This window comes from Beta vulgaris, chromosome 8 (assembly GCF_026745355.1).
Source record: "Beta vulgaris subsp. vulgaris cultivar EL10 chromosome 8, EL10.2, whole genome shotgun sequence".
In the NCBI taxonomy this organism is placed as follows: domain Eukaryota; kingdom Viridiplantae; phylum Streptophyta; class Magnoliopsida; order Caryophyllales; family Amaranthaceae; genus Beta; species Beta vulgaris.
In genome coordinates, this window is record NC_079209.1 from 2,088,950 (window position 1) to 2,232,760 (window position 143,811).

General features: G+C 34.8%; 13 protein-coding genes and 1 non-coding gene across 21 annotated transcripts; 7 read left to right on the top strand and 7 right to left on the bottom strand.

The window, feature by feature from the left end:
* The first annotated feature begins 7,604 nt into the window (after positions 1-7,604).
* Positions 7,605-12,564, top strand: LOC125492259 (uncharacterized). Its single transcript, XM_048634416.2, has 3 exons — positions 7,605-7,972; positions 8,164-8,382; positions 11,969-12,564. Exons 1-3 carry the CDS (start codon positions 7,874-7,876, stop codon positions 12,329-12,331), a joined length of 681 nt encoding a protein of 226 aa, XP_048490373.2. The 5' UTR covers positions 7,605-7,873; the 3' UTR covers positions 12,332-12,564.
* Positions 12,565-25,228: 12,664 nt separating this feature from the next.
* On the top strand, positions 25,229-31,996 carry LOC104900582 (GDSL esterase/lipase At5g45920). 2 transcript variants are annotated; one of them, XM_048634415.2, is made up of 5 exons: positions 25,229-25,587; positions 25,785-26,003; positions 30,448-30,515; positions 30,636-30,800; positions 31,153-31,348. In XM_048634415.2, exons 1-5 carry the CDS (start codon positions 25,489-25,491, stop codon positions 31,172-31,174), a joined length of 573 nt encoding a protein of 190 aa, XP_048490372.1. In that variant the 5' UTR covers positions 25,229-25,488; the 3' UTR covers positions 31,175-31,348. The 2 variants fall into 2 exon arrangements, with proteins under 2 accessions (XP_048490372.1, XP_010686339.2); XM_010688037.4 differs by lacking the exon at positions 31,153-31,348 and adding an exon at positions 31,524-31,996 and having other exon boundaries at positions 25,232-25,587.
* A 1,648-nt stretch (positions 31,997-33,644) lies between these two features.
* LOC104900583 (uncharacterized protein At4g18490) lies at positions 33,645-42,952 on the bottom strand. Of its 4 annotated transcripts, XM_057391014.1 has the most exons (15): positions 42,570-42,952; positions 41,444-41,520; positions 40,467-40,590; positions 39,405-39,593; positions 38,326-39,252; positions 37,885-38,049; positions 37,666-37,797; positions 37,436-37,573; positions 36,641-36,823; positions 36,339-36,513; positions 36,195-36,256; positions 36,063-36,099; positions 35,755-35,931; positions 34,215-34,327; positions 33,645-34,112 (listed from the first exon to the last, which is right to left on the bottom strand). In XM_057391014.1, exons 2-15 carry the CDS (start codon positions 41,505-41,507, stop codon positions 34,052-34,054), a joined length of 2,547 nt encoding a protein of 848 aa, XP_057246997.1. In that variant the 5' UTR covers positions 41,508-41,520; positions 42,570-42,952; the 3' UTR covers positions 33,645-34,051. The 4 variants fall into 4 exon arrangements, with proteins under 4 accessions (XP_057246997.1, XP_057246998.1, XP_057246996.1 ...); XM_057391015.1 differs by lacking the exon at positions 41,444-41,520; XM_057391013.1 differs by lacking the exon at positions 42,570-42,952 and having other exon boundaries at positions 41,444-41,626.
* A 1,375-nt stretch (positions 42,953-44,327) lies between these two features.
* LOC104900584 (magnesium-chelatase subunit ChlI, chloroplastic) lies at positions 44,328-46,520 on the top strand. Of its 2 annotated transcripts, none has more exons than XM_010688043.4 (3): positions 44,328-44,612; positions 44,709-44,830; positions 45,240-46,520. In XM_010688043.4, the coding sequence occupies exons 1-3, from the start codon at positions 44,510-44,512 to the stop codon at positions 46,287-46,289; spliced, it is 1,275 nt and encodes a 424-aa protein (XP_010686345.1). In that variant the 5' UTR covers positions 44,328-44,509; the 3' UTR covers positions 46,290-46,520. The 2 variants fall into 2 exon arrangements, with proteins under 2 accessions (XP_010686345.1, XP_010686344.1); XM_010688042.4 differs by having other exon boundaries at positions 44,329-44,612; positions 44,706-44,830.
* Positions 46,521-48,066: 1,546 nt separating this feature from the next.
* LOC125492945 (uncharacterized) lies at positions 48,067-48,780 on the bottom strand. The gene has a single exon (XM_048635700.1). The coding sequence runs from the start codon at positions 48,778-48,780 to the stop codon at positions 48,067-48,069; it is 714 nt and encodes a 237-aa protein (XP_048491657.1).
* A 3,231-nt stretch (positions 48,781-52,011) lies between these two features.
* On the top strand, positions 52,012-57,799 carry LOC104900585 (nudix hydrolase 15, mitochondrial). Its single transcript, XM_048634220.2, has 5 exons — positions 52,012-52,560; positions 53,427-53,569; positions 55,607-55,726; positions 55,819-56,334; positions 57,205-57,799. The coding sequence occupies exons 1-4, from the start codon at positions 52,110-52,112 to the stop codon at positions 56,041-56,043; spliced, it is 939 nt and encodes a 312-aa protein (XP_048490177.1). The 5' UTR covers positions 52,012-52,109; the 3' UTR covers positions 56,044-56,334; positions 57,205-57,799.
* A 144-nt stretch (positions 57,800-57,943) lies between these two features.
* On the top strand, positions 57,944-59,657 carry LOC104900586 (nudix hydrolase 15, mitochondrial). Its single transcript, XM_010688045.4, has 4 exons — positions 57,944-58,307; positions 58,893-59,035; positions 59,176-59,295; positions 59,379-59,657. Exons 1-4 carry the CDS (start codon positions 58,091-58,093, stop codon positions 59,595-59,597), a joined length of 699 nt encoding a protein of 232 aa, XP_010686347.2. The 5' UTR covers positions 57,944-58,090; the 3' UTR covers positions 59,598-59,657.
* A 668-nt stretch (positions 59,658-60,325) lies between these two features.
* On the bottom strand, positions 60,326-64,980 carry LOC104900587 (protein IQ-DOMAIN 9). Of its 2 annotated transcripts, none has more exons than XM_010688046.4 (6): positions 64,676-64,980; positions 63,027-63,139; positions 61,945-62,109; positions 61,620-61,847; positions 60,957-61,070; positions 60,326-60,864 (listed from the first exon to the last, which is right to left on the bottom strand). In XM_010688046.4, the coding sequence occupies exons 2-6, from the start codon at positions 63,099-63,101 to the stop codon at positions 60,511-60,513; spliced, it is 936 nt and encodes a 311-aa protein (XP_010686348.2). In that variant the 5' UTR covers positions 63,102-63,139; positions 64,676-64,980; the 3' UTR covers positions 60,326-60,510. The 2 variants fall into 2 exon arrangements, with proteins under 2 accessions (XP_010686348.2, XP_010686349.2); XM_010688047.4 differs by lacking the exon at positions 64,676-64,980 and adding an exon at positions 64,431-64,620.
* Positions 64,981-68,178: 3,198 nt separating this feature from the next.
* Positions 68,179-68,252, bottom strand: TRNAI-UAU (transfer RNA isoleucine (anticodon UAU)). The gene has a single exon. It is a non-coding gene; the product is annotated as a tRNA-Ile (tRNA).
* A 2,678-nt stretch (positions 68,253-70,930) lies between these two features.
* Positions 70,931-73,738, bottom strand: LOC104900588 (fructokinase-like 1, chloroplastic). The gene is made up of 2 exons (XM_010688048.4): positions 72,856-73,738; positions 70,931-72,075 (listed from the first exon to the last, which is right to left on the bottom strand). The coding sequence occupies exons 1-2, from the start codon at positions 73,606-73,608 to the stop codon at positions 71,383-71,385; spliced, it is 1,446 nt and encodes a 481-aa protein (XP_010686350.2). The 5' UTR covers positions 73,609-73,738; the 3' UTR covers positions 70,931-71,382.
* Positions 73,739-79,003: 5,265 nt separating this feature from the next.
* On the bottom strand, positions 79,004-104,865 carry LOC104900589 (probable pre-mRNA-splicing factor ATP-dependent RNA helicase DEAH9). 2 transcript variants are annotated; one of them, XM_010688049.4, is made up of 22 exons: positions 104,591-104,864; positions 104,412-104,486; positions 103,317-103,406; positions 103,063-103,142; positions 101,943-102,012; positions 101,754-101,839; positions 100,482-100,551; positions 100,289-100,384; positions 97,752-97,857; positions 93,795-93,841; positions 93,624-93,707; positions 93,489-93,542; positions 92,628-92,728; positions 91,406-91,496; positions 89,007-89,171; positions 87,653-87,742; positions 86,899-86,970; positions 82,770-82,868; positions 82,543-82,629; positions 81,477-81,530; positions 81,284-81,363; positions 79,004-79,601 (listed from the first exon to the last, which is right to left on the bottom strand). In XM_010688049.4, exons 1-22 carry the CDS (start codon positions 104,843-104,845, stop codon positions 79,445-79,447), a joined length of 2,109 nt encoding a protein of 702 aa, XP_010686351.2. In that variant the 5' UTR covers positions 104,846-104,864; the 3' UTR covers positions 79,004-79,444. The 2 variants fall into 2 exon arrangements, with proteins under 2 accessions (XP_010686351.2, XP_048490512.1); XM_048634555.2 differs by lacking the exon at positions 93,489-93,542 and having other exon boundaries at positions 104,591-104,865.
* A 7,084-nt stretch (positions 104,866-111,949) lies between these two features.
* LOC130589773 (uncharacterized) lies at positions 111,950-113,234 on the top strand. The gene is made up of 2 exons (XM_057391335.1): positions 111,950-112,653; positions 112,742-113,234. The coding sequence occupies exons 1-2, from the start codon at positions 112,038-112,040 to the stop codon at positions 112,756-112,758; spliced, it is 633 nt and encodes a 210-aa protein (XP_057247318.1). The 5' UTR covers positions 111,950-112,037; the 3' UTR covers positions 112,759-113,234.
* Positions 113,235-117,361: 4,127 nt separating this feature from the next.
* Positions 117,362-126,511, bottom strand: LOC125492944 (isoeugenol synthase 1-like). Its single transcript, XM_048635699.1, has 5 exons — positions 126,320-126,511; positions 124,522-124,656; positions 120,354-120,585; positions 119,482-119,685; positions 117,362-117,561 (listed from the first exon to the last, which is right to left on the bottom strand). Exons 1-5 carry the CDS (start codon positions 126,509-126,511, stop codon positions 117,362-117,364), a joined length of 963 nt encoding a protein of 320 aa, XP_048491656.1.
* Positions 126,512-132,559: 6,048 nt separating this feature from the next.
* LOC125492943 (coniferyl alcohol acyltransferase-like) lies at positions 132,560-141,210 on the top strand. Its single transcript, XM_048635698.1, has 2 exons — positions 132,560-132,982; positions 140,233-141,210. The coding sequence occupies exons 1-2, from the start codon at positions 132,560-132,562 to the stop codon at positions 141,208-141,210; spliced, it is 1,401 nt and encodes a 466-aa protein (XP_048491655.1).
* Positions 141,211-143,811: the final 2,601 nt, after the last annotated feature.

Genomic DNA, 143,811 nt, shown 5'->3' on the forward strand with positions numbered 1-143,811 from the left:
GCTTCCGCATAATAGTAAATTCTCAAATACATCCAATTGATCGAATTGAATCTATTGTTATGGAATCATGACTACATCAACACCTAGTCCTCTAATTCCGTTGGCAAGCAATTTCGCCTCTGTTTTCTAATGGTGTATTCTATACATACCTTCTTTGCCATACCATTTGCATGGCTCACCCATTTCTTCGGTGTTGTAAGGATTAAAAATAAATTTGTTCACCAGAGGAGCATGCTCAGCCAGACATAATGCAAGCTCAACAGAAGATGTGCTCCCAATAAATCCAACAAACTCGACAGTCCTAAGGTGCTGATGTGCACGTATTGCACTTATATATCTTATCATTCTTTACTGTTGACAATGACGACATTTTATGTGCCCAAGGCTGTAGCTATAGACCAAACACGAAAAAGAATTGACTAGTCGCAAGGTGATCATGATCACATTAGCAATATTCGAGATTTTGATACAGTTGAGAATGAAATGAGTTCCACATTTTTACTATGTATATATGACCTCAATTGTTCTATGCAAAAAAATACTGTATGATGATTGAACTTAAGTTATTAAAAAGTGCAACTACCTTCAACTTGAAGGTGTGCAATAAAAGGCATGCCTCAATTACACTCACAAGTGACGGGACACTAGTATACTGCATCTTTACCTTCGATTCCGGAGCAAATACAAAAGAAGTAAGCTTTGGAGCAGAAATTTCGAGTGATACGATGTTAGAACACCAAGTTAACTCTAACACTTTGTTTGGTTCATTATTTTTGAGTTTCAAGAAACGGAATCAATTACCGATTTCCTTTCTTTTTGTTTGGTTCGACCCCACATCAATCTCTTACCATTACTTGATGGTAATGGATTCCCCCTATTTGTTACCTTCCCATCCCCTTCAAGTAACAAATAAAATCCATTACTTGAAGATAATGGTTACCCTTCATTTCCATTACTTGGCTTGAACCAAATACTCAATAAAGGTAATCATTTTTGTTACCATTCCCCTCCTCTATTTGTATCAATTCTCTTTCCGTTTCATATATTGAATCAAACGACCTCTAAGTGTATCAGCTTGAGGGACAAAACTACAAGTTGCTTTTTATCATAAACCTTAAGATGTTTCTCGAACACAAATAATTCACACCTCCTCACCACTAAATGCTCGAGATTAACACAGTTAGATAAATGTTGGGCCCTAGAATTTTCGTGTTGGATTTCAAGTGTAAGGAACCAATTATCACAAGAGAGCATATGGTGGGAGGAGTTGACTCAATCTTTAACAAATTAAGAGAGAAATAAGGAGGCAGTTGAGAAGATAGAGCTGCCCCTTTATTTTGAAGGAAGCACTACAACAACAATCTAGACTTTCTTGGTCAAGTATATATAGGAGATATGTAGTTTATTTTAGGGGGTGATGATCATTAACTAATATTCTCTCTTTAGCTCATATTAACTCTCTCACTCTCTAAGCCATTTTTTCCTCTCTCATTATTATTCATTGTTACGAAGGGAAGAAAACACTACCATTGTAATTCCTCATTGTAATTGACGGCGTTGGCCTACTAGTGGATTGGTGATCAAGAGTGTCACCCGCGGTTTTTCCCGCCATTCGAGTTTTCTGCGTCAACAATTCGTTTGTCTTTTTAATGCTTTGTTTCCTTCACGTATTTCATTTATTCATTGATACTGATTGCCGTTAGCATCATATTCCACTGTCAATGAAGTGAATTCAGGATTACTTACATTGTCAAGCTCTTTTGCACAAGCCCCAGCCTTTTCAACATTTTCATTATTGTCCGTCATCAAACTGAATTGCAGGAGGCCTCCATGTTGTCTCTTAATCGAAATTAAACTTAGGGGTCATATATTCTTCTGTGACATTCTTTAAGCTTTCTTGCAATATGGTGATGTAAGTTCTATTGACTATCAATCTAAGAATAATAGCAAACAATAATAGAATATCAAATAATGAAGCAGGAAAGAACACACCATAACTTTTACGTGGAAACCCAAGAACTGGGAGAAAAACCACGAATCTGCACTAGGAATCGATGAATATACAAGAAAGATTACAAAAGCACTCAAGAACTCTCTCTACAGCTTTTTCTCTCTCAAATATGTGTTTAGAGATGAAGAAATAATCATAATCATAATTAGGGCACCTATTTATACCCTCATTAAACTAAAAAAACCGGAAAATGCACATCCCTCGGATCGACATCCTGCGGGCGCAGGGTCATAGCCCGCGGGCGGACAAAAACCCGTCAGTTTCGTCAGTTCTTCGTAAAACAGTCATAACTTCCTCGTTTCTCACCGGAATTGGACATATGACCTATCATTGGAAAGCTCTAGGAACAAGCTATCACCTCCACTTTGAATCACCTCAAAATCATTTATATACTGAAAGATATGTCCATTCAAAGTTGGCCTTATGTCCAAATGACATTTTCCTTTTACGCAACCTCGTCTCCACACCCATACACCTCCATGAGCTTCATATACTACCATATACCCAACAGGTGCTGAGTTTAAACCTATATGTGGAATAGGATGGACATTGAAAGCATAATAGCATAAGCATAAGGGCATAACTGAACATGGATTTTCTCTATTCAATCACTTCTCGATTTACAAGCAAAAGCTAATTAAATATATTGAATCAACATTTTAACAGGTTACCTATCTCCAAGTTCATTAGCTGATACTTTAGGCACTCTGCACCATTTTACAAAAGGAAAAGATGAAATTAGTTATCAGAAAACAATCTAATATAATAATTACATGATTTGCCAGCTTAGTAGTGTGTTGCACCTAGGGATGGGCATGGGTCCAGGACCCTACCTGGACCCTGTTGGACCCAACCCTAATTTAAGGGTCTGGGTCCAACTTTTTCAGACCCTAAAGGTCCGGGTCCGGGTCTGGGTCCAAGTAAATTTTTTAGGGTCCGGGTCTTAAAATTTTGGACCCAGACCCAACTTAGACCCTAAACGTATTTAATATATACATTTTAACTCTTTTTAAAAAAACAAACTGATTTTCTTAAAAGAATAATAGCTAAACTAAAACACCAAAACACTCATTCTGAACTCTTATGTAAGTTGTGTTTGTTTCGTTATTTTTAGTTTGTATGTTTGTTTTTTTTTTTCAGTTTATATGTTTAAGAATTGTGTTTGTTTCGTTTTTTTTTCAGTTTATAAGTTTGTGTTTGTTTCTTTTTTTCAATTTATATGTTTGTGTTTGTTTCATGCAAATTCTTGTGTTTGTTTCATGCGATTTTTTGTGTTTGTGTCATGCGAATTTCATATGATTATTGATATTAATAATGCTGAAAATTTGGCCAATTAAAGAATTTAAGCCTGGACCCTCTAGACCCTTCAGACCCTAAGGGTTGGGTCAGGGTCCAATTTTTTCAGACCCTTAGGGTCCGGGTTCGGGTCTGGGTCTGCAAAAAAATTTAGGGTCCGGGTCTAGGGTTCGGCTGGACCCTACCCAGACCCTACCCTTGCCCATCCCTAGTTGCACCTGCTTTCACTGGGTGAGACACGTTTCGATGTTTGAACCTTTGCCAGACTGATATCAATAGCCTGTTCATTGGTTTGATGACTTACATGCCAAAGCAAATGCCATTTTCTTGGCCCCTTTGGAAGACATAGACTTCTAACAACAATGTGCCAGAGACAGCACATCTGTTTCTATTTTAATACAAAAATGACTCAAAGATATTATTGCTCATCATATAGCCATAAGTATTAGTATGGAAAGGGCCGTAGTTGCGGTTGTGCAAAGAGCCCCTCCGTACAAGGCCTCTAGTCCAAAATATTTTGGTTTTATTTGAAAGGGCCCAATATGAAAAATATCATGCTTTGTATAAACGGCAAACGCTCCACATCTTCGTCTCTGTACTCCAGAATTCACGCTATCAATGTAAGCCCGGCCCATGAGCATGTGTTTAACTATCAATGATAAAATCAATCCATCAATTAGTATTGATTCTCTCTACTCCCTATGAAAAATATATGGTCCTTTTCCATCACTAAGAGGAAAGAAAAGGCCCAATTTCCATTGTAGAACATGGCCTAGTAAATATCCAAGACGGCCCTGATTGCACCTCCTAAACTTAATCTCCAACCCCAATTGTGTATTTTGACGAAGAAATAATTTAGAATGTTGGCGATTAAGATGCTTATTGTAATGGAAAGTGTAAAACCAATGTTGAGTGATCCTCTGTACTTGTATGGTGCCATTTATGATAAGTATAATGGTACAGACTATAATTAACGTAAGTAAACATAGGTTAGTTTAAGAAAAGTACGTAATTAAATTAAGTGATCATCACTTTGTTATTTCATAAATAAATATACATGGCCTCCAGGGCAGTCTAATCACCTAATATGGCGTGTAGAACGATTAGCAACATAGTGCCCTACTTTTTAGAGGGTCCCAAAATCTTAAATTTAATGTTTTTTTAGCTATATCGTTTTGCAAGCTTTATTTTGTCAAAAAGAGTTTAACAATTATGTACTTTGTAGAATCCATTATTTATTAACTTATAATATATGCAAGCCCGGCCCATGAGCATGTGTTTCATGGGCATCAGCATAGGGCCTTGGGGAAAATGGGAGCTCTCCAAATTAAGTTGATATGTATTAATTGTTATAGGAAGCGTGTGTAAAGTTATATTTCTTTGAGTGATAAGGAATTTGTTTGCATTGTTGGCATGTTTTTTTAGTTACTGTGAAGTTAGGAGTTCGAATCCTCCACGACCCTTTACCACCATTTATTTTCCTTTTTCAATATTGCTTTATCATCCATTATTAGAAGGTTAAAATTAGAACTCAAAATCATTATATGATGTATTATAATTTTAACAACATATATATACTAATATATTAAAAGTTGTTTCTAAGCAAGGATCTATGCCACGTGGGGCTATACCTTAGTGTTTTTATTTTATATAAACACGCATATAATAAAAAAATAGAAAATGCATCCTATAAAATTTGATCCCATAACCTCACACTTATACATTAAAGCTTTAACCACCAAACCAATCAATATTTGGTGTTAGATTTGTGAAGTAAAATGTTAATACATGAAAATTATAATTACTTGGACAGGCCTAAAAACTAGTTGTTATTAAATAGTAGTTCATGTTTACCGATTAAAGCCTCATTTAATGATAGTCGTACAGGCCTCCATAATACTTGGGATGGCCTGAGCATGGAATACAACCCTTAATATTTTTATTAATCAAGAAAATATTTACAACATTATTCAACTATTTGCATTAATTGTTTCATATTCTCCAATCCAAACGTCAACAAATCAACAATATAAAAGTCCTATAAAAAATATAAAAGTCCTATCAAAAAGTATATCAACAATATACCAGTGTATACTATGTGTTATATTTACTCAAAGTAATTGTACAAATTGACTCAGACGTCAATTTTAACATACTCCGCTGGTGGGTCTTCTTCAAGTTTGTCATCAATTTGCTTCAAAGCCTCCGATGTGAGATCTTTCGCGACAAGACGGGTTTGTCTTTTCCATCACATGGTCTTGAGATTTTTAATCCAGCGTGCAGTTGCAACATATTTTACATCTAATTCTCTTGAACCCATAAGATGAGGAGTGAAATAGGCAAACAATTCTCTATGGCAGTCATTCCTATCAGTGTCAATTTCGATTAGTTTGCTCATGATATCACTATTCTCTTCCTTAATACTACTCATCTTGGCAGAAATTTCTTTAATTTCATCAATTTGGGGCACACTTTTGGAGTTGATTTCACGAAATTTATTGAACAGGGCAAGAAGTTTTGGCTCATTCTCTGCACGTTTGAGTTGATAATAAATGAACAAGTTATTCTGATGACTATTTATGTTGTTGTATGATTTCTCCATCAAAAGGAGGAGATTTCTTTCTCCCTCGTTTACAGATGTGTACTCCGCCATGAATATCGACGTGAATTGAGAAAAGATTCAGGGAAAATTTTGAATTAGGGGTTCGCCGAATGCGAGAGTGAAGAGATTGGGAAAAAAATTAGGATTTCGCGTAAATTCGAGAGAGAAGATATTGGAAAAAAAGAACTAGGGATTTAGGGTTGTACAAATTCGTAAGCAACCATGAAAATCAATGTGAATTGAGAAAAGATTCAGGGAAAATTTCACGAGATGCGAGAGAGAAAAGACTGGGAAAAAAGAATTAGAGTTTCTCGGAAATTCGAGAGAGGAGATATTGGGAAGAAATATATAATTAGGGATTAGGGTTGTACAGATTTGTAAGCTAATATCGTAGTGAATTGAGAAAAGATTTAGGGAAAATTTTGAAGTATTTGAGGAGATTCGAGAGAGAAGAGATTGGGAAGAAAGAATTAGGGCTTTAGCGTTGTACATAAATTAGGGGAATGGAGGAGAATATAGCCGTTTGAAAAATTACTTTTTATTTTATTTTATAGAAATTAGCTCTATAAGTTTCACATTTTGAAAATAAGGGAGCAGTGACAATATATTAGTCTTTACATCTAAACTTTTAACGCTTTGGATTTTGACTTTTGAGGGCACATTGTTTCTTCAATTATCTAGCTATTCCTTCTTTGCATGGGTCTTTTGTCATCATATATGGTATGACTGTGAGTCGAATCGGGTCGAATTCAGGTCAACCTGTTTGCATAGACGGATCAACCCCTAAATCCGAACCTGACCCGTTTACCTCCCAAACCTGACTCGTTTACCTCCCAAACCTGACTCGTTTACCTGAACAATTCACAAATTCCAACCCGAACCGACATGTTTATAAACGGTCGGGTTGACCTGAAATCGACCCGTTTAACCTGATTTTTGAAAATTTCTTCCAAGGTCCAAGAATAGGTAGGCAAGTTTACTATGGTGAGAATTGTGCAAGAAAAAATATATAATTAATTAGGGGGCATTAAGCTCGAATAACTTTTATTAATAATTTATTGATTCTTTTGTATAGCCTCCATTTATTTGCTTCTATTTCTTTAGTACTTGAAGCTGCAACAATGACTTCCATTTTCAATTATATGAATTAGGCTAATTTATGAGTTTCTTCTTCTCCCTTTTTCTTTCAAACACACTCTCTCTGTCTCTCTTTGTGGGTCTGGCTTTACAAGACAAGATGACTGGATTATATCTCTAGTTTTTGTCTTTGTCAAACATAGTCAATATATAAACAATCTATATTAATCTATATAAATATATTAAAAGGCGTGCATGAATAAGAAATGAAATTTTTTCTTACTCGGGGCATAGCCCGGGCCTAATAACTAGTTAATATATTAAAAGGCGTTCCTAAGATTTGATCCCGAGATAACAATCATATAATTAGGTGTGGCGTAACCCGAGCCTGAATACTAGTTTGCAACTAAAAGATGCCGGAAGGTATAATAATGACAACTTTACGGGTTTTTTTTGCTCTCTTTCGGGAATTCGTGGTATGATGAATTTTCTCCATGTTGCCCTCGCAAATTGTCATTCAGCTATAGGCCCAACAAGCTCCAAATTTCCTACCAAGATTTGAACCTTGGTCTTCCATATGAAAGATAGGAAACCATATGTCCATACCATTAGACCCAAGAGTCCTTGATAACGTTATGGATTAGTGACTGGGATTATTTGGGAGTTTCTCCTTCACCTCTTTCTTCGTCGTAATAATGACTGCTCGTAATACGAAAAAACTATTGTATTTAATACTCCATTTCCTCTGCTCTGCATTTAAACTACTTCAGCTTTAAACTAATCTTGTTCATCAATCTCCATAAAACAATCTATTTCTCAGCAACCCACGAAAAGAATACAAAGACATCAAAGTCTTTTTGCAGAAGATTGAGTAGAAAAAACTAATCATGAGGCCCAAAATCTACCTCTTTGGAGACTCCATAACTGAAGAATCTTTCAGTAATGGAGGTTGGGGTGCTTCTCTTGCCAACCATTTCTCTCGTACGGTATGCACATCACCTGTTCGACTTTATGTCTCAAACACATATCACTATATCATTTGATATTTTATTCATGATTTTCAATTGGGTTTTATGGGTTTTGATCAAATTTTGATTTTTTTAGTCATGATTTTATATTGGGTTGTATGGGTTTTGATCAAATTTTGATTTTTTTAATTAATTTTGTTTTGTATCAGGCTGATATTGTGGTAAGAGGATACAGTGGGTACAACACCAGATGGGCTGTGAAAGTATTAGACAAGGTGTTTCCAGCGATGGATGAAGCAGCACCAATGGCAGTGACAGTGTTTTTTGGCGCAAATGATGCTTGTCTTGATGACCGTTATGCAGCCTTTCAACATGTGCCTTTAGATGAATACAAACAGAACCTTCGTTTCATTTTTTCTTTTCTCAAGGTGTGATCATATTCACCCGCATTCATCTTTTTCTCTATATTTACAGTCTTTTTGTGTGTTGTGGACACTGCAGAAAAGATTGAGTTCATTCATCATACACTGTGGAGTACCATGGTACAATCAAAATTGATTTATGCTCACTTGAACACTTTTGTTTAGTATATTTTGCTCAATTGGATGATTTTAAATGAGCAATGAGAAAAAAAAAATAGTCTTGGGTGTACCGTACTCATGGTACAGCCGTACAGCCGGTTGTATGATAAATTTTGTACAAAAGATTTGGTTAGGAGAAAATAGTTGGGAAACTTTTTAACTCCGCAGGCAATGTCATTGATGGGCCATCCCCTTCTTCTTAAAGCCATAGTATTGTCAAATGTCAATATTCTATAGCATTCAAATAAGGAATTATTAAGTGAAAATTAGATTATAAATAGATGCTCTTATATCATTATAACATAGAAGTATTACAATTCCTCGATTTTTTAATAAGTGATACACTTTAACTTATGTACTATTCATAGTTTTATACGCCTCATTTTGACTGTAATTTTTTTTAATAATATATAAAAACAAAATTGAGAATATCAAAAACTATTGGATTTGTTTCAATGAAAATCTTCAGACTATCAATGTTTATAATTTTTACAAATACATAATTAGAGATATTAACCGTCAAAGATTTAAAGTTGTGTGAGTCAAAAGTGTGTCACTTAATGAGAAATGGAGAAAAGCCATTCCCACTTTTTGATGTGAAGTTTGACATCATACTTTCCCATAATATTGTGATTAGAAATTAGAGAAGATATTATTTTCAAAACAAGTCTAAAAGTATTATTTTCTAATTTTTAATACTTCATCCGTTATGAATTCAATGCAACAAATGCATTCTTATGCATCTCGAGGCATTATTTTGACCACAAATATCTATAATTACATAAGTAAAAATAAAAATTATCCCGCTTGACTATGTTTTTTGTTATCTATAAATCACAAATCATAGTCAAAGTGAAAAGTGTGATTAGTGAAAAAGTCGCACATGTTGTATTTAATTGGGAACGGATGAAGTATTTACTTTTTATTTTGATTTTATAAAAACTAGTGTGTGGCCCGGGCGATGCCCCGGCTCCATACATTGAGTACTTTATTTTTTATTTGCATTTGAGAAAGTTTAAAACTCGTTTTTCCTGTCTTTTTTCATATTTAAATGAGGGATTTATATATTAATAGGGAGAGGTATCTCACAACTCATTGCTAGTTAAGATGGTAATGAGTGAGATTTTCATCCTAGGAGGTCTAGTGTTCAAATCCTCCTTCATGCATTTTGATTGTTAGTTGAATGGATAATAACATAATGCTAGAAAAAAGGGAGGAGTGACATGTGGCACATAGACTTTCTTAGGAACGTTTTTTAATATATTAGTATAGATTAGCTCTTAAAATTTCACATTTTGAATATAAGGGAGCAGTGACCTACTATTTGGTTAAAGTGCCAAAACAATGCTCAGTAAATGATACAATAGATTAGTCTTTACATCTAAATTTTCAACGTTTTGGAACATCTAACTGATAATTCCATGGGATGTTTTGAGGGAGGGCACATTGTTTCTTCAAGTATCTAGATATTCCTTCTTTGCGTGGGTCCTTTGTCATCATATATGGCATGACTGCAACTAAAAGAGAACCATGAAGTAGAGAAAAAGTTTGCAATTAGTGCAGAAATTGACTACATAAAACATCAATTATTGCCACTTTCTTTATGTTTTTGTGCAAGCTTACGATTGTGATGTTTGCTTCAATAATTTGCACCAACCACTGTATATGTCACATAATTTACATTGCTTGTCATTGTCAAGGTTGGCCTTTGATTCCCACGAAGAGAAAGGGTGGCATAGTGTTTTACACTTCAGTTTTCTATAAATATTAATGCACTTTCCAATCCTTTTTGTGGTTTCATTGGTCATCTTCTTTGCACTTGTATAATGTGAAATGATGCAATCATTGTATCCAGAATGTTCAATGTGACTGTTTTTTCATGCTAAAGCCAATACAAAGTTTTGAAACAGTAATTAGTGCACCAACTTTCATGTTTGTATACAATTTAACATGACTAAGATTCGGAATCATATGCTATGCATGAAAAGTATGCATGGCTTTATTTACTTGAGCTGATATGATAAATACTTCTACATCATATAATGATGAATTTGCAATACCCATTAATAGAAAGAAGGAAACTATTTATATATTATCTTTCTGCGCTTCGCTCGACCCCTTATATGGCATTTTTCCTCCCAGTTATATAAACAATGGAAAAACTCGAAGAGTTTGGGATATTGTGGTCAAAATTATATCACCTTGTGATCTGAGTGTACCAATTTCATCCAAATATTTTCAACTAGGGACATGTATGCTTAGTTGGGTGACATTAGCACCAATTATCTGACCTTGATAACAGACTTTAGTTTTTTGTCTATCCAACTGTAATATGAAAAAAAAAAAAAAAAAACAGAATAGTATAGCTTGACATTTGCATTATCTATTTGTCTTTGAGGTTCCAATGCATCGCTAGTTATCTTGGTGCTCCATGTTTCACTAAGCATGGAGGTCTTTGTATTAAAATCCATGGACATGTAGACAGTAGATATGTAGGTATGAACATGTAGTTTGTTTATGAGACGATTTCACGATAACTTGCTTTTATTTTAAACCCACTTTACTATTCTTATCTTAAATGTGACTTTTGACCTTGTTTTATGGGATAATCTTTAGTGTCGCAGAAGATAAGTTATTACAAAATGTCTTCATGTGAGATTTGGTCTTCTGTTTCTTGCTTCATACTTGTATGTTCTTATCTTTTAGGTGGCCTTAATAGTTAATCTTTTGTTTTAAACGGTAATGCGTTTTGAGTTTTCATAGCATTCTAAATCTCAAGTCACAATTCACTTTGTGAAAGCAGAGTCACCCAATGCGTTTTCCTCTTTTCTGTTTGGAAGTGAAAATCCCTTTCAAGATATACGTAGTCAGAATACTAGAAATTAATGAGTTTTAACCTTTATTCTATTTACTCTTCTTTGATCACGCATCAAATGCTTAATGCTTGCTAGTTTTCTGTTCTGGTTGCGATCATCAAATTTCCTTGAATTGAGCTTGTGCATTTTAATGCATGATGGGGATTGGTTTCTTCATAAGTAACATGATGTAATTCTTTGGAAGGGAATCTGGGAACATAATTGCTACACTGGTTTGAGCAATTGGTTCTAATAGTAATATTGGCACCAGAGTTGAGTGATGAAAAGGGTGGTCACTGGTCAATATGAGCTTGTGTTTGCAGTACTATATAGCACTGTAAAGAGAAACAAGTCTCTTTATTATATTGGCCGTCAGCATATTGTCCTAAACCTATTATATAATGCTAAGAATATTCTGAACGAACCTTAAGAGGATGGTGTTTCTAATTATGTGTTTAAACATTTAGATGATCAGATGTTACAAGTTTTTGTTCGTTCATATTATTTAAATCAACTGAAAGTACAATTGTGCCTCTTTCCTTCGGAAACTTTCCATTGATAATTGCTGGAATTTGAAGAGTTTGTCAGGAGGAGGAATAGAGCATCTCACAAACCTACAAGATCTCCATATTAGCCATTGTGATCTGCTGGATTTGGAAGAGAAAGAGAATATGCCATGGAAATCTCTTCACTCCCTCTCTTCCTTGAGATTACGCTATCTTCCGAAGCTGGTGAATCTCCCAGAGGGCCTTCAACATGTAACCACTCTTCGGTCTCTCTGCATTCATTCCTGCAAAAAATTGAAGACCCTTTGTTCACTGCAATCTCTTACAGAACTTGTAATACATTGGTGCAATAAGGAACTAAGAGATAGATGCCGAGAACCAGACGGTGAGGATTGGCCCAAAATACGCCATATTTCTCATTTGGATATTCGGTGAAGAACAATGATTCAGCTTTGCTTTTAACTGCCGCAGTCTAATGAAGTGAGAAGTTTTGTTGAGTGACTTTTAGTCTATACTAATTCCTACTTTTTAGCATAGTGGTCTATTCTTTCGTACTATGTTACTCTACAAATTTCTTGTTGAGCCATTGAAATCAGTTCAGATAAATGTCCTAGTCTTAAAATTTTCTTTTACTCCTAATACTCCATATATATACCCATTTTGTTATACTTTGTAAATGTTATAAATTGTTTGTGTATATTATGAGTAGTAAAATGTTTATTAAGAATTGTTGCAGGGATTATGCAAGTCCCTTTTATCATACTATTTACTAAGTTATACTACTCTTCGTTTTTTTTTCCTTTTTTTTTTTTATAAAAGGTAAGCTTTTATTAATCAACAAAGGACCATACATTCATAGCCTGTCTATGAGGCCAAGCCAAATAGACATCTATGGTTACCCAAAGTTTACAAACCAAAACTCAAAAAAACAAATACGAATCATGAAAATCAAGCATACAACTCCACAAGACGCATACCAATACTTTGCTGAACTAGAGACATTTCTTGGCATTAGTTTATGAACTTCTTTAATGGTTTTTTTTCTTCTTGCTTTTGTTCAGTTTCTAATTTGATAGTTAGTTGTTCCATTTCTACCATAGCCTATCCCACTTAATTCCACACTATCTAACAACTACACTTTTTCTCTCTTTGAAAAACAAAAAAGACCTACTTCATGATTGCCAACACACGTATTTGGTCATGAATATTTTTCAAATTTCATTTAGTAAAAGTTATTGAATATTTTAAAAACATACATTTAAATAAATCTTGACAACACAAAATTATTTATATATACTCTTTCGTTTTTACAAGTTCTTATTGGCTGCTTCAAAAGCTTTATGTTATGATAACACTTGGATTCAAAGAATCCATACTTGTACTTCGGCTTTCATACTAATCGCAAACCGAATCACCCCATCTATCGGGCTGCAACATCTCATTAATTAGCTCCAATTATACTATTACTATGTCTGAATTCTGATGTCTCCTATTTGTGGAGGATAGTCTGTTGTTTTGTAAAGCTACCTCATTTTTCTGTCTAAAACTTCATAACCTTGCAGCTCTAATCTCACGCCAAATGCTTAATTTTCATGAATATGTAAGTTGACAAGTGAGGCATACTAAAGAATGACTGCCTTTAATGTAAATTCTCAAACACATCCAATTGATCGAATTGAATCTATTGTTATGGAATCATGACTACATCAACACCTAGTCCTCTAATTCCATTGGCTAGCAATTCCGCCTCTGTTTTCGAATGGTGTATTCTATACATACCTTCTTTGCCATACCATTTGCGTGGCTCACCCATTTCTTCGGTGTTGTAAGGATTAAAAATAAATTTGTTCACCAGAGGAGCATGCTCAGCCAGACATAATGCAAGCTCAACAGAATATGCGCTCCCAGTAAATCCAACAAACTCGACAGTCTTAAGGTGCTGATGTGCACGTACTGCACTTATCTTATCATTCTTTACTGCTGACAATGATGATATTTTATGTGCCCAAGGCTGTAGCTGTAGACCAAACACGAAAAAGAATTTACTAGTCGTGGTGATCATGATCACATTTAGCAGTCTTCGAGATTTTGATACAGTTCAGAATGAAACGAGTTCCACATTTTTACTATGTATATATGTCCTCAACTGTTCTATGCAAAAAATTATTGTATGATGATTGAACTTAAGTTATTAAAAAGTGCAACTACCTTCAACTTGAAGGTGTGCAATAAAGGGCATGCCTCAATTAAAGAGATCAAACCCAGAATATTTTCATCAACTTTTGCTGCATCAGAGACTGTAAACTCCAATTGCTTAACATTAGGAAAAGCCGCCGGAAATCCGGTAGGAGCAGGGGAATCCTACATACAATTGAAATAAACCCAAACCTGGTTAGTTTATACTTGTACAAACAGTAATGCAAAGCTAAATCTTCTATCCATATCTTTGTTTTTGTTTTTATTTGAAGCATATAATATATGTATGTCATTCGTTTCTATAGGTTGTTATTAGCAATACATTATACGAACCAATGGAAATAAGTAGTACTAGTACAATGTATTCTAAAGGTATTCAAATTTGTGGCGCGATTCGCAATTATAGCCTGGTTAACCCATTTAATATATTTTTGTAGTTCACTAGTTTCAGGATTTTGGTGCTCCAAGATTAAGGCCCTGTTTGGCACTAGCGTTTGAGGTAGCGGTTAGCGGTTGGACAAGATTGAAACGCTACTTAAGAAAATTATGAGTGTTTGGTAAGGTAGTGGTTGTAGTAGCGGGTAGCAGTTGGAGTAGATTATGAGTAGCGGTTGTGGAATGTTACTACAAGTCACGTTTGAGATTTAGAGGTAGCGGTCTAGCAAATAAACCCTATATTAGCATAAGGTAGAATAATTAACTATTTTTTTTTATCTTTTACAATAATTCCAACAGCTACTTTTGCCAAACACTTCTAATTAAACAACTAATTCAATCACTGACCGCTGACAGTTACTAGTAGACAGCTAGCAGCTACCCCCAACAGCTACCGCTACTACAACCGCTAACAGCTACTAGAACCGCTAGTTTTGCCAAACATGCCTCCACCTTTTTGAAAGAAGGCTTTTGTTCTTGCTGCTGTTTTTATCTCCACAAAAGATAACAAATACATCACTAACACCAGGATATCATTAGGTAACCGGCTAATGAAATCCACATTCTTACTTTGATCTCCTTCATTATCAGTGGCCTTGTTGTGCCTTTGCAAAATAAAATAAATATATGAGTATGCTTTATTAAAAAATTGACATGAAGTATACATAATCAGCCCCAACTCTAGGGTTACCTTCTCAAAATGATTCGAACTACTAAATTTTCTATATATTATAATTTATAAACCTAAAATAGATTAGTGTACGCAAATAAAGTTCCCCTAGAAGTTGGGATTATTCGATCAGGGGGTATCTTCTATCCAAACTGTAACCCCCCTTAAAAGAAAGTAAGGCTTTATTGGACACCTTATTACAGATGCTACCAGGAAACCAAAAGAGAAATAATCAAAATATCTAACCCAAAATGTCATTTGGACGGACCTGAGTCCTGAATACAAGATGTTCTCTTTATCTGAGCTCGCAACAGCATCACCTCAGCAAGCAATCTGATTCGACCTAAAGAACACAAGCCTGCATCAAAATCAATATCTGACAGCTTCGGCTTCAACTTTAAGAGCAAATTGTCATGCACTACTATACGCAAGCCTGTCAAGGCTTCAGAAATTGTTGTATCTGTCTTAAGCTTCAAGGGGCGAATTATGGGGGCACACCAATGTTTCACAGTCGGAAGCAAAGCAAAAGGAGCGTTATCTCGAACCATGTCCCCCTCGTACTAGTAGTCTCATCACTCGATTACACGCCAGAGGGGGTCTAATCTTTTCTTCTAAAACCACTATTTTCAATATAAGGTCCTTATCTTACACTAGTAACCTTTTGAAAGATTTGATGTCAAAAAAAAAAAAAACCTTTTGAAAGATGGAGAGGGGTTTTAAGCAAAACAGCAACCATTCGTCTCCAGATTAAGACATTCCAATTTCAAGTATAGTACAACAGTACAAGTGAATCAACGATATAAACCTTCCCTACATATACCAAAATTTTGCACATTTCATCACCAATTTCATTTGAGATACCATTTTAACCATCGAAGGTTCCTACTACAAGTTCACAACTACTCTTATACACTAACACCAACAATCCAAGGTACTCCTTTTATACCTCTGACCCTAAAGCTATTCTGCTTACAAACTCGCCTTGGAAATTACTTAAGAGCTTCTTGTTAATAACATTTGTTAATAGCCTTCACCCTCTAGAATTACTCGCGGAAAAGAAAACATAGGAAAAGTTTAAATCTTCGGCAATTTAGACATATGCATGTAATGTATCCAACTAGTGCAAAGTTACACAAGTTACAAGTTAGAGCCAAATTCAACGATACAACATCTATTGTTTCTCTTATGAGTTTTACATAGCATGAATTTTAGCTGCACAGTACAACAATAGTGCCAAATTGCCACCAGTAAGTCGTAAACCAGGAACTTGCCAAAACCCATACAAAAATGCAAATCAATATTAGCTAGTCCTCTCAATAAAAATCTTACAAGCAAGTTCATATATCTGTTCTAGCACTACGCACAAATCAACATAATCTAAAGAAAACAACAGCACCATATTGTTATCCCCTCAGAAGGGTATAACATTCAGATAATCCTAAAATATACAGTTCCTAGATAATTGCTCTAATCAATAGAGCAGTGCAACACCTTGTATGTGTATGCATGTGCAAATAATGAAGAGTGAGAGATTGACCTTCTAGTGATCAGTGTGACTAGTAATTTTATGCCTTAACTTCCAGCTCTTTGGATATCAATTTGGATGCAAACCTCTGAACTGCACGGTTGTGTTGATTGTTAAAATTTACAACTGATGTTCTAATCTTGTTACGCACCCTAATAATTTAGGATTCTTCTACTCTGCTATTCTTCATATAGTGGAAATTTGGGTGCTCGTTCGTGGGATTTTCACCTCAAGTTGAGAATTTTTCCCACATAAATTGTGTGTACATTTCATTACTCTTCTTTCAGTATTTTCATCTCTACTTATTTTTTCTCAATCTCTACCTATGTGCTTCCACTCACACTCATAACCTAACACAAATAAATCATTCAAATCATGAAAACAGTTCTCTATAGTAAATCTTCATTCAATTATTGTTTTAGTATTAAGCACAACCGTTGTAAACACAGTAGTCCAACCACTGGAAAAGAACGACTGAGACTGGCTGTGCACAATATATATAGTATTGTTTCATTCAATAGAACTACAATATATTAAAGAGGGAAAAAGAACAGAATATAGTAGCGCATTAACATTGAGTCTTGATGCATTTTTGTCAGGATGACAACAAAAACTTGGAAGTCACACGTTGAAATATACTCGAGTTTGATCTCCAGTTGTGTTCCTGAGTCTCGACTTAAGCAAATTTAGGATACTTCCTCCGTTTTTCTTTAGATGTTACACTTTCTATTTTAGGAAGTTACACTTTTATTTTGGTAATAACCTCTCTCTCTCCTATCACATGTTCACATGGGATCCTTTTGTTTTTCATTCTCTCTATCTCTCTCCTCTCCAAAAATTACCTAGGAATCCGTGATTTGAAAAGTAGAGGAAGTATATTATTTGGTTTTGGCTATGGGATGACATAATAATGTAATAGATTTCATAAGCAATCATCAAGATGCAATTTGACTCTGCCGTGTTTACTTAGATTACAGTTGTCGTTAGCATCATATTTCACTGTCAATGAAGTGAATTCGGATTACTTACATTGTCAAGCTCTTTTGCACAAGCCCCAGCCTTTTCAACATTTTCATTATTGTCCATCATCAAACTGAATTGCAGGGCCTCCATGCTGTCTCTTTATCGAAATTAAACTTAGGGGTCATATATTCTTCTGTGACATTCTTTAAGATTTCTTGCAATATGGTGCTGTGTTTAAACCTATATGTGGAATAGGATGGACATTGAAAGCATAATAGCATAACTGCATAAGGCATAAGTATAAGGGCATAACTCAACATGGATTTTCTCTATTCAGTCACTTCTCGATTTACAAGCAAAAGCTAATTAAATACTTCCTCCGTTTCTTTTTACTCGCTACACTTCTCATTTCACGGACTCCTAGGCAATTTTTGGAGAAGAGAGAGGTAGAGAGTAAAAAGAAAAGGGACCCATGTGGGAGGAGAGAGATAGAGAGAGTTTATTGCCCAAAACAGAAATGTAGCAAGTAATGTGAAACTTCCCATAATGAAAAGTGTAGCGAGTAAAAAGAACGGAGGAAGTATATTGAATAAGCATGTTTAACAGGTTACCCTATCTCCAAGTTCATTAGCTGATACTTTAGGCACTCTGCACCATTTTACAAAAAGAAAAGATGAAATTAGTTATCAGAAAACAATCTAATATAATAATTACATGATTTGACAGCTTAGGGTGCGTTCTATTCAACTTATTGGACCTGAACTTATTGGAACTTATCTGAACTGAACTTATTGAACCTGAACTGAACTTATTGGAACTTATTAAACCTGATTGGACCTGATTGGATCTGATTCAACTTATTGGACCTGATTGAACCTGATTGGAACTTATTAGACCTGATTGAACCTGATTGACCTTCTTAGACTTTATTGAAACTTATTGACCCTGATTGAAACTTATTAGACCTTATTGCACCTGATTGAAACTTATTAGACCTTATTGGACCTGATTGAAATTTATTTGACCTCAAAATTTTTTATGGAATAATTATTATTATAATTCGTCCTTTAAAAAATAATGATTATTAATTATCTCTTATGATAATTAATTTAACAAAAAAATTACTATTTATATATTTGCCTATACATAACTTTCATCACTAATATATCTAATAGTGTTGTTTAAATTTTATAAAACACTAGTAGAAAATCAAAAAATTAATTATTATTATTATTATTATTATTATTATTGTTAACCTTAATTATTTGACCATGATTATAATATTATTCAATAGCAATATGAATAATCAAATAATAGACAATAATACAAGTATAATACTATACATTGTGGTACTTTAATAAAAAATTCTAATAATAACATAATCAGCTAATAGTAATATGAATAATAAAATAATAGACATAATACAAATAAATAATAAAATAATAGACATAATACAAATAAATAATAAAATAATAGACATAATACAAATAAATAATAAAATAATAGACACTAATACAAGTATAATACTATATGATCATTGTGGTACTTTAATTGAAATTCTAATAATAACATAATCCGCTAATAGTGATATGAAATTATGAATAACAAAATAGTGGACAATAATACAAATGTTTATTAAACATTGACTATTTGGACCTTATTGGACCTGATTGGAACTTATTGGACCTTATTAGACCTGATTGGAACTTATTGCACCTGATTGGAACTTATTGCACCTGATTGGAACTTATTGCACCTGATTGGAACTTATTGGACCTTATTAGACCTTATTGGAACTTATTGCACTTATTAGACCTTATTGCAACTTATCTGAACTTATCTGAACTTATCTGAACTTATTGGACCTGAAACTTAATTTTTTAAGTTGAACAAAACGCACCCTTAGTAGTGTGTTGCACCTGCTTTCACTGGGTGAGACACGTTTCGATGTTTGAACCTTTGCTAGAATGATATCAGTAGACAGTAGTCTGTCCATTAATTTGATAAGTTACATGCCAAAGCAAATGCCATTTTCTTGGCGGAGATTGATTGAGTGACCCTAAGGGTATTGAATTTTCATTGGTTAGGAATACATTAAAACATTATTTTTATGTCTCTTCTCTCCTCATTTATTACATACATATCAATATTTTAATCTAATGTGTCTAAGAGGGTTGGCAACCCTAAGGGTTACTCAAACATTTTCCTTTCTTGGCCCCTTTGGAAGACATAGACTTCCAACAACAATGTGCTAGAGACAACACATCTGTTTCTATTTTGATACAAAAATGACTCAAAGATATTATTGCTCATCATATAACCTTAAGTATTAGCATGGTCTGCACCTCCTAAACTTACTCTCCAACCCCAATCATGTATTTTGACGAAGGAATAATTTAGAATGTTGGCGATTAAGGGTGCGTTTTATTCAACTTATTGGCCCTGAACTTATTGGACCTTATCTGAACTGAACTTATTGAACCTGAATTGAACTTATTGGAACTTATTAAACCTGATGGACCTGATTCAACCTATTGAACCTGATTGAACTTATTGGACCTTATTGGAACTTATTGACCTTATTGAAACTTATTAGACCTTATTGGCCTTGATTGAAACTTATTAGACCTTATTGGACCTGATTGAAACTTATTTAGACCTGATTGAAACTTATTTGACCTTATTAGACAAAAAAATTGATCATTAATAACATAAATATTACCACTAACGTAAATACTACCCTCAAAATTTTTTATGGAGTAATAATTATTATAATTCGTCCTTTAAAAAATAATGATTATTAATTATCTCTTATGATAATTAATTTAACAAAAAAATTTACTATTTATATATTTGCCTATACATAACTTTCACCACTAATATATCTAATAGTCTTGTTTTGATTTTATAAAACACTAGTAGAAAAGCAAAAATTTTAATATGAATAATAAATAATAGACATAATACAAATAAATAATAAAATAATAGACATAATACAAATAAATAATAAAATAATGTAATTATAATTATTATTGCAAAATATTGTAATTATAATAATTATTATTATTATTATTGTTAACCTTAATTATTTGACCATGATTATAATATTATTTAATAGCAATATGAATAATCATAAATAGACAATAATACAAGTATAATAATATACATTGTGGTACTTTAATAAAAAATTCTAATAATAACATAATCAGCTAATAGTAATATGAATAATAAAATAATAGACATAATATAAATAAATAATAAAATAATAGACATAATACAAATAAATAATAAAATAATAGACACTAATACAAGTATAATACTATATAATCATTGTGGTACTTTAATTAAAATTCTAATAATAACATAATCAGCTAATAGTGATATGAAATTATGAATAACAAAATAATGGACAATAATACAAATGTTTATTAAACATTGACTATTGACCTTGTTGGACCTTATTAGACCTGATTGGAACTTATTGCACTGATTGGAACTTATTGCACCTGATTGGAACTTATTGCACCTTATTAGACCTTATTGGAACTTATTGCCCTTATTAGACCTTATTGCAACTTATCTGAACTTATTGGACCTGAAACTTAATTTTTTAAGTTGAACAGAACGCACCCTAAGATGCTTATTGTAATGGAAAGTTGAAAACCAATGTTGAGTGATCCTCTGTACTTGGATGGTGCCATTTCTGATAAGTATAATGGTATAAACTATAATTAACCTAAGTAAACATAGGTTAGTTTAAGAAAAGTAATTAAATTAAGTGATTATCACTTTGTTATTTCATAAATAAATAAATATACATGGCCTCCAGGGCAGTCTAATCACCTAATATGGCGTGTAGAACGATTAACAACATAGTGCCCTACTTGTTAGAGACGCGAAGAGACACGAAGAGACAAGACTCTATGTCGCAACCAACTGAATAGACGCGAAGAAATGCGAAGAGACGCGAAGAGACGAAGACTCTATGTCGCAACCAACTGAAGAGACTCCGTCGTTCGTCGCGTCGCGACCAACCTCACGTCTCTCGTCTAATCTCTTCGCCGTCAACATTGTTCAGAATTCTAGGGGTATTTTTTTTCAGTTCACCTTTTTTTTGTAATTTCATTAATTTTCGTCAACGAGAATTTCTGGTTTTCGAATTTCTAGTGAATTATACTCTGTGTAATTTTCGTCATGGCTTTCGAATTAATTTTTGAGTAATGTTACTCGAATGTTGGGTCTGGTTTGTTAATTTTGGTCGCTTTCGAATTTTGGTCTGGTTTGTTAATTGTTGTCCTAGCTTTCGAATTTTGGATTAATTTACTCGAAATTTGGAGTAATTGTTAGCTATGCTACTTTTAGCTATTATTTTGTGTTATTTATGTAATTTTTTTTACTAAGATTTATTTCATTTCGTTTGGTGGATAATGGATGCGATAGTGGTTTGGTTTGAATTTGTTCAAATTTGATAACAAAATGCAAAAAAAAAAAAAATGTTTTTTTGACCTACCTCTTTCCCTATTGCTGTGGTTTTGGCTAAAAAACCGCAGCAATATGTTACAATATACCTGTATGTTTTAGTATTTTAAAAACACATATTGTTGCGGTTTTGGCCTAAAAACCGCAACAATATTTGTCGATATTGTTGCGGTTTAAAACCGCGGCAATATAATTAATACCTATTGTTGCCCCCTTAATTGCTGCGCGTCCAAAACCGCAGCAATATGGCACTTTTTAACTGCAGCAAATAGCATTTATTCTACTAGTGCTATATCGTTTTGCAAGCTTTATTTTGTCAAAAAGAGTTTAACAATGATGTATTAATTGTTATAGGAAGCACGTGTAAAGTTATATTTGTTTGAGTGATTAAGGAATTAGTTGGCATTGTTGGCATCTTTTTTAGTTACATATTGCTTTATCATCCATTATTAGAAGGTTAATATTAGAACTCAAAATCATTATATGATGTATTATAACTTTAACAACATATATATACTAATATATTAAAATTTGTTTCTAAGCAAAGATCTGTGCCACGTGGGGCTATATCTTAGTGTGTTTACTTTATATAAACACGCATATAATAAAAAAAATAGAAAATGCATCCTATAAAATTTGATCCCATATGTTATAATATTTGTGAAGTAAAATGTTAATAAATGAAAATTATAATTAATTGGGCAGGCCTAAAAACTAGTTGTTATTAAATAGTAGTTCATGTTCACCGATTAAAGCCTCGTTTAATGATAGTCGTACAGGGCCTCCGTAATACTTGGGATGGCCTGAGCATGGAATACAATCCTTAGTATTTTAATTAATCAAGAAAATATTTACAACATTATTCAACTATTTGCATTAATTGTTTCATATTCTCCAATCCAAAAATCAACAAATCAACAATATAAAGTCCTATATATTTACTCAAAGTAATTGTACAAAATGACTCAGACGTCAATTTTAACATACTGCAGGGTTTGTCTTTTCCATCACATGGTCTTGAGATTTTTAATCCAGCTTGCAGTTGCAACAGATTTTACGTCTAATTCTCTTGAACCCATAAGATGAGGAGTGAAATAGGCAAACAATTCTCTACGATAGTCATTCCTATCAGTGACAATTTCGATCATTTTGCTCATGATATCACTATTCTCTTCCTTAATACTACTCATCTTGGCAGAATTTTCTTTAATTTCATCAATTTGGGGCACACTTTTGGAGTTGATTTCACGAAATTTATTGAACAGGGCGAGAAGTTTTGGCTCATTCTCTGCACGTTTGAGTTAATAATGAATGTACAAGTTATTCTAACAACTATTTATGTTGTTGTATGATTCCTCCATCAAAAGGAGGAGATTTCTTTTTCCCTCGCTTGCAGATGTGTACTCCGCCATGAATATCGACGTGAACTGAGAAAAGATTCAGGGAAAATTTTGAATTAGGGGTTCGCCGAATGCGAGAGAGAAGAGATTGGGAAAAAAATTAGGGTTTCGCATAGATTCGAGAGAGAAGATATTGGAAAAAAAGAATTAGGGATTTAGAGTTGTACAAATTCGTAAGCAAATAGAAAATCAACGTGAATTGAGAAAAGATTCAAGGAAAATTTCGCAAGATGCGAGAGAGAAAAGATTGGGAAAAAAGAATTAGGGTTTCTTGGAAATTCGAGAGAGAAGAGATTGGGAAAAAAGAATTAGGGTTTTAGCGTTGTACAGAAATTAGGGGAATGGAAAAGAATATAGCCGTTTGAAAAATTACTTTTAATTTTTATTTTATAGAAATTAGCTCTATAAGTTTCACATTTTGAAAATAAGGGAGCACTGACAATATATTAGTCTTTACCTCTAAACTTTTAACGCTTTGGATTTTGACTTTTGAGGGCACATTGTTTCTTTAATTATCTAGCTGTTCCTTCTTTGCATGGGTCTTTTGTCATCATATATGGCATGACTGTGAGCCGGATCGGGTTGACCTGTTTACATAGACGGATCAGCACCCCTAAATCTGAACTTGACCCACTCCCAAACCTGACTCGTTTACCTAAACATGTCACAAATTCCAACTCGAACCGACATGTTTATAAACGGTCGGGTTGACCTGAAACCGACCCGTTTAACCTGATTTTTGAAAATTTGTCCAAGAATAGGTAGGCAAGTTCACTATGTTGAGAATTGTGCAAGAAAAAAAAGATAATTAATTAGGGGGCATTAAGCTCGAATAACTTTTATTAATAATTTATTGATTCTTTTGTATAGCATCCATATATTTGCTTCTATTTCTTTAGTACTTGAGTTTATGTCTTTGTCAAACATAGTCAATATATAAACAATCTATATTAATCTATCTCTATTAGATAGGGCAACTATGGGGGACACCAAAAAATAGAAAAAGGAAAAAAACAAAAAAAAAAATAGAGGATAACTAACTATTTTATTTGAATGAAAAAAAGGAGGGAAAAGTAGGATATTTAAACTGAACATCAGTTTTTTGAGAAAATAAAATGTAAAGACGGTTTTTCTACCCAATTACTTTTATTTTCTACTTCATTTATTATCACACGTTATCACACGCATTGCGTGCATGTAAGACTAGTACAAATACATTACAAGGCGTGCGAAAGCAAGAAACTGCGCCATATCATAAAGTATTATGTTAATAAATGAAATTGTTTCTTACCCGGGGCATAGCCCGGGCCTAATAACTAGTTAATATATTAAAAGGCGTTCCTAAGATTTGATCCCGAGATCACAAGCATATATATTGATGTCTTAACCATTAAACCAAGTGAAAGATATAATTACGCGTGGCGTAACCCGAGCCTAAATACTAGTTTGCAACTAAAAGATGCCGGAAGGTATAATAATGACAACTTTACGGTTTTTTTTTTCTCTCTTTCGGGAATTCGTGGTATGATGAATTTTCTCCAGGTTGCCCTCGCACAGGGCCATTCACCCATAGGCCCAACAAGCTCCAAATTTCCTACCAAGATTTAAACTTTGGTCTTCTATATGAAAGATAGGAGACCATACCATTAGACCCAAGGTCCTTGATAACGTTATGGATTAGTGACTGGGATTATTTGGGAGTTTCTCCTTCACCTCTTTCTTCGTCGTAATAATGACTGCTCGTAATACGAAAAAACTATTGTATTTAATACTCCATTTCCTCTGCTCTGCATTTAAACTACTTCAGCTTTAAACTAATCTTGTTCATCAATCTCCATAAAACAATCTATTTCTCAGCAACTCACAAAAAGAATACAAACACATCAAAGTCTTTTTGCAGAAGATTGAGTAGAAAAAAGTAATCATGAGGCCCAAAATTTACCTCTTTGGAGACTCCATAACTGAAGAATCTTTCAGTAATGGAGGTTGGGGTGCTTCTCTTGCCAACCATTTCTCTCGTACGGTATGCACATCACCTGTTCGACTTTATGTCTCAAACACATATCACTATATCATTTGATATTTTATTCATGATTTTCAATTGGGTTTTTATGGGTTTTGATCAACTTTTGATTTTTTAGTCATGATTTTATATTGGGTTTTATGGGTTTTGATCAAATTTTGATTTTTTTATTAATTTTTTTTTTTTTTTTGTATTAGGCTGATATTGTGGTAAGAGGATACAGTGGGTACAACACCAGATGGGCTGTGAAAGTATTAGACAAGGTGTTTCCAGCGATGGATGAAGCAGCACCAATGGTAGTGACAGTGTTTTTTGGCGCAAATGATGCTTGTCTTGATGACCGTTATGCAGCCTTTCAACATGTGCCTTTAGATGAATACAAGCAGAACCTTCGTTTCATTTTTTCTTTTCTCAAGGTGTGATCATATTCACCCTCATTCATCTTTTTCTCTAATTTTTCAATCTTTTTGTGTGTTGTGGACACTGCAGAAGATTGAGTTCATTCATCATACACTCTGGAGTACCATGGTACACTCAAGATTGATTTATGCTCACTCGAACACTTTTGTTTAGTATATTTTGCTCAATTGGATGATTCTAAATGAGCAATGAGAAAAAAAATAGTCTTGGATGTACCGTACTCATGGTACTGTATGATAAATTTGTACAAAAGATTTGGTTAGGAGCAAATAGTTGGGAAACTTTTTGGTTAGGAAGAAAAAGTTAACAAACAATAGCCCGACAGTTCTCTACTTCTCTTTAACTCTGCAGGCAATGTCATTGATGGGTCATCCCCTTCTTCTTAAAGCCATAGTATTGTCAAATGTCAATATTCTATAGCATTCAAATAAGGAATTATTAAGTGAAAATTAGATCGTCACTTCAGTATTACTACTTTGATTATAAATAGATGCTCTTATATCATTATAACATAGAAGTATTACAATTCCTCGATTTTTTAATAAGTGATACACTTTAACTTATGTACTATTCATAGTTTTATAGGCCTCATTTTGACTGTATTTTTTTTTTAATAATATATAAAAACAAAATTGAGAATATCAAATACTATTGGATTTGTTTCAATGAAAATCTTCAGACTATCAAATTTTTATAATTTTTACAAATACATAATTAGAGATATTAACCGTCAAAAATTCAAAGTTGTGTGAGTCAAAAGTGTGTCACTTAATGAGAAATGGAGAAAAGCCATTCCCACTTTTTGATGTGAAGTTTGACATCATACTTTCCCGTAATATTGTGATTAGAAATCAAAGAAGATATTATTTTCAAAACAAGTCTAAAAGTATTATTTTCTAATTTTTAATACTTCATCCGTTCCGAATTCAATGCAACAAATGCATTCTTACGCATCTCGAGGCATTATTTTGACCACAAATATCTATAATTACATAAGTAAAAATAAAAATTATCCCGCTTGACTATGTTTTTTATTATCTATAAATCACAAATCATAGTCAAAGTGAAAAGTGTGATTAGTGAAAAAGTCACACATGTTGTATTTAATTGGAAACGGATGAAGTATTTACTTTTTATTTTGATTTTATAAAAATTAGCTCTTAAAATTTCAACATTTTGAATATAAGGGAGCAGTGACCTACTATTTGGTTAAAGTGCCAAAACAATGCTCAGTAAATGATACAATAGATTAGTCTTTACATCTAAATTTTCAACGTTTTGGAACATCTAACTGATAATTTCATGGGATGTTTTGAGGGAGGGCACATTGTTTCTTCAAGTATCTAGCTAGTCCTTCTTTGCGTGGGTCCTTTGTCATCATATATGGCATGACTGCAACTAAAAGAGAACCATGAAGTAGAGAAAAAGTTTGCAATTAGTGCAGAAATTGACTACATAAAACATCAATTATTGCCACTTTCTTTATGTTTTTGTGCAAGCTTACGATTGTGATGTTTGCTTCAATAATTTGCACCAACTACTGTATATGTCACATAATTTACATTGCTTGTCATTGTCAAGGTTGGCCTTTGATTCCCACGAAGAGAAAGGGTGGCATAGTGTTTTACACTTCAGTTTTCTATCAATATTAATGCAATTTCCAATCCTTTTTGTGGTTTCATTGGTCATCTTCTTTGCACTTGTATAATGTGAAATGATGCAATCATTGTATCCAGAATGTTCAATGTGACTGTTTTTTCTTGCTAAAGCCAATACAAAGTTTTGAAACAGTAATTAGTGCACCAACTTTCATGTTTGTATACAATTTAACATGACTCAGATTCGGAATCATATGCTATGCATGAAAAGTATGCATGGCTTTATTTACTTGAGCTGATATGATAAATACTTCTACTCCCTCCGTCCCAATTTATTTGCTACATTTTGCCATTTAGGTGTGTCCCAATTTATTTGCTACATTTGCAACTATTTCCATATATAGTACATAGGTCCCACACTTTATTTACAAATTTGTCATCACTCCCTCCTTGATTTTGTAAATATTTCCATATATAATACATAGGTCCCACAATTTACCTATTTGTTTTTTTGTTAATTCTTGTTATGGCAATGGTCCCCACTTCTTCCTTGGTCTTTGTGATAAAGCAAATGTAGCAAATAAGTTGGGACGGAGGGAGTATATCATATAATGATGAATTTGCAATACCCATTAATAGAAAGAAGGAAACTATTTATATATTATCTTTCTGCGCTTCGCTCGACCCCTTATATGGCATTTTTCCTCCCAGTTATATAAACAATGGGAAAACTCAAGAGTTTGGGATATTGTGGTCAAAATTATATCACCTTGTGATCTGAGTGTACCAATTTCATCCAAATATTTTCAACTAGGGACATGTATGCTTAGTTGGGTGACATTAGCACCAATTATCTGACCTTGATAACAGACTTTAGTTTTTTGTCTATCCAACTGTAATATGAAAAAAAAAAAAAAAAAAAAAAACAGAATAGTATAGCTTGACATTTGCATTATCTATTTGTCTTTGAGGTTCCAATGCATCGCTAGTTGTCTTGGTGCTCCATGTTTCACTAAGCATGGAGATCTTTGTATTAAAATCCATGGACATGTAGACAGTAGATATGTAGGTATGAACATGTAGTTTGTTTATGAGACGATTTCACGATAACTTGCTTTTATTTTAAACCCACTTTACTATTCTTATCTTAAATGTGACTTTTGACCTTGTTTTATGGGATAATCTTTAGTGTCGCAGAAGATAAGTTATTACAAAATGTCTTCATGTGAGATTTGGTCTTCTGTTTCTTGCTTCATACTTGTATGTTCTTATCTTTTAGGTGGCCTTAATAGTTAATCTTTTGTTTTAAACGGTAATGCGTTTTGAGTTTTCATAGCATTCTAAATCTCAAGTCACAATTCACTTTGTGAAAGCAGAGTCACCCAATGCGTTTTCCTCTTTTCTGTTTGGAAGTGAAAATCCCTTTCAAGATATACGTAGTCAGAATACTAGAAATTAATGAGTTTTAACCTTTATTCTATTTACTCTTCTTTGATCACGCATCAAATGCTTAATGCTTGCTAGTTTTCTGTTCTGGTTGCGATCATCAAATTTCCTTGAATTGAGCTTGTGCATTTTAATGCATGATGGGGATTGGTTTCTTCATAAGTAACATGATGTAATTCTTTGGAAGGGAATCTGGGAACATAATTGCTACACTGGTTTGAGCAATTGGTTCTAATAGTAATATTGGCACCAGAGTTGAGTGATGAAAAGGGTGGTCACTGGTCAATATGAGCTTGTGTTTGCAGTACTATATAGCACTGTAAAGAGAAACAAGTCTCTTTATTATATTGGCCGTAAGCATATTGTCCTAAACCTATTATATAATGCTAAGAATATTCTGAACGAACCTTAAGAGGATGGTGTTTCTAATTATGTGTTTTAAACATTTAGATGATCAGATGTTACAAGTTTTTGTTCGTTCATATTATTTAAATCAACTGAAAGTACAATTAGATAATGTTTAGAATGTTAACTTGGTTATCCTCCTAGAAGCCCTTAAGCTATCCTACTATAGTCATGGGGAGCTACAAGCCTACAATCAAGATGAAGCCACAATGGATGACCTTTCAGAAGACGTGTTCTATTTTCATATTGAGGGAGAACCTGACTTTATTCTGTGGATTTGTACGAAGTGATGTCAATTGATGCTGTAGGCTGTAGCCATGCACTCTATTTGGTGGCTGTGAAGAAAAATGGCCACTTCCTTGATAGAGTAATGTGGTGAACACATATGAGTGCTTCTCAGCTTAAACATTCCTACCATTTGAATAAATATTTTTTTTATAAGACCTGCCATTTGATATTCAACTGAATGCTAAGTGCAGCAAAATCAGAGCCATAAGATATTCGAATAGATTTTTTGGTGCACTTCAGAGAAATGGTAATTGTCACAGTGTCTTTTGCTACGAATTCACATTGGCAGGTTGTTAGGATTCTATTTGGTGTCATTTTCCAAGATTTAATATTCTGAACATACGGAGGTTCTGAGACACTTTCTGCACATAAATGGATCTAAAAGTTAGAAAGATTGGAACCCAATTTGATGGGAACACCAAGAAGATCTCCCTCTGCAACTTGAAGCGTCAGCTTACTCTCGTAGACAACTGGTGTTTCTGTTTATTGATAGGCTTTTAGAAGGCACAGATTGAATGTAGGAAAGATGCATTTAGTGCTGGAACTTTGTGGTTTTAATTTGTATTAGATCGATTGTAATGTTTCTATTGGCGACAATTTTGTTATACTACTGTAGATATTAAATTACCATCAGTGTGCTGGCACTCATGCTAACAACAGTTCATTCTTTAAACTGAACTAGATTTGCTTTGGTTTGGTGCAGAAAAGATGGGAGACTGCTGTTATTCTCTTCATCACACCGCCTCCAATTGATGAAGCTGAACGTTTGCTGTAAAGTTTTGCCATATTTTGTCCTTTCCTACTATTAGTATTCAGCAAATTATTTTCAATTTAAGGCTTTGCCTAGTGTAAGTTATCCACTGTATTTACTTTAAAGAGTAATTGGTGCAGGCACCCTTATATTGAGAATCCAAGTGGTCTGCCAGAGAGGACAAATAAGGCTACTGGTGCCTATGCCAAAGCATGTGTGGAGGTTGCAAGAGAATGTGCGACGCCGGTTGTTGATCTCTGGACCAAGATGCAAGAGTTTTCTGATTGGAAAAGATCATGTCTCAGGTATTTGTTAGAGCTATTAAATTAGAAATACTAGCCATAAGTCATAACTGCAAGACTAACAGACGCGAATGCACCATCTTTCTTTTGACTTATGAAAAGAATGATGCATTTGACGACCACCTGACCGGATTCATTATCATTCTTCCGTTCTCCCTTTCTCGATCAGTGACAATCATCATTCATGTTTTCGTATCTTTTTTTTATATGCTTTTGGTCTTTCTATATCACACTTGTTGAATGCAGGAAAAGTCCTGTAATTGTTATGCTAGACTGTGTTTTCTTAAGCTTTATCCAACTTGCATAAGATTTCAGCTTACCTTCTACGTTCTGAGAAGGTTTCGGTTTGCATCAGGCATTATTGTACACAAGGGTGAAGCTACAGGGGACTGGCATGGGCCTGGCCCTCACGGCCCAACTTTGTGATCCATATATTTTTGAAATAGCCCCTGTAAAATTTTTGAGATATGTTTGATAAAATTGGCTATTGTATTATATACATACGCTTATTTGAGTGATAAAGTGGGAATGATAAAGATAATTTTTTTATATATTTTGTGAAAATATTATTGGCCTCGTTAACTTTTAATTCTTGGTTTCGCCCCTGATTGAACAAATGTGTTGAGGATTATACTTGTGGTCTTAAACAAGTAGGAATTACATTCCACGACTTTTTGCTGATGATCGACTTATAATTTGGTCATTTTCATTGAAATTCTAAAACAGTGATGGCCTGCACCTAGCCCAAGGTGGCAACAAGATCGTGTTCGAAGAAGTTCTCAAGAAGCTGGAGGAGGTGGGAGTGAGTCTAAAAGAGCTGCCTGTTGATCTTCCACTCTTCTCAGACATTAATCCGAAAGAGCCTCTTAAAACTTTCAACAACTGATGTCATTTTTTAGTGAGTGTTGAGCCATTTTTTGTGATAACAAGACTCTTACTAGGCTTGTATGGAACCTACTAAGAGCTTTGTGAATCAGCATGTAACTAGTTATCCATTTCATGATGTTAATGTAAGCAAATAGCCAAATATAAGTGAATAAACATGTATCTCGTCAGTGCATATGTTTTTGTCGAAATGTATGGATCTTTTGGAGTAGATCATGTCAGTGTCACCAATTTCTGCGCGTTTATCATTGCAATGATATGTAATTTACAATTTGTGATCAAGGAGAAAAATACAATACATTTTTGTGATGACACTTATTGAGTTTTACATTTGGGATAAAATTACAGTAAACTGCATACCTGGATTTTATAAAGGTAGGGAGACTGTGGAATAGCAATATGGTAAATTTTACCACCACATTACTCAATCATAGACTTGTAACACTGTATTAATACTGATCATTGATCTCTATTTTATAAGGCAACACATGGGGGACACCAAAAAATAGAAAAAGAAAAAAAAGAAAAAAAAATAGAGGATAACTAACTGTTTCATTTGAATGAAAAAAAGGGGGGAAATTAGACATTTAAAATATCAGTTTTTTGATAATATGAAATGTAAAAACAATTATTCTACCCAATTAATTTTATTTTCTACTTCATTTGTTATCACACGTTATCGCACGCATTGCGTGCATGTAAGACTAGTAAATAATTAAAGTAGGACATACGTATTATATATTAGGGGAGGAAGTATACAAGAGACCACTGTAGAGATGAACATGCCTAATATGTGTATTAGTTTATAGCGCTGTGACAATTGTCCGTTCATTTTAATCTAATGGTTAATCTGGGTTCGAATTTCCATTCAATGGGAATTTTATCTGCAGTTGCTAGGGCTAACCTAAAGGGGGCTATCTTCTATCTAAGCCATAGAATGGCCACCTTATTACAATTGCTACTAGAGAAAGCAAAAGAGAAATAATCAAAATATAGCCACACCCAGAATGTCATTTGCAAGGACCTGAATACGATATATTTCCTTTGTCTGAGATCGCAACAGCATCAGCCTGAGCAAACAATCTGATTCCACCTCGAGAGAATGCAAGCCTGCATGAAAAGCAATATCTGGCAGCTATGACTTCAGCTTGAAGCGCTGAAATAGCAGGCGAGATTTTCCTACATAAGGACATCTCCCGCATTTTCCTACATATGCAAGTCTGTCAAGGCTTTGGAAATTGTTGTATCTGTCTTAAGGTTAAAGGGGGCAGCAATGCGAGTACGCCAATGTTTTGCAGTCGGAAGCACAGCAAATTGAGCAGAATCTCGAACCATGGCTGCGTCGTACTTTCCTAGTAGTCTCATCGCTCGATTACACTCCAGAGGGGATCTAGTCTTTTCTTCTCAAACACGCTATTTCGAATAAAAGGTCCTTATCTTACAGTCTTACACCGGTAAACTATTGAAAGATGGGGATGGGTTTATAGCAAAATAGCTAACACTGGTCTCCAGACTAAGACATTCCAATTTTAAGTGTAGTACAACTGTACAAGTGAATCAACGATACGAACGTTCCCAACAGGTACCAAATTTTGCACATTCCGTCACCAAAATCATTTGAGATACCATTTTAACCATTGAAGGTTCCTACTACAAGTCGAAACCACTCTTATACACTAACACCAACAATCCGAGGTACTGCTTTTATACCTCTGACCCTAAAAGCTATTCCTCTAACAAAACCCGCTCCTTGGAAATTACATAAGAGTTCCTTGTTAATAACATTTGTTAATTCCCTTCACCCTCTAGAATAACTCCCGGAGATAACATAGGAAGAGTTTTATTCTTCGGCAATCTAGAAGAAAAGTAAACCATCCATAATGCAAGATTACAGTTGGAATGACTCAGTACATATGCATGTAATGCATCCAACTAGTGCTTGATCACACAAGTGAAAAGTCAGAGCCAAATCCGACGATCTATTGTTTCTTTTATGAGTTTTACCGATCATGAATTTTGGCTACATGGTACAGCAATAGTGCCAAATTGCAGTCGTAAGTGGTAAACCAGGAACTCGCCCAAACCCATACTGGAAAGCAAAATCAATTTTAGCTAGTGCTTTCAGTAAAAATCCTACAAGTTCATATATCTGTTCTAGTACTGTGCACAAATCAAGAGAATCAGAAGAAAACAACAGCAGCATATTTTCATCCCCTCAGAAGGGTATAGCATTCACATAATCCTGAAAATCACAGCTCCCAGATAATTGCTCTAATCAAAAGAGCACTGTAACACCTTGTATGTGTATGCATGTGCAAGTAATGAAGAGTGAGAGGTTGACCTTCCAGTGATCAGTGTGACTAGTTATTTTATGCCTCAACTTCCAGCTCTTTGGATATCAATTTGGATGCAAACCTCTGAACTGCACGGATGTGTTGATTATTAAGGAAGCAAAATTCACCAGACTGAAAAATCTATGCACGGGAAGAATATATAAATGAATTGAGAACTAAAAGTATCAACTAGAAGGATATTTTATCTTCATATATGGGGTGGTTTAGCATCAGAAGCTTGTTGTTGTTCACAAGAGCTCGGACCAATAATTCCTTTGCTTCTTCATGCTTCTTCTTCAACATGTTGCAGATCTGGACAACATGACCAAAAATTAAACCTTGATTGTATTTCTTAATAACATAATGTCAGAGAGGGAGCAAATTTGAGAAGGTAAAGGAATTTGGAAGGAAGTCAATATATATCACAGGAGATAGAAAGGGAAATTGTGATCTAAAGATACAAATGGTGTAAACAATAATGTCTGTAAACCAGACATATATATAGTAAATACAATGAAATAGTCCTGCAAATTGTTGAAAATAATTCACCTAGTCTAACTACATTCTACCAGCGAAAGCAGATTGTTGGGTTTGGTGTTTTACCAAAAATGCCCACAAAATATGTCACAACACAAATATGCTGCCTAAACTGGAGATCATTGCATGATTCCTCTAGAAATGTTGGGCAAATTCATAAAACTTCGTCATAACTCTTTAAATGATTTCAGGAAATATGGAAGCATTTGATGATAAAATTCTACGGAATTCATGAATCCAAAGCCAACGACTTATGAAGCCATCCACCCAACTAACTCCACCTATAAATATGAGTGTTAGGCATATTTTGGGTCTCAGACACACAAGAAGTCATACACATTACAAGCCCTCTTAATATACACACAATCTCCCTACTCTATTATGCCACTCAATTACTCTGTTTTGAGTTTATTACTAAATGGTGAGCTAATTTTATTAGGATTCTTGTACTCACCTATTCTTCATATAGTGGAAATTTGGGAGCTTGTCATCCACGGGATTTTCACCTCAATTTAAGGATAATCCCACGTAAATTGTGTGTCCATTTCATTACTCTTCTTTCCATATTTTCATCTCTAATAATTTTTTTCTCAATCTCTATATATGGGCTTCCAGTTATACTCATAACCCTAACAGAAATAAATCACCCAAATCATGAAAACTCTTCTCTATAATAAATCGTCATTCAATAATTGTTCTAGCATTAAGCAACAAGCCAACAACCCTTGCAAACTGTATAAAGTAGTCCAACCACTGAAAAAAACGACCGAGACTGGCTGTGCAGAATGTATATAGTATTGTTTCACAGTATTGCCTCATCTATTGGAACAAACAACCTATTAGAGAGTGAAAAATAACAGAATATAGTAGAGCATAAACTATTCAGTCTTAATGAATTATGTCAGGATTCTCAAAAACAAATACAGATGCTTCAAGTGACAACAAAAACTTGGAAGTCACACATTAAAATATACTCGAGTTTGATCTCCAGTTGTGTTCCTGAATCTTGAGTCTCGACTCAGACATAGATGAGCAAATTCAGGATTATATTACTGGTTTTGGCTATAAGATGAGGTAATACTGTAATAAATTACCTAAGCAATCATCAACGTCCAATTTGACTCTGCCATGTTTATTAAGATTACACAATTGCCCTTAGCATCATATCTCACTGTCAATGAAGTGAGTTAAGGATTACTTACATTGTCAAGCTCTTTTGCACAAGCCTCAGCCTTTTCAACATTTTCATCATTGTCCATCATCAAACTGAATTGCAGGGCCTCCATGTTTGCCTCTTGATCGAAATTAAATTTAGAGGTCATACACTCTTCTGTGACATTCTTTCTGCTTCCTTGCAATAGGGTGCATTGTGTTTGAACCTGTATGTGGAATACAATGGATTTTGAAAGCATAAGGGCATAACTCAACAAGGATTCCCTTTATTCAGTCACTTTTCGCTTTACAACCAAAAGCTAATTAAATATATTAATCAGAATGTGTAACAGGTTACCCCATCTTCAAGTTCTCTAGCTGATACTTTAGGCACTCTGCACCAGTTTACAAAAAGAAAATTGAAATTAGTCATCAGGAAACATTCTAATGTAACAATTACATGATTTTCCAGCTTAGTAGTGTGCTGCACCTGCTTTCACTAGGTGAGACACGTTTTGGTGTTCGAAGCTTTGCTAGACTGGTATCAGTAGCCTGCTCATTGGTTTGATAAGTTACTAAGAAAGCTTTAGTAAGGGCGTCAAAGAACTAGAGATGACATGATTTCGGAAAGAACCTCAGATGGTTTGCGCTTCAAAGATGGAGTTGAAGGTGTTTTCTTCTCTGCAGAAGAAACTGGGGAGACCGTCTTGATCATGGTTTTAAGCTTTGTGGTTTTCTCAAAATTTCCCAGAGATCTGAAATTTGCTTTAATAGTTGGAGAAGCTGGATGCTTGTTTGTAGTAGTACTTCTATGGGAAGAATCAGTTGTTAATACTAATAAACAGAGCCAGGGACATAAGAAATTATACATACAATAGTCAATTAATTACTTTTTTTTTTCTTCCTTATAGCAAAGCCAGTAAACCACTAACATACCTTGTGATTTTCAAGCTTGGAAGAGCAGTCACTTTTTTGTCAATTCTTAGAGAAGAAAATTTATGGCCCTGACCAATATTAAATTTCTGAATAGATGCTATGTTTGGAATCTTGTCTTTCCCTGGACCCTGGTTGCCAGTGTTAGTTCTCTGTTCTGGAGGGGCTGGTGAAGGAATTTTACATCTGCGGGGAAATTCAAACATGTTACCCAAACATGAGCAGAACATAGGACTATTTCACAAGTCCCATAAAGAAAGTTGAGAGGTGTGACAGATGCCAGATTTTTACATAATGCATAAAAATAAGTAGATCCAACTGTCCAAAATGTTGATTCAACACACAACATACTGTGCCAACTCCAAACTACAAGAATCAGCACCAGGCCTAGATGTCCTCAACTCTTCATTATCATATCTTGTAGCTAAATATTGTGTATACAATATACACTCAAAGCAGGAAGCGTCTTAGAACATTTGAAAAATGGAGAATCACTGGATACCAAACGTAAGTTTTGAAAAAAAAAACATAAAAAAGAGAACAGAAGAAAAAGAAGGATATGAAAAAAAAAACATGCACAATGTGCATTAAGTAAAATATGTAGGTTAATACTCCCTCCATCAGAGGTAGGTTCTCAATAGTCCGAGCATGGATTTTGAGATAAGGCCACAGGTGGGGAAGATCATGCAAAAACTATTGAGTTAAATGCAGCAGACTCTGCAAGTAGTTATTAAAGCAATTGTAAAATGGCAAGTGGAGCCTTTATTTTGGGGTAGACGAGATAATGGTATGGCTCACCCAGATGATTTGACATTATCGATCATCTTCTCGCATTCCAATGAAGTAAGTCCATCCTTTGCTGCTTTTCCACTATGTGGCACATTGTCAACTTTGACCTCATTTCTGTATTTCCCATTAACAGTGCCGTCATGGTCCCTGCTCCAATTAAAAGAGTACAGTATTAGGAAAAGCAAATTCATAATAAACATAAGGTATCACTAACAAAGACAAAAGTTAGTATGCAGCACCTTGAAGCAGTTCCATCAACAGAATTCTTCTCACTTTTCTCTAAAACTGAATTTTGTGCAATCAATCCTTTGGTACATGAGCTTGGGTTGTCAGATAGTTTGTTTCCATTATATTTTCTGCTGCCATAACTACTACCATAAACAGAGATGCTGCAAGATCAATTTAGGAAAGAACCAGCTACGAAAGGAGTTTTCTGACATAAAACGATTTTGCTTTACCTCTTGTCTACAGCGCCAACATCAGTTGAACCTTTTACATTATCCTCAAAAGCCGAAACTTCTGTCCTACCTCCACCGCTTGTCACTTGTATGACAGGTAAGCTTGAGTTCATAGCTCCTGGAACTTTGTCCCTCAGTAGCATTGGTTTTGCAGCGGTGGGTCCACTGGACAAATTTATCTACCACTTCAGTCAATGATCAAAGATGTGTTGCACAACCAACAATTGATTCAGCAGCTTGTATACTTTATGATGATGTTCCAACAAACCCGAAAATTGTAAAGTGATTTATGGATCAACCAAATTGTCAAGTCGGTATGAGATTAAAGCATTAAAAGGAGAAAATACTGTAGATATTATTTTGTTACTTTATTTTTCAGAAGGTTGTAATACTATTGCAAGAACAATAAAATTTCAGCAAGAATGAAGCAATGTGGATAACCTGCCAAATGGTGCTGAAAAAACCTTCAAAGGTGGCTTTTGCATTTCACTACTAGATTTGGCACTAGAAGACAACGGATTTGCGTTACTACCACCATCCTCAAGCTCAATCTTCTCATCACAAATGTTCATTTTGTCCATTGACCCTTGCTGTGATGACTTGTCTAGTGCTGGTTTTTCGGTGTGTGAGGTCAAAACAACTGCAGCTGCAATTTCTCCAACAATCCCACCTTCAGATGATCCATCATTTAGGCTCCTGTCCGAAGAACTAATTTGCATCTCTTCTGAAACATTAACTTCAGTTGAAGCTTCTACCAAGGGAATGTCTGTGGAGACATCCATTTCTTTTGAGTAGGTATATGTTTGCTTGGAAGTGGTCTCTTCCTTTAGCTGAAATGCGTCATCTGTGCTCATAGCAGTCATTGTCAGTTCTATCCCTGGAGACATGTACACTTCTGCTGATTCCACTGGCATCTGTGAGCCAACTGATTGTACAGGTTTGTTTACAGGAATTGGATCGGTGTTATTTTCTTTTCCTGGAGAGCAAGATTTCTTTGAAGAAAAGTCCCCTTCCTGATAAGTCTGATGGTCTGTTTCGTGGGTATTCTCAGCGAGTTTCTTATCAGACGAAATCTCAGTCTCTTCTTTTTGTTCTGGATATGTCAACTCTCTCGATTTTGAAGCAAAATTGCCAGATGGGGTATCAGGATTTCCATCACCTGCCACAAAATCTTCAGTTTCTGGAAAGGCTGCGTTTTCACATACTGGAGGTCCCTTGCTTATGGAATCTTCAGTTGTTACTATCTTGTCATTTGTCACTTCTCTGGGCAAGTCTTCACACTCGGAGCCATCTTCATTGCTCTTTTTCATGTTGCTGGGGCTCTTTCCTCCTTTACTTGATGGGGCGTCTAAGCTGAAGTCATCCATTCTAATCCATGCAGCAACTTATAGGAGTTAACAACGATAGCCTAAATGAAGCATTTGCTCTGTAACAGTGTAATATCCTAAGAAATTGATTATGGCTCCTTTCCCAGCACCAAACTGAAGTTTATACTATGAAGAGAGTTCATGGATACTTGCCCATTAAAATCGAAGGAAAACATGAACTTTTCATGCTTGTCTTGATGGTCTCCCTTGACAAAATCCTCTTCTGACTTCTCCTTTGACTTAGTGGATTTTTTCGGAGAGCTAGAAAAATCAAGATCTGGCATATCTATCTTGAAAGATGACATCTTCCCAAACGCGTCATCAAGAGAAAAATCCATATCCCTGGCAAGTCGTATTACATGAGCACGGACAGACTATTAGTCTATAGCTAGTTACAGTAATTAAAAAAGAGTAATGCACAACGATTGCCAGAAGCAAAGCATCATTACAAGCCCAATGAACATACCACCTGTGTTTCTTAATACTTACATTATATTTCTTTTTGGGATGTTTCACAATACTTGCGACATGTCTCATTTGGGTAAGTTTTCATGCAAAGATAGTCTTACTTTAATATTAACCGCATGGGCCGCATTTCACTCTCTCTCCTTCTCATTGGTTCTTGTACAGATACTAAATGTAGCAAGTATTAAGACAGGAGGTAGTATATGATTATCAGAGCAACTGCATAATGAAGGTCCTGAATCCTTCTTTCTTTTTATTAAGAAAAAAATGATGACAGTTAACTAGTACCATCTAAGCCCATTTCTAGAAGATAAATGCCAAAAAGGTTCATTCAGACATGCAATAGCATGCCATGAAGTTATTATTACAATGACTACATATTACTTTAATACCTTCAGGAGGAAAATATTATTTTATTTTATTCCATTTGTATCACAGTTAACCTTAGGCGTCCAATATGACCAGCAGCCTATATTAAGAAGATGTGCTCTAATACTAGCCCCAAGAAAAATTTCTATATAAATGATGTTGGGGATGGCAAGCGGGAAAACTCAAACGAGAAACAAAACAAGTAGAGAGGAGTTACATCATGAAAATATGCCTTCATATGTATTACATTTAGAATGATGTTGGGGATTGCAGGCAGGAAAACTTAAAAAAAGAAACAAAATAAGCAGAGAGGAGTTACGATGAATATATGCCAGCAAGAAAGCATTGAAGGCAAACACATTGCTATTCCAGAAGACTTACATGCCAAAGTCAAATGCCTTTTTCTTGCCTTTGCTGACTGGCTCAAAGTTGAAGTCCATATCATCACCACCTTTAGAAGACATAGACTTCCAAGAGCTAAGAAAGTCTTTGGAGAAGTCATCATCTGTATCAAGTTTGATAAGAACTTTTGTGAGGGCGACGTGATAACTAAGAGTAAAGATATTTGCATGAGGGAAAGCAATAATCGATAAAGCATTTCGAACTTCCTGCAGAAATAGCTTCCTATACATGTTGCGTGTTCATCCTCCTCTTCTTCTCCTAAGAAAAAGATTTGTTTCAGCTCCGTCTATTTTCATTTTGTACTAATTCCATCAACTTTTTCTTAAATTATCGGTTTCATCCAAATTTCAGTAGTAGACTTGGTCAAAGACTTAAACATCATAGTTTCACGGAATCTGTATTGCTAAGTGAATCCATCATGATTTTCATAGAAGTGCCACAGATGCACAGCCATCAAGGTTAGCTGAATGGGAAAGGGGAGCACAAAATTATAGTGTAGCAAACAAGGAGATGCAGAAGAGTTTAATGAGATCCATTGTAGCTGGTACACATTTACCAGAAATTTTACCTCCAGTTGACTGGAAGAGAAAGATATTTCTTCTTTACAATTGTTTATTTTACATTAATACGAAACTTTTTTCATGGTTTTATATTGTTGGTTCCAGGGGAACAACTTTTCTCTATCATTTTGTATGGGATTTCTAATGAGGTTAGATACAGGAGCCCTGCTGGAAATGTTTTCGTATCCAAGACAGAAAATGGTTTACCTAGATGGAAAGAGGAAACCATTTTCTTCCTACACAAGAAAGAAGTACTTCTACAGTCTACTCATATTACTGTTCATTCATGTAAATTAAATGGCTGCTATGTTAGGGATTTTCCAATGCACTAAACCTGTATGAACCATTTAAGTCGCTCTGTAGAAAACGCTAATGGCGTGCAGACATAAGATATACCTAGCAGTGACATTTTTGTTTTTGTTTCCCCAGTCGAAGAACCATCCTTCTCTGAATCTACCATCTTTGCTGCAGCACTGGTTGATTTTTTGGCATGCATCATAATAAATATGAAGTTAAATGTTTGTCAAAGCAAAGTTCCAAGTAAAACCAAGATATTTACTGTTTTATATGACTTTTGAAGGATAATTTTTATAGACAACTATTGAACTGGTTTTTTACAAAGTGACAGATAATATCAAATAAAACAAAAAACAAAAGTTAAAGTGCGCTGTCCTCAAATTCCAAATCATTCAAGTAGAGAGAGTCAGTGAAATCTAAGTTTTGGCTTTCTTGTAGTCGCATTCTAGATTATTCTCCTGATTTAGTTGCAAGTAGTCAAGTTCTGCAACTATATTCCTGTCAAGACTAGAGCTAGAAAGCATAGCATCAAGAACATGAAAAACACAATAATAAATAGTCATATCAATATGTCATCTATTGTGATAACCGCCATAACAGCCGAAGTACGTCACTCTTCTTCTAGTATGACAATCTATCAGCAAAAATGCCTCAATAAGGCGGACGAAATTAGATCATTGAATTGATCATCATAAACGTCAAAAGGAAATCAATTTGCTGAAATCTGGCACACAGGACAATTCATCAGGTAGATGAAGTAGAAAAACTGACAGCACAAGAAAAGCATAAAACCTACTGACTATAATTTCAATCTAGATTTGTGGTTTCCATACGATGTAACTGCACTAAAACAGAAATTATTATAGCTTTTCCACAATAATACAGACAAAGACAATCACATTGTATATCTTCAAAGTAGACAATAGCAGAAAATTTTCACAGGCACCAGAATACATCCAGATAATCTACATTTTTAACAATAAACGTACTCTGCTTAAAATTCGTAATCGAAGTGATCAAACACTAAAGTAACAAGAAATGTATGATAAAATAATCAAACTAACCGAAAAGAAAACCTGATTTATTAGCCTTATTTGAACACTGCATTCAATCACAAAAGTAACAAAATATAATCAAAATTCAAATGTCAGCTCAAAATTCGCAAGAATAGCTTAAAATTCACTGCAATTAAGATTATTTTGAGAGGAGAGAGAAAGAGACGTACGAGTAGGAGAGTAGCAGAGAAATCGATAGAAGAGCAGAGCTAGGGTTTGAGAGTGATGAAGAATTTCAAATGGAGATAATAGGCAATTTTGGGAGTAGAATGAAGGATCCAGAACTTTCTGCAGTTAACAAATTTGTCTTCGTAAACCAGAAGATGGAGGAAAATGATGAATGTTTGAGTTTTAGTGAAAATGGAGTTGATGATCAGTTGAAGAGAGAGAATTCTGAGTTGATCAATGATCAGTGGCACTCGTTTTTAAAATTTCCCGGTTTCGTGATTGTTTATCAGGTGTTTGACTGGTTTGTCAGGTCTCAGGTGGTCACATTCCTCGATCGGCCATGCAGGAAGAATATGACTGTATGAGTATGAGTATGAGTATGAGTATGAGTATGAGTATGAGTATGAGTCATGGGCCTCCCAGCCTTCGAGCAAGCCCACTCATAATTTTTTCCGGCAAAAAATTTGAATTATGAACCTTGCTTAAAAAAATATATATTTCCTCCGTTTTTTTTAAATGTTACACTTTTAAAAAATTCGTTTACTTAGGCAAAAATTGAACGAGTGATTAAGAGAACATTAAGGTGGGGATTAAAAGAAGTGGGGAACACCAGTGAGCCACCACCACCAGTGCGCCACCGCCACGATCACCGACGCCACCAAATCGACCACCGACACCCTTTCCCTCCTCTTCCCCTGCTGAACGCGCAACCCCACTCCCCTTCTCCTTCCCTTGCAGTCGCGCGACTGGGTTTCCGGCGGGTGGGATTTTCGAGGGGTGGGTGGGGTTTTCGGCGGTAGGGGTGGTGTTTTCGGCGTGTGTGGTGTTTTAAAAAGTCACTTTTTTCGGCATTGAATATTCTCGTTTTTTGCTTTTTTGACGAACTGTCAGCCTTTCAGAAAGGTATCTGTCTAGCTCATGAAAAAATGATCACAAACATCATATATGAAAGAGACAATCGTTTTATCATCAACATCGTCGTTCAAACCTGAATCCCCTTGAAACTTGCAAGTATTGTCAAAGACATCCATTCTCCTCCAACATTTTAAGAATTGCTCCACCAAATACATGTTTCAAGATGCTAACATATCAATTGATTGGATGGTCAATGTTGTTCATCTACGCTGGTTTCATATATTCATACAACATTTGGATAGTGCATTCCTGCTTCAATTATTTACGAACACATGTTAAACCTTGGGAGGAAGGAATCCTTATGTAACTTTTGCTAACCTCAAGAAAGAAAATTCAATACCACAAAACCTAAATTATATTCAATTTGCTTTAAATAATATTTTAACTTTTGATTAACCTGAACTATTTCAATTTTGAAGAGTATCTTCTCAAAACACAAACACAATCCTCAACCTAGATCAATTCGTGAAATCGGTTCAAAGTGTTACGTAGCATAATTTTATTGACCATTTGAACTCTCTTTTTTTAATAATTAATCTTTTTTGCAAGTGGCTTTGCTAGGTACGAAACGAGTAAAGAGAACAAATTATAACAAAATTAAATAAAAGAAACGTTAACTGGTTAAGTTAATTATACTATATTTTAACCAGCTTAATAATTCAACTTAAATAGAAGATCATTTTAAGATAAACTCTACAAAATTAAAACTCTCCCAACTTAATAAACTTTAAGACTTTTTAAAATAGTTCGACCATACTCGAAAAACGATCGATGTTAGAGTTACCACTTACCACTTACCACTTACCACCCATTCAAAAGAAACGAAATGAAAAGGAAAACAAAGAAGGTAGGATGTGTACCAACATGAGACCAGACAGACAAAACCAAAATCTATCCCCTTATCCTAACTCAACCCAAGCCTAACCAATAAACCAAAACTGCATTTGATGTTCATGCTTTAGCCATTGACATAGACACTCTACTCTGCTCCACTCCTTTGTTGCTGCACTATCTTTCTTCTTCTACTATGGCTGGATTACTCGGATCTTCTTCTACCACCTTCTTTTCTTCTCGCACTCTTTCTTCTTCCTCCCCCAAACTCTCATCTTTCACCATTTCTACTAACCCTGGTAATTTTTCTCTTTCTCTTCATTATTTCTGTGATTTTATAGAAAAATAAATTTGGGTTCTTTTTCTTTAATGTTGGAGTTTTTGTTTTACAGTAGTTTCAGGGAAGTTTAATTGGAGAAAATTCTATGGTGGAATTGGGATTCCTGTGAAGAAGAGTAGGTCTCAGTTACAATTTTCCATTTCTAATGTTGCAACCGAAATTAATGCTACTGAAAAGGTATGCTTTTTATATTGTTCCAAAGTTTGAAATTTGATTATATTTGTTATTTATGAGAATAACCCAGTAGCTTAAATTTGCTCTTTAGTTATTCTTGGTTTTCTCTTTTTAATTTTTAGTAGGGTGCCTTGAATATTCTGTCATTGGAATTTAATCAAATTGTAATTTAGATAAAATGAAATTATCTGATGAAAGTGTGATTTGAATGTTTAGTTTTCTTTTAGTGAGATATAACCCACTTATTGAATTGTATGGATAAATGTGGAATCTCTTTATTAAGATTGTTGATGTTGTTTAAAGTATTTGGGAATGTATAATTTGATTAATCAGTTATTTGCTGTAAAACTGCATTTTTGTTTTCTTGACGACCGACTGTTTGGTGAAACTTTGAATGGTGTTTGTAATTTAGGCTCCAAAGGTTGCAACAGAAAGCCAAAGACCAGTTTTTCCGTTTGCGGCTATAGTTGGGCAAGATGAGATGAAACTTTGCCTTCTGTTAAATGTTATAGACCCTAAGATTGGTGGTGTGATGATCATGGGTGACAGGGGTACTGGGAAATCCACTACTGTTAGGTCATTGACAGATTTGCTCCCTGAGATCAAGGTTGTTGCCGGAGATCCTTTTAACTCAGACCCTGAAGATCCCGAGTTAATGGGAGTAGAAGTTAGAGAAAAGGCCCTAAGAGGAGAAGATATATCTGTTGTGATGACTAAAATCAATATGGTTGATTTGCCTCTAGGTGCTACTGAGGATAGGGTTTGTGGAACCATCGACATTGAGAAGGCTTTAACTGAGGGTATCAAGGCATTTGAGCCGGGACTTCTTGCTAAGGCTAATCGAGGAATTCTGTATGTTGATGAGGTTAATCTTTTGGATGACCACTTGGTGGATGTTCTTTTGGATTCTGCAGCTTCAGGGTGGAACACTGTGGAAAGGGAGGGAATTTCAATTTCACATCCTGCTCGGTTTATTTTGATTGGCTCGGGTAACCCTGAGGAAGGAGAGCTTAGACCTCAATTACTTGATCGTTTTGGGATGCATGCTCAAGTTGGAACCGTAAAAGATGCTGAGCTTAGAGTTAAAATTGTGGAGGAGAGGGGTAGCTTTGATAAAAATCCTAAAGAATTCCGGAGTTCTTACAAGGAGGAGCAGGAAAAGCTAACAACCCAGATATCATCTGCTAGGAGTATGCTTTCTTCGGTTCAAATCGATCACGAACTCCGTGTTAAAATCTCCAAGGTCTGTGCTGAGTTGAATGTTGATGGTTTGAGAGGTGACATAGTGACAAATAGAGCAGCAAAGGCTTTGGCTGCTCTCAAGGGTAGAGATAAGGTGACTACTGAGGATATTGCTACTGTTATTCCCAACTGCCTAAGACATCGACTAAGGAAAGATCCTTTGGAGTCAATTGATTCTGGTTTACTCGTTATTGAGAAATTTTATGAAGTATTTGGCTGAAGGATGCATATCATATCACTTCTTTCTGCCATAATTCTATGTCATTAAATTTTGTCTTCGGCTGGTAAATCCGTCCTTCTTAGTACACACGATTTCTGACTTGAGTGAAATATCGAGAACTGTAATATTATCAATCGAAATACATTCGGAAATCTAGAATTACCTTGTGATTTGGAAAGGGTTGATTGATTGTTTTGCCCAGTAAATGAATACATGAGGATAACTCGGATATATTGCTTTTGTTCTCAAATGTTTCCTTGGCTTAAAATGTTGGCTCCAAGTATCATTATATACAAGCCTTTTATTGAAGTTCACTTACCCTTCTTAGATGTTGTTTGCCTCTTCTTCTTCTTCTTCTTCCTTGTCCCCCGTCCCCCCTTGACGCATATGTTTGGGTTTTTTACTAATAATGCACTACAAAGTTGAAAGAAAAAGATTGCACTTATCAGTTATGACCTCCCCATTGGCCATTTTAATACAACAAATATATGTTTACATGCTATGATATGAGGATGCAACATAATAGCAAAAATTAATGGTATTGTGGATGTTAGCTAGCTTAGTCTGTAAAGTGTTACGGAGTGGTACCGAAGATTCCAAATCCAGCTACATCTGAGTGTTAAGTGGCTCTCCATACACGCACAATATGCCTTGCATCATAGAAGTATAACTCTCATTTAAAATTCTAACTAGTTTAGTTCGTAAAAGTTTGTACCCAGCCTCTAGGATTGAATCCCACCTTTTGTAGTTCTCAGTTTTTGTTATTAGCAAGCATAATTTTGTATGATAATAGTCACACCTGGAAATTGAAGCTAGGACATGATCAGCCCAAGAACTTATTTCAGTTGTAGCAATTGTCAATCTCCTGAACGCAATCCTTGGGATCGCACATTGAAAGAGGAGAAAGTTTCCTGTCGATGGAGTAATATATTTATGAGTGGGGAAATTGCACCGAAGATGATGGTCTTGGGATTCAACTGATTTCTATTAGTTCAAAGAGGTCGAAATATCCAGTTAAGTCAATAACTATGTTTCTACATCACAATGTGTTCATCACTTTCCAAAATATGGGATCGGATCTCGTCTACATTACTACCCTTTGACCTTTGTAGCTCTTTACACAATAATTAAAATAAAACACACATGTTTCTAAGAGCGGGAGAAAATCGGTTTTTCAGTGGTAGATAGGAAGCTATATATAACCACTTTTTCTCTTCACTAGTCATGGGAAAAATGTTTTTTTTGCTGTGCGTTACTTCATCATTATATTTTGCATCTACAAAATGTGCCATAGTGTTCGATATGAAGATATTCGTGAATCGTATCAGCAAATTCCAGCATTGTTCTAGATTTTCATGACTTCCATTACATCATGTAGTCCATTATGTGTTGCAGGTTGGGGTGAACTGGTTAATTTATCTCAAATGAAGCATCAAATGTAGTATCATATGCTAGGACTCAGGAGTAGAACTTTATCTGCATCTCTCTATCTTCTAGCTGATATAAAAGATCTTATAGTACAAGGTTTATTTCTCTAAACATATTCATAATATATAATCAAGAAACAGCTAATATTACAGATAATGGAATGTAATTTTACCTCAAAAAAGAAAGGGGTAAAGAAATTCAAAGCAAGAAGGCTAAATTTTTCTGAAATCAGGATAAACTCACTCAAAAACAAAGTGAAGAGAGAATAGGAAAAAAGGAACAGGATTGAATAAAAGGAGTGGAAATCTCTGGTCCTAATATCTAAGAATTCGAGTTTGAGATAACTTCATCAGATAGTGGTATACTGTTCAGAATCATGGAAGCTTGATAAGCAGTTGGCAGGAAGGCAAAGACTGAGATCAGGATCACTTGGTATATGAACCGAAGATAGATCGTTATAATGCTTGATTTCTGAAGGCTGCAGAAACAATGGTACGGAATTTGACAGAAATGGGTGCTCTTCGTTCTTCAAACTCAATTTGGAGTTGAACATAAACATCCTTGGAATCTGACCCTTACCATCATCTATCTGCTGAAAATAAGAGATCCTGCTACGTTCTAAGCACCGTAAGCAGGGGCTTGCTGAGAAACTTGAATGATCAGCATTACATTGATCTTGTGACCCATTTTCCATATGATAGCATGGGAAGAACATCGAACCATCCGTAGTACAATTGTGGTGGAAACTGGCCACTCCATAGTCTTCTCTACCTGACATACTACTTTCTACAAGATAATCACCGTGGAAAGTGTTGCTGTTTTGAGCACCTAAGTTAGTAAGGTGTTCTAACTGTTGGGAAGAGGTCTCAAAGAGTTTATCGATTGAACCTCGTGCCTTACTCATGAGCCAATCAACTGCCTCAGTAGCACGTTCATAGCCAAGTCGATCTTGGACATCATAGAATTGGATAGCAATATCTGCAGACAACCGAACCCTTCTGTCTCTCGGACCTTTGGCAGTGTAAACTTTATTGTGTCGAGCTTTTTTTGCTGATCCTCTCATCATCGTATGTTTTGCTTGCACTTCAACCTACTTTTGTGCTGCACTCATCTCAAAATTGAGCAATGTTAAAATCTCCTAGAATATAGTGGCTGTAGTAGAGGAACTATGATTAGTTAACATGACACAGTTCTATCTGAAATATCTGACAGGAAATTGTTTAAGCCCACACTATTAAAGGCAAAGATCAGTGACTTAGTACCTTGTACCTTCCTCTTTGAGTAGTCCATTTTCATGCAAGCTTGGAATTGAAGCATTCATGTGACATGGGCTTGTCATATTGAGTTACTAAACTTACGGAATTACGCTTTCTGATGTGGAAAGTGCAACAGAAGTCCTTTCTGGGTCATACTGAAGTGACAGAACTGATTCTGATTAGTGATTACTGCATTCTTTTATTTTACACCTGCTACTTTAAAGGAGTACCAAAAGATGGCTGAATTTACTTTTAGTACTATCTCCTATTGCGTTCTCTCAATTTATCTTGGTTTCTTTTAATGCACAACTACAGTTGGCAAATAGATGGGGTTTAATATACGTCAATTAAGTTTGTGTCACTCGAGTACTAAGCCGTGATTCTATGTGATTCGAGCTAGTTTGAGTTGATTCGATATTAGTCCCTCTAAATTTTAGCTCAAGTCAAAACTTAGATAATGTAATATGGAGATGTAGTTTATTTGTATGATTAATTAACTTAGATCGAAGAACGATATACGAGTCAGTTTCGTTAGATCAATCAGCAATCCACAACCCAAAAGAAAACAAGTATTGTTCACTGTCATGCTTTAACTTTAGTTAGAGCAAAATTGGTGTGATTAAAGGGAGATTCCAAGGTACCTATGATAAAGACATGAACCACCAACACCATGTGAATGAATTGTCCTTTGTTCATCTCCTTAAGGATGAAGATTATCTCTACAGCACGCGTGTCGTCGCAAGGAATGAATAGGGTTGAAGAGAGATAGAGAAGGACTTTCTAACAGCTGGAAAACCAATTGCCTGTCCTTACTTCCTATAATGAAGAAGATTGATAATTTCCTGCGCATCAGACGTTATATTGTTGCACACTTTTAACTTATTGAATGTATATAATGTATCGGAGCTTATCATTATATTTATATGTCACAAGTGGTACTAAGTTTATGCACATACAGCCAAGATATTGCTGCAGGATCGGAGCTAGGCGCGGATGCTCGACACTGTGCGATTGAGTTCAGAACATAGTGAGCTGCATGCACCCGCACCATGGATGCATATAGTCTCTAGATATGGAACTATAGTCTATATGGTCTTTTTGATTTATTGTTTGTCAAGTTTATAATGAATAATGGTATTGGAGGGAGGACCAAATTGCAACTTTAGCTAGAGAGGTTATTAGTTTTGTGGTACGTTGTTGCGAGCTAATTGATAGTTTTAGTGGGGCTCTGAGTCTGACTCTCCCGCATGTTATGTTAGTGCTAATGTGCAAGTACTACTAATAATGTTTGGTAGTATTTGCTCTAGTTTTAGTTTGCTTTTACATCCTGTCAGAAAAAAATATCTCTTTTACATGAGGAGGGATGACCACTTTCAAGTTTCAAGCCTCCATCAAGATTAGGTTCCTTAACTCCGGACTGTTTACTCTTGTATTCAGTCTAATAAAGGTTGGTTTTCGGATCAATTATCTGTCCTATTCAAAAAAAAAAATTAAAAAAATCAAGGTTAGGTTCCATTTTTTTTAGGAAAAAAATGTGCTTTCTTTTTCTTTAGGAATGAAAATGTTTTTCATTCTTAAAACTAATTTTCTACCATTTAAAAATTGTTGACTAACTTTTCAAACCAAACAAAGGCAAATAGAAAGAAATTTTCGCTCAACAAAATAAGGTTCGAGTGAAAACACTCAATTACAAGTGAAGGTACCCCCAAAAAAAAATCCAATATTAATTTTTAGAACTTCGAATTTTTTTTAACGTAAGCAAAATAACATATCGACAATGCAACATTCCTAGTTTGTGCAATTCATTGAAGTTTAGCAATAATTCAAAGTTTTGCCTAGTTCCAATGAGGGAGGAAAAAAAATTGGTTCCAATGAAACGACAATCAACATTATATTTTTTATACAACACTTTTCTTTATTCAATATTTGTCATTTTTATACAATATTAGTATCTCTTTGATTTTTTTACCACATTTGTCATTTATCATACAACATTAATTAGTATATCGTCAACAATATAAAAGAAAAGTTGTTTAAGAGTAAAGTTTTTGGGGGTACCTACTTTATGCTTTAAATGACCTACGATCTAAATAACAAGTCACCACTACCTGTGAAACCCCCAACCACCCCGTAAACACCAGCCCCACTACTGACCGCCCCACCCATGAAACCCCGGTCCCAACTCCCTGTAAACACTAACGCCACCCACGAAACCCGAGCCCCACCTCCCCAAAAACCTTCCACCATCCACGAAAACACTCCACCACCTATCAGAAAACCAACCCTTCCACCACCACAAGACCCTCCACACCACAAAACAAGCGGTACAAGATATTAAGGGTGGGCGATGTTACTCATGTGCCACCTTGACAAAGAGAAAACATTCTACTGTCTTTCTCTTCCTCTATATCACCCTCTTCCTTCACTCCATCCTTAGCGAAACCGCCCCACCCACCTCCATAACGCCATTGACCAATCTCAACCACCACAACAACACACTTGAATTCTTATTGGGTAACTCACTTACCCACCTGCTATAAATAACACCACAATTCAATTATAAAACCTAATAACTTATTTTGAGCAGACCATCCAAAAATTGACGTATTCTTGACTAGGAATATTAACGAGCCGAACCGAGATCGAGCCTGAGGTTGGTCGCTCGGCTCGTAACACTTTTAGTCATACTCGAGCCGATCTCGAGCTTAGATGTTCTATTTCAATTTTCCTTAAAACTCAACCTAAGTTATATATATATATATATATATATATATATATATATATATATATATATATATATATAGGTTTAAACTACATTTTTTAGTTTTTTACAAATATTATTCACAATTTAAGTATACTTTTTCATTTGATTTCTATAACATGGAAAATTATTTAATTAAAACATATTTCGAGCATGTTCAAGAATCACACTTTATTATGCTCGACTTTAGAAAATCTCAAACCGAACTCGAATAGTTTGCGAGCCATCTATTCTTCTTATTAAGACCCCTATTCTTTCCCCAATAGAACTAGGAATTCAACCAAAAAATCCAAGGGACAAAACAAGGAGTGTACCAAAAAAAGATGAACACACTCCACCTCCATTAAAACCAACCATCTTCATTCTCTCAACCCCATGTTCTCATCAATTCTTCGAAAACTACCATCACTTTCTCACCTGCACATACCCACTTCCATCAAACACCCACTAATCATCCCCCAACCATCATCATCACCATCATCATCATCAACATCAACTTTCTCTCTCATCATGAATTCCCCCATTTCTTCTTCCTCTCTAAAACTTGCAGCTTTAGCTCAGCAACTCCGCCTCTACAAACCACCACCTCAAATCGATGATGATGCTGATGACATCGAAGAAGAGACAGGAAAAGTGGTTGCACAAGTGGGTTTTGCTGAATCTTCTAACCCAATTGGTCAAAATTTGGAAAAAGTTCGAGAATTTAAGATGGAAGAAAGATTTAAGCCTAAAAGAGCTGCTGTTCTTATTTGTCTTTTTCAAGATCATCATGGAAATCTTAGAGTTATTCTTACTAAACGATCTTCTAAGCTTTCAACTCACTCTGGTTGGTTAATTTTCTAGTACGGTTTTACTTTTACACTATTTACAAACTCGGACATTTTTTATGTGAAATATTGTAGATTTGTCTCAATGTGTATTCTACTTTTTGTAATTTTTTATCATCAGTAATTAAAATATGCATCCGCGGACCCAAATGGACAAATAGTTGTGAGTGAAAAGAAACATATTTTTTTAATACTTGCTTTTCTTTTGGTTATTTTGATTAATTTTATTATTGTGGATTTTGACATCTTTAAATTTTAATTTTGGTTTTTACTAGAAGAAATTTGTTATTTTAATTACTTTGTCATGTGGGGTGTTTTTATACGTTTATGTTGTTTAATCCAAGTATGCTAATTTGGTGTTTCTGTGTGTTGGTTATGAAATTTGTTACCAGTTTTTTCTTCATGTTGTTATCTATCTCAGTGGTTGTGGAATGTGGACTGTTGGCTTACTTTTGGTGTAATGGTATTGTATCTGAATAATATCTGATGATGTATCTGACCGTTATGAATTTTGAGAATTGATGTAATGATTTTTTGATTGTTGAATGTGGACTGTTGAGATGGTAGATTGTGGAATGTGCATTGTTTAATGTGGATATTTCATAACCAAACTTTTGATATGGAGTTAAGTAGAAATGGTTGATTGTTGAATGTGAATTCTTTGTCCTGGGGAGATTTTGGCATAGTGTTGATGATCTATCTGAGCTTTATGAACTTTGAGATTTGGTAAATCTATTATGTGCTTGTGTTTCGCTTCGATTTGCGTATTGATGGTTATATAAGTTTTGTTAAATACAGATTGTTGAATGTGTAAAATTGTGTTATATAGGCTAAAGTGAAGTACTTTTCTGGTCTTTGATTTCAGGGGAAGTGGCATTGCCTGGTGGGAAAGCTGAGGAGGGTGACAAGGATGATGCAGAAACCGCGACAAGGGAAGCTAAGGAGGAGATTGGATTGGATCCATCATTAGTGAATGTTGTGACTGTTCTTGAGCCATTTTTGTCTAAGGTATGTAATACAAACCAATTTGTTGGTTAACTGAATTGCAGATAGTGAGAGCTTTACAACTTGTCCCTGCAGATATAGCCATATAGGTATACAAATCTTTTTTATAGGGTTAGTTTGTTTGGATATATGTATACTTCCTCTATCCTGAATCCTGATTTAGTTGCGGCGTTGCTTGTTCAATAACACTGTCATGATGACAATAATTTTGGATGGAAAGATTTGTATTTTTTCTGGTTTTGACTAGAATTAGTGTACATAGCTTGCTGCCTGGTTATAATCCCTGTTATGCTTCGTCATGGAAAGCTATTTTAATCAACCTACGATATGAAAGCTTGTCAGTGGTGAATTAAAGTGTAAATGCTTTGCAAGTGGGAATTCTCTCTGCTGCTTTAGTGATGGCCATTTACCATAACCCATCTTGTGTATGCCCAAGTGGCCAAGTTGATTATTATTAAGTCTACATGTTATTGAATATATTGTAGGTTATAAAAAAATGATACTTTTTGCTACAGCACTCTAATGAAAGACCAAGTTGGCATGCAATCACTCAATTGTTCATCTTTCACAAGCTTTTAGCTTGTAAATTATACACGGGTCTTTTTAATGGAACAGAATCTGCAATGACAAGGAGAAGACCGAAATCTAGATTTTCTATGTACCCATAAGTCTTCTTCTTGAAAATGTTAATGTGAGAGTGTAACCCAATGAAATTCATTTTGTTATCCCAAATCACCACTCTTTGATGACATGAGACAATGATCTGCATACTGCTCCTTTCTTGGATCAAGGAACATTGCCCAACATTAAGTTAGTTCACAGTATCAGGCCGTAGAAAACAACCAAATGTACTACCATATATACTTTTCAAGCTGTGGGAGGCAAAGTTGCTTCACAAATAGATTTACAATTATGGATGTATCCGTGAGTAGATACATCCATCCAACTTGATTTAAAGAACCATGTTCAGTATAATTTTCCTAGAAGATTCTGTCAGGGAAGCCTGGAACATGGAGGGATTGTCTTGAGAGTTTGTGGAAATCCATCTCCCATCATTGATGTGTGTAACTTATGCCATAGGGGTTCAGGACCCACCAGTAATAATTTGAAATTACTCTAACCCAGTAGCTCAGCACTGACCAGATTATAGTTACCACAATACCAAAAGGAAACCACTTCTACTATTGGTTGCTTGAGATGTCAATTTAGATTTTAGAGGATCTAATTAGAATGTAGGGAAGTTCTTCATGATGATACCCCTCCATGCTACACATGCCGGTTAATGCAATACAAATACTAATTGGATAAAGAATATCCCTCTTTGTAGTGTCTTTGACTTAATAGTTAGAGAGCAAAAAATTTCTAATCTGTGTTCGAGAGGCTTGTTTCAGAAAGATGTTCACTTTTCAACAATTCAACTTGCTCTCTCATTCTAAAGTCCACTGGAAGTTAATGTTGAACTTAACTTAATAATGTGAAATTTTTGTCGTATGTCGGTTAATATATATCCACAATAATTTGTTAAGTCCATTATTCTACAAATGCGTGGTTGCTGCTTCTTTTGGTATCATCAGTAGCGTTTGCTTAATCAGTTCACTGATTAGAATATCACAAAAATGCTGGCTAATTGAGCTCTCAGCTTATAATGTTTGGGGGTCAGGGTTTGGAGTTCTTTAGAGGTTTTTTAGGAGATAGTTTGTCCTGACACAGCTGAAACCATTTACCTTCAGCTGTATCCTCTGTGCAACATGTTCTTCAAGGTCTCTTCTTGCTTTTAAGCCCAAATATAGATAATTTTTTGCTCATTTTGGCAGTACCCTGTATCTTTTGTCTTGTTTTGCTTTGTATAATCCATGCATAATACGCCCTTATGTTTTGCTATATTTTGATTAGTGTGGCAAAGAAGCCTTGAGCTTTTGTTATTCCCTTATAACTAGACCCAGATATCAGCTACTATCTTAAGTATTCACTTCTAGATGCAGGAAGATAACGTAATCTCTGAACCAGCTTAAGATAACATAAATCATGTTATATGTGCAGCATATTTTGAAGGTGATACCGGTAATCGGGTTACTGTCTGATAAGGATGCATTTAAGCCAGTTCCAAACCCTGCAGAAGTTGAATCAGTATTTGATGCACCCTTGGAAATGTTCATCAAGGTTACACTCTTTGATCTCCAGGTCTTCCTTCACTATACAAGTTTTATCGTGCCTTCTTATTTTGACATAATTAAATTGCAATGTTGATACAGGATGAAAATCGAAGAGCAGAGGAAAGAGAGTGGATGGGATATAAGTACTTGATTCACTATTTTGATTATGAAACAGATAACAAAAAGTATCTGATATGGGGTCTAACTGCTGGGATCCTGATTCGAGCTGCATCAGTTGTTTATCAGAGACCACCACCTTTCCTTGAGCAGAGTCCCAAATTCAAGATTCCCAGAAATGTTGATAAAGATACTGTTATGCGTTGAATTGAATGAAGATTTTTTTTCAGCTCTACTTGCAGCTCATTCTGTGCACAGTAGAACACTGGAGTGTACATATATAAATGTGGATGTATTAATAGTAGCTGAAAGCAATAATGAATTTCTTGTAGTTCTACTTTGGATGTGTCAGTTATTTTTTCTTTCAGTAAAGCAATTGGTAAAACATGCTCTTAGAATATGTTCGCCAGCTTGGCTCAAAATTCTGTGAAAGGAACTTCAACATTTAGGGGTCGTGACGTGTATGACACCACCTGTGCATTTCAAGAATCTTTGAAGGTCAGTTCTCTACTTCTCTTACTTTTGTGTTCCATGAAAATTTCAGTTTTCATTATATTGAAAAAATTCTAGCTTTTTCTGTCTTAATATTTAATCACTTCTAACAAGGTCACTATGACATGACTTCCTCGTCAAATAGAGGATACTGGAATATGAGATTTCTGTGTACTTTATTACTGAAAGGGAAATGGGTATTTTGCTTTGCCCTAGTCCCTTTTCATACTGATTATGAGTGTTTCAGGAATCTTTTCATGTCATTTCTCTTGCTAATTTGATCTCTTAAATGTCCGAAATCATTATGCTGAAACTTGGTCTGTCTTTATTTTCAATCACTTCTAAGGCATGTTTGCTTCACCTTTTTTTTGCTGAACATATCTGAACTTATTGGAACTTTTCTAAACTAATTGACACGTAGTTTATAACTTATTGGAACTTTCAGAGCTTATTGCAACTTATTTAAAATTATCTGAACTTATTTTTCTTGAAAATGATTTCTACAAAGTTAAAAGAATGCTTCCTAACCAGGTGGTTATGACATGACTTCTTCATTATAAAAAAACTACGAGGTTAACTTGTACTTTGTTGTTGAAAGGGAAATGACTACTAGGTTTTGGTCGAGTCCTTTCATGTTGAATTTGTTGCTTCTTTCCTTCAGACACAAGTGAATAATTTCCAGTAAGCTGTTATCTCTTGATCATTTTGTTCTTTTTGGTTCTTTTATCGGGAATCTGCAATTTCACATAGTACCGTGGATCCTAAAAAAAAAATTCACAAGCATAGCGTAGATCCCAAAAAAAAGATATGTGTACTGTATTTTTGGATCCTGACTGCTTTAGTCATAACTAATATTGCACTGTTTTTTTCCATTAGATTTAGGTGGCAGGTGATGTAACAACATGGTGAGTGGAGTTACTCTCGCGGGTCACTTGCTGCAGCAAGATTCCTTCACCTGTCGGTGCGGTGGTTATTCTTACCAGCAAGCTGAGCTCTTCAGGACACAATTAGAGTTAAACTGACAGCTTCATGTCCACAAGCTTTCAACATCATTTTATGCTACGCAACTGTTAATGGTCCAGTAATCCTCCAAGCTCATGGATAGGGGAGAGAGCTTGTTTTGATCAGCATAAATGCCAGATATCCTCAATGGGTTTTACCCGCTTTATGACATAGATGTATTTCGGCTGCTGATACCAAGTACTGCTAAAATGAAGAGATTTCTGATCTCCTAGTTAGGAGAGAATTTTTCATCAATTAAACTTGAGCTTCCATTATTTAAGCATGTAACTGTTTCGCCCTCAATGAGAACGAGAATCGACAGTATACCAAGTCCTAGTTAATGTGAAAAATGTTTCAAGGATCTTGATCTCAAATGAGAGAGGCATTGTAACTAATAGAAACTGTTATCCTGTAAACTTGAATTCGTGTTTCCTACGATGTTTATCTCAATAGTTTCCATTATCTGAAACTCTCAATTTATTCACCTAGTATATAAGCTTCACAGTTTCAAATCACCAATGTATCTTCTTTGTAAACAAATAAGCTTTTCTGTAAAAAAAAAAATTAATAAATTAGATCAAGGTGGTACAGTATTGTTGATGCATAATTAGTGGACGTCGTATTCAATGCAGTACACAAGATTCCGATTTGGGCTACACTGATGTTGTACGGTTGATAATAAAGTTGGTTGGTGGGAGCTTGTTGGATTAGGTGAGTTGCTAGAGATCTGCTAACCTGCAAGTGTTACATCTGATCTGAAATGGATGCCAAAGGTGAAGCTGACGGATTGAAGCCATTATCAGACTTAGCTCAACAGCTCCGCCTCCGTCAGGCTGTCAACGTAGGAAGTCGTGACAACCAACCAAGATCAAGGAGTGAAAGAAGAGCTGCAGTTCTGGTCTGCATCTTTCAAGGAAACGATGGTGAACTACGCGTCATTCTTACTCAGCGTGCCTCCACTCTCTCGTCTCACTCTGGTTAGTCACTCCTCTCTAATAGCCTGAACTGATTTCACTGTTGGTTTGAGAATTCCTTGTTTTTAAAACTCTCTCCTTTAGCCTCGAGGTGTATATATGTCAAGTATGTAGGTGGCAAATAATTCGTCTGCTTGATCTCGTTTTAGGTTATGTTTTAGTGACGAGTCATTTGGTTCAGTTTTGTGTATGGTCAACTTCAGATAGGGTCCTATAGATCAAATTGAAAGAAACTTAATTCTGATTTGGCAAAACCACGATCATTGAGCCGAAAAATCAGTTTTACCTAATTTTGGTTACAGTTTTGATTTTGATTAGACTATATTACACCAGAACAGTTTTGTGATGTCCACTATGTAACTACAACTTTTTAAGCGTGGGAAATTACAACTTGTGCAAATTTGATGGAGTGGAACTAACAGTTAAGAACATACACTAATAAAATCTTTCTCAAACAACCCAAGTCACCCCTCATATATTTCCCATTTTCCCTCATGCTCGTCTAAAACTCCCCATTATGAACAAAATTTGTTTGTAAGGAACCTGGAATACCTTGATACTATGTCAAGTATATCATTTTTGCCACAGGAGAAGTAGCGCTTCCTGGTGGAAAGATGGAGGAAGGCGACAAAGATGAAGTTGCAACCGCGTTGAGGGAAGCAAAGGAGGAGATTGGTTTGGACCCTTCACTTGTAGATGTTGTTTCTGTTCTTCAACCTTTCACTATGAAGGTCTTCCTCAATGTTAACATGTTCTCAGTTATACTACATTTTATCATCACTTACAAGTTACAAGTGAATGTAGTTAGCAATTGGGTATTTTGCTTCAAGTTCCACCTTGACTTACCAGATGACTTACTTGTTATGTACAGAATGGTATGGTAGTAGTGCCAGTGCTCGGCCTACTTTTCGACAAAACTGCATTTCAACCCACCCCAAACACTGCTGAAGTCGAGGCGATATTTGATGTTCCCTTGGATATGTTTCTCAAGGTTCAATCCATTCTTATGATAATCTTCTTAACTTAGACATATTTAAGAGTTATGGTGTAATCTTCTTTTTCTGCTTTATATAGGATGAGAACCGAAGAGAAGCGGAGCGCGAATGGATGGGAGAAAAGTATCTTCTTCATTACTTTGATTATGAAGTAGATGGTACAAAATTCGTCATCTTTGCTTTGACTGCTGGATTTTTGATAGAAACTGCATCATTGGTGTACCAGCGATCACCTGCATTTGTAGAGATGAAGCCTAATTTCTGGAATAAACTTGGCAATACTAGTAATAATTTGTAATTCCGGTATTTTCCTTTTTTTCACAACACTTAGTTCATACACCCAGGAGTATGATGTGTAATATGATCTACTACGATTATTTCAATATAGACTTCTAATAAGTTAACCAGGTGTATCTTCTAATTTGCGATGAAATCAAGCATTGAACTTCCTCGCCTCAGAACTAAACTAAACTAAACAAAACAAAAAACATTAAACTTCCTCATTAAGCAATTATAGTAACCTGCTAGATAAATTCCAATATCTACAAAACAGACAAAGATTTAATCATTCATACAGAAAACTGGAATCTATTCGTTCAATAGATACTGGTATTATTCATGGCACTGTCAGTGAGTCTCGCTCTGCATATTGCCGCCTCTGGGTTACAGTCCCTGCCTGTCATGACACTGTCAGTGAGTCTCGCTCTGCATATTGCCGCCTCTGAGTTACAGACCCTGCCTGCACAGTCAAAATCGCAACTCTATCTTTTATCATCAATTGTTGCTGTTATGAATTAGTAATTTTCAATTTTACGTAGTAGACATATTTAGTTTATTCTGGTTAAAGAACGCAAGTGAAATTGGTGTACTGGTGTAGAGAATTAAACTCAAGAGGGAAAAACCTCAGAAACATTGTTACACAACATCCCTTGAAATCTCTCCCAAAAAAAATGTTTGTCTATTTACATCATAAATAGTGTACTCTTTTCAACATTTACAAACATGAAGGAAACTTCAGGTCAAACAAAAAAGAAAAAAAAAACAAGTACAGATATATTCAGTATCAGTTGGCAATACAAATTTTTTCACACCACCTCGTATACATACATAAACATTAATCAAAATGTCGGCAAGAGTGAGGATTTGCTTCCTTCAAACGAAGAACCCTTGAAAATTTTACACGAACGCTTCACGATCTGTAGTTTTTCTATCTAAGACACTGATTCACGCCTCTTCAGTGTTGCTTCTTGGACTTTGATGTTTGGTTCTTGCTCGGCTTTTATGCCTGTTCCAGGAAAGGATGATCTTCGGGCTTTTCCATGTGCCTTACCATTCAATACTGTTGATTTAGCAGGAAGCGATTTTTGTGTTGTTGTAGAGTTACTACTTTTCTGAGTCTTGCTTGTAAGCTTATTCTGCCCCTTCTTAGGGTTGATGGATTGAGATGGCACTCTGCTTTCCCATGGACGAGCAGCTATCCATCGCTCCTTCCAGCTCCATCCCCAATCAGCTTTCCCTAGTTCAGAAGCATTGGAGCCTTGATTTTGACCAGAGTTTGCCCTCCACTGCAATGTGCAATCAAAGAAAACGTTAGCCATCTTTCCACACAAAAGAATTGATGGGAGATATAACTATATAGGTGTGCATATATATATACTTGATGAGAGAATGCATAAGCCAAGGTTCGCTCCCGCTTCACAGCTGCTTCTTCTCTTTGATGTATCCTTGCTAGAATCTCGTCCATTGTATTAGCACCACCATTCCATTCCACCTAGCAGATTTCAAGATTTTATTCAATTATCTAGCACTTGATTAACTCAAAGAAGTGCCAGATCAGAAAAAGTTATACTCCTGCCCTATGATATTTATTGCTTCTTGTCCTCCTATGTAGGAAAATTATCCATGCAACCCTATACTTTAGACATTCTATATAACCCTATTTTTCCAAAATCACAACAAGATCTCCCCAGGGTTACCATAGATAATTTTCTAGAGTATTTCTCGAAGTTTAGGGTTATCTTAGAGAATGCTTATATGAGAATCAATTTAGTAAAACAGAAAGTATTAGGTTACCCTGTAGAATTCCCCTTGTATACATAATCTAACTTGTTTGCATGGTCTACATTTTACATAATTGTTCTGTTTTCTTTTTTTGCCTTTAAATGATCTTCAAAATCGAGGGTATCATTTAGTAATCTGATACTCTTGAGTCTTGACATTGGATTTCATCAAAAAGCACAAGAAACTATATGAACTGAACTAAAGACAGTTGTACACTTCATGTGTTTATCCTAAACAGGTAAAAGAGTTCAAAACAAACCTCCAAGTCATGGAGCTTTGCCTCAAGCTTCATTTGGTTCTCTAGCTTTTTCTGTTTAAGACGACCGTCAGTTACCATACACTGGCGGCGATGTCTAATTTGAGTTTGTATCATACTCCATGAATGAAGATGAGTCAATGTATTTGTAGACTGCTTCTTAACAGACTGGAACTGCGTCAGTTTCTGGAATCGTATTATCCCCTTCATACGCCGAAAAGCTTTCCTTGCCTGCAATACAAGTAGATGAATGTTATGATATGGTCCCCTTTACTTCTCTCTTGTCATGAAGGATGGATACTTTTCAACTCATTTAGCAACTGCATACCATATAGGCCCTGAAAGCAGTCTGTATCCTTGTTGCAGCAACATCTTCACTGATTTTTACAGGAGTGCCGTTAGTTCTACTGATACCCCGACCACCTTTAGCATTGGCTTTTTCAGATTTTTTTTTGGTTTTAGATCCAGTTGGGTCATCTGAAGCTGAAGATCCCTGTCAGATAGGCAGAGAATTAATCACATGACTACATGAGATATGCTATAAATGTATGTGATAGATTTATGATGTTAATTTAAAGTGGAAAGTTTATGAACAAATTAGTTACCTTCAAGGACAAATTATCACAGTACTAGCATGCAAACTTGCAAAAATAGTAAACTGTAGTATCAAATTGTAAAGTCCCAGTAACAGGAGGACATATTTAGAATGTAAAATAAACATAACCACAATCAATATCAATAAACACTCCAGGGAGCGAACATAAATTGATTCATGATTCGAGATATTGAGATATTTCCTGGCAGGATTAAATTGCATGTTTAATATCAATCTGATTTAGAAAGGAGCAATTTGAAGGCAGAAATCAACCTTATTTAGAAAAAGTACCAAGAAGGAAGAGTACCAAAAGTCTTGCTAAAGGAGGCTAACCTCTCATAAATCATAACTCATAAGTAGTAATGATTGCGACGGGCAGAAAACAAAAAAGAAAAAAGAAATATATAACTGTCACATACTTGTTTTACTCGTTAGTCGGTACTATTTGTTTCCAGAAAAGGAAATAGTGTGAGGCCTGGAATAGTCAGGAAGTGTTTGAAGAACAAAGAAAAGCAGATCACATAGTTTAATACTGTGTATGGTGTAGAATCTCCACAACACATGCTACCTTTAGGTGAGCAGAAGGCTATAAATGCAATTTGGAAACGGCAAGATTTGTTACTTCATTTACACATACATGAGAGCGATTGAGCAACAGGAGCTAGCTTAGAAATACTATTGCACACATGCACATATTGCATGTGTACAGAAGAAATTACTACAAATCAAGAATGAAAAGATTTTATATTAATCATATCCCATGCAGATAAGCAGCATTCTACATACAGATTCTATAACAAGAACGACATACAAACCTTTGATCGTTTTTTGTCAAGCTTCACCTTCTTCTTTCTTGTAATTATCGTCTTAAACCAATCTCCGGAACCCATTATGAGGTCAATAAAACCTACTTCAATCTATCTTAAGCCTGCAAAAGGTTGCCACATAAAGCTAATTAGATATGTCACTAAATCTACTTCAATCAGCAAATCCGCATTTGTAAATATTCATGCAGCAAAGGTTACTGAAATTGTAAGAGTAATGTAAGAAATTGAGTAGTAGATCTGAATTGCTCAAATAAGGCAGACACGGGTACTTTCCAACTATTACATGGCAATTTGTTTTCACCCAAACCAAAAAAGATGGGAATATTGTAAGAACTTTTTACTTTTTTGGATCAACAATGAGTGTCAAAAATCCATACCCACATCAAAATTGACAAAGGCAATTGGCGTCACACGAAGAATCAGAGTCAACATAGGGAGAGAGTACATGTCATTGTACTAGCATCTAATGCTCAGGAGTCAGAATATTAGTTGAAAAATAGATGGAACTAAAACAGCCCTGTATAATTTTAGTAAAGAGGATCTTGACACCAAACATCTGGTTCCTATATGTCACAAATATGGAAATACTCAATATTCCACATGTCTCTATATGACCCTGTGATTGTATATGGAAGGTCAATCAATCAAACCAGAAAACATACTTCCTCCGTTCTAAATAAGTGAAACACTTCTCTCAAAAAACTCTCACATACAAAAGCGAAGTGTTTCACTTATTTCAGAACTAACGAAGTAATAGACAAACTGGAGAAAGAGCTCAAAGATATAAGCCACATAATTGAGCAACAAAAGCTCTCCTGATTGCGGAGGCGTATAGCATCTAAATATAGCAATCACTGAGCAGCAGTTCATTTAGAAGGCAAAGGGAGGCCTACAGATTATAAGAGGCTTCGAACAGCAATTCTAGCACAGAGCCTCATTGCTAGGTTTGCTGTCACACCAGCTATTACTGGACCATTTAACATAAACTCTAATTATAGTCAGTTTAACCATTGACTTATATAACATAGATTTCATATGCTATATAGAAATTCAAAAGTTCTTAACAATAACAACAAAGCCTTCCCAATATAATTTGGGGTCGACTAACACAAAACTTCATAAGAAATCATTTCCTTGACAAATGAAACAATATAAAAATTCACAACAAAAAAAGAAAATTACAATATTAACATCAAAACCCACAAATCTACTTATATATGAGAAGTTGAAAACCATAAATTACTACCTAAGAACCTTTCAAAGTTGATCAGTCACTCACATCACAACTTACTAATATAAAAAGAGGACACAAAATTGCTTCTGAAGATGAATATATGCAACATAAGAAAGGAAATTTAATTTCAAAGCCTAAAAATACCAACAATTCTATACCATCAATTTATGCTGCTAAATGAAGCCAAAAAAAGGAAATTCTCAGAACTATATACAAATTTTGAGTCAAAAAAATCTTCACTTAATTCCAAAGTTAAGATCTTTCACTCCAAAATACAACAATATGATACAGTTGGGCACATTCCCAACAAAAAGGATTGGAAATAAAGCCAAATAATATAGAACAAAACAAAAGGATGAGAGATAAAAACAAGATCTGAATGAAGAACAACAGTTGAACATACCAAAGGAAGAAACTTTATGGGAAAGATGGGGTGTGTCCCAAATTTGGTGGGGAATCAAAGAAATGTTGATGACTAATAACCCTCTTTTTCTTCAGCTGATGTCCTAAAGAAGTAGAAGTAAAAGAGAAGCAAACCATACTCAAAGCTAATATACACAAGAGTTACAAGTCACAACACAAGGGTAGGAGAAGACAAAAAGGGCAGTGGGTGTGTGAAATCTGTGAATGTTTTATTTTGTAGATTTTTTAAGAATAAAAAAACTGGAGAAGGGAACAAAAATTATTGCATGTGTGGAGTTTTGCCCAATAAATAATCTTGAAAAATGTATATGATGATTGATGTTACAGATGCTGTTGGGGAAAAAAAAGATTTTGGGTGCAAATTGTTGGGGAATTTATGTTAATGAAAGAAGAATGACTTTTGGAGTACTTGTAATTTGTTTTCAAATTTCCTACCTTTAGTGGCACCATCTATACTAATATATTAAAAGACGTGCGTAAACCAGAAACGGTGTCACGTAGCGCTCTCCCTAGCGAGTTTTACTTCATGTAATCCATGTACAATAAAAAAAATAGAAATTGCATAGTATGGGTTTTGATCCCGTGACCTCAAGTTCATGTACTAAAGTTTTAACCACTAGACCAAGTTGTATTTAGTGCTATCATATCAAAGTACAATATTAATAAATGAAATTTTTCTTGCCCGGGGCATAGCCCGGGCCTAATAACTAGTTTCACTTTTGAATACTGTTTATAAACCAATTTAATCTTGTTAGATTCATTTCAATGCAAGGATTCCAAATATCAACATTTTATAATTTGTACTTATATCAATGAGAGATATTAGATCTCAAAGAAGCATGGTGGGGTACGTGAAGAAGCACAGAGTGGAACTATGAAGATACAGAGGAAATATAAATATGGGTGTTATTTCATCCTTTATATGTAAAACTATTTTTATTATCTCGAATGAGTCTTAATAATAAAGCGTAGAACAAATACTATAGGAGTGCATTCATCATACACTACCCGAGTGTAAGGATAGAAGTTAGCTCAAGTGGATAGAGCACTCCCCCTTGGCCCTTGAGGTCAGGGGTTCGATCATTACCCCAACAATGTTGGGGTATTTCCTTTGCATGCTATTCATGCCTTACCAGCCAATGTGTTGGTGTTTCCTACAGGCTAGTAGCCTTGTAGGGGTTAGCTCTTGGGCTGACTTAATTTCCTAATAATAAAAAAAAAAAAAAAAAACACTACTCGAGTGTATTTTTTGCTCCCAAATGAGCATTCTGATAACCCCAAATGAGCATACCTGATAGCGTAAAACAAAAACTATAGGAGTGTATTCATCATACACCCAGGTTATGGGGTTTTTAGTTTCTGTTTTGGAAATCTCCTTCTCCCCTATGGGAGTTGTGAGTATGGTTCTTTTGTTTTTAGGTATGAGAAATTATTCTCATTGGTTGAAGTTCGAGACTCAACATGAAGGTATTAGAATCTCGGATGCGATCAACCTGACTCGACCAAGAATGTTCTTCCCAAACTATATATATCAGAATGATAGACTTCCTCATCAATAGTTGTTTGATTCAGCAAATACAAGGGGGTTGTGCTGTATTGTTCGATCTGGTTCATTGTAGTTTCTTCAAAGACGAATTTGATTTAATCTTGTTTAATTGTATCTTGTTTTACTTTAATACCTATTGTAGATGTTGTTTGGCGTTCAATTAATGAAATTTCTCTTTCAAAAAAAAAAACACCCAGGTGTATTTTTTGCTCATCTGGGACCTCCAAATAAGCACATTGATAGCCCCAATGAACATATTGATAGCCCCAAATGAGAAAAAAAAGTAGTCTTGTATGCATCATGCTCATGGTAAACTCAGGTGTATGATAAAGATGATAAAAACTATAATTCTTAAAGTTTGTCTTTTTAAAATAATTTGTTATAGTTTTTATTAATTCTTAAAGCTTGTATTCATCATACACCTAGGTGTATTTTTTGCTCATCTGGGACCTCCAAATAAGCACACTAATAGCCCCAGTGAACATACTGATAGCTCCAAATGAGCAAAAAAAAAGTAGTCTTGTATGTACCATGCTCATGGTAAACTCAGGTGTATGATAAATATGATAAAAACTATAATTCTTAAAGATTGTCTTTTTTAAATTTGTTGTTATAGTTTTTATTAATTAACCTTCAAAACAAATGTGGAAAAAAGGAAAATGACATAAACAAACTCATAACATCAACATATATCAAAATTCCAAATGCTCAAAAATCACACAGACAGTTGTGCAAGAATGAAGTCAAATGCAATAAATATTTGGAAAAAAGTCATAATTCTTTTTAGCATTTTCAAAGCAATATGAGCGTGGACCCGTCTTTCCCTCTCTAATGAACGTCATTCACCAACCAAACTAGTTGTTTGAATTTTCTTTTGATTAAATTCGACAAACCATAATCACAATGACAGAAGACCAACCATTTGACAGGGGTTTTGGATAAATATCCTCATAGTTTAGTTTCATGGAAGGGGATCTGTCTTGGAATATTGTTTGGTTGTTATACTTTTATAAATTATATGATAAATGAAGTATTTCTTTATGTATATCTATATTTTCACGGGAATTACGGTAAGTAGAGTCTAAGAAGAATGTAAAGTATTTTTGTTTGATTGCGTCTTGGGTGTAACATATTACGCTAATAATTTTTGCGTAACATGTATAATAACATAGTATCGACAATAATGACACGAATTGTACAAATAATGACATAAATCTCATGTCATTATGTTAGTTTATTTAGTGTCATTTGAGTTCTTTTTAGAAATAGTAGTTTTTGTGAATTGTTACACCATAGATGATAGTGTAACGACATAGACACAAGATTTTTTTTGTTATTGTTTACTTAAAGGAGTATTGTTGGAAAAAGTGATTTTTTAGAAAAGAGAATAGAAAATAATTGGTGAAAAACAATAAAATGTGTGACTAATTCGACCCTTGGATTTTGAATAAACAAAGAAAAAAAAAATTTATAAACCAAAAAAATGATAGTAGCATGGTTTGTCTAGGCAAATCATGAAAAATGTGGAATTCAAAAAGTAAGCAAGCAAGCACTATAAAATACTATACATTATAAAAAGGAAACAAACACCATATATATATATAGGACTTTTTTTAGAAATAATTTTTCTTCATTATATCATTGTGTTTCTTCAAATTCTATGTTGTATCCAGTATCCTAACCTTTTCGAAATTTCACAAAGTGTCCCTAAACTTAGCTTTTTTAATTCATAATGTCCCAATATCTAACTACGCATCATTAGTTTCATTTACTTTTTGTTATATAGTGGGAAAATCTGACATATAAATACCTATTGTAAAATTTAAATTATGTATATGTTAAATTAGTGTTTATGCATTAAAAACAGCCAAGTAGTCGAGGTCGGAACACAAGGGTAAAATACAGAAAAATAAAAAAAAAATTAAACAATCCCGAAATGGTCCCGGCGGGGCTCGAACCCGCGACCTTCGGCTCATAAGACCAACGCTCTAACCAACTGAGCTACGGGACCTTGATATTATATCTCTGCAGTTCAATTAATAAATCTAAATTATGGCGCTAATGTTACTGATTTCCCAAATTTGGAACAATATTGTATGACGTATACAAGGGAACAGTACTCGGGATATCTGACAACAATTCTCTAATAAAGCCTCATGATTGTCTGCATCTCAAGTGCTTTAAATTTCCAGATGGAAGTTGGTTATTTTGATGAAATATTAGATTATTATCTCCATCTTTATTAGTTTACTGGTACTTTTTTTTGGATATTTTTTTATTAATTTATCTATTTTTTTATTTTTATTTTTGGAATGAGACTATTAGAGCATCATTAACTATGAGTGAAAAACAAGAATCATGAGAAGATTGAGAAAAAAAGGGTCTTAATCATGATTAGAAAAAAGATCATGTGTTGAATGGGAGTGATTGGGGCAAAAAAATGGGATGGGGTGAGTGAAATGGTGATCAGGCGTGGGAGTGGGACCCACTGCCTGATCTGACGAAAATCGATTTTTTTGGCTTTCCCTCAGCCAAAACGACGCGTTTTGGCTGAAAATTAGCCAAAACACGTCGTTTTGGCTTGGGGAAAGTCAAATTCTGACAGGTGAGAGAAATAATACAATTATAAATATTAAAAATACAATATCTTAAAAAATACAAAGCGAAAAAAAAAATAAAAAAAATACCAATGGCTCTATTTTTCAAAGATCTACAATTAGAGACCCTTTTTGTAATATTTTGGATAACTTTTTTTTCTAGCTATTTACTAATTTTCTATAATTTTGCTTATTTTATATGAAATATGTCTCACTTTTACACTTAAAAAAAAAATATTTTTGTACATTTAATTTAGTTAATGCTAAAAACGCTAATTATGTATTTATAAATTAATTTTTTTATCAATTAGTAATGAATATTTAATATTATTAAAACGTAAATAATAAAAATATTATATAATGGTGATGGGGCGATGAGAGAGAAAAATTAGATGGGTGGGGTAAAAAAGTAGTTGAGTAGGTAAAAGTAGTTGGGATGATTGAAAATGGTTCATGGTTAAGGAGATGAGTGGGGAAAGATTGTGGGATGCTATTTTTTAGAGAGAGAAAGTTAGAAAGAGAGTGGGATGATTGAGTTTTTCACTCATGAGTAATGGTGCTCTTAGTTTTCCATCACACATATATTCAACTTTAACAGAAAATAAAAGTTTTTCTTTCCTTCTAAGTTTTATATCCCACAATATTATTTCTCCTAAAACTTTGTGCAAAAGAAACCGGTAAACTAATAAAAATCGAAGGTAGTATAACTTTATTTAAAATTTTAATAATTTAAACGAAATACCATAAAATTGAAAGAGTGTCTTCTACCCCTTTTAGATGTCATATAGAAGAATATTGTAATATAAGTACTTCCTTAGTTTTAAAGAAAAAAAATAATTTATCGATTTCCACCATATAAAAAGTAAATTGACATTTTACTTTATGTTTTATGAATATTAATATTTTGAGGGTAAAATTAGAGGTTTGAGCTTATATTAGAGGATTTGACTAGTTAATTCTCTAATTTAAGTATTTGGTAAAGAGAGGTTTCATTTAGCTCATAATTAGGGATGAGTGGACCAATTACATCTATGTCCTACAGTTTTTCAAAATCACACTAAAAAACAATAAAAAGTAAGACAATAGATATGTACACGTCCTTATTGGTCATTTTACACAATTATGTATCAATCAGCTATAAGTTACGTACCAAACACCTCTACACAAACAGCTAATACAATCAGCTAGTCAAACCATCTTAGACAATCAACTATAAATTATCAGCTAACAGCTAACAACTATTCAATAATTATCAAACATGGCCAATATATAAGCGTCTACACGTTTTTTTTTTCAGAACCATCGTTGGATAATCATGGTTACTTCTTTCATGCGTTTGAATGACTAAGGTCCCGTACAAGTCCAATCATAACTATTGCTCAATGCGTTCGTTGACCCTTCTACTAATCAAGAGCAATATTCTACATGTCTACATCAACTAAAGGCAATTATGGTTAAAACTATTTGGTTCAAACCACCGAAGTAAGGGCACAACCACTAATATAGATAAGCTAGAGTATAATATCATTAGCTAGTTCATACTGTCGTACCAAAAACTAAAAAGAACAAAGCATGGAGAAAAGAGATAAATGTTAAATGAATGCAATGATTAAAAGCCCTAAATAGAAGCTAAAACTAAAAAAAAAAAAAATTCTCATGTCTGATATGAACTAGGCGAAGCGTGTAACAAGAACCTCGGTTACTATGCTCCCTAAAATGCTTCAAACTATTTTTAATTTGTAATTCATATCTTAGTTAATGTAAATATTTCCGATGTAAAAAAAAACAATGTTTCAAACTCATTAAAAGCTCTCGTAGGATCCAAATTTGAAAATAAACCATTGCTTATTTGCATTCTATAATTCACCCAATTCGCCTATCCAATTTTTTGAAAATTTCTTGTGTTACCCTTATTTTCTGAACTTATAATTAATATTGAGCACAAAGCCAATCATTGAAGCACATTTATTATTCAATACTTCAACTCAGACTTCTTTATGTGAAAAAACTATCTTAACAAAATTTGGATTCATCAACTTCTTGTACTCAACACTACATGATAAACACCACCCTCAGGCCCCAAGGCACCAACTACAAACAAGTGATATGTTAGATTATGAATTATCAATGTTCATCAGTATCTAAACAAGAAGAAAAATTAATTTGATTATCAAACAGAAGAAAAATAATATTTGGGATGAGCTCTCAAGTCTCAATCATATATTTCTCTTTCGCACGAATTCATTCTAGCTCTAATTCATATCTAAATCTCCATGTGACTGAACACAGTTTTTAATATCAGGCTGACAAGAGAGTGGATACAGAAGAAAGCTAAAGCCAGTTCTCCTAATTCACTGATTCAGATTAGGGTCTCGTCACTCGTGTATGAACAAGGACCCTTTGTTCTGTTTTTCTTCTCACGATTACTTGAAATTGTTTGCAACACTGTCATTCGAATGATCCGGTGAAGGTAGCAGATTAGCAACCAACTTCAAGATACCAGTTTTCCTACAACCATGTATTGGTTGTGAAGCATATTCATCTCTACCACATTGATGGAACATAAACTTGCTCTTTAAGATTTTGAGTGGCGCTTTCAGTTGGAAAGCCCCTTACTGCGCCAATTGTCCACTGTGATATAATTCCCGCAGCAATAGCAAACCGAAGCTGCCTCTCCAAAACATCCTGATCTTCATACATCTCAGGGTGGCTAGTCAGTTTTCTCATAATACCAGCCACAATTGCATCACCGGATCCAGTTCTATCGCATGTGAACGGGGTTATTAACACATCTTCAGTCCCAACCACAACACCGTCAAAAGAAGGGGTATAGTAATGAATCCTAAAGGTTCCATCTGTGACAAAAAGAAACTTCAGCCCATCATGCCACAATGGAGTTATCTCTTCACGTGTGTAGTGGTAGTAATCCCTCCTATTTTTACTCTGTTCATAATCTTCAGCATAGTATTGAGGCCGGTAATTTCTCCTCTTCTCGTAATGGTCTTCGTCTAAAAGAAACTCCAGCTCTTGCCTGCTTACCTCAATGATATTGGCTTCCTCCCAAGCTTCCTTGATAACTTCTCTTGTCTCGTCACGTGATTTCCACAAGGGTAATGGAAGATTCGGATCAAAAAACACAAGACCTCCAAAAAATTTGGATATTTTAATAGCTTTGAATAGGGATAAGTGCATACAAGGCGATGTCAAGACTTCTGAATTGAAGTGGAAGATCCTAGCCTGTTGATACATCAAATAACCAAAAATTAATCAGCAAAATTATATAACTGAGAAGATTTAACAACAAAGAAGAAAAGTAATTCTGCCATATCTTTCCTTGGAACAATTGACTTTTACACAGGCAACTAATTTTTCTAAATCATGTGTCATACTTCATCCAGTGTAGCTATCTGAATTTCATTCTAAATATAAACTGTATCACTTTGCACATGGCAAAATACGAAATATATCTTGCTATAGTTGTATGATAAAATTATTTCCTGATTCTGTATTCATTTATGTTCCATAACATTATAAGAGTAAAATTGATAAGTCCAGCCTTACAAAGTGAAAGCAATCAATAATTCTCCACGATTCAAACATAAAAAGAGTTCCTTTTTTTAGTTGTTACACTTCTTGTTTTCACGCCATCCAATGCATAACATTAAGAAGTCGATATTATGAAAATATGCATTAAAATGAATCAAACAAGATCCCACCTTACTATGTTATTTCTTACAAGGAATAACAAATCGAACAAGGTTAGTTGGTGAAAACTTATGCGCATCTAAAAAAACAGAGGAAGTATATTCATATGAACAAGGTCAAATGTTCAGGAACTGGAACTAAACCACATGATGCACATTTCTCACAAAAAACTTCAATTTGTATAATAAATTGCTTAAAAAGTTCAACAAACTTCAACATACATCAATGCCAAGTCCTCGCATAATCAGTACATTGAATTACCAACACATGAAAGTATGAAACAACTTTTTCAAAAAAACAAGCAAAATTTACCTCTTTAAGCACAGCTAAATCCAATTCAGTTGAAACCAAAGAATCTTCAGCAGCTTCTTTAACTAACTCCATTTTAATCTTACCATTATCACTAAACTTAATCTTCATAAAAGTACAACCAGTTTTCACATTAGAATCAAACTTCACACTCCTTGTTTGCACTTTCTCTTTATTCATCATATAAACCAAATCCTCCCCAAAATCATCATCTCCAACTTTTCCCATAAATGCTGCTCTCCCGCCCAATCGAACGTGCGCAATCGCCACATTTGATGCCGGGCCACCGGGTGCCCGCCCAAATTCAGGTGGATTCCACTGCATCATTTTCCACCCGGAGTAAATATCAGGGTGCATTTGCTGTTCTGAAACTCTCACTGTTGGCAAAAATTCCTTTTGAACTGCACCAAAACAGCATATTAGCGGCGGTTCTAAGTAAGGAAAATCCATCCCATCATCGAAATTGTTAAGTTCATCTAAATTTAAGGTCGACCCATTTGTAGATTGGGTATTTTGGGATGACCCATCTGAAATTTTAGCTGTTTTTTGAGGAGAGAGAGTGGTAGATTTTTTGCTTCCCTTTGGTCTACCACGTCGTTTTGAAGGTTCTTGGATGTCGTTTTGTGGGTTGTTGAGAGTTGTTGCTTTGATTTTGGAAGAGGTTGAAAGTTTTGAGGAAATGGGAGGGAAAAGTGAGGAGGGTTTATAGGAGAGAGAGAAAGAAGAAGGAATTGGTGAAAGGAGATGAATTGCCATGGATGGTTTAGGGTTTATGCCATTGTTGGAAGTGTTTTAGCTTGGGGATTAGACACTAGCTACTGAGCTACTGAGGAGAGGAAAAGATTGTGTTTGGCAATACTAGCTGAAGATGCATTTGTGAACTATGAGAAGGTTTTACGAAAAAGGTTCCAACAGATAATTTTATCTTTTTTTTTTTTTACGGGTCGCCTGTCTTGGATAATAGGCCGGAAACATGGTCCAATCTTACTACTCTAATGGACAATAACAAAGGCAATTGGATGTTGATTGGAGATTTCAATCAGGTAGAAAACAACAGACAGAAACTTGGAGGTTCCTTGATTTTAAGAGGAGCAACGCAGTTTCTAGATTGGAAATTCTCGAACCACCTATTGGACATTCCTTATCATGGGGTGAACTATACTTGGACAAATAATAGGTCTGTTTCAGAGGCAATCTATGAAAGAATAGACAAAGCATTTTGTAATTCAGAATGGATGGATAAATTTCCGGACGCCGAGGTTTGGAACCTCCCTATATTACTATCCGATCATAGCCCACTTATTCTTCATCTGTACAAACAAAGCACAGGGAAAAGGAAGAGACCTTACAGGCTGGATGCATGGAGCTTGCATCATCCAGAAGTTGGTGAGTTAATTAAAAAAGATTGGGGGGAAACTCATGAAGGATCTCCTGCTTTTGTTCTCCAGAGGAAGATCCAGTGTTCTCTTAGGAGTATTAGAGGTTGGTGCCTCAGGTTTAAGAAGGCAAACAACATCAATTGGGTTGACATCAATGATAACCTAACAAAACAACAAAAGGGCATCACCTCGATTGATCAAGCTCAGAAGGACTACGAAAATAAGTCTAATATGTTGAACGATATAGAGATAAAGTCGGATTATTGGAGGCAAAGAGCAAAATCTAGGTGGGACGAGTTCGGGGATAAAACTTCAACTTTCTTTTACAAGAGTGTAAAAGGAAGATCCGCGAGAAATGAAATTAAGGCGATAAAAGATGGGTTGGGAAACTGGGTAACGAACCATGCACAAATCAAAGAGCTCTTCTTGGAGTCGTTTAAGGAAATTTATCAATGTGACAAGAGCAGTGAAGAGGTTCTTCTTATAGATGACCCTTTTTTTTCGCCGGTAGCTGCTTTGTCCCAGACCCATATTGATCTCCTTAGCCAACCTTTCTCAAACGAGGAAATTAAAGCTGCTTGCTTCAGCCCGAAACCACTCAAATCTCCTGGACCTGATGGCACTCCCCCAATTTTTTTCCAGCATAACTGGGATATTGTGGGAAAGGATGTCGTTAATAGCGTGAATTCTTTCCTTTCATCAGGTTTCTTGCTAAAGGAGCAGAATCGAACTTTCATCACTCTCATCCCTAAAAAGGATAGACCACAGGAAACAAAAGACTTTAGACCTATAAGTCTGTGCAATTCGTCCTACAAAATCATAGCCAAAACTCTTTCAAACAGACTTAAATTGATTATGGGAAGCATAGTTGATGAGTTCCAGAATGCGTTTGTCCCGGGAAGGCAAATGGCGGACAACTGTTTCATCTCACATGAAATTATTAACTGGGTTAGGAAGAAAAGGAAGGGAAATTGTTTTGCGGGAATTCTGAAGGTCGATCTGAGCAAAGCTTATGATAGAATCAAATGGGATTTCGTGGAGATAATGCTGAGAAGGATGAAATTCCCAGAGGTTTGGGTACATTGGATCATGCAATGTATCACTACAGTGTCTTACTCAGTATTGGTGAACGGAGAACCTACCAAGGTCTTTCGCCCCTCAGCTGGTCTCAGGCAAGGGGATCCACTTTCCTCCTACATCTTTATCCTTTGTATGGAGGTACTCTCGAGAAACTTATCTATGATGCAAAACAACAAGGAGCTTATCGGTCTTAAAATAGCCAGAAATGCGCCAACAATTTCCCATTTGTTCTTCGCGGATGATGCTTTGTTCTTTTTCAAAGCTAACCCAAAAAATTGTTGGGCCATAAAACAAGTTCTCGCTATATTCTGTGAAAAATCTGGAGAAAAGATCAACTTTGAAAAATCTCATGTCATCTTTAGCCCTAATACTCCGCCAAAGTTCAGGAAGATTCTCAGGAAGCCCCTAGGGGTAAGGGATAAAGAGAAAATAGGATCCTACTTAGGCTGTCCGATGGAAGTTGACGGTAGAACCACCTCAGTGTTCAATGACATCACTACTAAAACGGCCAACAAAATCCTCTCTTGGAAATTCAGCAACCTCTCCCAGGCTGGTAAACTTATCCTCATTAATACAATTCTGACTGCGCTAGCCTCCAACATTATATCGATTTACCTGCTCCCAGCAAAAACTACTAGGAACATCACCTCCTTACTCCTGAAGTTCTGGTGGTCATCTTCTATGGACAAGAAACCAATATATTGGAGGAAGCGTGATCTCCTTGAAAAACATAAATTCCAAGGAGGTTTGAGCTTGAGAAATGTAGCGCATGTGAATAAATCTATGCTGTTTGACCAAGCGTGGCGAATTCACAAAAATAAGGACTCTCTCATTCATAAGCTTTACACGGCCAAGTATAAAAAAGATCTGATACAGATGGTCATGGAAAATGAAGTGCCAAAGAATGGGTCTTATGCCTTCCGCAGTCTTTTTCAAGCAACCAAAGCGTTCAAGGAGGGCCTTTATAAGAAGCTAGGAAATGGAAGGTCAATAAGAATCGACACTGACAAATGGCACGCAAACATCTCCCCAAAACCCAAAATTTCGGAAAATCATGAGTCGAGAGAGCAATGCATTTGGGTCTCTGATCTGATTGACCAAAACAAAAGATGGAAGCCATCTATCATCTGGGATTTATTCAATGCCGGGGATGCACGAGAAATTTTAGCCACTCACATCCCTTATCAGGAGATAGAGGATGAGATTGGGTGGACGAACTCGAAATCTGGGAACTTTACAGCAAAATCTGGGTACTGGTTCCTGAATGAAGGTCAAAGAGATCATACATTGCTTTCCAACCCTTGGACCAGATTATGGAAGTCGGATATCTTTCCTAAATGGAAGTTCTTCCTCTGGAAAATTTTTAATAAGGCTCTTCCTACTGCTGATAACCTCGAGAAGAGGCAAATCAATGGCATCAACAAAACCTGTTGTCTCTGCCAGCAGCAAACTGAGTCCATTGAACACCTATTTAGGGATTGCGTAGTTTCGCAAAGGATTTGGTGGTGTTCTTTGGGGATTGTGGCATCAAACGGAAATCATCTTACACTACAAGAATGGATAAAAAACTTTTTGAATTTATTCAAAAAGAGGAAATTGGAGGATTGTCGAGGAGAAGAAATTGATTTTATTGCAACTTTGTGGGGAATTTGGATCCATCGGAATGAAATCATATTTAAGGGCGAAAAAACAAACCCGATGAGAATAATGCATATCATCAGTGAACAGTCTACGAGAGCAAAGAGAGCAAGCAAAGAGGAAATTTCAAAGCACAGCAAAGAGCCGAAGAGATCAAGAAAATGGGAGGAGGACCCAAGCATTCTAGAGTGGACGATAGGGGATAAAATCACAAGTAATGTTCAAGCTTTAGTAGTGGATGGAGCTTGGAAGAAAAAAGCGGGTTCAAATGAATGGCAAGCAGCGGTCGCCTGGAAGAATATTAGTAAGGACTCTACAGAAGAATCGGCTCATAAAATCTTCGCGAAATCTCCAGCGCAAGCAGAAGCATTTGCAATACTAAAGGCAATTTCGGACATGGCTTGGAGAACAGCAGGGATTATTATATATTCGGATAGCAGAGAAGTTATTATGGCTTTGAGAAATGAGGAACGTTCAGATAAGAACATCAGTAGCATTGTTAGGGATATCAAGAGAATAGCGAAAAGCTTCATGTTTGTCTCTTGTATCAAAACTGATAGGTCACAAGTAAAATTAGCTCATAACCTGGCTACACAAGCAAGGAGGAGCTAATTCTATATTTCTTTCTTTACCCTTTGTCAAAAAAAAAAAAAAAAAAAAAAAAAAAAGATAATTTTATCTAAAATGGTATAGTTTCACAAACTTTTTACAAATAATATTAGAATAGACAATTTAATTTTACCATATAGTTAGACAAATTTAAGTCTATCTCTATCTAATAAGTTTTATTTATCTAAATAGTTTATCATTTCACTCTAACTTAATATTATCCTGAGGGCTGAGACATCTCCCACCAAGTTAGTTCTAAAGAAGTGTGAGTACTTAATGGATTAAATAGATCATTAAATAGATTAGACAGATTCGTTCTGTTCTTAATGTTGGGCTTGGATCATTGCCTAATTTTAAATTAAAAGTAGGTGGTCTCTTATAAGACATACTAAAAATATTATTATTTCTCTCTTTTGATAACCTCAATAATAATAAAGATTCATCACTTCCACATACTACAATATTAGTTTAAATGTTGAGACACCATATTGCACATTTGCACTAGTTACAATAAAAAAAAAAAAGGGGTACTGATTATTAACAACAAATAAAGAAGTTAAGTAAAGGTACTAAAATTTTAGCTTTATAACGATCAAACGATATCAATAAATATCAAGACTGCGGGAGTACCTTATTTTCATTTTTTCTTAGGTTAGTCAAGTTGTACCTTAGTGTCCAACTATGTTGCAAGGAAATGGAAATCGCATAATAGAAAAGTGAAACGAGTGAAAGTCAACTAGCTTAGTTGGTTAAAGTCTAGAGAGGTAACCTGAGAATAAACCTTGTCTATATCATTCGCCCTTGTGCCTCTCTTTACACCAAAAAAAAGAAGTTAAAACAAGAGTTTATAAAATGACCATGAATAAGTTTCCTTCAATTCTTTTCGAAAAGCGCAAGTGTTCCATATCCAAAACGAACAAGTGAATTCAAGGAATTGTCCTTTCAACAAATCAAATTTTTTAGTTTGTCCTAATTTTTTAAAATTTCACACAATACCAACATCCTTGTTTTAAAGCAAAATAGTCATGTGTAATTTAGTAGAACTAATCCGAATTATACTAGTTTAACTTTGGAGCGAATAGTTAATTATGACTGTATGATTACTTCACTCGTGCGTGTAAAAGAGTTAGGTCAAGTGCAAGTCCCATCATAACTATTATGCTTGGTGCCTAATTGACCCATCTACTAGACAAGAGCAATTAAACTACACCAACCAAACGCAATTGTGGTAAATAATTTGTTTTAAATCACTGCATATAGATTAGCTGTAGTAGAATATCCTTCGCTTGTTCATAGTACAGACTTACATAGACGCCAAAACTAAAATAAGATAATGCCATTCTAAGGTGCGTTATTTTTCACATAAAAAGTTACAATTTTTGGGGCTGCTAAGTCCAATCAATTACAAATATTAGGTGAAATTAGAGGTGATCAGAACTACTTAATTCAGGTGAAGAAAACCATTCTTAATGACCTCAGACAAAACGTAATTTGATAATTAATTTCCATTCTAACATCTGTTTGGAAAATGTATTCAGATCACGCACAAAAAAAAACCACAAAGAAAAAGCCATTCAAAACAATTGTCTCCTCTCATTCTGTAAGAATTTCCTTTTTCTTTCTCTCCCAGCAAAGGGGGTTTACAGACTTTACAGTGCTACTTTCTTCTGATACAAGATTAGAAACATTCATCAGCAGATCTCCTCTTCAACCCCCTACAAATTTTCTGTCCCTCGACCGCAATTCTCACCGTCTGTATCCAGGTTGGAGAAAATCTACAAAGAGTTTCTCATCTAAATGCAATATACCTGCACTTACACTTGCGGAAAATATACCATCCCAATGCTAATCATGGGGATCACCAAGTATAATATCTCTAATATGCACTACCTAGTCAAAGTACCAATTGGACCAGGCCCTTGGTACTGATAATAATGTGGAGCAGCCTCGACTAACCATGAAGGATCTATTGTCACGACATTACGCATGTATCGGCGATCAGTTGAGACAAGAGAATGGTATACAACCCACTTTGGGTTTACTCTGCAAGCAGACAGCATTAAAGTTTAAGCATTTAGAAAACACACAAAAGAAGTAACAGCATACATTAATTAATCACAAAAAAACTCTACCACTATCAGAAACTATGTAACTGACGATTATCACCCCTCATCTCAATCAAATATGTCAGAAAATAATAATTGGTTGGGCGGAGGATAAATCATTAATGTCGCCAACAGTTGCAAGAAAGATATGAACTTGGTCTCAAAATCAGCCACCTACAGCAACTGGGATTTCCACGAATTCATATGAAACTACTAATGTCATGATTTGTCAAGCACTCTACGAGGACAGCACTGTTGGAATGGGGGTGAACTTTGGCTACCAAATACCTATCATGCAACTGTGCAAGCAAATGTTAACATTCCCCTCTGCCTTCTTTTTCTATTATTGCTTATTACTCTCTCAGTCCCAAGTTAAACTCTCCCAATCTATGACATAGATAATAAGAATGGTCATCAGTGGCGGATCCAGAAATTGGGCCACGTGGGTTCAAAATAATTTTAATATAAATTCCAAATTAAACTTTTCTATTTGAAATTGCAATTTTCCAAAGAAAAGAAAAAAAATAAACTTTCAACAATTGTACTTAGCGAGGCTATTATTCTTAATTACATCATTACAGAAAAAGTATGATAAATAATTTCTTGTAGTAATGAAAGGCTTATTTTTTTTAACAAGCTATAGATTTATACAAACTACGAATTGTGTATTAACTATTAAGACTTTTTTCATTAAATTAACTTATTAATTAAGTGTTATACACTTATATGTATAACAAAATATGAAACTTTAAAAACTATCTAGCACAAACATGACGTAGACAAAAAGATAATGTAAATTAATTAAATTTATTCGCTGGTACAATTTTTGTACTTGGTGGAAGGGAGAGATTTACAGATAAAAAAGAGAGCTTAAAAAATAAAGGGAGGATAAAAAAATGGAAAAGAAAGACCAAGATATAATACACTAAGCCAAAAGGGAGGATAAAAAAAATAAGACCAAAGATATAATGTATAAGCCTAAAGGGACTAAGGGAGGATCAAAAAAGGAAAAAAGAAAAAAAAAGATAAGATAAACTACATTACCCGGGATTCGAACATGTGACTATTGAGCGGAATCGCAAACAATACAATAATACATAAGCTTTACCGCTGAGCTACCATACCTTTCAATAATATAATCCACTGAATTTAATATATATATCATTTGGTTTGCCCAATTTTCGTGGTTTTAACCCCGGATCCACGTGGGTTCAGTTGAACCCACTGAACCCACGTTGGATCCGCCCCTGATGGTCATGAGACTAGAGCATGTTTCCCTCTACATGTTTTGCCCTTACAAGAATCATATACCACCTCAAAATTTAGTTATTTGTATATTTGAGGATATATATAGCTTCATATTGGAAAAGAAAGACGACCTTCTGTTGGATTAATTCAATACAGTAATAAGAACATCTATCTGATGGAGAATTTAGTATTAAATATTTTTCATGACATGCTAAGGTAATAAAACAGATACTACTATTATAACCGTCTTAAACCAATGCACTTGCATCATTGGCTCATCGCACTCTTGACAAAAACAATATTACTGAAACACTAACAACCAAAAAGCAACAATGATATCAAAATCTTTGCAATACGATTTTTTTCACAAACCTGAACAAAACAGATGAAGGGTGGATATAAACATCCTGAGAAGTCCTGATGGTCTTGTATTTCCCTTCATGGCTGTATGGCTACAATAAATATCCGACAATGATATTGTGAGAAACTTAATCTTAATACCATTTTCAGTGTTTCCTAGTTAGAATTTGTCCAAAAGTCTTCAACAGGATCATGTTTCACTTACTTCCAACTGACAAGCATTGGCAAAAAATCCAGCAGTTATTGCCTTCCTTACATCCTGCAAGTTGTGTATGCAGTCATGATTTAGGTTTCTGTTGCATATAGTGCAAAATCACTAATAGTTGCTAGTAGCTTGGAAATGATGAGAATGCTCTTTTTTTCAACTTAGTGTCTGTTATTTTTAACTCATTTTTACTGAACTTATCTAAACTTTACTTTTCTGAACGGTTTATTATTTCTGAAAACAAGTTAAAGAGAACAGCCCCTTGGTGGTTCCAGGTTTGAAGATGTTATAAAGGCTGTATGATCATGTAATAAGGAGCTAGCTAAAATCTCTAGCTCTGAGCGAAACCATGTAGTCAAAAGTTCCCCATTAGCTAGCTAAAATAGGTTATACATGTGGGAAACAGAAGGATGCAAAAAATCAAATGGAACTCATTAGTACAATCAATCAAATTAAATTCATCATAAAATAGTTTACCCTTACTAAAGCAGAATAGCAACTAAGATTCTATTTGCTGGACCCAAACTTCATCAGAATACTAGACCCAGCTTAATAGTTAAAAAGAAAGAAATAAAGATCAACGTAAAACCAATCATTAGATAGCGCAGGCTGAATCTGTTCAACTTGATGTACTATTAGATAGCACTAAATAGTAAATATGACCTCATTGTTAACCTTGGCTGCCAGCCAGCCACATGAAAGATAAAGGAGGTAGATGCAGAAACCAAATGAGGGAAGCAAGGGAAGAAACTGTTTTACTTGATAAAACTTCAAATAAGGCTTAGACCTCGTTTGATATTTGCAAAAAAGAGAAAATAGAAGTAGATGTGAAACCAGTTGACAGGGGTTTGGCTGGAGAACCTTTTTACTTGGTTCACAGTGTACATATACCTCACAATGAATTTTGGTGCTTCACTAGATGTGAACTTCCAAGTCTGCAGTGAAGCACTAACTAGTAGTAACTACTTTCACAGGAAAATCCAATTGGATAACTGAATTTGAAACATTCAGGTGACCAAAAGCTAGAAGTTGAGTCTTGCTGTATAAAAGAAGATTTCGTGAATACCTGTATGTCTCTGTCACAAGATTTTAAGACTATGCCTAGCCGTTTTGCTGTTCTTTTGAGTTGTTCCCTAGTCTCAAGAACTTTTTTCTGCCAAGGGTACAATTCCACAGAAAGAAGACAGTTAAACTAACTTAAAAGTTGAAGAATTCTAAAGATAAAAACTTGAACTTATATTTAAAGAGAGTAATCGTAAGAAGAGGTAACAAAGAGGAAAAAGTTGTACTTACCATAGCATGATAGTTTATAAAGTTCTTATGACACCATTTTGATGATTTACCAGACTGCAGAAATCCTTTGTATACATTTAGAAAAGTTACATGGTCACCCTGCAAAGCACCAAACTCAACAATCAACATGGCAGCTCAAATTTTCTACAACTCAATTTTAAGATGTGTTGAATAAGATATTTCCTCCTCATGCCTTGCTATATGCTAATGCAGTAATGCTTCTATCCAATTACCTATGATCCCTGCACAATCTTTTCTCCACTCTTCATTGTTCTGCTATTATAAAATTTTAATCCCAACTGATGGATCATGTCCTTTACCACTCCAACAGTTGATTTAAAGGTCGTAGATTGGTCAATCACGGCCAGAAGGCCATGTTAAAGTCATTTACATATCCTCATTGTTAAACCAGTTTGGAGGGTCATACATTTTGTCGGACAAAATAGATACCAAATACACTTGTGAAGTAATTTTGTTTTTTGGCATCCAAAGGTCACCTACATTTTTCCAACATTGGAAATGACACATGTACAGAGGAGAAGGATATAATGTGAAACATGGCCCATGTGATTAATAATAAAGTAAGACTTTGATGTGTAAAACTTACCCATAAAAGAAATGTTGGAAGTATTTGGAAACATCCCAAAAATGAATATGTTATACGTATTAAGCAACACAGCTAGTATACTTCAGCAACAATTACTTTAAGAATATAGGGTGGAGTTTTTGAAAGAAAATTATCTACAGTTTGTTTGAATTGCCATATGGCTATATATATTATATATATTAGAATAATTCATTTTATCATAGTGATAACAATTAACATATGGGTATTTTTAAAACATCATCAAAAGGACATTTTAAATAAGTCTCACCATGTATTAATATTGTAAAAAGCTCCTTTAGCCATATATTATGAGCTTCTTTTCACCAAATTCAAATCTTTTTCATGTCTCCTTATACATATAAATTATAATCAATAATCCTCTTTAAATCTATCGCTTTACCAATTATTTCTCCTTAATATACTCTACTCGAATAAACTAATATCAATAATAATAATAAATAAATAAATAAACAAATGAACAACAAATAATTTATTAAAAGTAGAATTTTGACAAGAAAAAAGGAACACATTTAACATTTAACTTCTTGAAATACAAATACATATTTTTGAGTCACCTCAATTACCTCGTGCTTATATTAAGCATCTAAAAAGAACTCCTCTAAAATAAACAACTTTTTTTAACAGAAGATCATACACCAAGCATGTACTTTTCTCCCAATTCTTTTATCTTTTTTCATACTTCTGTCTCTAACACTACTGAATTTACACAGCCGAGCTAGGGAGAACTTGCATTCCTTTTTGATAAACAACATCAAATTCAACGGTTTACTTAGTGGGAAAAAACTTATGCTTGTAAAGTTGTAATTATACTCTCCCACTATGAACTTTGAGAACAGTCGAGAAGGAGGAGTCGTGTGCATGAAGAAATTAGAGGAGGTTGGAGATAACACTTACATGCAATTGGCATATAAACAGACTAGGGAGCATGCCAGGAAAGGGCTGGTCTATAGAAAGCTATAACGAGAGAACGACTCGTGGGGAGAATCATTACTTATACCCCGAGATCAAGGCTTAGACCATAGTGAAGACATTTCCCCAAAGTGAACCATGGATTGCTTTTAAGAATGTGTATTGGGAGCATCTCATATTGTATCTTGTTAATGTATTTGTCCAAGGTACAAGGAGACTTGAGGAGATAGACAAAAGGGAAATAAAGTGGGAACTCAAGGTGGACAACGTTATAGCTGAGATTGAGATAACTATTAATGAAAAGGCTAAAAGACGTCAATTACTTCTGACTGGCGATAATCATTGGGGTGAGATGAGGGCTAGATTGCAGACTCACGAGGAGAAGAGTGGAGAAGAAAACAAATGCCTATCAAAAGCAATTTAGCTCAAGGAGGTCTTATGAGGCGAGGACCGGAAGGTCCAGCTACCGATGTAACCTAGAGAGTAAATTAACGTATATATAATTGTTAATAGAAGGTGATCACATATGCACATACAGCTAGACCTTAACCAGTTGAAAGATTCAAAATTGAAGAATATTCATAGAATGATCTTCATCTTGGAGATTTAAATAATTAAAAATGAAAACAATAAATGCAGATAATCACAAGAATTTTGGTAATTTACATCACCACCTATCACATCAGATGACAGTCATTAGAAAATAAGCAAAAAAAAAAGGAAGAAAATGACAACTAAGATCACACAAACATCCAAAAAAAACAACAATTGATAATTATACTGCAAATCTGAAAAAATAAACAATCATCAGCAGCTGATCTCATGAAGACCTCAAAAATGGAAGAATATCAATATGAAAGATCGAAGACCCCAACCTAATATAAGAGAGTACAGGACAAAACTACTAAAGGACATGAACTCTAGGTTGTTATTTATCTTAGAAGCTCAGCACAAAGGGAAAAATGATGAAGAAAGCAAGTTCTATAAGCATTTGGCAGTGGGTAAACCGGCAATCTATGTTGGATCGATGGACCCCGTAAAGTTTGAGAACTGGATATCTAACAAGGAGAAATTGTTGGATTGTGTGAACTATTAAGGGATAGGTTGGCCTCATTCTACTTAAAGGGTCAAGTGGATATGTGGTAGAAAGCTGTTGAGAATATGGCTCTGGAACCAGACTTCACTTGGGATAAGTTTATAGAAAGGTTGAGAGAAAGGTATTATGTGCCCTCGTTGCAAAGAAAGATGGAGAATGAGTTCTTATTCTTACGCTAAGGGGTGATGTCTATCATTGACTATGCTGCGAAAGTTATCGAGTTGCCCCGCTTTTGCACCGGACTTTGCGAGAACGGATAAGCTAAAGATGACGAGATGTTTTGAGGGGTTACATTACATGTATCAAAGGCGAGTAGGACACTACTTTACTTTTCAAGAGAGATATGATTGAGCTTTGGAAAAAGAAATCATTTATCTAAGACAACAAGAAGTGGTGGCAAGGATGGAGAAGGTGGGAGTAAGAAGCCAGGCTGGAGGGATACACTAAGATCTTTGTGCCTTGAACAACGTGTACAACTTCTTTCCATCCATAACAAGACCGAGACATGAAGTGCGGGAAATGTTGAATGTCCCATGGGGGAAGCAAAATGTGCAAGGAGATATGTTGCTTCCTGAGCCAAAAAAAAAAAAATGCTAACGGACTGCTGCAAAAAGGATGTAAGAGGGTTTAAGGAAGGCCACGTAGTGAGTAGGAAATGCAAAGAGCGATCGTGAAGGAATTCGGAGGTCTGGAAATGCAAATCAAGGCCACGAAGAAGGTCGCAAAAGTTTTAGGGGGAATCAAGGCTGAGGGTGCCGAGGCGGCTAGAATGGAGGGAAGGCCAAATGCAACAAAGGATATTCGCTATTCAAGCACAAGGAGTCGTGGAGCCTAACACCAACGCATAAGAAGGTGCTAGCAATGATTGTTTACAGAAAGAAGTAGAATAACTCCCTCAAATTGGAGGTCAAAGTCCATCAGGTAAGCTGATTTTTCGAAAAAGAAAATGAGGCTGATTTGGGATTTTGTAACTTGTTATGAAGAACTAAACAAATTTTTATTTGGGCTATTAAGTCCGAAAATCTTAAGTTAGAAGAAGAAGCTTGAATCAGTGATAAGGAAAAACACAGTACACAACCCTTGAACTATTTCTGGATAGGATTACACAAATGTAGACCTCGTTTCCAATTTCCCTTCTATACAATCAGTTCAAAAGGAGAGAAAAGGTTGTCTACATCTATAGAAATACTACAACTTTTCTCCCTCTTTTGTTAGATGGCACGGGGTAAAAGAAGGTACAACCATACAAGTCCATTTACTAAGGTCTAAGCTATCCATAATGATCCAAATCATAATACCAAACAATTCGTGTCATCTTTGCTCTCGCAGATGGTGTCCTCCAATTACAATGCTAGTAATAGACCAACAATATCTCAAACAGCATGAAAGTGAATTTTAGTAGGTTCAGCATCTGCTTTGCCTCGTTAACATGGTACAACAAGGTTCAATAAGAAAACAGAAAAACAGAGGGAGTAAGAGATTTCATAATAGCATACCTCAGCAGCAGCAAAACGGAGCTTGGCTTCATCCAGCTGCTTTTTTGCTCCTTTGACAGAGATCCAGATTGACTGCACATGATCATAAAATTCAAAAGGTTACTCAACACTATACTTTATGAATTGTCTGAACGTATGAAGCAAACAACAAAATATCTGAATTCCTACTTAATGTTGTCCAAGTCATAAGAAAGAAGGGATGATGTGATCTTTTTAAGCGATTCCGTTTATAGGCATATACTCAAAAACAAGCATGTTCTTAACTTTGCTTGTAAAGACAAACCCAGTTAATACGTGTTTCAAAACGTTCTTGCAAAGGTGTAGGTGCAAAAGTGAAGACATTATTCTGTAACAAAGTGTAAGAGTATGGTTGAGTACAAGTGTACATTAGACCTTCCAAATCCAAGTGTTTCGAGTTGCAACTTACAAGAGCCTTTTGAAATTTGGCTCAATACGGCAACCCCCAATCCTCCAACAGATTGCCCTATCCCCATTATTCTGAAAAGGCATAAACCTTTCCGAGTAACTGACATAATCACTGAAAACCGGCAATTGACCACTGTGCCTAAATGAACAACCTTATATGCTCCACTCCCCCCACAATTGACTAAGTGGGCACTGAAATCTCATGTGCACCAACCCAAAGAGAAGAAACAATAGAAATTAAGAATAAACCTACTTCATGTAAAATAACGACTAGATTAACAACAGGCACTTTAAGAATGTGTTAACCTTAGGAAGGGGAGAATTATACCTGTACAGAAAGAACCGCCCCTATAGTAAGCATCTCCTCTGAACACCCTAATTCACTAGATGCAAGTATAGCTTTTGAGAGCATAGGATCCTGTATATTCAGGGAAAACAAAAGCACAGCATGGATGAGAAGTTCAGTGAAAAGAACGTAAGATATTCATCGCCTTTCCCAAGCACATGATGTTTCACCTGAAAATAACAATCTCTAGCTCTAAATGATTAAATCAGTAGAAGTAGAAGTGTAGAACCATCAGGAAAATGGGTCCCACAAAGAGATCATCCGTTACAAGTACCTAATAGGAAAATGATGTCAACTCGCTTGTATCATCTTTTAACTAAACAATAACCTGAGTCCTTACATTACCATATACTCCATCCGATTTTTAAAAATTGGGATGTTTCGCCTATTAAGGTTTTTTTTTTCTGAATTGGGACATTTAACCCATTTCAATTCCGCTTGTGAGTGTCACTTGTGGCATTCATTGGCGGTCCCAAGCACGGGTAAAGGAGGAGGATTGCATTAGGTCTATGGCGGCTTGCACGATAACTAGTGACATATTATGACACCAATGGACATAAGAATTATGGGGGGGGGCCTTCTCAGCGGCGCGCTACACTTCCTTTCACGCCCGGATGTAGTGGAAAATATGCAAGGGTTGTTAGGTCGTCGTCCAGAAGTGTCACGTCTTCCCATACCTCCGAGTGATGTCAAATAGGTTACATGGACAATCAGCCGGTAAATAAGTTAAAAACCGATGTAAAATTGATTTTTTTAGGAATATAAAGGGAAATCATTCTACCTTGTATAGAACATACTTCTTCCATTTCTTAAAACTTGCAACCATTTGACTTTTCCAAATTCATCTGGTACCTTTGATTTGACATTAACTTTTTTTATTATAAAAACATATTCCATTAAGTTTGAATGTTGTTTGATTCGTGACCAGTCCCTAATTCTCTATACATATATTCCAAATACCAGTTCTTTCATAATTTTTACTAATGGAGAAATCAAGACATTTCAAAGATGTGCATTGGCATGAGTGAAAATCAAACAATCGCAAATTTGCAAGTATTGAGAAACAGAAGAATACTATAAAACAACAAAGATTCTACCTCTATTCTATACTGACTATGAGACATAACTAGTAGATGCATAATTCACTTACAAGTCTTTATTTCAACTAGTGCATTTTTCAGAAGATCCCCACATTGGTCCAATTTAATAAACTTAAAAGTAAATCATAGTGTCTTATCAAGTTTGATAGTCACTGCGAAAAACATAAAACACACACTGACTTTTGGGCTTCTCCTAATGAACTCCTAATTAATATAAAGTCATGGCATAAACGTACCAGTGGAATCTCAGCAAGTTGGAAGCCAGTAGGTGAAGTGAGCTTGGCATCATCATCAAGAACACCTAAAGAGTACAATACTTCAAGAGCTCTAATCATAGCTTCTGGTGACGGTGATGCAGGCCAATCAAATCCCAGAATCTTATCAATTCCTAGAGCCTTTAACTGATTATATTGTGAAAACATCAGTGCCAAAGAGATAAGATATTGAAAATGAGGTAATAGTAGGATAAAAATAAATACCCAGCACCAAAACGAAGACCAAGAAATTTTTGACCAAGCATGAAGAAAACACATCTACTTAAACAATATTTACATGAATTTCTCAAAATACCTACAGATACAACACTTCAAACGAAGAGAAATTTTAACATTCCATATAAAGATTGCATCAAATAAGGAAAACAGAGACAAGTAATTTAACACCAAAAGAACAACGAGATGAAGGTAACAAGGTAATTGGCAAGCTGATTGGAATATAATAAATACCAAATAACGTATAATCTCTAAATAGTGGTTAGAATATGTGCTGCTCCAGTTATTTTTCTGTAGTTCAAGGTTTTGGCTAATGAGATCCGATTCAGCAGTAACAAGATGTGTCATAGATATTAGATACATTGCATGCTGAGCACGAAAGGAATGTAGCCTTCAAATTTGAAACTATTATAAGTAAAAAAAATCCTATGCTGCTCCAAGCTAGCTCTAGAAACAGGAAACGAAATTATTTATAATAAAATGTTACTTTTACTATCACTACATCCATAACCTTGCAAATTGTAATGATACATTAGTCAAAAGAAGGGGGCTGGGGAAGGAGGGGGGATACAATACTGCTCTCCTTTCCCTCATACTTTCATGTCCACTAGCCTTATATGCACGCGATGCATGCGAAAACATGTAGAAAATTATATTAATAGCTAATTACATCTAACAAATCAGGGATTTTATAATTTTTAATCAATTTATCCCACTAAATCAGGGAATTTTAATTTATTTTTTTCAAAAATTTAGTTGAGAGGGAAGTAATTGATTGTGTTGTATTTTACGGTTTTCTTTTTGTTGTGCCTTTTTTTTATCTTGTTTAATTAATTAGGTAGTTACATCCCTTTTTTATTCATTTTTCTATCTTTTCGTGTCCTACTCCTGTTCTCATATATAATAGAGAGAATTGAAATTCATTGGTAGAGAGCATCATATGACCTCGAAATGCAAAGTCGTTGATTTCTGATCTGATGCATCTATAGCTTCTTCAACAAATTACTCCGGAGAGGTAGCTATGGATTTCTTTCTTACTTTAATTTTTTGACATTTTACTTTCTTCCCACCTATATTCCCTTAATGGCCGGTTGGGATAGTGGTCATAACTCATAAACGATGGTAATGCATATTAGGGTAAATTTTTAAAGAGAATTCGCATATCAATATTCATGGTAATGCTACTTTATATTGAACATTTACTTTGTTCATAAAATGTTATTACCATCTTACTACCTCCGTTTCCTAAAGATTTTCCTTGCACCTGTTCCTAACGTACCAAGGAGGATCCATTTGTGTGGGGTGTTCAGCGGGTAAAGTAGGAGAGAGAAAGGAGTTAAGATAAATAAACAAATAAAAAGGTGTTAAAGTAGGAGAGAGAAAGGGAGTAAAAATTGAATTAATAATGTAATGGTGGACCATACGATAGGGACATGAGAGGGTAAAAAGAGAAAAAAAATTCCAAATAAGGAATAAAGTAAAAGAGGGAAGATCTTTTGGAAACGCACTTAAATGGAAAGAGGGAAGATATTTAGGAAACGGAGGGAGTAACACTTAGGAAGGTGGTCTTGAGTTGTAATGCAAATTTATGAAGGAAAATCACATGTTTTGAGATGAAATTTCATTACCATGAATAATGGCATGATATTTTCTAACAAAGCTACACTAAAATTCATTAACTTTAGTCCTTTGCCATTATTTAGTGTTGCCTATCAAACGGCTTGTAAGTAATTAACTTATGAGGAGAGAGGTAATATTAAGGAAGGAGATAGGTACCCCATGATACATGTTAAATATTGAAAATTTTAAACAGTGTTAATCATAAAAACATGGGAAAAAGCAAAATATAAGATATGCTCTGCATTCCATAGAAAAATCCCTTGTGGTCAAAGTTAAATGATTTGGACCATTATTTTCTCACGGGTTATAATAATTCCAATACTTAAAAAAACTACAGTTATGTTTGTCTTCACAAGTACTTGCAATAAGTATTTTTTTTTTTACTAGTATTTAATTAGACAAAGATATGGTCAAACTCCATTCTTAGATATTACACATCAAACGAGGCTTCCATTGTATAGCACAACTGGATGGACAAAAAAGAACCTATGGATATTCCAGAATCTTAATGACAAAACCCTTACTTGTATAACGCAAGAGACAAGGTTTGACCTCTGTATCTCAGGAATCCCCTCGGCTGGCATTTCATTAACATAGTACTCCTCCGTGTATAGCCTGAATAGATGAAGAAGGGGAAAAGAGAGAACACCATTAGAGGTTAATATTCTGACAAGTACCACAAGAACTCTGTGCTTAGGTAATCTATAAAGCCAGAGTATTGAAAACCTTGTCAGTACTTAGTAATTGTTAAAACTATAGAACAATTAAAGAATGTGTCAATGACTATCCAGTGATACAACACTAGTCTCCCTTTCTTTGTCATAAAAATAAATTTCATCCCAAGTTCACTAGATTCCTAATAGAGTATCTATCTTATGTCTGAGAAAGAAGTTCCATCAAGTTCTTAATTCCTTCCATCAGAGAAATGTCTTCCAAAGATGAAAATAGTTTTAGATATGTGAAATTAGATGTAAATGTGGCTTAATCAATGGGCTGGTGGATGCAGAGGATTTAGCCTTCAGAGGTAGGGACACTTCAATTTTCTCTTTATTCTATAATTTTCTTTGGGTGAAGGTAGGGTGTTCTTCAGATTTGTCATTTCTCTAATCCTCGTTAGAAAATTTCCATGCTTAAACAACATATTGCCATCCACATCAATTGTCAAGGCGGAATTAGCTTGGAGAATGGGCTGGTTAATACAAAGGATTCGACATTCACAAATCACTAGGGGAGTTGGTTGACAAAGCAGATTTTTTTGTCAATTTATCATTCCAGGCTCCATTGATCTGTCCAACATTTTACCTCCAGTCTTCCATTACAAAATTCCCATTTTTTTAATGAATAGTTACTGACTTCTATTGAAGGTGATGGCTGTAGTCATAAAATAATTTTAGATTTTTTTTTTAACATAGAACTACTACCACGTGGAAACCATAATATATATAAAATATCTTTCAATAACAAGGTCAAATTATTTATAGCAATCAGAATTATGTCCCTAAGAGAGAGCAGGGGAGAAGAAAAGAGAGTCTACCATAGAACTCAGGATGTAAAGTCCTTGGCCATCCCTCGAAGCAGGGGAACTGAATTACTCTAAAGTGAAATAATAAACTTACAACAAAAAACAAGAATACTAAATCATTTTTATGCAGAAGAAATACAGGTTAACAAGTTCAGTAAGAAAATACGGCCACACTAATACCACTCACATGCCATTGAGAAAGTGTCAAGAATGAAAGATAGTACCTGTAACACTTCCCAGGTCTCACTCTTCCAGCCCTACCTGCCCTTTGTCTTGCAGAAGCCTTTGATATGGGTGCCACCACCAAATTCTCAATGTCTGATATCTATACGACACAGATGACAACCACCTTAGATAAAATAAAATAATCATAATAATTATAAGGAAAAACTGCCCATGCCTACCTTTTACATACACTTTGTTCAAATGTCTACTTTCTATTAGATTACTACCGTTTTTTTACCAAAACATTGTAAATCACTACCACTTATCTATTCCATCCAAAAAACCCTTTTGGTGGGACCTAGAGGCGGGCAAGCACGCGGGCTGTCCCGGCTCGGCCCAGCCGGAGCCAGCTCGAGACCCGGCCCGGCCCAATGCTCAAGGCCGGGCCCATTGTCCACCGCAGGCCTACCACGGTCAAGAAATTTTTTTGAGGCCCGGCCCGGCATGAGCCCGCCTACATGGCCGGCGGACCGAATGCCCCTTCTCTTTATTTTAAAGTCTAAAACTGCCAAGAATCCAAAAAAATAACATAAAACACGGGCCGTGGGCAAAAAATTGGAAATTTCAGGCCGGCCCGACATGACCCTCCATTGCCTCAAGCCCACAGGCTGAGCCCGTGAACAAGCCCGACCCATGCCCAGGTCTAGTGGGACCCATTAACTAAATTTTGATCCCCTCTTTTCCTCGTTAGTCCCCTCGATACTTCATCAAAAACAGTCATTTCTTTTTCCCTTTAATTCATCCCATATTCAATTCTTTTCCCAAAGAAAAAAAAAAAAGTAAGCAAGCCTTCTAGTCTCATTCTTCCCAAACAAAGTAATTATAGTACAATTCAAGGAGAAAATATTGTCGATACATACCGGATCATAAAATCTCTGTTTCGAGAAACCACTATCTACAACATAGACTACCCCCTGCAAGACACAACTATAAAAGGTTAGAAATAGAAAAGCAGAAACTACTTTCTATTGTATTACATTCATGCACATTGTTACCTCCAAGGTCAATGATGTCTCAGCAATATTTGTTGATATGATTACCTTCCTTTTCCCTCTAGGAGTAGGGGAAAAGATTAAGTCCTACAAGGTAACTCATAGTATGAAATGCATGTTATAATAAACAAAACATTGAGACAGAATTAACATACCACAAACAAGAGATCTTACCTGCTCTGCACGTGAAAGTCCAGAGTACAAAGGCAGAACAAGCAATTCTGGAGAAGCATGAAATTATTCAATAAGTGATTCCGTTAGCAGATAAAAAGTACATTACTCGGAAGCAGAAACAAACACCAAAAAGTAACCCCAGTCACATAATACATTGCACTTCCAGGCTTCCAGCATATACCCAAAAAAATCAAGAAAATTCTAACATTTTTTTCTACAGATGATGAAGTAACAAGGCATCTTTTTCATCTAGTCGACATAATTTATTTTTTTAGAATGAAGATAGGAAGTAACAGGTTCATGTTACGGTGTTAGCTGGGAAGAAAGCCATCTGGAAAAGGATATTGGACAGTGAAATGGGACACAAACTTTCAGATATAAATTTTCAGGAGAAAAAAAAAGCACAAGATCTAATAGTAAACACCTAAAATTTAGGAGGCTTCTACAAAACATTGAGTAGGAATTACTACCTGTGTCCCAAATAGTTTGAACACTTTCCTTTTTCATCCATCCCTGACACCTTACTAAGTAGGGGTAGAAAAAATTAACCAAAACACCACGCCGGCCGATTACTCTGGCGATACAGCTCGACAATTTCTAGATACAGAAACACCACGAGAAATTAAAGAGAAGAAACCTTGGATACAGAATCACGAGCAAGAGTGATACAGGAGCTACACTCACTGTTGAATTAAAGAATATAAGAAGAGCAGAGAGATATTTCAAAGAATAGAAGACATACAGAAATCAGAATTAAGAGAATTCAGAGAGAGAGAAATCAGAATTAAGGGAAAAGGCATGATGATACATCAAGCTACAAACAGAAGCATAAAGCATACATATATCATAACCAGACTATATCTTGACCTAATTTCCCCATCATATCATAGTATTACCAAACACCTCTACGAGACACCAGCCAAGGAATCGGGGCGGGGGTACAGATTTCAGGAACCATACACGTATAATTGCAAATAGACACTTTTCGCCTTGCCGCTAAAATTGCAGAGAGGCTGTAAGTAACCATTGGACATAGATCCTACTCCAAAATAAGTACACCCTCCATTCCATTATAGTCGTCATATTGGGAATATAATAAAATTAGGACCCTCATTTATTGTTATGTTTTCCACTTTCTATATTACTCCCCCCGCTTCTTTTTACTTGCTACATCTTCCTTAAATGGTTGCTTTTTTTGTACTTGCTACATTGTTTCAACTTTCCTTATTAGGAGACTTGGCCCACCAAAAAGTAATACTATTATGTTTGTTTCTCTCTTTTTCCACCAAAAAGTAATACTATTATGTTTGCTAATACTATTATATTTGTTTCTCTTTTTTTCCACCAAAAAGTACTACTTTTTCATCTTTTCCCACCTCATTTAATGCTAAAGCGGTCAAAAAGTACAACAAAAAAGGTTGAAAGGGACATCTCCCAAAAACTAGTGAAAACAACAATGTAGCAAATAAAAAAAGTTGGGTACTTTTGACCAATAATAATTGAGTTTAGTGGCACTTTAAATGTTTTTTTTGTTTAATAATGGAAACTTGACAATTATTTTGACACTTCCTAAAAAGGAAATTTTAACAATTAAAATGGGAATGGAGCGAGGAACAAGTAAACAATAACTTGTGAGACATTGGATTTAGTTCGGTTAAATTAGAAATCAAAATTGTTCAACCTCCTAAAGGCTAAGATGCAAATAGATGCAATGTGCAGGGATGAGCGTAAGATAGAGTATTATTTCACAGAAAATAACAAATATGTAAGGTCATTATAGGACAGGTTTTATGACTGGAAAAATTAATTCCTATTCGGTATACATTAATCAGAAACACTAATATAGATTAGCTTTTATAATCAAAAACATCCCATACTATGCTGAATCATTTGTATCCTATAGAATATTATATCCAATTAAACTAAATATATTATCTCTCCATTCTTCAAAGATGCTCCAGATGTGTCAAACATGGGATGTTTTTAACATAAAGATACAAAGACAAGTCTACGTAGGTGTATGGTTCAGTACGTATGAGAACAAGGATACTTTCCTTTGTCATAAACGTAAGCAAGCGTTAAAGCCTACCCTATTTAGCCAAATTGGAGATTTCAAGTGTATATACCCTTTAAAGTATCAATATCTGACATGAGTATTATAAACAGAAAAGAAGGTTCCAGCATTGTAAATCACTGACAGTAGCTACAAGCCTCTTCTTCTTCTAGGATATGTCAGATTGAATATATAATCTTTCAATTTTGGTAGATGAAGAAAATAACAGAGTCTCTAAACTTTACTGGATGAAATAAGAAAGCATGTCATTCACATGAGATATCGCTCAAAGCTAACCCGCACAGCCACAGAAAACTGCCTCAGAAGTCAGAACAACACCAGAAAGAAGCAAGAAACGCCATTCTATTTCATAGAGAATCCCAATTAGAAGTTACTACTAATTGATCCTGTTAAACCTCTCCATCCACAACAATCAAAAAATAGCCAAGCAAGCCACCCAAGTACCCAACAATCACCATTATGCCTCAGAAGTCAGAACAACACCAGAAAGAAGCAAGAAACGCCATTCTATTTCATAGAGAATCCCAATTAGAAGTTACTACTAAATGATCCTGTTAAACCTCTCCATCCGCAACAATAAAAAAATAGCCAAGCAAGCCACACAAGTACCCCAAGTACCCAACAATCACCATTATGCCTCCCAGATTATTATCCAAAAGAGAAGGCGTCTGAAAAATGATCTATAAGAGACCACAAACCCATCAAATTAATCCGATAAAAGCAAACTTCTTGCACCAAATTGAACCCTAGACTCCATGCAAGAATATATGACTCCAATCTCACTACCAAGACATAAGAGATGTGCTTTAAGTATGACCCTTATTGAGACTCCTTTTAGATCATTATTTGAATCCTTGGCTTCATTCAGGGAACCGGTTTGTTAATTACAAACATTTGCTTTTTAAAAAGCATGCCTGAGAGTCTTAAGCTTAGATGCTACAGAAAACTCTATCTTCTTGAGCCTGAATGAGGTGTTGAATGGTTCATTTCTAATCACTTACAAAATGCCAACATCAGCCACCCTCTGCCCAAAACATCCATCTGTGGACATATGAGGTCTGGTCCATTTCTAAATCACTTCAACAACTACACTCCCTCCATTCCATATTAACCACTTACCTAACATGTCTTACTCACTCCATTCCACATCTTTTAGAACAATTTCCCTTTCCATATGTCCTATAATAGTTTTAACACTTCCATTTCGGGAAAGGTCCCGCTATTATACTGAAGTTCTCTCCCACCCCCTTATGCCCACCACACTATCTTTTTCAATAAAACATACCCAAGTTCTTCTCTTATACGTTAAAAAATATCGCCATCAACTCCTATCACATATACCTTTTAAATAAAATTAACAATAGATAGTTAGATACCACTCAACTAATTTATCTCCTAAAATTATGTGACATGATAAGTGTTCAAACTAATCCGGAGAGGAGGGAGTATTTCATAATATGTCACTTAAAAAATAACAAATCACTTACTCATTACTATTTTTCCAAGTTAAAAAATCGATGTGATCCAAGAAATTTCAAGTCTTAAATATCAATAAAAAAACTAGCTCCTTAATACATGTGCATCTTAAAAGTCGCTTATATAAATACATAGGGGGTAATAATTAAGCATTGATCCATGAGCGCACACTTTGATAAGTCCCGGTTTGAACTTTTCAACCTTCAGGCTTAAGCATCACAAAGATGATTATATGATGTGAAGATACATCAAGAGAGTTTGATAAAACCAACTATCTGGCATCTTCAAAGAATAGGCAGAACATTTTGCATGATGTCGAGGAAACCACGTTTTTTTCCGAGAAAACTAGTAGTAAATAGACATGGCAATTGGCAAATTACCTAATATATATGATGTTGATGACTAACCTCCAGTGTTTCTGTCAGAACTCTGAGCTTCTTCATTAAGCAGCTGAACAGCAGCATCTATATCATCTTGACCCGTAAGAAATACAAGAATATCACCAATTGGTTGCTACAAATCAAATATAAAAGCATAGAGTAAGATAATGAAGTCACCTAAAGGTCAAGCAGATTAATTGAGGAGTGTCGGCAACATAAAAGAAGTCAAAAGCCCATCAAAGAATGCATATTTCTCTTCACTCGAGATGTTATAAAGGCCAACAAAGCTCTATACTAATGAGCTTTAATTTTATTTTTTTCCTCAAAAGATCTACGGCATCCATCTAAACTATCTTCGTATACATTCAAAATAAGCAGAAACACAAAAGATGCATGCAATGCATTGAAAACAAATAATCGCAAACCTTCAATTAAGACAAATCCTCATAATCCCATAGTCTTGTCAGAAACCTGGTAGGCTTGTAGCTTCCCTATGTCAGCATATAAAATTTTGATATAAACTATAAAGTATTGACTTAAGTTTACTAAATTTTTTACAATCATTGGACATCAACATACTCAACAATCGATCATAATGGTCTCCACATCTACATTAAGCTAAAATCAATTATGTAAATCTCTCTTCCTTTCAGTCTTTGGCAAAATGCTCTGCATTAATTTGTACAAAAAATTAACAAAAATGAACTGAACTACAAGACATTAAACTAGAATTCTTGAATTCCAGAACAAAGGCCCCTCCTTCCCTAAGAAAGAATTGAATCAGGTACCAGCTTCATCAACACGACTGGGGAAAAGCACATCGTGAAAAAGGCGTCTTGAGAGGCCAATGCAAGTTCATTAAACAGACTCAACAAAGAAATATAGAAAAATAAATACTTAAAAATGAATCATGCTGGCAAAAATAGACTTAGTGATGTCGGAATAATGGAAATACAGGCATCTAAAACACCAAGTCAAGTCAATGAAAAGAAGATACAAATTTCCACATTGAATCTTTCCCTACCACATCATTAAAATCTTTTTATGTCATTAATATTAGTGCATTAGAAGATGCCTAAAAATCCACTTTAACATCAGTATATCTGTTTTTTGTTCACATGGTTCATAGTTGAGTCTACTTTTGTACATTTTCTTACTTTAGTCTATTTTTGTTTAATGGTCTAGTCTTGTATATTTGTCAATTTTACCTAAAATTTCTATCCTTATGCCAATTACCTTGAGTGACTCAGAGTATACTCAATTATCAATCAAACAATATTTCAGTAGCAAAGAAACAATTGAAGCCAATTCAATTCACCTTATTTTAGGCCTCATCTGGTTTGACTCACATTACTTTAAGCTTCATGCCATTATCCGCTACCAACAACATATAGCTTCTAATGTATCCAAGGTGTTTATGGCAGAAATAGAATCTCTTTATCTTCATCTTTTGACTAATATATATAGCATTTTACAATTCCTGGAAATTGCCGATAGATTGGGGATTTCACGTGGAAGGCCCAATAAGAATTAGTATTAAAAAGTGCACCCAACGCAAGCTTAGGCGTGGACGGATCCACGCAACGGCCAAAACGCATCCCAAGAGTGAAGCGAGGAGACCTACAACAAGCATCGAGAGGCGCACACCTTTAGCCGCCTCCGGTGAGACACAAGGCGGCCGTTTTTAGTAGAAAGGGGCAGGAGAGAGGAGAGAGATAAGGTAGATCTGAGTTAAAAGTTGGAAAAACCCAAAAATATCTTTTGGAATGATACATTGGCTTTAATTTATCAATTTTGTGAGTTAAAGCAGATGAGGCCTAATTTGGGGAGAGCCCAAATTCATAAAATGAAAGCAAGCGATGGTCACCGAAACGAGGACGCAGGAGAGCAAGAGCCACCCCCCGTAAGTCCCAAGACCATATTTCCGGTGAACATCGTCAGCGAGAAAATTCAGGTGAGTCCTTTCTCTCCATCTTTCATCTTCTCTTTTTATCTTTCTGTCTTCGAGAGTTCGATCTCTTTTCCATATTCTTTTCTTCGATCTTCTTTCCCAGCAAGCTTCTTTTTTCTTCTGTTCTTCAATCCTTTTTTTCCCTTTTTCTTTAATAATGATTGTGGTCACTTGAATATTAAAGTAAATTGGAAGTTGTCCTACTCCCTAGACCCCGCTTGCAGTTCTTTACCATAGAAGCAAGTGAAGTTTTCTCTTTTTACTTTTTTTCAAGGTTGTCATTTTTTGTATTTTATATTACTTTAATATGGGCTTATCTACTGAAAATATAATACCATAAACATAAAAAAAAAGGCGTGCCTCGTCTAGGAGATGCGCGCGCCTTCACCTTGCAACTTGCCTTTTTAACACTAAGGTTGAAGAAACTATAATAACGAGATGAATCACACTATGAAAAATCTTTCACAAACTAGTCACTGTTTCTAGTTTCCAGACAAGTACTGATACTTTGTTTGACAGCTAGCAGCACATTGTTTATCGAGCTACAGAAATATCAATTTCACAAGAGAAGGTTGGTAGCTTCTTAATATACTCTAAAGCTGACTCCAGTTACCTGTTTGTGAATCAACTGAACAGTTGAAACAGCAGCTTGAAGATAGTCTGCAACAGGCTCCTGAACATAGTTGACTTCCACAGTAAAGCCTCTTCCCTGAATAGTTGTAATTCATGTCTTCAATATCCCTTAAGAGTTAAGATCAATAGAGCAGCAAAACTTGACATGTACAGGATCATAAAGCATAAGATACCTCAACTGAAATAATGGCAGGTTCTGTCTTAGGGCCAAGTCCGTCGCCAGTTCCTTCTCGACACTTCTTACTAGTTTCACAGCAAACATTAAGGTAAAGTGAGTAATCATCTATATGACTAGACGGATAGATTTACAATAGACATAAAGGTTAAGAAATATGCATCTTTACAACAAATTACAAGTTTCAGTGATTAATATATACTTCTGGTTTTTTTAGATGACCCATTTGGACTTTTGACATTATTCACATATGTGACTTTGCCTATCTTTTGTGATGTACTTAAGGAAAATAATGGTCATGTGGGATCTTGTTAGATTCGTCTCAATGTATATTTTCCAAATATCAACTTTTTGTAATTTTTGCTTATTGACAATTAAATAGTCATTGGCAAGTGTGCCAAGAGGAAACGGTCAACTAAAAAAAACAGAGGAAGTAAGACATAAAAATACACAGAAACCAGAATTACATTCTCTATATCTAATTCCAGCCTTCACTCAAGAAAACCTCAGTGGATATCCAACCATATGCATATCCAGCCCACCCATGCAGATGTGAAGTGAAAGTAATTGAGAAGCAAGCAAGTGAGCATTCATGATAATATGATTCTGCCAAAAGTGATTATAGATGCAGCTTGCCAGCTTCATGCATAGACTTATTAATGCCATTGATCATTTGGTACTAGCAGAATTCAGTAGATGATCATACTTCATTAATCATGTTTATGCTCCAGACAGCTAATTGCCTAATTTCTGTCTTCCAGAAAGTTTACTAATTACATAATGAACAAAGAAAAACCCCTATGATAAACAGACAGCTAATTGCCTAATTTCTGTCTTCCAGAAAGTTTGCAGCTCCAAGAGCTGTTATGGCTTATCAGACCTCTCCAATGTAATTGAAAAGTTATGATCTTTTAATATGACGATAAATATATGCTTTGCCCTACTTCCACAAGCAAAAATTCACTAGTTCTAACCACATAAAAGATCTGGTTTCTTGAAGATAATCTATAACACATTAAAACCTCAATAACAGCTAGAACCATGATTCTTTTCCCTGAACACGACCATGACCCACAGTCATAATTTTGCCATAACAAAATGCCTCTCATTTATTCATCAATATAACACAAGTTTGCATGTGGAACAAACGAGATATGAGTGTCTGAGATAGACGGAATGAATACAAGAAGTCTTCTTAAAGTCCTTGACAGACAATATAAAACGGGCAAATAAAGCAGAAAAATGCAAGGATCAGGTCAAGGAGGAAAACCTGACTCTGAAGAAAGATGCGATGGATTTTGCTTCAATAGTTGCAGATGAGATAATTAAACGTAGTTCAGGCCTACGCCTCTGAATCTGAAATTTATCACAATTCACAAGGACAATATGTAAAGCACAAGCAAAACAATGCCAGCACTTCGCAAAATCAACATACACTGTCACTGTAAAGAAGAGATACCTTCTTTAAGAGACCGAGCACAATATCAGTTGAAATAGACCGTTCATGTGCTTCATCTACCATAATGACACTGAGAAGCCAACAAACCAAAATTGAAAAGCTTGAGGTCAGAAATTCCTTCAATGGAAGCCCAGAAAAAAAAATGCAACGCAATTCATGACTGAAAAGGAAGCTAAATATTTTAATGTAAAGAAGACAGCAAAATCAACTTCCTACAGAGAATAGCTGATTAGTAGAAAGAAAAAAGAAACAGCTACAACGTCTATAAGTAAACTTGAACAAAGAAACTAAAGCTCTACAGAAACTAAAGGGTACTGTCCATTTGCCTACAAGCTACCACTTTTGAAAGGATTATCAGAATTCTACAAAATATTCCCTATTTCTTTCTTTACTTGCTACATTTTCCTTTAATGAATGTCCCAACTCATAGATTAATGGCTACATTCCCTTTTTTGGCATATGGTCTTCATGTTATTTCTACCTATTTTATCCTTTGCTTATGTCATTTACCCATCCATTCTACCTATTTTGCCTTTCTTTTTGTCATCTACGAATAAAGTTGTCATCACTGACACTCGTCACATGCATCTCCTGAGTAGTGCCAAAATAAGAAGTGGCAAGTGAAAGAAAGACAGAAGAAGTACAAGGTAGGAAGAGCTGGGTCGAAGCTAGTTAAAATGTTACAAAGTTCACATAAGTCAAACCAATTTGGATCACTGACAAACAGCCAAAAGGCCTAAAACACACCATTCCTCTCCCACCCATTCCATCTTTTCAGACCCTTCACCAGCCAAAAACCCAAGAGAAAAAAGAGAGATCAAAGAGCCATAGAGGTTAAGCTAGACTCCATGGAGGTTGCAAATAATAAATGTACCATTATTTTGTAAGAAACATTCTAAATTTATCAGCAGATTATAACAGGCCACAACTAATCTCCCTATCTTCCAATCCATCACCAGTACCATTCACTCGATCTGTAATGCGTCCGAAATTACTAGATAATTCCAGTAAAAGGTCTCGTTAATTTTTCCACCTTTCTTTCCTTTCTGGTATACTACCTACATAATTGTTTAATAAAATAATTGTATCCCACAAGAAACAAAAAACAGGTTACTGGTACCTGTATTTGGACAGAAGAGGATCATCCATCATTTCCCTCAGCAACACTCCATCCGTAAGGAACTTGATCTTAGTAACACCCTGTGCTGGCAAACCAATACGATCCATATCAATAACATAAAAGTAAAACACCCAGCTATATATCATACAAAAAAACTCAGTACTGACTAAAACGAAGTAATACCATATAATGCAGGATGAAGGTATGCACGCAAATGAGAAAGGAATAGATATTGATCAGTGAAAGGGTCTTACCGAGGTTGTTACATCTTCGAATCTGATTACATAACCAACCTCCTCACCAAGTTTAACACCCATTTCTTCCGCAATCCTTGAAGCAACTGACTGAAATCTCATTTGTCAAAATGGAAGAGCATGTCATTTTGCTATTATTTCATTCTAGTCAAGCAGTGTCACATATATACTAGTTCATCATATCGATCAAAAAATAAACAGGTCGGGAAACACATTTCAGTCTAGTCAACATCTCAAACCCTATTCTAGAGCTCACCATCCAAATATTATGCACTGTAAAAATGAGAGCAATACGCACCTTCGAAACACATAAATCTATATTTGACAAGGTATTGTATATCAGCACAATTTTCAGGACATCATGATAGCAAATCAAGATTCCAAATGTGCTAGAGCTTCCCATCCAAATAAGATGCAGTTCAAAATGAAAGAACGAGACATCTTCGAAGCACATATAGAAGGAGCACGCAGGATTTCCATCAATAACATGCTTTTTAGGACATAGGGAGTGCACTCTTGACAACGCCAAGCATCCATCAATAACATTACACCCTAAAATTTACTCCCTACAGCCCTATATAAACTTCCATATGCTTTTTTCAGAGTCAAACTTTGTAAACTTTAACCATAAATACTCACCAAGTCACCAATATGGAGTATTCTCACCAAATTCCCACTCGATTATGCTTTTTAATACAACAATCCGTATTCTCATCAATATAGAGTATTATAAAAAAAAATCATGTGAGAACTTGTTAGAGTCCTTTTAATGTGAACTATCACTATCAACTTTATATAATTTCTATTCCTACAGTACAAAAATATGAATGATCACATATTCTATTTTTCTTGTATAGCATGCAACTAAGCGCACTAATGTAGACAAGATTCAATTCCAGGTCTCGCATACCACCTCCTATCCCCTCCACAAGACTTCACCAACTAAGCTAACTGGCATCTACAACAGCAAAAAAATGTGTATTGCCGATTGCGCAAAGCAAATGAAACCTAGCCTATGACAATTTACCATAGAAATCGATAATAGGAGTTCAAAACAGCTCAAATAATGCAACCTGTAAAAGAAGAACACAATACCTGAACAGCAAGGCGTCGAGGTTGAGTGCAAGCAATAACACGACCACCATCAGACCATCCTGCTTCATTCAAATACTACAATTCCAACCAAAAACCAAAATTAAACCACATAAATAGTTCAATATCATCAAAATACTTCAACATTTAATCGAAAGAACAAGCAAAAAAAAAAGTAAAACCTGAGGAATTTGAGTAGTTTTTCCACTGCCAGTTTCGCCGACAACAATGGTAGTGGCGTGAGTTTCGACGAGAAAGAGAATAGCGTCTCTGCGCTTATATACAGGTAGTCTTTGACGCTGATTGTTGATGTTATTGGCGTATCCGAAACCAGAAGATGAGGAAGAAGAATTGGTGGAGTAGAAGAATAGAACTCCGCCATCTTCGTCTTCTACAAGTCGAGGTTTTTCAGTTCCAGGTTTCCAGAACTTCGCCATGTCGCGTTACAGAGTTTCAGTTTCGTTATTACCCAATAATCTACTTATTTTGGAAAACCTTTTTGTAAAATTTACACATGCATTTCCATCCGTCGATGGTGCTCACGGTTGTATGTGGAGGAAGGTGGTGTGTATGAGTCAAAATAAAGGTCACTAAAACATTAACGCAGATTCATTAAACTAACTACGGGTCTGTTCTATCAAAGATGGTTTGGCCTAGTGGTTAAGATTGAAGTATTGTGACTGTGAATAGGGATGGCAATGGGTCGGATTTGGACCGGATTATGCATAATCCGACTCCGACCCTACAGGAAGTCGGATTTTAAATTTGAGTCCGACTCCGACATCTGGCTCCGACCCGACTTAAAATCCTGGCATCCGACTCCGACCCGACTTAAAATCCGAACATCCGATTCCGAATCTGATCCGACTTATTTTTTGCCCAATTTTTATAATAGAATAGTCTTCTACTCCTATTATTCTAATAATCATATGGAAATCTTATATAGTACAAATAATCTAAATATTACTACTATTTTAAACAATTATTTCTTCAATGGGAAAATCATATATAATATAATTGGATGAAAGTCGAAGTCAGTTCATACATAAATAATACATTAACATAAATATAAAAAAAAAAGGATTGATTGACTAAAAGTCGGAGTCGGATTAGGATGTCGGATTATTTTTGAGATCCTACTCCGACCCTCCTCCGACTCGGAGTCGGACTTTTTAAATGGAGTCGGAGTCAGATTACTTTTTTGTCGGAGTCAGCTCGGGTTTTTTCCTTCGGATCGAAGTGGACTAGGGTCGGATTCAGACTGGATTGCCATCCCTAGTTGTGAATAATAGGTCACAGTTTGAATCCCCCTCCCCTTCTTTGTACTTTGTACTGCCTTCGTGGCAAACTGAAATGAAATGAAATGAATTAAATTATAACTAAGAAATGATAGTTGGAGCTGAATTGGACTGAATTGATTGCAACTGAACTGAACTACTGAGTATAAGCTGGGGAGAATAGGCCCTACGTAACGAAGGTAACTAAGGGTGTTTTGGCTTAATGGTTAAGATTGAAGTGTTGTGAACGATAGTTACTGTTAGGGATGGCAACGGGTGGGATTTGGGTCGGGTGAGCCATCACCCGCATCCATCACCCGATTAGATTGACTCTCATCCACCCATCCGTCGCCCGCTTTACTCATCACCCGAAATCCATCCATCCATTACAACCGGGTGATTCAGGTGGGTCGGGTGATTAACAGGTGAAAAATCTAAATATCAAATTTAGGTTATAACTATTACAAAAATATTGTACCCAACTTCCACCTACACTTTCCGAAATCATAAATAAATACGCCGATGTTTTTAGCATAAAGAAAAGGTGACGTCGCACCATACAAGTTTTAGGAAGTCGTCTTCACAATAATAAAGTCTCGACAACAATACTTCAACAATACGAGTTTGAACAATAAAAATCAAACGTTCAAATTCATAATACTTCAATAAAAAGTGGTTTGGGAGGCTAGAGTCTGTAAGAGAATCAAAGGCTAGGTTTAGAGTTTTTAGTTTTTATATTTAGTATTTTAATTTAAAATTTATTATAAAAAAAATTAATCGGATGGATAATGGGTCGGGTGCTTAACGTGGTGGTGGATCGGGTGATGGGTGAGAGATGGTCACCCGGATCCGTCACTCGGTTCACCCGCCATCCAATCTTCATCCGTTTATTACGGTTTTTCACCCTTTTATTTAAACAGGATGGAGTGGGTTACTAGATATCCATTGGATATTGTCATACCTAGTTACTATTCGAATCCCCCCCACCCATTTTCAGAAACTTTCTCTTTTTTTTCCCAAATCTTCCAACTTCTCTCTAACCTCTCTCTTCAAATTCTTCATTTGTTTGCATATTTTTCGTACATAGATATGAACACAACAAGTTACAAAGCGAAATCGATAACATAATGTATTAGATCTATGCATTTGACGAGAAAACATGACATTTTTTGCATTTTATACTTACGATTCTTTTTTCCCCCTCTTTTATGGTGAAAATCTTGATGATGGTTTTGTGAAAAAATGAAACCAGCCTTACAATTGATATCCGAATGAACGGATGAGAGAGCCCAGTAAATGGAGGGGGTGTAGAGTTCCACATCATGACAAAAAAGGCATCAAAAACCAGGTAATATTCATTGTACTATAAATATACGTTCATTGCATTATTATAATATATTAATTGAATTCGTATTGATTATTTGTTTATTATATTTAGCCATATGTTTATTATGTGTTTGTTTAGATGTTAGGTATATTTGTTCATATGTTCATTGTGTATTTGACGCATATTAATTGAATTAATAATATGAATTATGACATGTTCATTGACCTATTACCATATGTTCGCTGAAACACATGTTGGTTAGATGTTTGTTGCATTTTAATCATATATCCATTATGTGTTTGTAATATGTTTAATGAAATGATACGAATTAATGATGGATTATTATCATATATATTTGTTTATACATGTATGATATTTGTTCAAATATTCTTTGTATGATTATGTGATGTTTATTATACTATTTACAAGTATAATGTGCACATTTTTAGGTTGATGCTTATTGTATTACTAACATGTTCATTTTAATCACATGCTCGTTATATTTTGTCATATATTTATTGTGTGTCTGGAAGCATGTTCATTGTGTTATTTGTATGTTTGAAAGATTATGTTCATTATTGTATTATAAACTTGAATAATTTTGTTTTAACTACTACTCTTTCCTTTCTTGTATCAGTTTAATTCTACTAGTTTAGATAAGTAATGATAAGTTATAGTGTCGAGATCTCACAAATCAAATCAATCGAAATGGAAAAAAGCTCAAAATAAAAAATATCGTATTAATGGACTCAATAGTGTTTAGTTAGCAATACATGCTCTTTTGTAAGACCCTAGTGTTCATATGGGACATATTGTATTATTTTAGTTATATTTCAACCTTTAATTTGAGTACATACTACATTTTGAATTAACCATCTTTTGTAATTACTTAATTTTTTTTATTATTATATAACTATTCAGATGGGTTATTCATTATCGATAGTATGTTGTTCATTGGACAATCATATTTGTACATTACAAAGAATAATAATGACAACATAAATATTCATCACAATGAACATATTATAAGTAATTTGAAAGAACATTTTAAGAACTTGATTGGATGAACAAACTAACAATTTGAATATGTTGAATGAAGTGAGAAATGAATAATAGTAAATTTGAAACATATTCTGAAATTTGAATTTTGAAAATTGACGGCAATTTTGAATTATGAAAATTTGTAAACATAATGAATTTTCGAATAAGTCGAAAATGTTCAATCCATAATTACATTTATTCATTCAACATACAGAAAGAATGTGTTTATTACACTAATTTTTCATAAATGTTCATTCAGGAATTGCAAATTAATGTTCAATCAACAATAACATATGTTTGTTATACTACAATGTCCATTGAAATAAACTACTAGATGTTTATTAATTTACAACACACATGGGGCGAAAAAGTTGAGGAAAGAGAAATTGAAGTGGGTCTCATACATGTTCATTCCAGAATTGCAAATGTTCATTGGCATGTGCACCTGGGGGAAGGTCCAACTGTGCGCACCTTCGAATTTGCGCATGCAATTGAATTAGTTATTCGATTCCCCGATTTATTTTATTTTGATTAAATTTTCTATCATTATATAATTTTTGATATTAAATAATATAATTTTTCTGAAATAAACCCTAAAATCGTTACCATTATGGGTATGTTCGACTATGTTAATAATCTTTCTGTGAAATTTAGGAACATTTGTTGGATATAAAAGATCACCAGTTTTCTAGTCATAAATATGTTACACAAAGATTCGAAACGAATAATAAGTTGGAAAGTAAGATGTTTACAATAATATTTTCCCCTAAGGAAGTTTCTTGGAGATTTTCAAAATCGCATAATTGTTTTGCTTTCGAAATGAGATTTCTGTGTAAGATAGAATGACATACATGTTACAACCTAACTATTTCTCGCCTAAAATTCTATCAATTGCAATATTAATAATGCTATATTCAATCTCGTGTGATGCATGATTGTGAAGGATTTTGTCCTCGATCAAGTGTAATAAACTAAATAATATTAGGATAAGTTATGGAGATAATATATTAAATAATATTAGATGATCACAATGTTTTGCTAGAAGCTAATTGTGGTATGTTGGACTAATATGATTAGGGCCAACTACTAGTATTATTGGGTCCTATGAGGTCACACAAGTAATAACACTTGGATAATATCCAAACCCATTTGTGAAAAGGGTTGGACGGTTTTATGGTGGATGGAAAAGATGTGTAACTTATGAGTTTATTAGGCTCATAATCTATCACATTATGAGGCCAATAAAACCTCATGAAGTTCACTTGTAACCACTCCTATATATTTGTATTAGGAGTTACATAGTTGATCATCTTTTGTGTGTCATCTTCTTAAGAGAAAAATCTGATTTTTCTCTCTAGTTTTCCTCCCCATATTTCGGCCCTCATACACCACCAAAAGCAAGTGAGTTTGTCTCTCTTCCGTACTAGCATACGTGGTGATCCAAGTGTTGTTCGTGGACCAACATTAGAGGAACGGCGCTTGACGTTCTAAGGTGATCTCCACTAGAAGTTTGGTGGACAAGAGGAACATACGCATCAAAGGTATAATTCTATACTATTATTTGATTCATACTAATTTATGCAATGATCTTGGGATAGATGTACAAGTATTTGATACTTGATTTTCCGCATTATGCATCTAAGTTCCTACAGTGGTATCAGTTAGCCTATTGCATAGATTAATATGATCATGTTGATGCATGTTTTATTTCATTTTTTAATTCAATTAAGGGAGGGCTTTATATATGAATTCATTTGCATAATTGATATTATGATATTAACTGATTGGAAACATAAAAATTGGATTTTTATGTATATATATAAATATATATTATACTCAAAATTGAAATCTCACATCACAAAATATCAGATTTTGTGTGTTAGTTCATGTTTTTTTTTAAAAACAAAATTGATATGAACCCTAATTTTTTTTTCCCCAAATCAATTTGTTGTAACTTTCATTCAATTATGCACAAGGGTTGATGATAATTGAAAGGGAAAGGGGGAAGGGCCGCCGGAATTCGACCGACATGGTGGCTGGCGTGCCGCCGGACTGTGGCCGGCGTCGTGGTGGCTCGCGCGGCGCGAGCTTCCTACGCTGGGCGCTGCTGTTGGCGCGGCCTGCTGCCTGCGCTGCGGTGCTGCCGGTGCTGGTCGCCGTGGCCAGCGACGCGGTGGCAGGTTCTGGTCGTTGCTGGTGGTCGCGCAGGTGGCCGGCGCTGAGGTGGCAGTGTACACTGCTGCCTTGGCAGCCTGCTTTTATTTTTTTTTCTTTCTTTTTCTTGTTTTTGAGTATATTCCAATTTGCAAATAAATTAATTAATGGTGATTAATTTTATATTTAAGTCATAATTGAATTAAATAATGAGCTTTAATTTTATTAGTTAATTATATGTGATAATTGACTAGTTAATTTTAAAGGGGGTTACTAAGGAGTTAGTAACTATTCTTTTATTATTATGATTTTAATTACATTTTAGGTTGTTAGTATTAATAGTTGATTAATTCTTCCATGCCCTTTTTATGTGGTTAGTCATCATGTTAAGTTTTTGTTTTTAATATGATTAAATTATATGTGGTGCCTACAATTGCTTTAATTTTTCTTAAGTTTAATATGATTAAATTTGTTAGATTAATATTTTAAAGCCTTTGTGAGACGAAATTCTAATATGATTAAATTTTGTCTTAAGGTACCAACCATAGGATTTAATGTGTGATTAAATCTTCATGGTGTTATTATGTTTTAAAGTTGTTAAAACATGATAATTTATTTTAATAGTTGATTAAAATGCATGTTTTTGTATATATGATATTATGAATGCATGCGGTGACTAGTATGGCCCAAAACTTGGATAGAAAATACGATCTGCGTATCGTTAATGTATTTTTGTAATCTAAATACGATCTACGCATCGTTGGTATTTTTGTAATATTTTAGTTTATAATTCCAAAAATATTTATTCAAGTATTAATAAGAAGAATGGTGATTCAATCTTATCCTATGAAGCACAAGGATGGAGATCCATGGTGATTCAACAAGGGAGCCTTAAAGAGTAGTCTTTAGGTTTAGGGCCATACTAGGATCACATTTTATTTTATGCATTTAAATATTGCTTTTAAATGCTTTCTAAGTTTATTATGCTTGTGATTTAATTATTTAAATGTTCACTAGTAATTAAATCAACATAATAATTTACTTAGGTCCCTTAAATAAAATATTGGGTTTTTGCTATTCCAAATAAACACCTACTAAAACTTGATCGTTAGTAATAGGTTCTGCCAAAGCAGAGTATTACTTTCAATCTTGGGCTAAGTAGAGTAAATTTCCGAAATTTGCAAGTTTAGTTTGGTTTGGCCCAACAAAATCATCAAAACGGTTTTGGATTTTGTAGCAAAGTTTTTGGGTTTTGTGTTTGGGTGACAAGCTCTGTCTAGGATTAGGAAGGCTCTCCCCAACGTTGTGGGTAACTTCCTTACCTGGGAGCGTAATCACCTTAGCAAACACCCATTAACTAAGAGTTACAAATGTTGTAATTAGTAAAGGAGTTTACTTACCTTTTAAACTTGGTTTTAAGTTGAGGCCAAAGTCCACTTATAAATCATGTTTGATAGGATCTTAGAACCACTTGATTCAAAAAGGGGACACGTTAAAATTGGTCAAGTGCATAGCTTTTATTTTAAAGTGTTTAAAATTTGTTAAAAGCTATTATGATAAACATACTTATACTTTTTGCATCTTCTATGTAGATATCATGTCTGGTAACAACAATAATTCACCTTTTAACTTACGTTCAATCCTTGAGAAGGATAAATTGAACGGGAACAACTTCCTTGATTGGGAAAGGAATCTAAGAATTGTTCTTAGGTCCGAAGGTCGAGAGGATGTTCTTGAACCCCGATCCCAGTTTTAACTACTACCTCTACTGATGCTGAGAAAGAGGCCCATAAGGCCGTTGCAGAAAGGTCAGTAATTGTTACTTGCCTTATGCTAGCGGCTATGGAACCAAGCCTTCAAAAGAGGTTTGCAAGCTTGGATGCCTATAGCATTATCCGACAGTTGAAAACCATGTTTCAACAACAAGCTCGGATAGAGAGGTATGAAACTCACAAGGCTATTCTTGAGTGTTCGTTAGTTGAAGGCAAGCCGGTCGCCACTCATGTCTTCGAAATGATTGGTTATTTTGAAGCCATGGAGAGGTTGGGCTTTCCTTATAGCCAAGAGTTGGCTACTGACATCATTTTGCACTCACTTCATAAGGGGTTCAATACGTTTCGATTGAATTTCAATATGAACAGGGTGTCGAAAACCCTTGCTGAGTTGCATGGGATGCTCATGACTGCCGAGCAAAACATCACTATTGCACCTAAGAAGGAAGTTCTTATGGTTCAAAAGGAAAAGGGTTTTAAGAAGGAATGGGCTGGCAAGAAAAAGCAAGATAAGGGCAAGCAAGTTGCCACTAAGACTGCTATTAAGCCACAGGCAAAGGCAAAGCCAAAGGTGGCCGCAAATGCCAAGTGCTTCTATTGTGATCAAATAGGTCATTGGAAGCGTAACTGCCCAAAGTACTTGAAGGATAAGAAGTCTGGGGCTTCTTCTTCAGGTATCTATGTCATTGACATTAATTTAGCAACTCTACTTCTTGGGTATTTGATACCGGTTGTGTTTCTCACATTACTTCGAATGTGCAGGGACTAAGAAGGAGTAGAACCTTGGCTAAAGGAGAGGTGGAACTGCGAGTTGGAAATGGTGCAAGAGTTGCCGCCGTTGCAGTTGGGACTTATAGTCTACCTTTGCCTTCTGGATTAATATTAGAGCTTAATAATTGTTATTACGTTCCTGCTATTACCAAAAACATTATTTCTATTCCTGTTTTGGATAATGAAGGGTTTTCATTTACAATTGAGAAAGGTTGTTTCTCTGTTTATTTGAATTCAATGTTTTATGCCACTGCTAAGAGGTCTAATGGTCTATATTACCTAGACTTAGACAAAGATGTCCTTAACATAGACAGCAAAAAACATAGATCAAGCGATACTAATCCTACTTACTTATGGCATTGTCGTTTAGGACACATAAACGCGAAACGCATTCAGAAGTTGCATAAAGATGGACTTCTAACATCTTTTGACTTTGAGCCATTTGATGTGTGTGAATCATGTTTAATGGGTAAAATGACAAAGTCACCTTTTACTGGAAAGGGTGAAAGGGCCAGTGATCTATTGGGCCTAATACATACTGATGTATGTGGACCAATGAGCACAAAAGCTAGGGGAGGGTTTGGATACTTCATTACTTTTACGGACGATTTAAGTAGATATGGATATGTCTATTTAATGAAGCATAAGTCGGAATCATTTGAAAATTCAAAGAATTCCAAATGAAGTCCAAAACCAGCTTGGCAAAACAATCAAAGCACTGCGATCCGATCGTGGTGGTGAATATTTGAGCCAAGAGTTTAATGATCACTTGAAGAGTTGTGGAATTCTTTCACAACTCACTCCTCCCCGAACACCTCAGTTGAATGGTGTTTCGAAAGGAGGAATCGAACTCTACTTGATATGGTTCGGTCTATGATGAGTTTTGCTGATCTTCCAATATCCTTCTGGGGATATGCTCTCGAAACTGCTACTTTCACACTTAATAGAACTCCATCAAAGGCAGTAGATAAGACACCATATGAGATATGGAGTGGAAAAGTTCCAAACTTGTCTTTTCTACGTATTTGGGGATGTGAGGTTTATGTAAAGCGTTTACTTTCAGATAAACTCGCCCCTAAATCAGATAAGTGTTTCTTTGTGGGTTATCCCAAGGAAACCAAGGGCTATTACTTCTACAATCGCACTGAGGGCAAAGTGTTTGTTGCTCGTCGTGGTGTCTTTTTGGAAAAAGTTTTTATTTCCAAAAAGGCAAGTGGGAGTAATGTATTTCTCGAAGAAGTTCGAGAAGAGCAACAAATGGACATAGTTCATCCTATGTTAGAGACAACGACACAAGAGCCAGATGTTGGGCTTGAAGTAGTTCCTCCTTTGGAGGAATCTTCTCCCATAACTGACCAAGTGTTGGAGGACGTGCATCCCGTACACGAACCTCCTATTGTCCCACTCGAATCTAATTCGTGCGAAAATTCTCAAATTGTTGAGAAGAAAATTTCTCCTGTTGCAGCCCCTCGTAAGTCTAGTAGAACAAGAATACCAACCAAGAGGTTTGTTGATTTCTTGTTTTAGCAAAAATTCTGAGATAATGATTTTAGAATTTGAGGAACCTACTACTTACAAGCAAGCTTTGATGAGTGAAGACTCCGAAAAATGGCTCGAAGCCATGAGGTCCGAAATGGCATCCATGTCTGAAAATCAAGTATGGGACTTGGTAGATTTGCCCGATGGGATCACACCTATTGGTTGCAAATGGGTTTTCAAAGTGAAAACAGACAAGGATGGTAATATTCAGGTTTACAAAGCAAGGTTGGTTGCAAAAGGGTTCAAGCAAGTTCATGGTATAGACTATGACGAAACCTTTTCACCGGTAGCCATGCTTAAATCCTTCGGATACTCCTAGCGATCGCCGCCTTCTATGATTACGAGATTTGGCAAATGGATGTCAAAACCGCTTTCTTGAATGGGTTCTTGAAAGAGGATGTGTATATGACACAGCCGGAGGGTTTTGTGGATCCAGAAAATCCTAGGAGGGTATGTAAGCTTCAAAAATCCATTTATGGATTGAAGCAAGCATCACGGAGTTGGAATCTTCGTTTTGATGAGCAATCAAAGAGTTTGGTTTTCTAAAAATGGAGAAGAGTCTTGTGTTTACAAGAAGGAAAGTGGGAGTAACATAGTCTTCTTGGTCTTGTATGTAGATGACATACTTCTCATAGGAAAACATTCCCATGCTTGAGTCAGTCAAGGAATGGTTAAAAAGTTGTTTTTCTATGAAAGACCTTGGAAACGCGAGTATATTTTGGGGATCAAGATCTATAGGGATAGGTCTAAGAGGATGATCGGACTTAGCCAACGAACTTATATAGATAAGATCGTCACTAAGTTCAACATGGAAAACTCTAAGAGAGGCTTCCTACCCATGCAACATGGAGTGTCGCTTAGCAAGACTCAGTGTCCTTCTGGGCCTGATGAGATTAAGCGAATGAGTAATGTTCCTTATGCGTCAGCTATAGGGTCCATTATGTACTCCATGATTTGTACTCGCCCAGATGTTTCATATGCCTTGAGCATGTGTAGCAGATTCCAATCAAATCCAGGTGACGCACACTGGAGTGCAGCTAAGAATATCCTAAAGTACTTGAGAAGGACTAAGGATAATTTCTTAGTGTATGGAGGTGAAAGTAAGTTAATTGTTGAGGGTTACACAGATGCAAGTTTCCAAACTGACAAAGATGATTTCCGATCCCAATCTGGTTTCATCTTTTGTCTAAATGGAGGGGCAGTGAGCTGGAAAAGTTCAAAGCAAAGCACTGTCGCTGATTCTACACAGAAGCTGAGTATATTGCTGCAGCAGATGCAGCAAAGGAAGCCGTTTGGATGAAGAAGTTCATTCTGGAGCTAGGAGTAGTGCCTAGTGTTGGAGATGGTATTGTTTTACATTGTGATAACAATGGTGCCATAGCTCAGTCTAAGGAACCAAGATCACATCAAAGATGTAAACATGTACTTAGAAAGTTTCATCTCATTCGAGAAATCGTTGAGAGAAAGGATGTAATAGTTTGCAAGGTTCATACGGATAGCAATGTCGCTGATCCTTTGACTAAACCTTTGCCACACCCAAGCATGAGAGTCATACTAGGGCTATAGGCTTAAGCATATAGGAGAGTGGGTTTAATTGTGTACTATTTACTTTTAATTAGTTCACAGTTATAATTACTCGCTTTGATATGTTATGTTTATGTTTATCAATAAAAAGTTTTTCTTATTTAATCTTGGTTTAGTATTAAATAAAACGTTCAAAGTATTTTATAACGTTTGATAGAATTGTCAAATACGTGATTTGACAAATGGAACTCTATCCAGTGAACAGGAGTTATAATATACCTTAGTCCCTAGTTCGAATCATTAAGTTGAACGTAAATGATTCAATTTCATGGACTAGATTGCAAGTTGATTGATAGCGCAGTTTCATGGGCTATAGGGACATGGAGATGTCTAGTCATTTGCATAGGCTTGTATAGTTGATACACGCTGGGCAGACCTAGTGGGAGTTCTCTAAAAGGTTTATGAGACTCTTATTAATATATTTAGTGGATTCCTTTGACATGAGTATGAAGTTCTTACTTAAGGATTAGTATGTTCTTGACGCTGCAAAACGCCGTGCCGTAAAAGGATGTCATAAAAGCAGCGATCGGAACTGCTATGAATTAGTGGGAGCTTTGGTCATACAAGATTGGATAAGTCCTCCTAAGAGTTAGGATTGGTGTCTTGGCCTCTTGAAGAGTGAGAACTGAAAATGCATGGCCGTGCTCAAATGGATTAAGAAGTTAATCATTTGTTTTGACAGTTCGAACTCAGATTTCAAGGAACGACTTGAATATTGGTATGATGAACATATGATGTTATCATATCATCAAGTTAGACATTAAGCGACTTAAGGAGTTTGAAGGTTACACACTTGTTCTTAGACAAGTGGGAGATTGAAGGATTTTGTCCTCGATCAAGTGTAATAAACTAAATAATATTAGGATAAGTTATGGAGATAATATATTCAATAATATTAGATGATCACAACGTTTTGCTAGAAGCTAATTGTGGTTGTTGGACTAATATGATTAGGGCCAACTACTAGTATTATTGGGTCCTATGAGGTCACACAAGTAATAACACTTGGATAATATCCAAACCCATTTGTGAAAAGGGTTGGACGGTTTTATGGTGGATGGAAAAGATGTGTAACTTATGAGTTTAGTATGTTGATATATTGTATAATTAACTTATGTATTTTAATTTATTTTGCAATATCTATATTAGATATTAGTATATCAATATAATAATCCATGCAAGTAATTTTGTTATGTTCCACAAAAAAAATGTTATGTTCAATTTAGAAGAAGTCATTAATGATAATTCACCTCAAACATCTTTAATATCACTTCACAATTTATGGAATTGTTTCAATTGATATAGTAATATTTTTTTAAGAAATATTGCAATATAAAGTTTAATGCAATACTTTAATATTACAACATGACTGAAATTATCTGAGAAATTTGTTGTTCTTTTATTATAGTGTTACGCCAATAATGCCTTTATTTGAACCAAGTAACTTATATGTAGCAAAACTTACACCGATAATGAGTAATCATACAATTATACAAATGATGCTATTTTAACCTCTGGAGGATTGACAAGAGTTATGTCAAGTAGTTCATCAATGGATGTATATCTGTAGTCCGCATACAATGTGGATGCTTCCAAGTCATCTTGTTTGAGTTCAAAACACAACTGGTCACCCCTGATAAATATGCTATGAAGTATTGCCATAGGTATGCTCATTTCAAGTAGAAGTGCTGTAATCAATAATTATACAAAGACAAAAGACAAGCTAAGGTAAGAAAGTACACGTGCATATATATATAGTGTCAATTTAATACCAAGAACAACATAATTTAATATAGATTTTGTTGCTTGAGTTGTGTGTATTATACTATATAATTATAAAAGTTGCTAGAAGAGATATTATAATTAGGGTCTGTTCTCTTTAGCATAAAATAGTGGAACTGAACTGAACTGAATTGAATTAAATTGAATGTAATAAATATATAAATAATATTTAAATAATAATAATATGAATATTAAATAATAATTATAATGATAAATGATAATAATGAATAATCATAGTATTTTGGATATTTTTAAATGATAGTTATGAATAAATAATATTAATAATAATGATAATTAATGATAATAATGATAATTAATGATAATAATGATAATTAATAATAATTATTTTATATTATTTTTATTAATATATTAATACTTGATGATGATTATATACTAAAAATAATATATAATTACTACTTAAAATAATTAGATTTAATAATATAATAATATTTAGTTATAAAAATAATGATTGGGTCGGACCGCGCAAAATTGTATCATAAACAGTTTTGACGCGATTTGATTGGTTTATGGGCTAAAAAACATGGGTTTATTTGTGCTTTTGACCTAAACCATGTTCCTTCTAATAATAATAGTAATAATAATGAGTAAAGCTATAATAAACAAAATAATATATAGAAATAATAATAATACTTAATAATAATGATATAAAAATAAATAAAAATAATAATAAGAGTAATTAGTAAAATAAATTAGACCAACATAATAATAATATTTAATAAAATGATTATAAAAGAATGGAGGTGAACTGAACTGAGCTGAACGAAAAATAAGTTGGGAAGAACAAACCCTTAATCTTAAAACTCTAACATTGAATATATATATATGAACTCATTCAAAAATAGAATTAAAATAGGTGTACTTTACATGAATTTTAAAGGAAAAGAAAATTAGAACGAAGTAAAGTATTTACACTGTTTACATTTATTACAATACTTTCCTTTTTAACGGATCTTCGAAACGCAATAAGTATATTATTACTACTACTACTATCACTACTATTATTATTAGTAGTAATAAGAATATGATAATGATGATAATAATGATAATAACGGCGGTGTATTTATATTAAACATGTCATGTCCCATGCATAAGTTTGAAAAACTAGTTTCCAATAATTAAATACTAGCCTTCATATGCACGCGATGCGTGCGTTAATTTCAAAATTTATTATTTTATTAGATACTCCATTCGTACTTTATTTATGATTAAATTTAAATGTGAAAAATTCAACAATTAGATGAATTTAGATATATTAATTCGCTAATGTAAAAAATTAGAAAGGTTGTGAGTGATTGTTAACATTAATTTTTTTGTGAATGAATATTGAACAGAAAGAACAAAAATAATGAGTTGGTTTAACTGAATTAAAGAGTATTAAAGGTAGTGAATGTTCAGAATTTTCATGTGCACGTTATGTATGTCATCTTTTTTTATAAGGTATAAATATTTTGTCCATTTAATTTTTGATTGAAGTATTTGATGCATATACCATTTTAAACTTGCTTTAAATGGCAAGTTGGAATGAGAATTTTTAAATGATTTGCTTTTGTAATTTTTTTCATTCCATTAATTAGATCATTAAGAGTATTTTAGTCACTTCAAAAGAGGACACCACACCTCCTCCCTTGGCTTATATAATAGAGATAAATAAACAGTTTTTCTCATGAAATGAATAGATAGTTGAACCTTATTTATCTTTGTTTCCATTGTTTTCAAAAAAGAATATAAAAACCTAATATATAAAAGTTGAATTGTTTAGAATGATGAGATTTGAGAATGTAGATTGAGTTTAGAAATTTTCTTACTTTCAATGAGCCTAATCACATTCTCTTCTAGAATATGAATCTTGTTTAGAGTTTTGCCAGCCTTTTTCTCCCAAGAGGTTATGATGTCCAGCTGAGATGCTATGTTTCTTAAAGGCCTGCAAATAAGAGTTTTATTGAGTGTTCTTGAATCAATTGCTGCTCTTATTGTATACATTGCTATGTCTTCTTCGTAGTTCCACACAGCTGTAGCAAGTTAGAATAAGAAAACATTAGACTAACACTATAATTAAAGGATATGTTTAACTGAGAAGTCCTCTATAGATGAATATGACAGACGTTTTACTACATGCATTAGTTTCTCATATACATACAAAGTGATTTCTAAAAGATAGTTTTTATTATAAAAAAAAATAGTTTTTGATAAAATTCAAAAAAAAAAAGGGAAAAAGGGTGAGAACTCACTGTTTGGCATTAGCGTTTGAGGTGGCGGTTAGCGGTTGGACAAGATTGAAACGCTACTTAAGAAAATTATGAGTGTTTGGTTAGGTAGTGGTTATAGTAGTGGGTAGCAGTTGGAGTAGATTATGAGTAGCAGTTGTGGAACGTTACTACAAGTAACGTTTTGAGGTTTAGAGGTAGTGATCTACCAAATAAACCCTTCATAATAGCATAAGGTGGAATTATTAACCAATGTTTTTTTTATCTTTTACAATTCCAACAGCTACTTTTGCCAAACACTTCTAATTAACTAATCTAATCGCTGATCGTTGACAGCTACTAGTAGACAGCTAGCAGCTACCCCCAACAACTACTACAACCGCTAACAGCTACTAGAACCGCTAATTTTGCCAAACATACCGTGTCTTTGGAATCCTCTATATTATAAACGAAGGGAGCAATTCAAAACTCACCCTTAGTTTCACCGCTACCATAAATAGTCACTTCTTTATCACAATTTTCTCCTTGAAATAGAAAGTAATGAATGAAATATTTTGCTAATGAGTTCGCTGAAACATAAGTGTATGGAATTCCTGCAGCTTCAATTGCCCTTCTAATTTTCTTCTTCTTGTCAAGTATTGCTTGGAAAGGAGGAAGAGCGGTTGATCTGTCCGCTTCATTTCCAAATTCTGATGGAATAAATCTCTAAAACAACAAAATATACATAGACGAAAATCAGATACTACAACCAATTACTATTTATTAAGATTCAGTAATAATACACTATACATACTCCATTTCTTAATAAATGCAACATAAATGTCATTTTATAATCGTTATAAGGTTAATTTCAATGTATATTTTCAAAAAAATAAATCTTTTGATAATTTTCATAATTATATAATTAAAGATATTAATGGTCAAAGTTGTGGATTGACAAATGAGTCAAGTCAATCTGATGCATCTATTAAGATATACTTCATCCGTTCTCTTTTGTTCTTCTCCTTTGGAATCTTAACACTATTTACAACTAGAGATAATCTTCTAAATTCTTCTCAATATATAGAAAATATATGTTCATATGGGATCTTATTTGATTCGTGCCCATATGTAATTTATTAAAATTTCAATCGCTATAGACGTACTTTTTACTAATATGCAATGTAAGATATTTATAGTTAAAGAAGTGTACTGACAAACGCGCAAGTAAATAACAGGTCGAACTAACAAAAAGGAAAGGAGGAAGTAGTTGAATTATATATATACATTAATAATAAACTTTTCTTTTATTTTTTAGATAGGTAAGCGAGCTAAATAACATGTCCATGCATCACCTGAATCACCCATCTTAAAAAACCATACAAAATACCACTACGGACTTAAGCCCTAGCTACATCGCTTTACACCTTGCATGCTTTAGCAAGCCAACCATAAAGGTCCACCATTATATTATATAAACGTCATCCCCGTCAAATTGTGGGCTCTGATACCATTTGTGGGGCCCATGCATGAGTCCAACTATAGCCCCACCATTACCATAATATTACCCGCTTGGGCCAAGTCCGTACCTATTTGTTTTTGGACTTCTTTCCAAAAAGACCTAACTAATGAAGTAGGTAAACAGTAAACTCTTATACATTAGGAAACTCTTTCTTATCTCTCCAATATAGGACTTGAGATGTACACCCAACAAAGGTAAGGGAATCTACTTGTCCAAACTACTGGAGAAGAAAAGTTTCTCAAATCTATAAGAAGTGGTCATAGATTTTACATTTAAGAAAAAATTTAAAGAGATCAAATTATATTCAAGGTAGGTATAAAATAAAAAGGAGAGCCTACTGATAGATTAGCAGATCACACGACCTATGGGAAAGGAAGATAGTTTTAAGAGATGGCTCAAACATCAAGTGTAGAACATCTTAATTCGCGCGGCCAAGGAATGGTTTATTCTCCGTCTTAGTAGATTTAATTCTGACACATATTTAATCCAGGTTTCTTGTAAAACAATTATATGTAGGGTAGTAAAAATGTTTTAGGATGTTTATTTGAAAAAAGTGAACATTATAAGGTGATTAAAGTTAAAAATTTCATACTTATGCTAACTCTAAAAGAAGTGTAGAAAAAATCCACCGAATTAAAGAATCTCAAAAGCACGAATTCTACTATCTGACCTCCCTTACTTTACATGTGGATGGTATAACCCTAACAACTAACAATAAGCAGTTTCTCATGACATAGTAGTGATTAGTGAATATATGTGAGTAGGCGTCTTAATTTTGTTATATGCTGCATCATTATTCGTGGTCCATTAATGTTAATTGTTGACTTTTGAAAAAAATATTGATCTAAGTAAAATTAATAAATTTGAACATTTTGGGTTCTTTATCAATAAAATTAATTAATTAATTAATCCAAATATTCTTGTAAGTAAAAAATATACAAAACAATTAATTATTACTGAGTAGGTGATGCTCCAAGTTATTAATATTTTGATGTTATTAATATTCTTGTAAATCAATAAAGAATACTCTTGTAAGTAATAAACAATTAATTAATTGTTTTATAAATCGATAAAGAGTATTAATATTCTTGTAAGTAACATATTTTGAAGAAATATTAATGTAAGTAAAATTAATTAATTTGGGCATTTATTGATGTAAGTAAAATTAATCAATTTGGTCTATTTTAATTAATTATCAAAAATCTAATGGGTTAACGTTTGGCGATTAAATGAGGCTATTCTGATTAAGTGATAGTCACGAGTCTTATTTAAAGTGTGAGCTACTTGTTAACCCTAAATCTTGTAAACCTATATAGATAGAGTTCTTCTGTTTCATTTTGAAAAGTGGAGAAGAATTGAGGGTTATTCTTGAGTACTAAAAATATTATATAGACCATGCAATCCAAATCAAACTTTCAATTTAGTAAAAGAAATGTGTTACTCAACGCCCGAAATACTTGGGGGTCTCGGTGTTCGTAATGTGGGCATACTCAATAATGCTCTTCTTATGAAAAAAGCTTGGCGAATCAAACGGAATCCACAACTTCTGCTATCAAAGGTTTTTCACAGTTCCCGCCTTCCGAGCCACCCTCATTTACTTAGTAATCGACAACTATCCTGGGGGGCATCGAAGTCTTCTGGTGGCTGAAAACCTGCTAACGGAGCACTGTCATTGGAAAGTACGCAGGCGATGGATGGAACATAAAAGTCACAAATAAGAATTGGTTGGGTGGCCACGGGCCGATATTTCGAGATAGTACAACGTTAGGCCAAGTTAATAATATTTCGGTCGCGCAACTGCTTCTTCCACACAATCAAGGGTGGAATCACCGGAAAATCACTTCTTTGTTTGATCCAGCCACAACACGGCATTAGAAGTATCGAACTACATTCTGACCCGCAAGTTCGAGATTTTATTTACTGGTAGTGCATGAAATCAGGAGAGTGTACAACGAATTCTGGATACGATTTTCTACTACACCAGCAACATGAAATCTGTAGCATGACATCTCCCCTAGATACGAAGTTTTTTCGCATCCTTTGGAGATTGAACATCATGCCTAAATGGAGACTCTTTTTATGGAAGCTCTTGCATAATGGTTTAGCCACCACTTCCAATCTACATAAAAAGGGGTATTAGCTTGTCGAGTGAGTGCCCTGTCTGCCTTGATGATCAGGAAACTACTCAACATTTGTTTCGGGTTTTCCCTTTGGCTACAGAAGCTTGGAGGGAAAGCCATCTCAGCATTGAAAACTCAAACACAGAACATATGCTCTTTCGGGAATGGCTACGATACTAGATTTTTCACTATCATAAACAACTTGCATCTCAAGATTCCAGTATCACTAACTTCATTGGCATTGGTTGCCGCGGTATAAAATGACTAAGACGACAAATCTATGGACCATCTGGATGCTGAGAAATTTGCAGGTGTTTCGTCAACAACGCCCTACAGAAAGATCTATCAGCATTACATACCAACAGAGCATGCAACAGCACCTGTGTTACGTACAACAACAGCACGATCCAACGCAAAATCCGCTTGATCCCTGCTTCCCGCCTGGCTTTCAAGGTGTGCATATCGGCCAACAGCCTACTAGTCCTTTTTCCTTAACAATTTATGTTGCAGGTACAAAGTTCCGAGGACACCATATATGTGTGGCATCGCTTGGCTGGGTAAAACGGGGGATCATGGTTACCTATTGCAACGAGGTGTTCTTTGCTACTCAGCTTCCACCATCCAAACAGAAGCTTTGGCTTGTCTTCGCGCTTTAGCTTGGGCCCGCGAAATCGGCCACAACAGGATTAAGCTATGCACTTCCTCTAACACCTTGGTGCAAGCTCTTCGATCGAAGAGGCCACATGAGACCACCATTCGCTGGACTTTAGAGAGTCTTTCTACTATAGCAAACAGTTTCTTGTCATGCCTTGTGCTTCATGTGCCGAAAACACAGGTTGCCGAGGCACGTCGATTAGCGTATTGGTGTAGAAAGAATAAATTTCAGTTTTAAGCTTCCTAGTTTGTACTTTTCGTTATTGTTTTTAAATCTATGTAAGTTATTTCGATGTCAAAAAAAAATTCCTCTACCCTTGACTTTGCAATGATATATGGAATTTAGGCAAATAACAGAAGTATCACCTCTATGTGGCTTTCTTCTTTCACAACATTTATTATTTTAAGTTGATCAAGGTATTGTGGAACTGGTAACGCGGATATTACAATATCAACTTGTCGAAGGATGCCTACAAGCTTCTCACGATCATCCAATTCTCCCTGCACAAACATTGAATATGTTACATTTCTCATATACTCCCTCCGTTTCATTTTAATCTACACACTTACACTTTTCACGCATGCCAATGTAAAACTTTGAAGACATATGTCTTTAGTTTTGTATTTGTAAAAATTATAAAAAGTACATATTAATAAAATACATACTAAGACAAATCTAACAAGATCCCACATGACTATGCTTTTATTCACGTATAAATCACTAACGAGAGTCAAAGTGTAATTTGTGAATAGTGTAAAATGTCAAAGTGTGTAGATTAATATGAAACGGAGGGAGTATGCAACAAGGATTTCAAGTCTACGTAAAGATATAACTTTCTAGAAATTGTAAGCCCGAAAGGCCGAAACTATGGCATACCCATTTTTTTTTTTATAGTAATACCTTCATTTTTTTTTAATCTACACACTGTTATTTTTTTATTTTTAGTAATATATCCATTTATTTTTTCTTTTTTTTGTATCTACATCGTCCAATTTTTAATATAATATACTCACCTTAAAATTTCTATCTCCACGTTTTTGGTTTATCTTTCTCACTTTTGTTCTTCTGCGTTTCCAAAGTGAAATATAAACCAGAAATCGAGAGAGTAATTTATTATGACATCCTTTTTATGTGAATGTTTTTTTAATTAATATGATTATATGAATGGCTAAAATACCTTTTTTCAATTATTTTTTTAAATTGGTTTTTGGATCTTTGTTTATATATAAAAATAGTAACACCTTTTTCTATATAGAAAAGTTTGCCTTAAAATTCGGGATTGATCTATAATTCTATATATTCAAAATTGGGATCTATAGTATAAATAAATAAAACATATTGTATTAATTGACAATTTTGCGAATGTATAACCTATATAGTGTTTCTTTATTATTTTTTCATAAAAATCCCATATACTCCTTTCGTTCTTCTAAGTTCTTTTCATTTACTGTAGCTACAGATATCAAGATAAGGAAGAGATAAGAGTGTGTAAGTGGATTCTTTTTGTTTATTTAAATAGAAGATATATAGTTGTGAGCTATAATGCATAATTATGTGAGTCCAACAAGTGAATAAAGTAGTGCAAATAGGAAACAAAACTTTACCAAATAACGAATAAAGCAAAAGAGGAGAAAACTTAAAAGAATGGATGTAAATCGTAAATGAAACGAGGGAAGAACTTAGAGTAATAGAGGGAGTAGTTGATCACTTGATTGTCGTAAAACGAGTTTACTTTTGCAAAAAATTGCTAAAATTATATCTTCCTGATTTGCTAAATGAACACTTACGGTCCGTTTGGTAGATGGTTATAAATGGTGGTAATGGGAATGAATTTATATGTAAATTTGTGAAGAAAATCATGATCCATTTCCATGGTAATGCTAATTTATCCTATAGTGTCTATTTTTCTTCTTTAATTTTCATTCCCATCCAATACCACCTTGTTAGGTGGTAATGAGTGGTAATGAAAATTAGGGGTGAGTTTGCTTCCCCATGGAGAAAAAACACAAACTTGAGGGTTGAAATTATCTCCCTAATAAAGATTTTAAGGATGCTTCCCTTGTAAGCTACACTTAAAATACATTCCCATTACTGCAATTTATTAACGACTACCAAACAGGCCGTTAATAATAATTTCCAACTGAATAATAGAGAAAAACGTACTTCAACTATGGACACTCCTCTGGCTTTGAAATCTTGGAGCGTCTCAAACTTGGCATCTCTACCAATACCACCACTTTGATTGAGGGGGCGAGTATATGCGTAGGTTGGATGGCCCAATGTAAGGCTGGCTTGAACCATGTATCTACCAAGATACCCTGTTGCTCCAAATATGAGTATTTTTCTCTTCGTCATGGTCTTCTTGTTCATATGGGTGACCAATGAAACTCTAAAGATCCACTTATATATTTTTTTTATAAGGTAAGAACAAAGAAAATTATGAAACTCTTCGAACGACGGGAGCTCCTACCTTAGAGATTCACTTATAAAGTTATAATATAGAGGGTGCGTCAATCTGTTGTATTTTTTATTTGTTGTATCTCTTTGTTATGGAACATCATTATTTATTTTCGTAAGTAATAGACCATTAGAAACATAATGGCCCAACAAAAAGTAGCCAAATCACACTCTGCAATTGCGCATGTGCCACAAACCAAATTAGCCGGACGATGGTAATTGGTGGTGGGAGTGTGGGATTAGACACTTCTAGCACCATTTATGGTGGGAGACTGGGAGCCTCTGGCAAATATAGTTTAGAGTTTAGCTGTTATAGTTTAGAGTTTGCTAATAGAATTTTAACTTTTTGTTCAGCACATTTGACTGCTGATTTGACAACTTTTTTTATAAATGTGTTTGGTAAAAATTAACTGATTACTAAAAGCTTATTGTCATTTGTTTGTGTAAAATGACATTTATAGACATTTTAATACATATGTGTAGTATTATTATTAGAGGCAAAAAAGTCATTAAACATATTTCTACCTAATCCTCTAAAGAAAAAGCTCCTAATAGGAGCTTTTTTATTTTGAGGGTTTTCATTCCAAAACTCTCTCTAAAACTCTATTCTACCAAACTTCCCTTTTAGCGTTTTTTGACTAGTCAAAACTCTAAAAATGGTCCAAACCTCTCTTTTTGCTCCAAAACTCTAATTGCCAAACACCCCCTATATAAAACCACGTCTTTGTTAAACAAAAGGGATTTTAGATATACATCCGATAAATCATGAAATTCACCATATATACCCTCAATATTTCAAATATCATTGTGTTTTCGAAACTTTCACTAAATGCCCTTTTTCTAACGGACATTAAGTTGATGTTTGTTTTATTTACAATTTTGCCATTATTAACTCTTAACCATAACCTTTAAACCCCTAAACTCTAATCCTAACCCTAACCCACCACCCCTCCCGCTGCTAGTCATCCCCCATCCCTCCCTTCCACCCCCACAGCCCCCATGAAATTCGTCTATGAAAAAACTGCAATGAACCAAATCGAACAATACAATGCAACCCTCTTTTATTTGCTGAATCAAACAACTATATTGATGAGGAAGCCTATCGTTCTGACATAGTTTGGGAAGAACATTCTTTATCGAGCCATGTTTACCGCATCCGAGATTCCAATACCTTCATGTTGAGTCTCAAACTTCAACCACCGAGAATGATTTCTCATATCTAAAAACAAAAAAACCTACTCACAACTCCCATAAGAGAGAAGGAGATCTCCACAACAGATCGAGAATAAAAAAATCTCACAAAGAGATTACCAATTTATTCAACAAAACAAGAAAAAGAACTAAAAACAGATAATAAAAGGGGAAAAGGGGATTACTATGGATGAAAACATCCATGACAACCCCTAACTGATGAAGAAGGGATAAGGAAGGCTAGGATTTTGGGGGGGGGGGGGAGCGTTTAAAATGCATAAAAATATACAAGGTAACAACTAACTTCCAACTTCTACTTTATCCTTGTTCATTATGTATGTATTGAAACTACCAAGGGCCCTTGGATCGGCTTCCTATTTTTCACATGGTAGATCAAAGTTCAAATCTTGGTGATTTCAATATTGTTGGAGGATTGGGACTTGTTGGACCTCTAGGTGAGTGTTTCCTATGCGAGAACATTTCAGAGGAAATTTATCTTACCATGAATTCTCAAAAGAGCTCATAAAATAAAATATGTGCGGGAACTTATGTTACATGAAATAGACGTCATCTTTAGATATGACATGAGAACATAATATATACCTTGTCATGGGGACTGGAGGAACCCACGACATTAGGCTCTTGTCCACGCCATTACATTACCAAAGCCAAAACAAATTTCTTTAAGTAGAACTAATTAATTAATTAGTTGTCAATCATACCAAACCGTGGATAGAAATCAAATCATATGACAAAAACATACAATTCGAATAACAAATCATATGACTAGAGCAACCCACGACATCAGGCTCTTGCCCACGCCATTACATATATAACCAAACCAAATAAAAAAAATTCTTTAAGTAGAACTAATTAATTAGTTGTCAATCATACCAAACCGTGGATGGAAATCAAATCATATGACAAAAACATACTATTCGAATAACAACAAAACATAGCGAAAAGTACCGTTATAGATTAAACCAGTTCTTATCTTGGGCGATACGTTTCGGATTAATTATCAACGTGCATTTGAAGTCTTCAAAAATAGAAATAGTATCTTGTTTTTAAATGATTTTTTCCCTCACAAAAACGAACATGAGTATTGTAGTGCATTAACATATTCAATGAGAGGTCATGGGTTCAAGTCTTGAAACAAACATTTTTATTGCTTAATGTCTCATTTGATTGTGTGCGAGAGGGGAGAGTACATGTGGTATCAAGGCATTTGTATATATATATATATATATATATATATATATATATATATATATATATATATATATATATATATATATATATATATATATATATATATATATATATATATATGTATATATATATATATATGTATATGTATATGTATATATATGTATATGTATATGTATATATATGTATATGTATATGTATGTATATGTATATGTATGTATATGTATATGTATATGTATGTATATGTATATGTATATGTATATGTATGTATATGTATATGTATATGTATATGTATGTATATGTATATGTATATGTATGTATATGTATATGTATATGTATATGTATGTATATGTATGTATATGTATATATATGTATATGTATATGTATATATATGTATATGTATATGTATATATATATATGTATATGTATATATATTGACAATTTCTTTTATTTATTTAAGTTTTTCATTATTGTGTACATTTCATCTAGGTCGTCTATCTCATGGGCTATGTATCTATACAAATATATTAAAAAGTGTTCCAAAGTAAATCTATATGACATGTGGCACTGTCCCCTTAGTTGTTTCATTTCATGTCATTAATATACATATATAGAAAAAAGTAGAAACAATGCTCCGTATAAGATTTGACCATGTGACCTCAAGTTAATATCATAAAGTGCTAGAATTGGGAAAACTCCGCGTTTGGTTCGTAGGTTGGTATGGGTTTGGAATCAGGAATCAAATAAGAGTGGTATGGGGTTGGAACTTGATTCCTAATACCATGTGTTTGGTTCAGTTCTGGAATCAAAATTATCCCCATACCTAGTGTTTGGTTTAAAATGTCTCTGGAATCAGGAATGAAATTAATATTATTTTATTTTGTCTTATGTCTTGTTTTGAATAATTCAACTGTGATACTATAAAGCAATTCTAATGTTTTTTTTTCTGTATTTCATCACATAAATACATAATTATAAGTAGTTGTAAGTATTAATTAACTTTAATGAATTAACGAGGATAAGAATGAATCTGAAATTCTACAAGACTAATAGTCATATATTACTAAATCATCTACTTAGAATTGCCACATAATATATATGCACTTATTATTCTGTCAAAAAAAACATAACACTATTATCACCAACAAATAATATAGAGCACTTATAATTCTGTCAAAAAAAAAAAAACATAGCACTATTATCACCAACAAATAATATAAATCACTTACTATTCTGTAAAAAAAAAAAAACACCAATATTAAGAACCTAACACACAAGAACTTCAGTATACTGTGGAGTAATCCACGCAAACTTTCTTCAAATAGAAGCTCATGATTAATCTAGCAGGAGAATCAATGAGCATACAAAAAATACAGAACAAGATGCTAAAGGGCTAAAGGAAAATTTATTGACAAAAATATGCACACAACACACTATGACAAAATTAACAAACGTGAGAGCGATTATCTTGTTGTATCAAAATTAATGAAGAAGGAAGTATCGATATGTTTAGGGTGGGTTAAAACAAATATCTTGGTGTAATTGACACACAAGCAAATTAAGAACTAAAAGACAAAAAAAAATTGCAGTAGAAGAAAGTAGAGAAAAACATGGAGTACCTGGCTTCGGCAGGCAGTAGTATCACAAGGAAGAAGATGAGCGTTTTTTATTTTTGTGCAACAAGATGTTTTATCTTAAATAATTTGATACCTAGGGTTGGAATGAGCCAAACCCACCTCCCCCCATGGGTTTCTCAACCCCATACCTCATGGGTTTAAGGTATTGGTTTTAAAATCAAAATTTTACTAACCAAACACTAGGTATGGGTTTAGCCCATTCGAACCCCATACCTCATACCTATATTTTGTGAACCAAACGCCAGTGACTAGTTTAATCCGTTCGATAAGATTACCGAGTTACTCTTTTGAAAAGATCTATTGTAGATCGAAAATCAAGAAAACAAAGGAATGAGAACATAAGGGATGACTAAGATAGTGTTGGGTTAGATTAAAATGGAATGGGCTTGTTAGAAAAATTCAATCCCGGACTAGTCTAATTTTATGTTAAAATTATACCGCCTATTCTAATAATTTGCGTATTTATAAAAATGAGTCTTAAGATAAATATATTATGTACTTTCTACGATTTATTTTATTTGTACTCAAAGCAATTGACACGCATATTTAGAGTTGTTGTATAAATATATGTTGAGAGTATTAAACAAAGCACATGTGAGGAGAAAATCTTTTCCAAAAAGGAAATGATTAAGTAATACATCACAAATTATTATAATAGACGATCTAATTTTAATATAAAATTAGACAACTTAAGTGTACATTCTCTTAACAAACTCATTCCATTTCTCTCTAACCCAACACTATTTTTATGTATCTTGCACCATCGTAGTTGTCTCTTCTCTTCTCTTTTCTTTATTTCCTAATTGAATATCAAGTTGCAACAAATCATTTCTAGAAATAGCCTGACAGTCTTACAAAATGGATTAAACTAGTCACTAAATGGATTAAACCAATTAAATAAATTAAAGAATGTGATTGAATATATTAAATTAGTTCCTATATAGATTAAAATAGTCACTAAATATATTAAAGTAGTCACTATGTTTAAAAATGTGGTTCATTATCTTCGTAATATTGAACTTTGGGCGCGCCTATTTTTAAATTAAAAGTAGACTTCTCTTACAAGACTAATTGTTAATACATAAAATCACAAAAATAATATGATACAACTATTAAAAACGGAGGTATAGTATAACTCTTAAAAATCGACATAAAGATATACACAGATTTTCTACCTCCATATATATAATTTTCTAAGGTGTACCCATACGACTTGACATATCTATTAGCAGATAAAGTGGATCATTATTATCTCTAATTATACGTAAGTTATGAAAAATTGAGACGAATCTATTAAAACTTGTATAACTATTTTTTTCTTATATATAAATTAAAAGTCAATGTATGGTGTTGTTAAATAAAAGTAGGAAGTAATACATTATTTTTCTTACAAAATAAGACACTTGAATGACATTATTTTCCTTTTGACCTTCTACAATAATGGGTAGGTCTTGTGTTGTAGATCATTTTGCAAATTCTCTTAGGCAGTTGCTGCTGACTTCCATATACTACTTCTTTATTTTTGAGTTGCACCATTTGTTTTTCACATTTGCCTACACACTTTTTCGAACATTAATATTTTTTATTGGGTGTAAGTAAAATTATAAAAATTTGATATTTGAAATCTTAGTTAGCATTGAAACGAATCTAACAAGACCCACTTGATTATATATTTTCTTATAAAATGATATGAGATAGTTTAACAAAGTTAGTTAATCAATAGCGTCAAAATGCAAATGGTACGGTGCAACTGAAAAAATACGAAGGTAGACCTACCTCACCTTTTTTCTGTCATATAACTTATACGTAATGAACCGAATCTTATCCACCAATCATTTTTCCTTGTACTTAAACATTTTCATATGATATAATTTAAGAAGATACACTTACGTTAGAAAGAGAGAAAAATATGGTGGCCACAAAAGAATTCCAAGTAAGGGTCAAAAAGAGGGAGAGAGTGGTGCCAATGCACCCAATAGTGCAGCATAATTTACCACTCTCCAACTTAGACTTGCTATTGCCTCCTAAAGATGTGGGTGTCTTTTTATGCTATAAAAGGCCAAGTTATAGTTACCGATTTTGGTCATTTGAGCTAATGGTTAGCACTCTGAAAACAGCCTTGGCTCAAGCTTTGGTTCATTTTTACGTGTTTTCCGGTGACGTCGTTCGCAATTCTAAGGGTGAAGCCGAGATCTTGTGCAACAACCAAGGAGTTGAGTTCGTTGAAGCTTACGCTAACATTGAGCTATGTGAGCTCAACCTTCATAATCCGGATGAGAGCGTTGAGGGCAAGTTGTTGCTTCCCAAGCAAAGTAGGGTGCTCTCTGTACAGGTATGATTATTTTAAGGAAAATGATATACATAGCTCTTAGAGCTATGTATAAGGTGTTTAAAATGGAAATAAAATATTGGAATCAAACATTTATTACCTCAGTTGATGTAAAAATATGCCTTGAATTCTTAAACTGTTTTTATTTAAAGAAATGTATTGAATTCTTTTTTTTTTTTTTGAGGGGAAAATGTATTGAATTCTTAGTACTACATATAACATTATCCTTTTTTTTACTATTTTTTGCTCGTTTTACAATTTTTTTTTTCATTATATGTATTTTGCTCATTTTATATTTTTTGTTCATTTTAAAAAAATTAAACTTTTGCTCATTTTTTACAAATTTCTATTTATTTTAGGTTCTTTTTGCTCATTTTACATTTTTGCTTATTTTAAGAAACTTTTGTTCATTTTACAATTTTTTGCTCCTTTTAATTTTTTTTTTTTGCTCATTTTAAGAATTTTTTTGCTCATTTTATGTTGCAGTTTTCAGTTTTCAGTATAAAGAATGGTGTTTCACGTGATCCTTTCCTATATACAAATAAAGTTCCAATGAGAACCAAGTCTAATATGAGACCATAGAGCAAATAACCAATCTAGTCATTTAGATCAGATTATCAAAATTTACATGGTCTATTTGCTTCCTAGCTATGTTATTGTAAGATATTTTGGGTAATTATGTGGAAAGATTAACAACAAATAAGTGGATATAAAAATTAAAGTGTTGCTCACATCTAAACACTAAACACACTTATATTATTTAGTGATAGAACTCTTACATGAAATTGATAGAATTCACTCCTTTACAATTTCTCTCCACTTAGAATAAACTAACGTAGTACAACTACTACTTCTTGTAGCTAGCACTCAAATTTTCTGAGCACACATTGCAACATACATACAACACCTATTTATACTACTACACTCTACTATTGCTTTTGCTCCTTTCACACTAGCAATTAATGTTTGGCAAAATTTTCAACTAAGGTATACTATAGGCTTTAGGGAGGGGGTGTAGGAAACTAGGACGGTAGATTTTACAATCTACATTAGAGTAGCAATATTTGACCAAAGTAGGAGATGTATTTTAACACTCCCCCTCAACGACTACTTTCTCAAAGAGATAGTCTAGAGGTCATACCAAGTTGTTTTCGAAACTTTTCGAACTTTGGTCCTCCAAGACCTTTTGTGAATATATCTGCAACTTGGTTCTCCGTGTTCACTTGTTCAAGTTCAATCTCACCCCATAGAACCTTCTCTCGGACAAAATGATAATGTACCTCCACATGTTTTGTCCTTGCGTGAAAAACAGGATTCTCCGCTAAACGTATCGCGGACTGATTGTCACAGCATAATTTGATTCCCCGATCAATTGGTTGATGCAGATCCTTGAGTATTTGCGTCAACCATACACACTCCTGTGTTGCCATAGCCGCCGCTCTATATTCCGCTTCCGTACTTGATAGTGACACTGTTGGTTGTCTCTTGCTACACCAAGAGACTACTCCAGAACCCAGATTGAACACATAACCCGTAGTTGATCGACGTGTGTCAAGATCACAGCATAGTCAGCATCACAGTATCCGACAACTTCAAACTCTTTATCATTGCGGTACACGATTCCATAGTCAATGGTCCCTTTCACGTACCTTAATATCCGTCGTACTGCCTCCAGGTGACGTTTCATCGGTTTTTGCATAAACCGACTAATCACACTCACTGCATAAGCAATATCTGGTCTGGATAACGTGAGATAGATAAGACTTCCCACCAACTGTCTGTACATGGTCACATCTTCTAGATCTTTGCCTTCGACTGAACATAACCTTGCATTAACCTCCATTGGAGTTGACATAGGCTTGCAATCGACCATTCCATATTTTTCTAGAAGATCACGGGCATATTTCTGTTGGCATAGAAATATCCCATCCTTAGTCCGCTCGACTTCAAGACCAAGAAAATGTTTTAATTCTCCGAGCTCTTTCATTTGAAAACGTACTGAAAGATTAGCTCTTGTTTGTTGAATCTCCTCTTCAAAATCTCCTGTGATGATAAGATCATCCACATATACAAGAACTATTGCCAACTTTCCATTTTGAGCTTTCACAAATAAGCTCGAATCGGCTGGTGCTACAGAATAACCACTCTGTAACAGAAACTCTGCTATCTTTCCATACCAGGCGCGTGGTGCTTGCTTCAAACCATAAAGCGCCTTCTTCAGCTTGCATACATGGTGTGGATAAAACTGATTCTCGAACCCCTTAGGTTGATCCATGTAGATGTCTCTATCCAACTCACCATGTAGAAATGCATTTTTGACATCCATCTGCCAGAGCTTCCAAGAGTTACTAGCTGCAAGTGCTAGTAAAACACGAACTGTAGTAATCTTGGCAACTGGACTAAATGTTTCATCGTAGTCTAGCCCATATTGCTGAGAAAATCCTCGAGCTACCAATCGTGCCTTGTACCTTTCAATGGTACCATCAGGTCTAGTCTTCACTTTGTATACCATTTGCAAGAAATAGGTTGAACTTCTCGAGGCTTTGGCACTAACTCCCAAGTTTCGTTCTGGTGCAGAGCTTGAATTTCTTCTTCCATGGCTTTTCTCCAATCTTTGCTTCGAGCTGCCTCATCATAACTATTTGGCTCTTTTACATCCTCAACCATTGCAGCATTTGCATATCTTGGATTTGGCTTTTTCTGCCTTGTGGACCTGCGCAGTGCTGGGTGAGGTTCTTCTTCTTCAAAATTTCAATTTGACTTGGCCTTTCTTCTTCAATATTTCTATGATGTGCTCCTGTTTGCCATGAACTTTTCTCTCTTTCTGTTGGTGTAGGTTGAGATATCTCCATCTCAAGACTACCGCCATCTTGACTAGACTGACCTTCGTCTTTCTCGTCCATCTTTTCTTGAAGCTTTTCCTCGATCTCATTCGAGTTTGGCAATAATACAGCTTGTGGTGACCACCAAGATGATGCTTCATCAAACACCACATTTCGTGACACGTGACATTTATCTGTTGTTGGATCACAACACCTCCAACCTTTTCTTTGATCATCGTATCCTACAAAGATACAACGAATAGCCTTTTTATCAAACTTGCTACGCATATGCTCAGGAACAAAGACGTAGCATACACATCCGAATACTCGAAAATGGCTCACTGCTGGCTTCATCTTTCTTAGCTTCTCAAATGGTGAGACAAAATCTAGTCTCGCTTGAGGTAATCGATTTGTCACATGTGTCGCTGTCCTCATACACTCAACCCAAAAACGCGGTGGCACGTTCTTGTCATGTAACATGCTTCTGCATGTCTCTGCAAGATGTCGATTCTTTCTTTCAGCTACTCCATTTTGTTGTGGAGTATTTGGACAAGTGAGCTGGCGTTGGACCTTGCAATCTTGCAAGTATTGGGAGAATTCTCTGGATGTATACTCTCCTCCGTTGTCTGTACGTAGACACTGAATTTTACCACGAACTTCTTTTTCTACTGTTTCCTTAAACAGCTTAAACTTGCCAAATGCTTCAGATTTCTCTTTCATAAATCCCACCTCTAAAAAAATCATAATGAAAGTTATCATATAACGTAAGCCACTCACTGAATTTGCTTTTACTGGACCAAACACATCTGAGTGAACCAACTCCAAAGGTTCCTTCGATTTGAAACTTTGAATCTTATATGGAAGTTGATGTGCTTTACCAAATTGACATCCAACGCAAACTATATCTTCCTTGACATCTAGTTGAGGAAGACCGTTGAGCATCGACTTCTTCATCATCACCTTGAGCTTGTTGTAGCTCACGTGACCCAAGCGTGCATGCCATAAATCAGCTGTCTCATTTTTCCTCGCCTTGTCTACATATGCCGTTTGAGCAGACATGACATAGACTGATTCAAGACGTCGTCCCACCAATATAGGAGAAGAATTTCCTTCCATTGTCTTGTACACCTTCACGTCACGAGGACCAAAAACAACATGGTTTCCGGATGATGTCAGTTGTGAAACTGACAACAAGTTCTTCGTCATACCAGGAACATGGTAGACATTATCCAGCTGAACTTGCTTGTTGCTAAATCGTGGAATCACCACTGCCTTGCCAATATGGGTTATTGGCAATTCTGAGTTGTTTGCTGTTATTACAACTCGACCACGCTTGTACTCGGACATGCTCATAAATTTCTCTTTGTCTCCAGTCATATGATTGGAGCAACCAGAATCGATGATCCAATCATCTTTGTAATTGATCATCTTGTCGTTGACTACGACAAGTGCAGCTTCCTCTGGCTCCGTACTGCTGGGTGACACTACCTCCATGTCGAAGATCTGTTCCTCTTCAACTGCGTAGGATGCTTGTGCATCCCACTCGACTTCACTTCGGCTTTCATGCTCCACGGAAGTTGCAGCATTCCCTTCTGCTGGTTTGGACCAACAGTCTCGAGCATAGTGTCCCTTCTTCTTGCAGTTATAACACACGACATCTCGTCGTGTTTGATTTTTCCTTCCTTCTCATCCTGTTGTCGATCTTGTCGAGCTCCCCCTCGATGGAAGCCTCCTCTACGTTGTCCTTTTCTGAATCCCCATGTCTGTCTGTTTGACTTGCCATGTTGATTACTTGACTCGCCTGTCTTATCACCTCCCTTATTTGACTTCTTGTTGCCAAAAAGAGCTTTCTCTTCATCCTTGACGGAAACTCCAGACATCTGATTTTCTAGAGCCTCCTGGTTGGCTAACACATTCTCAAACTCAATTAGAGATGGTTGTGTAGCCCAACCTCGGATCGCCGTGACAAGACTACTGTATCCAGGCTTTAAGCCACGGACAATAATCCTGCGCATCCTCGTCTCTGTGATGGGATTTTCAGGATCTAACTTTGTGATTTGCTCACACAAAGTTTTAACTTTGGTGAAATACTGATTCACCGTCATGTTGTTCTGCTGGATCGACAACAACTCATTCTCGAGAAGCTGAAGTTGAGCATCGTTCTTCTTAGAGAACAAAGCTGCAAGGGTGTCCCACGCTTCCTTGGGTGTCTTTGCATCCTTGATGCGGTATAACAACTCGTCATCGACGGTTGCTGCTAGCACGTACATGGCTCTTCCGGCCCTAATCTTCCACTTTTTTAATTCTTCTTGATCGGTTGGTATTGTAACTTCATTACCACCGACTATACCCCAAAGATCTTGTCCCAACAAATAGAATTGCATACGTGTACTCCACGTACTGTAATTTCCATTGTTGAGTTTCTCAATATTACTAGACGAACTAGCAATATCCGCCATTTGTGACTTGGTGTTGCCCGGCAATACACAAGTAAGCTTGGTCCCTGACCAACAAGCTTCACAGTCCCAGACTGTGCACTAATGGAAAAACACCTCGCAATACGGTCCCCGACCGTTAAGTTAGCAAAAAATATTTTTGACTATACCGTTGCAATAATATCAGTCCCCGACCGATATTTACCAAAAAATGGTCCCGAAAAATTTAACGGAACGAATGGCTCTGATACCAATTGTAAGATATTTTGGGGTAATTATGTGGAAAGATTAACAACAAATAAGTGGATATAAAAATTAAAGTGTTGCTCACATCTAAACACTAAACACACTTATATTATTTAGTGATAGAACTCTTACATGAAATTGATAGAATTCACTCCTTTACAATTTCTCTCCACTTAGAAATAAACTAACGTAGTACAACTACTACTTCTTGTAGCTAGCACTCAAAGTTTTCTGAGCACACATTGCAACATACATACAACACCTATTTATACTACTACACTCTACTATTGCTTTTGCTCCTTTCACACTAGCAATTAATGTTTGGCAAAATTTTCAACTAAGGTATACTATAGGCTTTAGGGAGGGGGTGTAGGAAACTAGGACGGTAGATTTTACAATCTACATTAGAGTAGCAATATTTGACCAAAGTAGGAGATGTATTTTAACAGTTATTAATGACATTTTTCGTAATATTGCAACTTCACAAACGTGTTCCCGATTTCCTTACTTTTCGATCGATTTCATCTACTGCTACTAATTTGCTTTACTTTTACTGAAGTTGGGAACCAATTTTGTAGGTTCTGAATTAATTACAAAAATATAATGAATGACACAAAAAAACAACTTGAACATCCTTATGATGATCTATTGAGGCCTAAATTAGTTTTATGTTCTCATTTTAGGTTATGGTCCTTATGTGAGAATGAATCCTTACTTAAAAACGTTTATTATATACTTCATAATATATTACGGTTTAAAATGCATGCAACATTATTTAAAACATACTTAACTTTTTTTAAAAAAATAAACATATATACCTTTTTTTTTTTTTTTTGAGTGACATACTTAACGTTTTAGAGCAGATGTTGTATGTTTTAGAATAACATTTTAAAATTTTGTTTAGATAACACACTTGACTCTTTTTTTTAATGGAACATACTCCATTTGTTTCAAAATGATCTTCCTACTTTGACTTACTTTGGTCACTCATAATATCAAATAGAGAAAAAAAAAAACGAAGAAAGTATATTTTATACTTATTAGTTTTATTGGTGACGCTCTTTGTGCTATATATTGAGAATCCCTATTTATATAGATAGTTATATTAAATTGAGATAAGTATGGGAAGACCAACTATATTGCTATCAGTTGGAATTATTCATATGAAAATTTTATATTATCTTTGATGGTTTTAAAGTGCGTGCCAACCAAATTCCAAAACGTCTTGGTTGGGCCAGGATTACAATAATTTATTGTGCACCTAAACTATATTAGAAGAAAAAAACAAACTATATTATTCGACAACATACTATATTATACGACAACAGACTATATCAGAAAATTGACTTATATCATACAAAAACTAACTACATATAAGGTGAATATCATACAAAAACTGGCGATAACAAACGAAATATAACTATATCAAATGAAAACCGGCTATATCATATACTTTTCGGTGCAAAATAAGTTATTGTGAACCCGATTCATTCGAGTTCTTTTGACCAAACTTTTGGCACTTGACAATCTTTGATAATAAAGTGTAAATCACAACACCCTCAGCTCGTTGAGCAGCTACTAATAATGGAGTATTAGATATCATATACTTCCTCCGTTCCATAATAAGTGAAACACTTCTCTTCTTTATGTGAGAGCTTTTTGAGAGGAGTGTTTCACTTATTATGGAACGGAGGAAGTATGAGTTTAGAACATTGCACCTGACAATCTTTCCTTAATTGTCACAAATCAGGCTACAGAGCTGAAATGCGGAGGAATAGTAGTTGGCTGCACATTTGACCATCGAATTGCAGATGCATACTCAGGCAACATGTTCTTAGTATCATGGGCTGAGCTAGCAAACTCAAAACCACTTACAATGATGCCCTCTTTTACAAAATCTTTCCTCAATCCTCGACTCCCTTCTTCTTATGATCCCTCATTGAATGATATGTACATCCCTATTTCAACCTTATTACCTCCTAGAGAAAACAATAATGAAACTCCACCATGTCGAAACGATCCCCTTCTAAGCCGCATATATCATGTCAATGCTAAGGAAATAAGTCATCTCCAGTCTCAAACAAATGGGACTAAACTCGAATCTTTCAGCGCGTTCATGTGGAAGTTGATCTCGAAGCATGCTAGCATATCACAAAATGAGCCAAAAGTCGCAAGTTCGATAACATGTAAAATGGGCATTGTGGTAGATGGTAGGACAAGACTTGTTATCAATAAAGGAGATAATAACAGCATGCACAAAAAGGAAATAATTGGTTGTTATTTCGGAAATGTTCTTTCAGTTCCTTTTGGAGAGAAAAAACTAAGTGATTTAATTGAAAAGCCGTTGAATTTAATAGCACAAGACGTGCACGAGTTTTTAAGAAAGGTAAAGAGTGACGAGCATTTTCGAGACTTGATCGACTGGGTGGAAGTCCATCGTCCTAAGTTATGTCTAGCAAAGATTTATAGTAATGGGAGGGATGACGGACCGGCGTTCGTAGTGTCGTCTGGGCAGCGATTTCCGGTGTCGAAGGTTGATTTTGGTTGGGGTAAACCAATATTTGGATCATATCATTTTCCATGGGGTGGAAATGCAGGGTATGTTATGCCAATGCCTAGTAGCAAAGGAAATGGTGATTGGATTGTATACATGCACCTTACACAAGGGCAATTGGAATTCATTGAAAAGGAAGCTAGTCATGTATTCAAACGTTTCAAGCTCTTCTAAGTCCCAAGTCCTCGTGATATACTCCATCCGTTCCTTTTTAATTAGTATACTTTGTGTGTCGATATCGATCACTAGCTTTTAGATCGAACGAAATTTTTTTTGTATTATAAATTTAAAATCATATAATACGTCCCTTGAAATTATGGTGTAAATATTTATAAGTATTTTGAAATAGTTAAGACAGAAAAGTGGCGACATTAGAATTTATCTTATGTACTAAATACGAAGAAATAAATAGAAAATATATTTTTCGATTTAGTTTATTAAAAAAACGTGACTCAACTACTTGTTATATAGACAATATATTTCAATAATATTGCATACATTCAACTGCTCCTTATAAAATTAAGACCTAAATCTCGAGCACCAAGTCAGTCACTTTCAGAGTGGTATAAAATGTAGTTTATTGAAGACAAAAAATAAATTCATAATTCATATTTTAAAAAATGAATAGAAAAACATGAGTAACAAAGAGTTGTAAGTTTTTATCATTGTGTTCCAATTAATTTATCAAGTGAATTTTCCAAGTTTTAGTGTCTATTTTGGGTTTTAATAAATTAAACTAGTTATTAGGCACGGGCTATGCCTCGGGTAAGAAAAAATTTCATTTATTAATATCACACTTTAAGATAATAACACTAAATATAATTTAGTCTAGTGGTTAAGACTTTAATATATGTACTTGAGGTCTTGGGATCAAATCCTATACTATGCAATTTCTAAAAAAAATTAATGTACATGGATTACATGAACTAAAACTCGTTAGGGAGAGCGCCACGTGGCACATAGACGTTCTTTCGCACGCCTTTTAATATATTTGTATAGATTTCATATTAAACTATTACCACCGGAAAAAAGACCCCCTTTGTGAAAATTTTGTGAATGTTATGTCAAAGGTACATGCTATGATCATAAAATTCATGTATGTTCTTTGCAAAATGAGATTCTTTTGAGAAAATACTAGTACTTAAAGGTGTATTCAGATACCATTAAATTCAGTCATGCCATAAATCATGCCCATGGTTCTATAAAACTATAAAAGTAATGATTATTTAGAAGTCAAAAATAATTTCATACAGGTTTGAGAAATAATATAATTTCAAACTGCTATATACTATAAAGTATACCAATGTACCATGGACAACTTTCTTAAAGCACGGGTGGTCGTGAATAGGAAATCAATGGTTCAAATGATCATATTTTTTCTAATGGTATCTCTTTTTTATTTCTTAGGGTCTTGAATGCACTCGGTTAATCATCATTTTTTTATAATTAGTTTATACCTGTGAAATAAATATAGACATATAGTAACCGTGTTTTAATTGCCTATGCGGGATGAACGAACATGTATTTGACTATCTCATTACAAAATTTTTGCTTTGGGAATCAACAAATCTTTAAAGGAAGACATATAAACCTATTTAGATATTTGGGAAACCATAAGGACTAGGGACTTAACAAATGCAGATTTTCGCGTTAGGACTTCATAATTGGTCAAACTAAGGAACCAAGCTAAGATAGAGTTTGGCGGGGGGGGGGGGGGTTTTGAGGTTATGAATATGATGAGGAATCAGAATCGCCCATAATTGGCATTTACTTAATATGATTCATGTTTAGTTTTAGGCGAATAAATAACGAAGCAATATGTTTATGCAATATAAAATAAAATTACTCTAGGTTGGTTCATTAAATACAAAAGATTATTTTGATGACATGTTATTTAAGCAATCAAAATTATAGGGAACCTAATCCAATTGTCCAAATTATTTGAATTTAGAATTAGAATTTTTTTTTAGGTCTTGTAATTAACAAAAATAAACATGTGCGGTTGTGAAAGTATTAAGCATATAGCATAACATAATCTTGAAAAAAGAAAAGGAAATATTAGAGAAAATTATACAAGATTAACATTAAGTCTTTGAGGATCTACATCATAAAAAGTAGTTTATTATTAGTAGAATAAAAATTAAATTGGAATTGACCATAAAGAATTATACCTTTGTCGCCTAGATCTTGTATAACCATGTGTTTGGTGCACGGGCCCTGTGCCTGACACAGCCTTCATGCGTCCGCTCAGGTGCTTTTGCATCTCTGTGTTTCGCATGATTGTCTCGATGTTGTGCGCACGCATCCTAGAGCGCTTGACGCATCTGGTTGCGCAACACGCAACCGTATATCTGACCGGATTTTGTTTGTTAAAATATTTCTATTTATCTTTGATTAAATAATATCTTTTAGATTCGTAAATAAGTTATCTCAAGGAATAAGATCTGTTTTCATAATATCCTTTAGAAAATAAATATCAAGAGTAATTTATATTTATTAATAAAAATACAATTAATTGTTTGGAATAATTAATTGGACTTTTCGAAATGCAATAAATTATCATGAGTAATTAATTGAGCTTTTAAAACTGGCCGGGATTGCAATAACTAAATACGTTGTATGTTCTTAAAACGATTTGGCTTAGCTTGTTGGATTGCTCTTTCATTGTATGGACCAATTAGGATCACGGTATGTTTCATTATTGGGTGCTAAATGGGGAGATACGATTATGTATCTACGCATATCTTACACTATATTAAGATAATATTAAATCGA

Bases quoted from the DNA above. Each gene is read 5' to 3' on its own strand.
- LOC125492259 (XM_048634416.2), top strand. From the start codon at position 7,874: ATGAGGCCCAAAATCTACCTCTTTGGAGACTCCATAACTGAAGAATCT. The intron at 7,973-8,163 runs GTATGCACATCA...GTTTTGTATCAG, and splicing joins CCAACCATTTCTCTCGTACG to GCTGATATTGTGGTAAGAGG. The intron at 8,383-11,968 runs GTGTGATCATAT...TGGAATTTGAAG, and splicing joins TCATTTTTTCTTTTCTCAAG to AGTTTGTCAGGAGGAGGAAT.
- LOC104900582 (XM_010688037.4), top strand. From the start codon at position 25,489: ATGAGGCCCAAAATTTACCTCTTTGGAGACTCCATAACTGAAGAATCT. The intron at 30,516-30,635 runs GTAAAGTTTTGC...TAATTGGTGCAG, and splicing joins GATGAAGCTGAACGTTTGCT to GCACCCTTATATTGAGAATC. The intron at 30,801-31,523 runs GTATTTGTTAGA...ATTCTAAAACAG, and splicing joins TGGAAAAGATCATGTCTCAG to TGATGGCCTGCACCTAGCCC.
- LOC104900583 (XM_057391013.1), bottom strand. From the start codon at position 41,546: ATGATGCATGCCAAAAAATCAACCAGTGCTGCAGCAAAGATGGTAGAT. The intron at 37,574-37,665 runs GTGCTGCATACT...TAATTGGAGCAG, and splicing joins GTTGATGGAACTGCTTCAAG to GGACCATGACGGCACTGTTA. The intron at 36,100-36,194 runs GTGCAGCACACT...AAACTGGTGCAG, and splicing joins GTCTCACCTAGTGAAAGCAG to AGTGCCTAAAGTATCAGCTA.
- LOC104900584 (XM_010688042.4), top strand. From the start codon at position 44,510: ATGGCTGGATTACTCGGATCTTCTTCTACCACCTTCTTTTCTTCTCGC. The intron at 44,613-44,705 runs GTAATTTTTCTC...TTTGTTTTACAG, and splicing joins CACCATTTCTACTAACCCTG to TAGTTTCAGGGAAGTTTAAT. The intron at 44,831-45,239 runs GTATGCTTTTTA...TTTGTAATTTAG, and splicing joins AAATTAATGCTACTGAAAAG to GCTCCAAAGGTTGCAACAGA.
- LOC125492945 (XM_048635700.1), bottom strand. From the start codon at position 48,780: ATGAGAGGATCAGCAAAAAAAGCTCGACACAATAAAGTTTACACTGCC.
- LOC104900585 (XM_048634220.2), top strand. From the start codon at position 52,110: ATGTTCTCATCAATTCTTCGAAAACTACCATCACTTTCTCACCTGCAC. The intron at 53,570-55,606 runs GTATGTAATACA...TTATATGTGCAG, and splicing joins TTGAGCCATTTTTGTCTAAG to CATATTTTGAAGGTGATACC. The intron at 55,727-55,818 runs GTTACACTCTTT...ATGTTGATACAG, and splicing joins CCTTGGAAATGTTCATCAAG to GATGAAAATCGAAGAGCAGA.
- LOC104900586 (XM_010688045.4), top strand. From the start codon at position 58,091: ATGGATGCCAAAGGTGAAGCTGACGGATTGAAGCCATTATCAGACTTA. The intron at 59,036-59,175 runs GTCTTCCTCAAT...TGTTATGTACAG, and splicing joins TTCAACCTTTCACTATGAAG to AATGGTATGGTAGTAGTGCC. The intron at 59,296-59,378 runs GTTCAATCCATT...TGCTTTATATAG, and splicing joins CCTTGGATATGTTTCTCAAG to GATGAGAACCGAAGAGAAGC.
- LOC104900587 (XM_010688046.4), bottom strand. From the start codon at position 63,101: ATGGGTTCCGGAGATTGGTTTAAGACGATAATTACAAGAAAGAAGAAG. The intron at 62,110-63,026 runs GTTTGTATGTCG...CCTATCTGACAG, and splicing joins TTGACAAAAAACGATCAAAG to GGATCTTCAGCTTCAGATGA. The intron at 61,848-61,944 runs GTATGCAGTTGC...CTTGTATTGCAG, and splicing joins CTGCTTTCAGGGCCTATATG to GCAAGGAAAGCTTTTCGGCG.
- LOC104900588 (XM_010688048.4), bottom strand. From the start codon at position 73,608: ATGGCAATTCATCTCCTTTCACCAATTCCTTCTTCTTTCTCTCTCTCC. The intron at 72,076-72,855 runs GTAAATTTTGCT...ATGTATCAACAG, and splicing joins ATTTAGCTGTGCTTAAAGAG to GCTAGGATCTTCCACTTCAA.
- LOC104900589 (XM_010688049.4), bottom strand. From the start codon at position 104,845: ATGGCGAAGTTCTGGAAACCTGGAACTGAAAAACCTCGACTTGTAGAA. The intron at 100,385-100,481 runs GTATCTTATGCT...ACAACTATTCAG, and splicing joins CTGCCATTATTTCAGTTGAG to GGAAGAGGCTTTACTGTGGA. The intron at 89,172-91,405 runs GTAAGGGTTTTG...CAATATAATCAG, and splicing joins TTGTCTCTTGCGTTATACAA to TTAAAGGCTCTAGGAATTGA.
- LOC130589773 (XM_057391335.1), top strand. From the start codon at position 112,038: ATGCTAGCGGCTATGGAACCAAGCCTTCAAAAGAGGTTTGCAAGCTTG.
- LOC125492944 (XM_048635699.1), bottom strand. From the start codon at position 126,511: ATGACGAAGAGAAAAATACTCATATTTGGAGCAACAGGGTATCTTGGT. The intron at 124,657-126,319 runs GTACGTTTTTCT...ATGTTTGTGCAG, and splicing joins GAGGAGTGTCCATAGTTGAA to GGAGAATTGGATGATCGTGA. The intron at 117,562-119,481 runs GTAAGAAAATTT...TATTGATTACAG, and splicing joins TGTGATTAGGCTCATTGAAA to CACTTCTACTTGAAATGAGC.
- LOC125492943 (XM_048635698.1), top strand. From the start codon at position 132,560: ATGGTGGCCACAAAAGAATTCCAAGTAAGGGTCAAAAAGAGGGAGAGA. The intron at 132,983-140,232 runs GTATGATTATTT...GTCACAAATCAG, and splicing joins GTAGGGTGCTCTCTGTACAG to GCTACAGAGCTGAAATGCGG.